Raw genomic sequence first — 144179 nt, 5'->3', positions numbered from 1 at the left:
CACGCTTTCACTATGCTAACATTGTACACTAAGACAGTACAGCCTCACAGAGCCACTAGCATTTGCTGTAGACTCCTACACTGTGTCTCAAATCCACACTACATACTTATTCTAATTCTATGTAGTGTGTTCACACTAGAAAAGTATACTCAAAGAAAACAGGATGCATGCTTTATATTGTTGATTTTTGAGTGTGCTGTACACAGATCTCACACTATTCTCCCACAATGCAATGCACACAAAAAATGATGATAGATGATGTTCTGATATGATACATCACTAGCGATGAAAACAAATCCCAAACACAACACAAAGCTGAAACCCTGAATCCAAATGGAGAAATGTTGGCGCTGCTATTGATCAACAGTCCTACCAGTCAGTTTACTTATGACAATCTGAGCCTGTCAGGGGCAAAAACAAGCACTTTTAGCAGATGTCCACTTTGCTCTGGCTATAGGATTGCATTGCAGTCCGGTTCGCAGCTGCCGGTCAAAGTGTTCTTACTCAATACTGAAAGATTTAGAGACAGTCACTTACAAATGCATGTGAAAATAGGGTCCAGATTGAAAAATACTAAAATTACCCTTTAAGTTATCATTGCATACTTTTTTGTATGTCTATTAACTGATACGTGGTATCTTCATACTTAAAAAAAATAAAGCAAGTGTTCAACAATGGAGCAGGATGTGAGTTAAAATAGTAAATTGGAGCTGGATTGGAGTGGTGATTGCGGAGTTTGTATAACACATTAAACAACAAAGTGAGCAATGAGTATTCAGGGAAGATCCAAATTTGTCTTTTCCCAGGAGAGAATCTACAACAACTTAGTTTGTGTGGACTTTGCAAAGAAGTAGGTCAAGTCGAGATAGAGGTGAACTCAATTCCTGAAGCTGTAAAAAAAAAAAAAAATATGATTTATTGCGAGCCATTCAAATCCCCTCACCACCGGTAACACTGTAGATGACACTGTAGGTAAATGTGATGCTAAGGCTAAAAAAGCATTCTACTTTTATAAGCAGAGAAGTGTGTCTGGTCACGGAGAGGATGGGAGCTCATACAGTAATATATCTACACAGAGAGCACAACATGCACAAGAGGAAATTGCTCCTCATTTTTAATGTAGTTCCACTTTCCAGGGATATAGTCAGCACAGCCCTCCTAATATGACCACTCATATTTCAACTAATGTGGTCAACACTGAGCAACACTTGCTTTGATTATGTTCATAAAACTTTTTTCTTACCATCTGAAGGAATTAATGATCAATAAGGTATGCAATTTTCCACTGAGGCAGGTTGGTAACAAACCGCACAGATTATGAGCTAGCAGGGAAGGTTTATCTCCAACAGACTCACTATTCTACCACATAAACTATAATTTTACTGGATTGATTGGGCTGTTAAACCTTCTATTGAGATTAATATTAAATCCACATATTTTCTGGACCAGGAGACTTTTGAACCCATAAATAAAGCACCCCTTAAATGGCTTTGCACAATCACTCCTTGAGTCAAAAAGTGTTGATACAGATTTTTTGCTTGTAGCTCATCTCACATACTCTTATTAAAGCAACATGTTGTGTTTGTTTCCTTTTTGGATTTGTGTTCATGTTTGTGTGTAGGAGTTTGTTAGTAAGAAAACAAAACATATCAAATCATATTCACGATTCATAAAACTGAAATTAAGATATGTACAGCTGAAATAAAGTTTGGAAAGTTTGATTTTTAAAATATTAAAATTCAAACATTAGTTGATGTTGCTGTTGTATTTCACACAAGCACACAAGACTGCTTGAATCTCTGTCTCTCATTTGTTGGGTTGTTTGCAGCATGGCCGTAACCAGATTTTTTAAAATACTTACAAGTCACCCAGAGCATGTGAGCGGAGCACGAGCGGGAGGATTTTGGATGGAGCGCAGAGAGAAAATGTTGTTGAAGTGTCACCTTATCTCCCGCTCTAATTTCACTCTGGTACCTCTCACACTATGAGTTCAAAGCATGCGCGAGCCTGACCCAGAATGCATCTGTGTATTGCGCACCCACACTATGGATCATGCGAAAAGTAAAGATAAACATTTTATTTCTCTGTAGTGTATTTTCAATAATGTGGTCAGACATTTATAATAACAATCTAAGCCTGTCAGTGGCAAAAACATACACTTTTAGTGAACATACATTGGCGGTGCATAATTGCCTCGAGCGATTACATTGCAGCCCGTTTCTCTGCTAGCAGCTGCAGGGCTTTCGCTCAGTACTGGACCAATCTCAAAAACTGTTGTCTTCATTAGTCACTTAGGCCCTAAAACATGGGAAAATAGGGTCCAGATTGAAAAATACAGAAGTTTCAGCTCCATTTCTAATTAACTTGCTGTACAACACTCTAAACAAAAATGACATTTGCAGCTTTCCTTTATCTACATTAATATATTTCAATTCAAGTGTCAAACCTAAAGCTGATGGGCCTATAGCTGTCGGGATGTCAATACATACTTTAATTTTTTTTCCCAGTGCAGCAAGAAAAACCTGCCACAATTGCTTTTTGCCTGAAGCTACCACTGGATCTGAACAAAGTCTTCAAATGCTAAACTAAATGTATGTTCAATAACCTGTGACAAATGCTATTAGTCACAAAGTCCCTCTATTGTAGAGAGTCTAATACAGGGTCTCATCAAGCCTTATACAACTTAATCACTGGGAGATTAAAGTCTTGATTAGTGCCTCTTTTTCGCTCTGTTCATTTGTCGCCTCAAGGCCTCACACTGTGCTCCTACTGTACGATCATGGAAATACAATAATTAAAAAAAATAAAAGCTCCAAACGCCACTGTTTCCATTCCTTCTCCATGGGGGGACATACTAAAGAAAACAACAAGAATGCTGGTTAACGGATTATGGCTTATGAAACCAGATATCCTGCCCCAATCAAAAGCCAAGAAACAGCTGATTAGGCTATGAACTGAGCCAAAATGAGAAATCGACTGTGGAGGTAATGGGCACTCACACGGTAACCACACTGTATCTTTCATCAAGATCTTAACCACACCAGTCCACAATGATGTGTCAATTAAATGTGAGGAATAGAAGGGTGCAGTCTGGTTTCTGGGTTTCTACAGCAGAGCTGAATACAAAGCTCATAAAAGTGACATATTTCAGCCTCCTAATTATCAACCACCATCTGCAGAGTGTCTGAGGGATCATGATTATTTCTTTGCAGAATGCTAAACAATGCGCTCTGACAAACACACAAGGAAAACCAATTATATATTTAAGATATGTATTAGGGCTTGATCATTTGGTTACTGCATTAATAAGATCTGGTTGTTGCTTGTGATGCATGTGACATCATGTAATGGGCAAGAGGCTATTTTACAGCAGTGTGGATTGTAATGTGTCTGCAGACATAAAGCAACATTTTCATTCATTTGGAGGCGACCAGCTGTGTTTTGGTGTACATCAACTCAAAAAATATCTGCCTCCATAGCTACTAAATGCCAACTAAAACAGTGAGCTGAAAGATGCTCTGTACAACTGAAGGGTGGGCTCATCATTATAAAGAACCCTTTCACATTACAATTACTGTAGCTATCAGACCCATTGCTAAGGTAAGAATATGGATTAGTGCAGTTTTAAAGGAATAGTTTACAATTTGGTAAAATTGTTTTTCGCTTTCTTGCATACAGATAAGAAGACTGACACCACTTTAATGTCTGTGGACAATGGAGTGTGGAGCATGTAGGCAATTAGCTTAGCTAAGCATAAAGACTGGAAACAGTAAGGCAGTCAGTCACAATAAATCGTGAACTAATGTTGTCAGTTATTCATGTGTTGTCAGAATCTGACAACACGTGCAGCACAAATGCCCTATCTTGCAATGTTAATAAAAGTTTTCGCCCTGTGATTCAGATCAGCTCCAAAATGTAATAGGTTCTTTATTCGCCCATGCTACACCCTTCCACCAAGTTTCATGAAAATCGGGCCAGTAGTTTTTCCGTAACCCTGCTGACAGACCACCAAGCCAAAATCTCCTTGGCGGAGGTAATAAGTGAGCTTTATAGGTGCTGGTCTTATGTTTTCTCTTTGGATAGAGCCAGGCTAGCTGTTTCCTCCTGCTTCCAGTCTTCATGCTAAGCTAAGCTAAGCTAAATGCCTCCTGGCTCCAGCACTATACCAGTGCTATAACAAAGAAGCAAAAGCAGGGAAAGAAGAAAAAACACATTAATGTATGTTCTGTATCATGTCTGCAGTAATTCACAATTCTAAAATCAGTCCAACTGTGCATGTTAATCCTCCCATAACCTTAAAAATAATGTTCAGGGCAACAATCTATAGAATTTCAAAAGATTGTGAACCAAATTCTTTAGGAGTGAAAAGAGGTTTCTGAAATTATTCAAAACATGCACTCAGAAAGCCAAACACATCTCACAGAGAGTTATTGTTGAGAGCACTCAAGAAATGAGTACAGGAAACTGTTCTGCATATGTGTGAAAGTTTAGATAGCATAGAAAATCATGGTGTGACAAGCTTTCTGAAAATTGCCCTGCCACAGATATCACCTCCTAAAGACCTGTTTAAGAGGTAGTGCAGGGAATACGTGTCAAGGAGACACAGAAGTATCTGTTCTGAGGCCAAAGGAAAAAGGTGTTTTCCATTCCTGTTTTTTCTGGAGTTCTTCCTTCCTGTCTCTTTCTGCCTCGGAAACATACTCTCTACCTGCTGGGATCTGACACATCAGACCTGCGGACTGATACAGTAAATGAAGGACAGGTGCTAAACTGCATGTCAGCTGACTACTACGACAAGTACTGCATGCCGATAGGAGAATAGATTTAACCAGCTGTGGAAAACAGCCAGTAGTCTGAAAGCATCTACGCTGTCCAATTAGAGGTTATAAATTACTCACTCAGCTCTGTCTGTAAACAGATTAGTGAATCAATGCTGTTTGTGTCTGGATGTTTTAAGCTGTCATTGTAATTTAAAAAGAAAAAACTGAACATGTTTTTTTTTTTGTAGTTGTGAAAATACTGGACAGTATTTGTACGTGTATACATTGTCTTACCAAAATTGTAAGCATTATTTTTGTTTGACAAAAAGCAAAGCTTTTAAGAGATTATTCGGTTACACTTTACTTTAAGGTATCTACATAAGAGTGACATGACACTGTCATGAACGTGTCATAAACATTATAAACAAGTCATAAACGTTTATGACATAACGCTTCTTTTAGTAAGTGTCATTCAGTTTTTGTCATGACAAGTTATGGTAAGGTTTGGGTTAAAACGCAGCGCCCAGGATGGGTGCTGCGAGGGGCACGGACATAAGGGGACCACTGGTGTGAATAAAACACTTTAATAAATGTTAGAGTTAGGGTTAGAGTTCATGTGTCATGACTGTGTCATGACAGTGTCATGTGTTCATGACACTGTCATGTCACTCTTATGTAGATACCTTCACGTAAAGTGTTACCGATAATTCTTAGCTAAAAATTAAACTCTAGACACTGCGCAGAAACAGAAAGTAACAGTAAACTACATACCCAAGTCCCCCAGACCTCCAGGGCCCACAAAAGCTCCATGTTCACTGTGTGCTCATTGGTTTGTGACAACTTAAAAATCCCCTAAGGAAATATTTTTTTAAAGACATATTAAAATACTCTGCTTGGAATAAAAATGTGATATGGTTTTTTTTCACAAACAAAAAACACTACTCTTTCTCCCTCAATGAGAATCGATAAATATGCAAATATCAACAGTATATTTAAAAGTTTAAATGCTAGACACAAGACGGTTCCTACTTCACTTAAAAAGTCCACTCTTGGTGTATGTTCAGTACACTGGAGACTTTGAGGTTTCACATCACACTTGCGTAAGTTCCACACTGGACCATGATTAACACATTGCAACTACATTAAGGTTAAGGTTAGAAAAAGATCATGGGTTAGGGGGGTTAGGGTTCAGGTTAGGGTTAGGCAATTAAAACACTTGGTTATTATTAGAGGAAGGTTGTAATGGTTCATTTAAAAAAGTGAACATGAATTGCAGGTTTGACTGGATGCAAACTCCAGTCTCCTGCATGATAGCCTGACGTGTTACACGCCCATCTATCGCTGACCTCTATACCTCACTACATATAGGACACACTACTTCCTGCATTGGCACTAGATGGAAATTGTGAGGTGTGGAATGACCTATTATGGATGTACTTTCTAGGGATACTGGGCAGGTAAGACCCTATAATTGGTCCTATAATATATGGGGGCCCATGTGTCAAATTACTTTTAAGACCTTTATTATTTAAGTATCACAAACCAATCTGACACTGGGCGAACCTGGTGTCAGGTACTGTAGTATTCCAACAGAGTACTGGTGGCTATCTGGAGCTTCAGGCAAACTATAATGAAGCTACCATGTAGTCTGCTGTGTGCACCACATGATAGGTAGTTGAAGGTGACTGGGTTACATACACAGTGCACAGAGACTGGGAAGAACAGGAGGGAAGTCATGGGGGGGCCCACAACTCATTGTTGCCCTGGGCAGTGGAAGCTGGGATAATCCAGCCATGCACAAACCAATGCACACGCCTGCTTGTGAGGTCAACTGTGTTTTGTGTCTGGATTGAGATGGAAGCAGAGTATTTGAACATATTTAAATGAAAATATGATTTGGGGACATGCTGAGCATATGGGTGGACAGAAGTAGACTATGCTGCAGGACTGTTTTGAGAACTTTTCTATGGCCTTTTAAGCTGACCACAGACTCTGTCCTCCATGACAAAGCTGACTGAAAACTTTTTACAGCCACCTCTCAAATCTACAGAGTTAGAGTGTTTCAACAGATACTGTAGCTTTTGGGTGGAGTATATCACTTTAACAGCCTGCAGGTGCTTGGGTAATTCACTGCACTGCCTGTCAGCTCCTTGAAGAGCCTTCCCTGCTGCTTTTGTTTTAGTACAATCATGAGTCCTTGACGCTGACAAACTGCTTTAATCCGGCTCTAATGACTAAAGACATTGACAAGGAAACAAACAAGACAAGAGGAAGGTGCACCTTCCTTCTGCATGTACAGTGAAATGAATGAACCTCATCAGATGGACTCATGATTCATAATCTACAGACACAGGTGGGTGTAGCGAATGAGTAATACTGTCCCTTTCCTTGGTAATTACTGTCAAATTGCCCTTGATGAAGGCACTGAAGTTCTTATTCAGCAGGGAGACCACAGTACAAAGTGATAGCATCTCTAGGGTGATTTCAGTAGAGTGGAAAATGTAAAAATTCCTTGTTTAAAAATAAAACATGCATGTCTGTTCACAAATCACTTTGGTGGTAATTAGTCGGAAACAGCATAGGGAATTTATTGTTAAAAAGGCTGAATAATCAGTAATGACAAGGATTATGACAAAAAAAGTATATAAAACTATCAAAAGTATGTGAACTGAATCAGCAGGACAAAACTGAATTGTTCAAGTGTTCAACATTAATATTAATTTTTTTTGTTGACATTTCTTCATTGTATGTATAAATATAATAAACAAATCTAAATTTGTTTATCCATTTTTTTATTAAAGACAAATACATAGAAAAGTACTGAAGCGGTAATTAAAGATGGGTACGAGTAATAGATTAATCAATTACTAATCGCACACATACCTGAACAATCTTTCTTTTCCATGTTTGATCTTTTTCTTCGGTGTCTATAGATTGTGAGTACATGTTTCCTGGAAACAAATTTTGATAAACCGTACTATGTAATTGTTGAAGACTAGACAATTACATATTTTTTACAACATTATATATTATTTTTGTTCGGAAATGGTCTAGCTAGCCAGCCAAGTCTGTTTACAATGTGTCTTTTAGAGTTAGTTAGTTTAGGTAGCCCAGTTACACCTACGGGGGTTTCTGGGGGCTCATGTAATGTGTTATACTGTAAAGGATCAAATAAATTCCTGATGTGTGAATTAGTTTTAAATGAATCAGTTTACTTCTGAAATGAATTAGAATTACCACTGTCACAGGTGATGAGGAGCTCAAAAAGACTCGAAAATGCTAAAGGTCAGTGAAAATCATTTTGACCGCTTCCAAGAGATTTACAGGAGAGAGTGTGTAAGAATGGTGAAACACTACACAGACATGGGATTTACGCTAATTTTAAAGTATTTCACGTTTTACAGTTTCGTCCTATAATCAGGGTCATCTAACATTTGGGCCAATACAGTAGATTTCTTCTTTGTGTGATTACTAGATCTGAAATTGAGTATATTACAAGAATACTGAGAAAAATGTGAAAATATGCATGAACATACATAATAATGTTCTTGATCAAAAAATTCAGTATGTTATCGTCTTTAATGGTCTTATGCTTGGGGCAATAAGACCCTTACGTTCAGTTCAAAATCATGTTTGCAATTCTTATAAAATTAAGAAAACAGCATGAAGTATCAAGCTGCTAAATTAATGTTGAGTAGGTTTTTGTTACTGTTAAAGAGGGCCCAGAGTTTCAAGAGCCTTAGTCTATATCCTTGGCGTTGTGCTTCCGGGATTGCTCCAGGGCTGCAGGAAATTTCGCCAGATGCATGCATTTTCCGTTTCCTTCCACTTTCTTTGTGTTGGAATTTTAAATTCGGTGGATTTATGAGGACTATTATTGACTGCCCTTTAGATCTCTGCATGGTAAATTGAGACAGCTAGCTAGACTATCTGTCCAATCTGAGTTTTCTCTCGCACGACAATTTTTCAGCGGCTCTGTGTGGAGTTAAGCACCGCCCATGATGATTTTGATTGGTTTAAAGAATTGCCATTAAACCAGAGCACGTTTTCCTCCCATCCCCGAATGCTGTATGGAGTAGCCAGACTTTCCTTTAGCGCACTTTGGAGGAGGGTCTGGCAAAGCGAGACTACAAGAGCCTAAACAGAACATTAGGGTTAATAACACTTCAAATCACAACACCACAAACCTGTGAAAGAGGTGTCACACCTCCACTTTACTCATAATTCCCAGGTGCCATCTCATATTCTGAAATCATGCTTTACAGTAAATTTGTCAAAGCTGTATATCAAGACAGCGAAAAAACACATGGTAAGTGCATGTACTTCAGACTGGTAACATGATGCCCAAACACTGATAACAAGGTTATGTAGAGGAAATGCGAGTGATAGACATTGAAGGTAGTTTAGTGTTTCTCATATAACAGTTATCAGTCTTAGAACCACCAATATCGTAGTCGTGCGATGAGTCAAAAGTCACTTTCTTGAGGGCGAATTATCCATTGGAATCCTGGATTTAGGGGAGTTTCTTTATTAATGTTTGAGCTTGAGGAGCTTAAAATAAGTTAAGAACCGCTGCTCGCACAGTGTGACAACTGGAGAGCCTGGAGAGATTACCTTTTTTTCACTGCTGTCTACAATAATGTAATATTGTAGCTTCTTACCCTCGGACCTCTGGGCTACAGTTGACATTCTCACCTACTCACACTGAATAGACGTGGATGTTCTATTGCACATCAATTGTAAAAGTACTTAATATGAATAATAATATTAATAAGAGTTTGGTTGATCCTATTCTGCACACATCTTTTTTTTCCTTCCCCTGACTTACTGCTATGTTTGGGTTGGATCGGCCAGACTAGAGGATGAATGGTTGTTATGATGGAAGGTGATAGATTGCACAAACATAGTTGGTTTTTCTTCCTTATTGACTGTTTCCAAGGTCAGAAAAAGCACAGACAGCAGAAAGCATTAAATCAGCAATTTTACTTCACATATATATTTTTGAGTTTTTCTTCTTGTCTAATTCCTTCCAAAAAACATATTTATTTATCCGCTTAAACTGGTAATCCATTACACTTCATAAAAAAAAAAATTGACTTCCTTTGCTGAAGTCTACTATGTTTGAGATTGAGTTTAAAACATTGAGCAGGTACTGTACAAAGGTTTTTCCTGTTCTTTGCTTTCTGTTAAAGAGTCAACATACAATCTGAGCCGTACTGTGCCGAGATAAATGCTCTGTAACTACCAAAAGATGACTCACATGCCTGACTTGCTTGATGTGGTTCATAGTTCAAGTAACAAAAGATCATCTGATTTCTCAATCAGATTCCAATTGCCCCTTTTCACCTGATCCTTAACAAGTACAGATGGGGAAGTATCTCACAGGGCCATTGCTATAAGGCTTATCAGACAGCTCATCGGCTACGGGCAGATGAATGGCATTTAGCGTCAGCAAAAGCCTGAGATGGGGACATTGAGATATTAGCCTAAATGATTACCACTATTTCCCCCTGCAGGGGATAAGGTTATTTGCTAGGATTGATGCAAAATGGCAAAGGCAACAACAGACACAAGTGGCTGTAGAAGAGTTTGGCATTCTTTCCCTTATATTTTGAAATAATGAAGAGATACTGCATGTGCTTCGATCCTCTGGAGACCATGAATGTTTCTTTTTGTTTTTTACAACATTTCATGGCAATCCATCTCATAGTAGTTGAGATATTTCAATCTGGACCAAAGTTGTAAACTGATTGACAGACCCACATTGCCATCCATGAGCCACACTGCTAGCATAGCTTAAACAAATGGCTCAGCTTCACAAAGTTAACCTGTGGCACAGATGTGCCTACAACTAGTGAATGAAACACATTTATAAAGTTTTCTTAAGCGCTATTGAAAAGGAAATTATTCTGCATAGTGACAACCTTGAGCAGCTCAGATGTATGCAGGAGTGTTGGGATTTCAGTCTCCTGAGATTTATCCCACAGAAAGGCCCTTTCTTAAAGCAGTGTGTTTTATTAAGAATATATTACTACAAGGGGGGGGGGGCCTCTATCATCATGGCTGTGCAGAGGTCCATTATTACACCAGAGTTATCACTCCTGTCCCTGGTAACACTGCAGTACTCAAACGGCTACTATAAGGAAGAGTTATGGTGACCAAGACAGAGAGATATATAACGGCCAAGCATCACATGATGAATTACTACTTTGCCTGGGCTTATTTGTTGGTACTTAGGGTTGGCTGTGATATATACCAAAATGCTGTGGCACGATACAGAGGAGGTTTGAGGTAGTCTGTCAGGGAGGTTGGGTATCAGACAGGTCAACAAGCTAAGAGAAGAAGGAAGATGGGGGTGACAAAAACAGAAAATAATGTTCCGATTATTTCTGGTTCTAACATATAAGGTGTGCTCTTTTTTTTACTGTCCCGTCATCCATCACAACACCATGAAGAAAATGTACAACCCTTTCGTGAAGATTCATTAATATGGCCATACAATGAAGCTGTCCATCTGAAATATCCAGGTATTTTCCATGTATGTAGATTTCCTTGCATGCAATGCACAGAATAAGCAGGAGAGGTGTAGAAAAAAATCTCATAAAAAATGATAAGTGATGTGCGTTGTCATCTACTGCCATTGTGTATATATTAGGAGTTGAGCACATTGAAATAAGAAGGTAGCACTAAGCCATCAGACCACTCCAGAAGAGGAGGGCACAATGAGATGACGTAATTACAGTAGAAAAGTGCTAGTTAAACCACAAATGAATACCATGTAGAAAACATGAGTCGCATGCTTCATGTACATCATGATTTATTCGCTAAGGGTGTTTCCATTGCACTTTGTTGCATTTGTATCAATATATTAACTTTTCCACCTTCCACAAATCTGTTTTTAATATATTAACTATTTTCTAATATGTACAATACAGCAATGTTACAAAGGTGGTCAGGTATATTTGACATGATTCAACAGATTGCAGAGACGGTTAGAGAAGTACTTTCTTGGGTTTTATAATACACTATCTATCAATCAGCAAACTGCTCTGTTAGATTTGGAGAAATACACCCTGAGTATTTCTATTCAACACTTGCTTTTAGGAGAAAGCAATTTTGGAGTTTGATGCTTAAAATCATTTTCTTAGAATAGAATAATATGCTAATCTTCTTAAAAGTGTGCTGTAGGGTAACTCATGATGCGGCCATGAATCACCCTATTGTTTGATCACATTAGGTTGAATGCATGACTACTCCTGAGTACTTTTAAAAAGCATTTTTACTTGTACCTCTATCATGTTCCCGGCTGCCCCCACCCCCCGCTTTGAAGCTTCATTCTTCAAAATGTTGCCCCAAGAATCAAGAAATAAAGAAATAAACTCCTTTCATCCAGCTGTTGTCAAAGCCCTCTATATACTGGGAGAGGGGGGAACTAACGCACCAATCATTAATAGATCTGTTTACAAAAGTAAACAAAAACATTTGCATGATTGATTTAGGCATATACTATATTTTTTTTGCTATTATGAAGAAAAAAATGCAAAAGAAATTAAAATAAGGAGATTGCAATCTCTTTATTTTAATTTTATACAAATTTCATTCATACATTTGTCATTCAATGCCACCTCCAGTATGTTATCCACATGAGAAATGGTTAACGTGATATAAAAAACAACAAAGCAATTGTGTTGGTTTCTCCTTGATGAATGCTTGGGAACATTAACAAAAAAAATTGATTCCAATTGGCAATGCAATCCAATTTTACCTCTGCCTCCAACACACTTCTGTATGGCTGCTAAGAAATGGATTGCCATTAGGAAATGGAGGTCTTTCTGTTTATGAATATACGTATTCCAAGACACCACTTATCATCTAAGTGAATTTCATAATGCAATCAATACTTCATGGTCACACAAACTTCATCAACACAATGGGAGCTCAGCCTAAAAACACCATTGTAATTCACGGTCTATAAATTCTGACTGGCGTGCTCTAGATGCCTCCACAACTTTTAAATTTTTTAAATGTATTAAGCTCATCCTCTGCTTTGAGGGAGGCCTGTCCTCAGAGGGCGGTGCACCACAATAAAGTGTTACAATGCCATCTAGTGGCAACACCGGATGCCATATAACACTGAGCAGCACATCTCGAGGAATCAATTCAAGCCTGTTTGTCTGCATGGTGACATTTGCATTGGAAGAAACCGAAATATATCATCATTAAATGATTCAGTTTCAACAGTGTTTCAACAATGGTGTTTCATAATTCTGTCAAGGCCCTGTATGTCTTGTCCTCACACTAATATGGAGAAGAAATTTGATCTACATGGTTTCACAGCTGCTCAGCACTGACGATCAGTTTCCCAGGAACTATTTTAAACTCTGCTGGCCACACAGGCAACATTCTCGTTGCCTCTGGCCCTCGTCTAGTGCTGATAGATTGTAACTCTGCAGGTTCAAGCGACACAGTTTGTTAATAATAAAAAGCAATATTCCAGTATCTCAGTATCATGTCTAACATCTGTTGCTTTAATGAAATATCTATAACAGCTTTGATCTTAGTTTATGTAACTACGGTATGTGATGGAGGAGGCCACATAAACATGATTCAGAAATGTAGGAGTTAATCCTGACATGTCAAAGAAGGTCATCTTAAATCCCTCTGCTGACCGACATCTACAGCCAGATCAGCCCAGTTGAGAGACAAGTTGTTCAAAAGTTCAAGTTCAAAAACGCTTTCCTAGTTAATATGTGCTGTTATGTACATGAACATCCAATGACAGCACTGCCTTTTAAAAAAAAAAGGTATGGCAATATAATTCCAATCAATCAAACAGTACAGAATTAGGAAAAGGATTGTTTCCTTAGTTTTACTTTTATTTTTCTTCAGGTTTTCTATCTTCTCTTTCCACGTATCTGTACATTTGTCAAAATTTCTGCCTAATTAGGTGTCTGAGAAAAAAAAAAGATAGGGACCAAAGAGTATGTGGTATGTTCAGTAGCCATGGAGACTGAAGAAAATGAAAGAGAAGGATCAAGGATGTAATGTATATCGCCTGCAAACCTGTACTCTTCAACTGTAAATTGAAGAGAACATTAACAACAAGGTGAAAAATAAGTATTTTGTTTTGAATTATTGATGTAAACAAACATTAAACAGCAGCAGAACACATTAATTTCAGTTTTAGTTGCTATCGTATGTAGCATTTGTGCCTCTACTAAAATATCAGTCAGTTTGGGAGTCATAATAACATAATAATATTAATAATAATAGCTTGGAAGTTTATAGAGCCTTTCCAGGGACCCTCGGATACTTTACATGAAGGCAGAACAAGTAACACACAAACAAAACAAACAAAAATGACCGCCTTGTGGTTGTTTGCTTCCGCCAACCAGCCAAATTGCAGTTTACATCCATGTCTGTCGCTTGTCTGACTTATATAATATCTGTAGACTTCTTAGCAATTTAATTTATTTGGCAAAACATGGATGTTTCACACACATCTTCAATTCGCCAGCACAGAAGATCTATACAATCACCACTGTTTCAAGGTGGGCACCCAAGATTAGTGTCAACAATTCAGTATTCGACCAAATGTCTCCCCTTCTGTTCCTGAGATATGGCGTTGAATAATAGCCAAAAAAGCATTTTTGCAGAAGATTATGATGTCAGTGAAGTGAAGTGACCTTTGACCTGTTGGATATAAAAATGTCATAAGTTAATCACTTTGATCAGAATTTTTTGCTATTAGACATTTGTGTGAAATGTTCAGACGTGTATAAAGTACTAGAGACCCATACTTGAGTAAAAGTACAAGTGCTCTATCAAAAAAGTGACTTGAGTAGAAGTTGAAGTGCTCTTTAAGCACCCCACTTAAGTAGAAGTACTAAAGTATTCAATATTTTTTGTACTTAAGTATTGCAAGTAGTTTATTTTAAAATGTACTACTCAAGTACTGAAAGTAAAAAAAAAAGTATTGTGTTATTTAGTTATTCAAGAAAGCAGTCAAACGTTTAAATATCATATTGTTTATATTATGGCAAATGTTTAGCTAAGGCTGTAGCCAAAGGAATTAACAAATATTAATTATATTAAAAATAACAAATTAACAAATACGGAAATAAAATGTACAATTATCACACTGTGCAAGTAAAATGAACATCCTCTCCAGCACAGTAACGATTAAACGTATCACACACTAGCTAGTAACATGTGTGATGAACAGGAAAGTTAGCAAGCTAGCAACACACAGATAAACTAGCTAGCAGCTTCACATCACAGGGTCAAACGGTTAACATTCAGGACTCACTGCAGACTGAAACAACTCAGGAATAGGAATACGTAAATTACGTAATTAGTGTACGTAACTAATGTACACACACTGTAAACTACACAGTCTCCGTAGCGTGAGGAATTCACAACAGTAACGAGTAACGATGCAGCACATAAAAAAAAATCTATTGGAGTAAAAGTATTAAACTCATCGAAAATATGTACTCAAGTAAAAGTGGAAGTAGGAGAAAAAAATAATACTCCAGTAGAGTACAGATACAGCCTTTTAGTACTTAAGTAGAGTAGTAAAGTAGTTCTACTTTGTTACTATACAGCTCTGGAAATGTTGTCATGATAAACGTAGGAATACTTGAGTTATGGCCAAACAAAAACGTCACAGTGACCTTGAGTCCCAATGGAAGGTTGTGCCAAAGTTGAAGAAATTCCCTCCAGGGGGTTCTGAGATATCGCGTTCACAAGAATGGGACAAACGGAAGTACGGAGGGACGGGCAGTGTAGGGGCTGCTACAAAGTCCACAGGGTGGCGTGGGGAGTGGTGCGCAGACCCATGACCAAGGACCGGAGGTTCGGGGACGGGGTGTAGGGGTGGAGGAGGTCTGATATGTACTAAGGGGGCGAGTGAATGAAGTGATTTGCACGGTTGGCTCCAATTCTGTGATTTTTTATGTTTTGTATTTGGACCACAGATTGTGACTGTGATTGTGGAAAAATATGTATTTTTCTCTTATTATCTAATCATTTCAAAATATGGTGTGAATGGGTTTATGACAAAATGAATGCTATTTGAACACTTTTAAGTGGGTCAGGCTTTTGTTATGTTTTTGACAATTTAATGTTCATTTATACTGTTTATAAATAAAGAGGAGATAAGTGATCTTTGGAGTCCTGTTTTACACAGAACATCCAAAAGAGCATAATCACTGTGTGGTCAGTGTTGTACTGTAACTTATTTATCCATTGATTTTCTGTTGATGAAGTTTGGGATTTTGTGGGAGGTGCTCTTTTCATTGTCTGCTCAACAACACTGGCTACTAATGGCTTGCTAATAATAATTTAAAATATTGTTGCCTCTGGCAGAAATGTATACACAACCTTCCTGTGTGTGCAAGAGGAACTTCCAACAGTAGAGGCTTTTGGGCAGCACATGCAAAAGCTTTCATGAGCTGGACATGGATTGGCTGTCATCCAGCATCTATAAATAGTTACATGTACACGTATTTAGAGAAACATGTTGAGGATTATCACTTTAATTCAAAGGCTGTGTGGCAGCATCTTAAAGAATTACTGGAGCTACAGAAAAATGGAGGCCGTTCATGTGACAATGTGCAGGCGGCTCAAATGTCGGAAGGCGCCTCTGTTTACTGTTGCAGAGGAATCAGGTTGTAACAGGTCAGTTGCTTTGGATCAGTGTATCATCCATCATCCTCTGGGCAGGGTAGGACAGGGGGAAACTGGTGACACTCGGGCTATTCCAGCTGATGATAACAAATCATGAAGATGCCAAAAGTTGAATCACTCCATAACTGATTGATTAAGAATTGCAGGTCAGTGGGGAAAGAAAACTATTAGAAGCTCAACGTCAATCACAGACGGTGGGCTAATTATTTGCAATAGAAGAAAAAAGTTCTAGTGCATAAAGTTTTATTGTTGTATGTAAATATGCAAGTTTTGTTTGTATTCCTGCAATAATCAGTTGCCAATAGTGCCAATCTGTAGGGTATTGTCAGACCGAGTATACTCTCCAAGCAATCTCCGTGAATTAAACTATAAGAAATGGTAATGTTAACATGCATTAAAGGTGCAGTAGGTAAGACTTATAAAACTAACTTTCTGTCATATTTGCTGAAACTGACCCTATGTTCCAGTAGAACTACATGAAGCAGGTCATTTAAAAAACAATCACTGCTCATGCACACGCATTCATTCTCCCTTGTGGGGGAAGGGGCTTAGGAGACCGGTATGGGCTTTAGCAGAAAGGGGGGAGGGACTGAGAAGTTGTTGATGTTCAAATTTTTTGGCTAAGTCCTGGATCTTCACAATCCTACCTACAGCACCTTTAAGATCAGAAAAATGTTAGGGCTGATACACAGCGTGGGAGTAAAAACTGCCTGAAAAGCAGATTTTTGAGGAAGGAGAGTTTAGAGACATTGGGTTGTTAAAGCATATACTTGATAATATTTAATAACAGTGATTCTGAGCTGGTTCATTTTATGTCGATGTTCAATGTTCAAGGTTAAGATTTGCAAGCATTGTTGATTAAACTATACATAACCAAATAAGGATAAAAGTCTAGCAGAACTACGACAAAGCCTTTTTTTTCATATAATTTCATTATTGGCGTCTTAATAGTGACAGTCATACATTAGTAAACAACGTTGAGTGTTAAAGGTTGTTGACTTCAAGTTAAAATCTCAAAGATCTCTGTTTCATTCTCTATGGCCATAAACGGTAATTGCAGGTGTGTTTTTGGATCTCACTTTCACTCACTGATGAAGACAGTGGAGGTAGTTTAAACTCATGAAGACTGTGAGATAGTTAAAAGCCCAGAAAAAGCAAGAAAGTAAGGAAGCCAATACCAGTGTTGGTACTGAAGAACGTTTGGGCATTAATAAACAGTAGGATGTTAGCTTTTCACTGTAAAACCTTGTATTACTAGCTTTTATGTATCAGTGCATCCCAGATATATAATTATAAGAAAATGTACTGCAATTATTGCTGAGGCTGGGTGACATCAAGTGCACTTTGTAAATCTACCAAATGTGACAGAACAAGAGGACACATTGTGAGAGCCATTGCAGATCTCCTTTAATTTGTAAACATATTTTCTACTTAAGTTATTACCTAACATAATTATAATTACTTCACAACAGCTGTGAAATACAAATTCCACTCCTAACTCACTCCCCCATCACAAAAAGCTTTTGAAACTAATTTAGCAGAATCTAATCTCAAGTATCCACGTTAAGTTCAGTGGGCCTGCTGAGCGTTGAAACATGACACTGAATCACAGCAACATCATCAGTAGAGCCGCTAAGACGAAGCGCTTCAGATGTATTATGAAGACTGAGCTGACTTAATATGGAGGTCCAAAGGATCTGGGAAGTACATACTGCGTTTTTTTTAAACATATACAAAACAATAGTGACAATTATATTTATTTAGGCTGTAAAACTTCTCTTTGGCCCTCTTTTTTTGTCATTGTCTACTTTATTTTTACCCCACCATACATTTTTTAAGAGGAAAAAAAAGGCAAGAAAACATTATTTTTTCTTATCACTTTTACAACACTTGACTACAGTTGAATATGTTTGACAGTGGAGTACAAGAAGTACAGGTACTCTAAATGACAAAATAAGCTGTTTATCAGCACTTTCAAAAATGTGAGTATCTGTTGGTATTAAACGGCAAACAAGCAGGGTTCTTATATGTTCGAATCACATGGTTTGTTACCTAATCACCATGCCTCCCTATGAGGTTTGGCAGTATTTAACACAACACATTTGTTCCTGACAGTCAAAAGTCATAATTCACACAGCCACTAGAGGTCCTTGTGAGGAATAGGCATTTGAACAAACTACAACGGTTATTTATCTTACAGATTTTTAGTAGAAGTCGTAGTAGTTTGTGTCAAAAGAAATATGGTGATTAACATAAAAAACAACACATATATATATACACATATATTGCTGAGGAATGAGCATGTAACAGCTTATTTTGGCATGTAACAGCTTATTTTGGCATGTAACAGCTTATTTTGGCAGTGGAATAATGGTGTTACAGCAGAGTAACGTTGTAATGTTGTCAATATATATATATATATATATATATATATATATATATATATATATATATATATATATATATACATATGTTGTTTAAGCTTTGAATACAATCTTCACAAGTAGGACATACACTGTGTTGATCCTAAACTTCCATGCAGTGAGTAACCATCCTCCTGCTTTTCTGAATTATATCTACCTACTGTTAGCATTGGATTGATCAGCATTAATTGGACACATGTCACCAGTAAAAGGATCCCTGGGTAGGTGTGGGGGGGGGGAAGCAAATGACCCAGAAGTGCCAAGTTTGCAGTATTCCAAGTCAAGTGTCCCAGCATGCATCAGCAACAGGTGGCGCCTTTATGAGTGTCCTGAGTGTTGCATGACAGCAACAGCTATGGGTTTATCACCACGGTCAAGGGAAGAGACAGGCTAGGGGAGGGGAGGAGGAACAGGAGTTGAATGTCAGTGGGTGAGACAGTCAAAGTGGGACTTAGTAAGGTGTGAAAATAAGGAGAGGGACATGGTATCTGGGGAAAAAACTCCCCCTTTGATGATGATAAATGAGAGTTTTAGGCACTTCTTTCTCGTTTTACATTATGTTGTAAAGAAATTAAGCAGATCCCCTTTTAGCTGGAAATAGAGACATCTCAGTTATCCCAAACGCTCCCTCAGCAGCCGAATCACATGATGGACAGAGAATTCCAGGGAGGCCACATTGACCTCGACCCCGGCTGTCTCAAAGCTAAAAGAGCCTCTGATCGTGACTCAAGCCAGTTGGGAGTCTCAACCAATCACGACTCTTGTGACCTGCAACAAAATGACCTAATACTTACTGTAAGATACATAACATCCACCTCCACCAGCCAACACAATTCAAAGAAGCAGTTTTTTGTGGAAAATTCCTCCTGGAAAAAAAAAAAAACAAAATAATAATTTATCTAACTTTTTCCCACACAAACCCCTACCCCCCCCCCCTCCCCTTTTTTTTTTTTTTTTTTTTTTTTTTTTTTTTTTTTTTTTAATTTTTTTTTTAACACAACACTTATTTTTTTTTTTGAATATCTAATTACCATAACCTTGCTTTACACCCCCGTTATTAAGACCTAATTTCGTCTACGTTCAACTTAATCTTTCAGCTAATAGCCCCGTGAAAACCAAATTTAGCTCAATGTGCTGGGTTGACAGGTTGACACCAGCTCCCACTCTTGTGTTGGCGGTACGCCAAGATGTGACTATTTGCATTCCTGCTAAATTGTCAATTAACATGTATGAAGACAGTATCATCTCTCATATCGAGGTACTACACACATCTGTTCAACCATCTGTTAACTGCGCCAATGCCAAAGCTGTGTATTGGCCATACAGCCAGAGAGAATTAAGTTTCTGCTGTACACACTTGTCTCCTCTTTAGAGTAATATGTAGTTGAGTGAATGATACGAATGTTCACAACTTGAAGACGTGGACAGTTATTTATTTTAATTATGCAATATATTTAATACCTGCTTCCGTGCCATATTTAGCATCAACAAGAATATACTTGCTTTTCACTTAAGTAAGTTTTACTTTATACTTCTACACCATGATATAATATTAAAATTTTTACTCCACTGCAATGACAGCTATCACTAGTTACTTTGCCGAATGAGAGTTCATGTGTAAAACAAATGAACGTACCAGCCCTAAAATCAGCTCTCTAATATATAACTGCATATTATGTAACTTTACTTTTGATAGTTTAAGCACATTTTGCTGATAATACTTGTACTTTTACATATGATGTTTTAATGGATGACTTTTGTATCATCACAAAAGAGAAATGAGGAGAATGATTTCTGTAGTTTATTTTGCAATGTTCAGCATATTTTGATTTCACAACACTGGGTCCTCTCAAAAGCTTCACATCTGTCTGAACAGCATGTTCCTCACTGCACTATTAATCTCAGGGATAACACAATTTAAGGCTGACTACTTTTAAAAGTTGTTAGGATAAAGACTGAAATCTGTCCCACTAACTTTCAGTGTGTCTCACTGAGTCAGGTGAAGGTAATACCACATACAGCACACTGCTTCCACTTGATTCACATCAGATCACAGGTTTTCTGGGTGTGATAAGCATTTCACTGCGTGACTGCAAGACTCTGGTCAATGTTTCTTAGTACATGTATACATGTATCTCTTACACAAGTATAATTCAGCCAAAATTGAGTTTTCCACGTTGTTGAGTCCATGACGGGGACAAGATGAATGCCACTTTAGAGTCGGAGAAGTGTGAAAAGTAAGCATTCAATTACTCTGGAGGTAAAGTATGTAAGTTTAGCTGCCTCTTCTACATCACTGGTTGGATGTGTGTGTGTGTGTGTGTGTGTGTGTGTGTGTGTGTGTGTGTGTGTGTGTGTGTGTATGTGTGTGTGTAAAAAGGTTTTATTTACTTAAACATCTTGGTTCAGAGGTGGAACAGAGGCCAAATCTCAACAACACACTGCAGCCAGAGATAACACATTTTCATTGAGTGTGCCATTGAACCTGAAAATAACATGAATACATGTCAATGTTTTGACAACGTTTGTGTGTGCCAAAAATAGAGAATGCTAGTGAGCTTAGAAAAGCGCAAACTCCCTGAAAAGGCCTGTGCAAATCAATGAACTCTGTGGGCTGTCAGTTCTGACCAGGATGTATCAGCATAGCAAAGCTAGCAGAGCAGTAAATCAGATACATAGTGTGACCTCGTCAGCCACTCGCTTCTAACAAGGATTGGGGGGCATTGCCTTTCCTGATTACGCTGGTGTACTCCCTGAAGCTCCATGGTTGATAAAAATGTCTCTCTGACACAATCAGATTATCCTGATGAAAGTAGTGCAGCCACAGACACCTGAGGAGGAGAGCTGTTGCAGCACTGTTGCCTGGGAAAATGTAACCTTTGCAGTTTAGCTGCTCTCAATGCAAAGAAAATCCTTCTTATTATACTGTAATTTTCAAATAACACCGCAATTACATTTGGCAACGCGTACAGCAGATTTCATGTCAAATGATGCAAACTAACAAACCAATGGATGCTCTAAAGACAAATACAAAATACAGCTACCTACGTCTGGCAAAAATGAAGTGGGAAAATGCAACATTGACCGAGATGGATCACAACGAAAGCGAGTGAGATAAGACATTGCTTGAGGGAGCCGGCTCAAAAGACAGACTGGAGTAATAGGTAGATATGGACGGTAAATGAAGTGTAAGAGAGGCAACAGGGAGCTAGAGGAGGTGGAGTGTGAACTATGACAGGGACCATTAGAAACAGATGCAGACACAGTTGTAAGGAGCAAATAGGCATGATGTAGGTCAAGACATTTGGATTCTAAGCCATCACTGTACTCATATACCTGAAAGCTTTAATCGGGAAACAGTAAACAGAATGATAACGTGAGAAATGGCACATTATAGGGAAGAACTTGGACAGCAAGTTATGTAAGGCTAGCTAGCGCTTCACTGCAGTTATGGAAGGAAACACTCAGAGATTTTGATAATAAAAAGACTGTAACTTTGGAAGATTTGATTTGATTTGTCTAACTCATATTGTCAGTACTTTGTGATTTTGCCCCCATTTAAAAAAAACCTGTTTCAATGTATTCAAGACAGGAAAATGTGGACCTATACTTTAACACATGAAAAGTTGTTTCTCTCAGTTTTGCAACTTAAATAATAATAAAAAAGGCAGCCACTTTAGAACTGATGAACCACTCCTTGGTAACATGGTATGCCATTGTTCTTGCATTATTACAAAATGGCACATTATAGGGAAGAACTTGGACAGCAAGTTATGTAAGGCTAGCTAGCGCTTCACTGCAGTTATAGAAGGAAACACTCAGAGATTTTGATAATAAAAAGACTGTAACTTTGGAAGATTTGATTTGATTTGTCTAACTCATATTGTCAGTACTTTGTGATTTTGCCCCCCCCCCATTTAAAAAAAACCTGTTTCAATGTATTCAAGACAGAAAAATGTGGACCTATACTTTAACACATGAAAAGTTGTTTCTCTCAGTTTTGCAACTTAAATAATAATAAAAAAGGCAGCCACTTTAGAACTGATGAACCACTCCTTGGTAACATGGTATGCCATTGTTCTTGCATTATTACAAAAATATATAATATATGAATTATGAAAAATGTCAAGGTAGTTTTTTTTTTAGTTTCAGCCATTTAGTATCCAAATGTGTATATTTTGAAGGTGTTATTTAGCCTATTCTCATTGATACAAATTGGGTGGACAAAATAATAGAAACACCTGTCAGTTGACGCAATACAGTTCAATGGCACAACAAACTATATCCTTTAAAAATGACCATACATTTGGTAAACACCTCTTTCATATAACCTTCAGGAAGGGAGAATGTATTGCAGGACTGTTGTTTTAGATTAGATTTAGCTACTGTAGGTGTCCCTAAATAATGTATGAATGAATATGGCTTTATTTTAATGTATATGCGTGTACTGCTTAAATAGCTAATAAGGTTGTTTGCAGTCAACAAAGTGTTCAGACAGAGAGACTTTTTACAAAAAAAACTGAACACAAGCAAACCAAATGAGTTCTCAAGTTGTCAATCTAATGATATAATATTATGACACAATAGTCTCAAGTGTTAACTAAATCATTTTCCAGGCATCTTGTTTTATCATATTAACACCACCATGCATTAGTTGTCGTTTATGATATCACAGTAACCCAAATATAACGTGGGACGGTTTTTTATGCTCTTTCAGACCTCGACCTCACATGGCTGAACCTCTGGCCAACAAACCAGAACATGCCTGTGGTGTCATCTTTCCATGCAAGAGAACCAGTAAGCCAGTTAAGTATCTGGTGAACATGTATATATGTTTAAGCATTAGGCACTTACAATTGTATGACATCTAGAAACATGTCAGCTACTGGTGTATCACTGTATTAGATTCTGAAATCTAATATGGTGTATTTCTGAGTCACTAAGCACCATCATCAAATCAGAATGAATAAAGATTCCCCAGTACAAAACAAATATTTTCAGAAAATTGTATTTCAAAATAATGAAAGCAGATCAGCACCAATATTTGCAATAACAATACATGTACTATGCATACTGTATGTTGTAAACTAGGACCACCTACTAGAAAACGATACCGGGAAGCATATATCTTTAAGTTGAACAGATTTATGGTTGTTGTGGTTTGCTGAAGGCAAAGGTCACTGTCAGGCCAAGAAAGTCATGCAGTAAAAACATATTTCAGGGAGGTTTGTCATAGCTGTCTCTTTAAACAGCTCTCTATGAATTTGTTTGGTACAGTGTAAATTTGGTTTGTTTTGTCAACATCCATAAAAAAACATGTAACATTTATAGTCAAAATGTAGGTGTATTTTATCATAGAAGTCAAAGTAGTCCAAGCCCTCATTATTGGAAACTAAATTCTAAATACTAAGAAAAATAAACAAACAGCACTTACTGCAAGTATACTAAAGTACTTTATGTTATGACTAAGTTTGTAATCATGTTTGATATCTAAATAAATGTGGATCATTGTGTGAATGGGTGCTGTTATTCTCTATCATTTACTGTATAGGTATTTCTGGTAAGAATGTTTTTATTGGCGTTATATACTGTACACTAGTCGATACTCTTGATCAGGTTTCAAATCTTTATAGCAACATAAACTCGTAACAGCTGCTTCGTGTTTGGCACAACATCCAATGGGAGGGGACAATGTGACACAACTGCACATTGCATCTCTAAGCCTCTAGGGACAGTGGCTGGCAACATTTATGGCATGTCTTAAAATAATACAACTCTCAACATGACATGCAACTGGAATACCAGAGTCTGTAATAAAAGAGAAAAAAACATTCAAGGGCTGCAGCCTTAATCCTGTATCTATCTATAGGTTTTATTCAAAGCCAAAAAACAGAAAAAGATATGTGATAGATATAACTCTTTTTCAATTTGAATGTGTCTGCTAAGATTTCTTTTCTTCAAATGCCAGCATTAAAGAGGTCCTGGATATCAAACTTCATCCAGTGGACATCATCATTATATATTTCCACTCCAGTTTGTCAAATCAATATGGGCCATTTAGAAACTCCTTCCTTTGTTAGTGAAGTTGGCAGGATGGTAATTAATATGTCCCAGTTGCTGTCAAGAAGGCATCACTTCCACTAAACATAATTACAGGAATTCAGTCTTTCAAAATACAGACACGCGTTGGACAGCATTCTCCATTACATTACCCCTGCACACAAACAAATGTTGATTTAACGGTTTTGATTGGCTTGATGTTAATGCATTTTCCGTTTCTTTTTTTTTTTTAGGTTTTATGCAGTGTGTGGTTTGTAATAAAAGTGAGATTGACAAAGCAGGTGTATTGTTAAGCATAAGTTTACCGTCTTATAGGCTGCATTTCATATGTATTCCATAGGAATATCCTTAAAAAATGTGTCTTGAAAAATCAGAAACATGAGTTTGGTTGCCCTCAGAGTTTTACCTTCTTTATTTTCATAAAGAATCATTTACAAACAATATATCAGGACATTATGCTTACAGTACAATTACATTAATATTCAGAGCACACTAAAGCAGCAGACCTAATCAAGTCCTAACCATGTGATCTCCGATATATCTAGATTTCAGTCGTGTAAACAAACAAACAAACAAACAAACAAACTTCATCTTCATTTGTGTCACTACATCTGGTTTACGGAAACAAATGATTCTTTAAGGAGGTATTTAACCTGCTCCCTCACCCACCCTTCACTGTGACCCTCTGGGCTTCACCGCCCACCCAACCTCCAATGTCTTTGGAGTCACCACAAATACAAAAAAGCCTAAACGGCTTTTGGCAGTCACCGGGTCTAGTCAGTAGAGGAGCATCAAGCTCAGACCTCTACGCTGCTGGAAGGATCTATTACATTGAAAAAAATTAGCAGAAGGCACAGTGTGACCAGACTGCTGCCTGAAAGGGAACAGAGCTGAGAGCACTGAGGACTGTGAGCAGGTAGGTGGCCCTCAAAACAAAGGCAGGCTGGATGAGGAAATATTCTGAGCAGAGAGCAGAAATGGATTACATTCAGCCAATTACTTGTTAGTCAGCCCCTGCGAACATAATAAGGATAAATATGTCTACCGTCAGTGTTTGAATCAGTGAGACATCAGCCTTTAGTGAGCAGGTTCACAGATGGGTGCAGTGAAAAACCTAATTTGTTCAGTAGATGGAAGTGTGTAATGAATACATGCTTTTATTTTCCTCTACAAAGGGCTGAACTTGCTATTCTTAAAGAGCAATAAAGTGAGTACAATTTGTATGTGCTATCTAATTTCAGTTGCTGAAATTACAGAGGATGTAACCACGTTAATAATTTTGGTATTCATTAAACATTGTACAGGACACACACATTTGGTGTTGGTGCATGAAATCTTTAGTGAGGCATGCAGGCTTCTCAGTTCGAATTTCACAGTTTTAAATCTGGGAAGCTGGATCATAGCAGTGAGGTCAGAGGTGCTTGGGTGTTGACTAACTTTAGATGAGAGGTATCAAATCGATATATAGCCTGAGATTCAGAGAGCTGTGTGAAGGGTGTGGGTTGTGTTTTGGCAGAAAATAGGATCTATTTTCACATTAAAAGACACGCACAGGACTGCGGTTCATACTGTTCGCACTGTAGTCGTTCTCTGTGCTTGCGTCCCACATTGTGCACATGCGGAAGCTGTTTTTGTAAAAAAGCAATTATCCTAAATGCAGGTACGTTTCATAGATCTGAAAGGACACAATCAATTTTAAAAGACTAAAAAAGTAAAGTGGAATAAACAGAGACTGATCAAAACATGCCGCCACACATAATATGCTACAGCTTAAGCATTTCTTACATGTTTTGAACGACATATATGCATCAACGTGTCAGCCCTCTTACAGCAATTAAACAAATAAGCAAATCCACTGTGAAGTTCGAATAGCACTACTGGCACTCATTTTACACCAAATGGCCTTGTCATCAGGCCCAGTTTTGTGTGAGTTACACAGCAGAAGCCACTTTCTGTCTCATACACTCAGCTGGAGTCAGTGACGTGTGGAGAAATGCAGTGAGGGACATTTGAGAAGCTACCATTTCAAGAGTATGTGGTCAGTGGTGCAGTCATCTGCGATGGGTGACTGAATCACTGAGACATGTCACGTACTACTGAGACATTAGGCATAATTTGTTTGTCTGCTGTGCAGGCTCTTAAGCACCTTCTTTTTCTTTTCTTATTTTACAACTTCAAAGAACTCCGCAGGCATCTTCTGAAGACTGTATTTCATGTCATTATTTCGAGAAGAGGTCAAATTGTCACAAGATGTGGTGTTATACACATGCAAGGATGAAATTAGGGGCAAACATCACAAGGTTTGAACATGCATGGACAGCTAAGGGAGCTCACATAAACTCACTAATAAATCTGTTAATGTCAGCGACCGACCAATCAGCAGAATTAGTTTGAGACAAACCGTAAAAATTCAATGGGAGCAAATTACCACAAGGATCAATCAAAGACACTACATATATACATATATACACACACACACACACATATATATATATATATATATATATATATATATATATATAGAAGAATATACATACATATATATACATACACACACACACATATACATACATACATACATATACATATATATATATATATACAAACATACACACACACACACACATATATATATATATATATATATATATATATATATATATATGATATCAATCGTAAAGAGTAAAAGTAAAAACTCTGATGGTTGACTGATGGTGAAAAGCTGGATATATTTTCTTTCTGCTGCAATGATCCAACATTTCAGATAGCCCATCTTTAATTTTAAGCTTGGTGACTTGTCATGTTGCCTGCAGTGACAGCCAGCCTGTCTACATATTGGTTAGATGTAATGTTATGAAGCATGCAGCTCTTTTTTTTTTTTTTTAAGCAACAGACATGTTTACCGTAATGCAGCCTGCAGCACAACTCTTTAAACTATCAGGGATGGTGACTGGGAAAGATGCTCAGGATGAATTGACAGTTATTTATTTCTACAACATCCCTCCCCCACAAGTCAGATTTCATTTAATCAAATGAGAGCCTCAGCCAAACATTAAACTATAAATGTATGGAGCTAAAACAGCAAAGCTATTCAGTGGGAGGGAAGAGGAGTGGGTTTCCTGTAATGCAAAAGGCCTCCTGCCAAAATGTCTCCTGTTGCAGCCTGTTTTGCTTTTACCATATGTGTTGTGTAGTTCATTTTCAAGATCAACCAACAGCCAAGATCGCTGCTGGAGCCCAGAACCCTTCTGAACACATGCTGGAGCACGAGCCCAACTAAAAATAAAACGCTTACTATTCAAGACAGCAGGTCTTATTTTCAGTGGGACATCAGGACAGACAGCAAATATTTGAAATTTGAGGTGAAATATTTAACGCCCAGTATTTCAAAAAGACAAGTCCTTACTTTAACAAAGCCAGACGGTTTTAGACATTTTTCAATTTGTTAAGAACATCTATCTAATCTGAAAAACTATTTTTCTCAAACAGCTTCTCATTATGAGCAGTTGGGTTTTACATGATCACAGATTAGCAGATTATCTGAGTTTTTGAGTGTCACAAATACTTAATGTAATAGAGAAATAGAAATTTGGAACAGAGTTTTCAGGGGCTTTAAAGGTTTAGAGGGGTTGGAGCAGGTTTAGTGCACATGCTGGTGGACAAATGTAAAGCCCTTTGGTAAACCAGGCAGCATACTACAATAGGTTTGTATCTACAGACATGATAATATCATTTAAAGAATCATACAATCAATAAGTACTAAGACTGCAAAGTGAGCCATGCACAATAGCAAGCATTTTGGTTATAGTGTAGATATGGCAGCACTTAAAAGCAATCAAAATATCCATAATCATGAACAAAGTCCTACCTAATCAGAGGTATTTTAAGGTAGCGTGGGGAAAGACTCACCTCAAATTCAAACCGAACTCACCTCCTCATGTCAACAACATTTTCTGAAAATGTTTGTTCAGCTGCAAAGAAATAATGACATATAATATTAATTTGCCCATACATAACCCCACCCACTTTCAGTGCCTGTCCAATGAGAAGGTTACGACCTCTTCACTTGAGAGTCTTTAGGTCAAATTTTACAAGAACAAAAAATAGTAATGGCATAAAGTGATGCATGCGACCTTTCATAACAGAGGAGACATGACTCATGTACCCGTTAAACAAGTGTCATGTGAGTCAGCTGTGATCCTCAGAAGTGTCACATTACACTTACTGGGGTTTTTCATATAAAATATCTCTGGTAGCTTCAATGAAAATTCGAACCAAATAATCCCATAATCAGTGCTAAAAGTGTGTTTCTTATGAAAAATAATGTATATCTTTAGGTAACAAAGTTGATATTTAGAACTGTTGGTGTGGTGAACATTTTGGTGGAGAACTGCAAAAAAAACCTGCTAAAAGATGCAGATCTTTTAGCTGTTTTTGTTTTTTTCTAAAGCCTGGAAAGAGGCAATCTAAAAGATTTCATATCAATACTTACATATATCTTTTAAAATAATACCATAAATCAACTAATATTAATCAGGATTGAGAGGCTATAGCAGTAGCAGTGTGAGTATTTAAAAACTGATCCTAACTCTTCACTTTGCTCATTTAGGGCTTTAATAAGTCCCCTGCTTAATTAACACATGCCTCCAAAGGGTTTACTGAGATAAACTTTCATCCCAGAGTAAGGCCAACAGTTACTGTAAAGGACACTGGTTGCTGCCTCTTAATGACTGGTTAGAGTAACTGCACAGAGCTTTAGAAAATACAGTTCAGAGCTGCTGTTTTTCCTCCAAAAGTTTTAAATAAATCTATGACAACCTTTGAGTGGCATCTGCTTAACATTTCAAAAAGACAATGAGCAACTGAAAGCATACAAACCCCAAAGACTGAAACCTCAAGCTTTAAGGAGAATGTGCTTTTGAGCCATGCATGTATGCAGTGCTAACTATTTCCTCTTGTATCTTCTGTCTCTTTTGCTACAGAGAATTCTGAATCAGGAGACCTCGAGAGGAAAGCCAAGATGTGGAAGAAGTCAAAGGTGACCGATCAAACTGCCACTGGGCAGGCGGGTAAGTGCCGAGTGATAGACGCCCTCTCTGGTTAGGTCAGTCGGGGGTTTGTATTGCAGCTGTCGCCTCCTGTATTTCCTCTTTTCCGAGGAATTATGATGAACAGGATCTATTTGACAACTAATATTTATACAAAATTAAGATTCATGTGACATTGCATTCAAGGAAAACAGAACCTGCAAGACAAGAAAAAACACCTGGGAAGCTTACCACGTCAAAGATTACAGGTCGGTGTGTATAAGGCATCTTTTTAAAAGATGTGGAATACCCAAGACATCTAAAAAATGCTGTATTATGTTGAGGGCTGAACATTTCTCCTGAGAGAAAATGAAGATATTGTAAGCACCTCAGCTTCTTCTTTCGTCAAGTGGAAGCAGTCCAAATATTATTCATGATTTTTCAAGAAAACTCAACAGCAAAGCATATTTTTGGTCAGGACACAGATGCTTCTTTTCAATGGAAGATCTTTGTTGCCTACAAAATAAAAACAAGCAGCAACAACTTTGAATGTGGCACTGGCCATATCATTCATCAACGTCTCTGTCCCAAGGATGTGATTATGAAGATGTCTGTCAAATAAATAAACACAGGCGTCCCAGATGCCAGAAGATGAGATGCTCATACTAAATGGGAGCTAAAATGAAACAAAAAGTATTCATGACAAACAGTACAGTAGTTAAAGAATCAAAGAAGAAAAAGAACACTAAGAAGAAGAATACAGCTGATGCTAACATGGATGATCAACAAAATCAAGCCAACTGCTACCACCATTGAAAATGAAATTATGTCCTTGTTTGATTATGGACAAAATGAAGCCAACTATTTAATTAATTTCCAACAAGTTGCTTTTCCGCAAAGTATTTGCACATAATTTCTCTCAAGCACTGCGCAGGAATCATCCTAAGATACCAGCAATAAGAAAATGCCTGAGCGAGTTAAGTCTAATCAGCAGTTGCACAGCACAACTATTTACATGCTGCTGTAACAACATATTGCTAACATACTGTATTATATTTTGTCTATGACTAACCTTCTTTGTTGTGTAATATTTGTTCTGCCTAAGTTGTGTCTGTGTTTGTGCTTCCCATTCCTGGGTTATACTGTATACTGTGTTGTTTCATGTTAATTGTTTCCATAATCCTGTCGAAGTCCCAACCTGCCATGGTGCTTCTGTCAGGATTAATATTTACCTGTCCTGTTCCCTCTCCTGCTGTCACGTTGCGTGTTTAGTCGACGATTCAGAAGGAGTTCAACCAGACGACAAAGGTATGCAAGCAAAAAAGAAATCCAATTACACAAACGACTCACCTTCTGTAAGTGCATGTCTCCACGTTGGGTGAGTTGCATGTATGATGTGGTCTTCATCACGCCTCGAAAGGTGTCATCTGAAATGGATGATTCAACTTTCAGTGTCACAACAGATGCATTTCATTGTGACATTTTAAACCATCTCCATATGAATACTAGCTCAAGGCTGTTGCTAGAGGGCACTGCGGTTGATTTCCATGTGTCTGTACTTTATCTTTTAATTTAAAAAGAAAATTCCACTTTTAAAAACGTATGTCCAAATGCTGATTGTGCATCCTGTATAGTATGTTGGCACAGTTCAGTCTCAATAAATGAACTTGCTCTACAGGGACATCCCCAAAGCGGTGGCATGATCTCTCCTAAAATCAAGCTAATGTGACTGGCCACCCGAGCGCCCCTTTCAAATCACATACATCTTCAAGCTTTAACATAATGAACTTGTAAATTTAAAACAATATTTATCAACTGCAAAGTGCAAACAGCATGAAATTGGTATCAGTAAAAAACACTATATAATATTTGAGGCTGTATTTGATATGATGAACACCAAGGCAAACTGAGTCACCTCTTTAAATTACCATCCTTTCTGTATTCCCTTGAGATTTCCGGCCTTTTCATGCCTGACCCTCATGCTCTCCTTGGCTTAACTGTCAAGACCAGGACTGTCACAGATACAAAATTGCAATTTCTATGATCCTAGCAGTTCAAAGCAGGTCTAACAGAACCATGTGCTGTCAAGTTAACACAGAACATTGAGGTGTGGAGCTAATCAGCTGGAACGACAACCGGGACCTCTGGGAGCCCTTAAGCTTCACCCAACTCTCGATATCTTTTGATTCCTTGTATTGCTTAGACAATTAAACTGAGGGAATTTGGGGCAACATAAGTACACAATGCTCTGAGGTATCAAATCATAGACGGCACTTGCCTTTCTCTGTTAACATGGCTATGAAATAAAAAAAGGAAATTAGAAACTATTACTTTACTTCTACAACAAGAAAACTGGTGGTATATTTGCAGTAAATCTCAAGAATACTGTTATTGATGAAACCCAGGACATTTCAGAACAGTAAATCTAATTACATTGGGACACAAACAAATCAAAACAGTTCTTCATGATTCATAGTACGTGCTTTCTAGCTACAAATTAAGAGAGTTGAACAGCAAAGAACTGCAAAGTTAACAGCCAACAATGGCAACTGGCTAAGGCTGCACTGATGAGAATAAACACATCACACAACAACAGTGGGAACATGTTGGTGAGTCAGCAGCTTTTTAAAAGCTTATCATTCATTCATTTATTTGTTCGGCGAGACAAGCCAGGTGTATTTATGAAGCCCCTTTCATACGAAAAGCATTTCAAAGTGCTTTATAAGCCATAAAAGACATGGAATATATAACATTTAAAAAGCTAAAATAAATGTAAAATATAGCTGCAAGCAGCAACGAGGGGCCAAGCAGTACACTAGCAGGAATGGCGTTGCCATGGCATGAGCAAGCACTCACAGCAACTTTGATGGCAATTGGATAAAGAATGGCTGAGATATCAGTTAATTTACTTTGTTACAGTGCCCCTAGAGGCCAAATTACACCAATGTCCTTGTGCGTTCTCACAATCAAGTGCGAAGTCCCTGTACCACATTTGACTTTAGTACATCAAAGCGTTGCTGAGATATGAGCTCTCTTTCTTTATTACAGCACCCCTAGAGGCCAAAAGACACCACTTTCCTTGCACGTCCTCACAATCAGCTACCATGTCCCTGTACCAAGTTTGGACTTCATACATCGAAACGTTGCTGAGATGAAAGTTCGGTTGAGCTTACTTCCTGTGATTATAGCACCCACCCAGTGGTCAAAAGACTCCAAATTGTATGAATAACAAGGATTAGGGAACACTTTAAAGCTTTAGTGCGTAACTTTGATATTATTGAACGTCCGTTACATTCATGCCATTGCCAAATGAGTTGCTACAAAGCTAATTAAGACTATCAGCTCCACAAAACTCTCTCTGTATTTCTCAGCATGGCTATGTTCACAAGATTGTCGTCCGGCGACTTTCCAGAAACTTTCCAGAAACTCGAGTGAAGATAATTACCTCCTCTGAAGAGTCCATCATGTTTTTTTAATCCTCTGTGTCCTCCTTGAGCTACTAGCAACTGTGTGGAAGAGGGGTGGGGTGCGTGCGCAATCACAGAAGGCTTGTATCATGTGGATGCGCCGACAGTGTTTTTGTCATTAATTAGAATTCCTCATGGGGGCGACAGAAACTACACACTATAGCTTTAAACAACTTTTTTATACTCTACAGTTTCAACAACTGAAATGAAAGCAAAGGTTCAACACATTATTTTAAGGAATTTCAACCCTGGTAACAATTAATCCTCATAAGGTCCAGGTACAAGAAAATTTGTCCATTAAACCATGATGCACAAGCAAAAAAAATTTTTCAGGTTGAATAAAAAAAGAAAAGTCAATGTACTTCCGGATTAGGTCAGCATCATGGAGACAACCACAACAATGGAGCACACACACCGTGGGAGAGGTTCATAGAATAGAAACCCCAGCGCAGGGCGTCACAGCGGGCCATCAGCCCGCTGTGACCCCCGGCACTGCGGTTTCCGCTGGCAAACCGCAGGTGCTACAGGTGCTTACTGAAGGTCTGTCTCATCCTCCCGGCGCAGTAGTCTCTTAGTGGTGGGGAGTAAGGCAGAGGGACCGCTCAAGCTAATTCTTCTCTCATTTGTGGTTTCATAAACAGTAAATTCATCAAATTCAGTGCCCCATATGGCAATTTTCCAAGCTACTGTTTTTTAATTGTTGTGGTTGTTTCCATGGTGCTGAATTGGTACATTGACTTTTTTTCTCAAGCTGAAAAAGTTCAACAGGAGAAGTATCTTTCTTTTCTTTTTACCCCATCTATTTTTTTTTTTTTTTTATCACGAGAATCGGATAACATATCACACGGAAATCCATCTTGTCAGGCTTCAAGAAAATGCGTTTGTGTCCGCACAGCAGAGGACAAAACCAATCAGCGTCTGGGTGAGGACCTAGACCACGGGCGTGGTTTAGGTGTGTGTGCCAGCCGCGACTGTTCGTTCAAAACAACAATGGCGGACGTGATAGACAGATGGTTCATCCAATCACCTGCCAGGTATTTTTTGAAAGTGTTTCCAAACGACGGCTGTGGTGGCTGTGATGGTTCTGTGTTAACAAACTACTTGGCGCGTAAGGCTATGTCTCCTTAGGGGCTCCATATAATACACAAGTAAAGCAAGGACATTAAAAAAGCCCTACACTGCAACTGTATTAAAAACATAAAGCAGTTCAATTATTTCACCCATAGGCATTTCAGACGAGGACTGAAAAAACACCCAGTTTTTTTGTGATTTCAGCCAAAGTAGACACTCATCCATATGACAGCTATCAGGATCTTTTGAACAAGATACCAAGAGTCTGTAGATGTTTATGAATGTAGATCCAATATGTCTATATGATGATAAAAGATTTACAAGCACATACAGTAGGTCATGTTAAATCTGCTCAGGAATTACAGTTCCCTTATGAATCTTTCTGTACCAAATTTACGCCAATTATACTACATGAAATACTTTTTGCTGACTGACCCATGAAATCAATGCCCGGCTTAAACATGCAGCTTTAACTGCTGTTCCACATTAATGGGCTGATCAATATTTTCATGCAAACAAATTGCGAAAAAAAACGACCAGCTTGTTAACAGCAGCAAAACTCATGCAATGTTATCAGTGCTCTGCCACATACAGTACATACTGTTCTGTAGCTCCTGCTGCAAGCAATTTACCTCTAATGCGCTTAAGACTGCAAAATGCTGGGGCACCTTGCTCATTTCTCCTTACTTAAACTACATATATTCTATAGTTTATATTCTGCCTAATACAGGTCTTACATGTCAAGAGAAAATAATTAAAGATCTCTGGACCAGCTGAACCCCTGTGATCAGCATTAAGTGATGCCACCCTTCGGGATTGTTAAGGGTTAGTCCATATTGGTACTCTCAACTGTTCTGGGACTTCTGCAAGGCACTTAAACCTGCTTCAATGCCTAATTCTGAGTTGTAAATAGCTTTACAAGTGAGCTAAGTTGGACTCTTTTGTACATTTTTGTACCCTGCGGACCTCCAGAGACTGTAGAGGGCAATGCTTTTTTCCCCACACAGAAAACTTCTAGCCAACCTTCCCTGTTTTGAGTGCTCACAATTTAGACTGAACTGTGCTAGAAATAAGAAATAATATAATACGAACATAGGAGAGGTGTTAATTAATTACAGACGTCAACCTTCATGTCAGTAACAACTGCTGTGGCCATGAACTGCGTCTTAAGACTTATGAAAAGAGTAAAATGTCATTAAAACGTATTCAAATGTTATAAAGTCAAACAACTGCACTACATACATTAACACTAAAAGGTAGGCTTCACTAGACATTTACAACATTTTAATGTGTGCACATACAGTACGAGACTTTATAAATGGACTGTAATGTAGAGTAGACCATATACTTGTACTCTGTGTACACACAAAATGAACCAGTAATTTGACTGACATAGGGATTAGTGAAATGTTTTTTTGTCTTCATATCCTTAAATTTGCAAGCTAGAAATAAGAGCTGAAAAACAAGTTTTACATGTATTCTTGTAATATTGTTTTTCTTCAGTGAAAAAAGTTCAATTTTCTGCAAATTCATTTAATACTTTATCTGAAATAAACAGAGAGAGAAACATTGATTCAACTATCTTAAGCCACAATATTAAAGTTGAATATGAATTGTCTCCAATTCTAATTAACATTAACTCTAAGATCCACTCACGTTTTCAACTTGACATAAACATTGATGTTTATGGCCAGAATACTGAATTCATGATAACACAGACTATAAGCTTATTAAGCCTGCTACTTACATACATAAAGTCACTTTGGGTGCATGTTTATATGAGGATTAAACACTCACTACTAATGACAAGTGGTCTATGAGGTGGGAGAGAAAAAGTACATTATTTTAAAACTATGTCTTCTTTTACAAAGTTGTCTTAAAAATGTGGTTTTACACATTGGAAAATTGTCTTGATGCATACATTAGATGGAAAGGTTTCTAACTTTTGACCATACTGTTGGTCGCACAACATATACTGCTACTTATGAACTCTGTTTTGAGGGTATAGTGTAAGAGCAAAGCCAACACACAGGAGAGTAGGTGGGGCTGTACATTTTGCATTTTTCATTTGCACTTACATATCCCTATTTACAAAAAAGTCCCCAAAACCATATGGCTACATAGGTAATTTGTTCTTACCCTGTAATACAAGCCATATGAGCTATTTTATACATTTCTGCCCCTAGCAGTAGCAGGAAATATGACCCACAGGAGTGTTTTTCATTTCATACCTAACGTAACAGCTAAAGTTTTAAACATGTCACAGATGGGTTAGCTTTAAAGGAACACGCCGACTTATTGGGAATTTAGCTTATTCACCGTAACCCCCAGAGTAAGACAAGTCGATACATACCCTTCTCATCTCCGTGCGTGCTGTAAAGCTGTCTGACGGCTCCAGCGGCATCAGCCCATAACAGAACAGGCAGGTGAATGGTTCCAGTAATCCTACTGCTCCGAATAAGTGACAAACGCCACATGATAGCCTTATTTACATGTTGTGATTTGTAGAGCGTCTAGCGTGTACAAAAAACCGTAGCATGAGACACAGCCATCTTCTAACCGGTAACAAACCGGGAACTATATTCTCAGGTGGAAGAATATAGTACTTGGGCGGAGTGATATGCCTCGCAGCAAGCCTGTCTGAGAATATAGTTCCGGTTTGTTTACGGTTAGAAGACGGCGTGTCTCATGTTACGTTGTTTTTTGTACACGCCGTGACTCCAAAATCACAACATGTAAAAAGGGAACATGTTGGTACTTTGTCACAATTCGGAGCAGTAGGCTAGTTGGAACCAGTTACCTGCAGGATCTGTGCTGGGCTAAGCTAATGCTGGAGCCGTCAGACAGCGTTACAGCACGCATGGAGATGAGAAGGGTATGTATGGACTTGTCTTACTCTGGGGGTTACGGTGAATAAGCTAAATTCCCAATAAGTCGGCGTGTTCCTTTAAGCACAAAAAAACTTGGTTAAGTTTAGAAAAAGATTGCGGTTTGGGGATAAAATCTGTACATTTGTTACGTTACTTCACTTCTTTGTATACGTACATTACTTAAAGTGCTCATATTATGCTCATTTTCAGGTTCATAATTGTATTTAGAGGTTATATCAGAATAGGTTTACATGATTTCATTTTCAAAAAACACCATATTTTTGTTGTACTGCACATTGCTGCAGCTCCTCTTTTCACCCTGTGTGTTGAGCTCTCTGTTTTAGCTACAGAGTAAAATAACTCGCCGTTTACTTTTATTTTCAAAAGAATTTCAAACAGGACACAAACACTGGTCTCTAGGGTGAAAGTCCTTTGTTTGTTTGACCCAACCATCAACCCTCCTGCCCACTCCTAGTGTACTTTCTTAGTTTTAATACCATGTCACATGACTTCCTGCTTTGCTCCCGTCATAATTATGACGGCCACTGGAGGGTACTGGAAGTCCAGTCTCCTATTTACACTACAACTACTGGATTGAGATATTTTGTCTTTCCTTAGGCAAAGAAGCCTTTAGAAGTTTGACCCATTATTGTGGATATTTCATCCCAAAATATGTTGCGTGTTTACACTGACAAATGTTAACTAGGTAATTTGTCTGGGTTTTAGATTTGCGTTTATTATCCAAGTTTGAACTAAATCTAAAACGCCTTTCTTAAAAAACTTTTTTTCTTTACTGATTCACATAGGTGGCTCCTTTAAATAAGTCATTAACATTGTCATGCTTTCATAAGTACATTGTATACTGTATCTTTAACTTGTCACCTCTATAAATTACTCTTATCTAATTGTTATTATTATTGTTTTTAATCAGGCATCAAGAAAAAGTCAAAGGTACCCGGTGTCATGATAACGCAGTTTATGGAGGAACTTCCAGAGGGAATGACAACTCCAGATTTCACCCGCAAACCCATTGCTCTGACTATTCAAGAGGGTAAGTCTTCATGTTTTTGAGAGATAGACTCAAATCCATAATAACATTAAAAAAAAAAAGATTATTATTATTTTTCCAAATACTTAATCAAATGTGTGCTGGACAGTTAAACAAATATATTGACCTAAATCACAAATGGCAATAAGCAAAATGTAGACTTTAGGAGGGATGAGCAGCCACCCCTACCACATACAGTATGTAAAGATTATTCTTATTATTTAAGAAGAATTAACCTATTAAACATGAATTAAATTCTACCAACTTGTGAAATGTTGTGTACACTCACATACTGTAGTTTATCATTTGGGAGAAAGTTTTTCTAAACACATCAGTTCCTTATTTGGTCAAACCATTTTTTGTGATGAGATGACACTCCTTGACTAGGGCTGAATTATGTGAAGTTACATGTATAAAACACAACACAACACCAAATTATGAAACATATTAAACAGCATATTACCCTAATATACCAAACACACCATTTCAAATAAAAATGTTTGTTCAATTATTTTCATGTTTCAATCTACATTTAATTGTATTGCAGGTAAATTGGCAGTCTTTAAGGCCATAGTTTTGGGCACCCCTACACCTACTGTAACATGGAGCAGAACAATGGGAGATATACATTTTCACCCCGACGTGTGTCAACAAAAGTATGATGACGTATCTCACGAACATACCATTGAGGTAAGCTTTAGATGCAGTTGAGGTATAAATGATGACAGTCTGCAAGAAACAAGAAAGGCATTTTCATATTATGTTTCCAATCAACAAAATGTACCCACACTCTAAAAAAGAAAGTCATGTCACGTTTCAGTTGTAAACAGTGTATGACGGCAATGCTACAATTTGTAGTCTGATTGTGTGATAATGTACCAAATATAGTGATAAAACATGAGGTTGCAGCCAAACAGGAAACACATGCTTAAATTTGTCCATAGTTTGGGCTTTAATAGAAGTGAATGGGATATGAAGCAAATTTTTGTGCACAGGAAATGTAATATGACAATGCCTAATAGTAAAACAGCTTTTGGTGATAATAAAAATTCCAATGCCACTCTGTTTGCATTTCATTAGTTCCCCAAGGTCTCTCCAGAGGATGCAGACACCTACAAGTGTTTTGCAACAAATGAATATGGAAGGGCTGTTTGCACTGTTGCCTTGAATGTTATTGAAGGTAGGATCCTTATAATACTCGCATCTCTCTAGTGTGTTATATAATCGTTGCATTATAGATCATCTTGCTAAGTTGGCACATTTGTATTGAACTGTGACAAACAGGAAATTGAAACTAAGGCAATTGTTTCTACAGTTGGATTCTCCAAGACCAAGGAACTTCAAAAGCAACAAGGAGAAGGTGAGGTTTCAATTTATCTGTGCTAGAGCCTAGCCAATATATTTTCATAGCAAAATGACATTCATTATATTATTCATTAATTTGAATTATGTGGAAAAAAAACTTATGTAATGGTGCATCTGTCATATCAGTGCAGTACCACTGTGGGCTGTCACATTAATGGCTCTCTAAGAAATTGACTGAAAAACGTGAACATTAGCAACTAGATATGTGCGTTATAAATGTTAATGTTTTATTTTAGAAAAAAAAAAATTCTTATGGAGCTTTAATCAAACTATCATACAGTATGTACATTGTCAATGAAAAGTAAACATTCTGCTAGGAACCTGCTCTTTTTGAATACTGTTGTAAAAAACAAATATGACGTATATATTCAGTGGACTGATGTTTTTCGTTATGGTTCCCCAGATGTAACGGACTTAAGAAAAAAGCTTAAAAAACGGTGAGTGAAATATTGTAAACGTAGCCGTTTGTCTCCTAAAATAACCTTTTATGGTAACTTTTTCATAACGTTGATTCCTTTTCTATGAGAGTATTTATTTCAGTGAAAACACAATGGGGTGTACAATTTTTCTTTTTTTCTTCTTTCTATAGTAATCCTGATGGAACACGTGAGCAAAAGCCAATGGAGCCAGAAGAGAAGGTCTGGGAAATTCTCCTTAGTGCAGACAAGAAAGACTATGAGCGCATCTGTGTAGAGTATGGTATCACAGACTTCCGCCGCATGCTAAAGAAACTCAATGCAATGAAGAAAGAGAGAGAGGAAGAGATTGCAGAGGTATGTGGCCTTATACTTTAATTATATCATAAGCATGTCCAAACATTTGTTGTCTTTCTAGTATTTGTTATTTATTTTTTTCTTCAAATAATGTGTTTTTTTTCTTTTTAATTCTACTGTAGTTTGTTTCACACGTCGGTAAACTGAAACCTATTGAAGTCAATGATAAGGATTGTGCAACGATTGAATTGGAAATGGATCTCAAAGATCCTAGCAGCAAAGTTTTCCTGTACAAGGTGAGGGGGGTTAACTACTAAATCCAGTGTTATCTTGCTGTATTGTATTATATATTATCAATATGGTAACATGCCCATAAATTCTGCAGAATGGCGTCATGGTTCCATTCACCATAGAAGACAGCGAGGAAATGAAGCATAGTTTGAAACAAGTTGGCAAGAAATATATATTCAAAATTGGTAAACTAAGTTCAGAAGATGCTGGACTCTACTCAGTGGATGTTGGGGGTGTCAATGTATTCTCCACAGAATTTAAAGGTATGTCTTCAATCAAGTGATCAAGATTTGATCAGGTTTACGTAAATTCAGTCCAAGGATTACTGATATGTTGTTGATTTTTTATAACTGTAATTAAATGCACACAATGAGTCGGGCCAGTCACCAGGGACCCTGTACAGGGGTGGGATACATTGAAATGAAAGTAGTCTCTCTCTGCTTACTTTTCTATTTGGTGTCTTTCTGTAACCCTGCAGTGCCTAATGTTGACTTTGCTGTCAAAATACAAGAGGTTACAGCAGAAGAACGAGGGGACGCCCTCTTCCAATGTGTCCTGACTGCCCCTCTGAATGAGATGAAATGGATGGGCAAAAGCACTCCGCTGACCAATGGTGAAAAATTTGAAATCACTGTATCTGAAGATAAGCTTATCCACAAGTTGATTGTGCGGGACTGTATGCCTTTGGACGCTGGTATCTACGCTGCTGTTGCAGGAATCAAATCATGCAATGCCTGGCTTATAGTTGAAGGTGAGAAAACAACTCTCTTCTTACTATTTTATCCTTGGGGATACTCTTCATGCAGTTTTAAATTCAGTTTGCATCAGCCTGTTGAACCATTCGTTAAAAAAGTTAAGCACCGTAATTCATAAGCATTCCACTTTTTTTGCTGTATTCACTACATTGACGGCCAATGTATAAGAACGCGGCTGGACGCGTAGGGAGGAGGTTGGGGTGGATAAGTGGGCGTTAACATACAGGACTTTTAAGCCAGAGAGCAGAGTTTGCTTCCTGGGGAAAACTAAAGACTTTCACCCATGCGTTTTCCTTAGGAGATCCAAACCACAATCTTTTTCCTAATCTTAACTAGTCGTTTTGGTGCCTAATATTAACTTTCGTCGCGGCAAAACGCTCATATTTTGTGGACTAAATTTAAATGTAATGTCCGCCGAAGCGACAGGCAGCTCAAGGTGCTTTGTACCCGGCTCAATGTCACCTATTTTTGGGTTACTGAACCACCAACTACCGCTGATACAGTGGAGGTCTGTAGCCCAGGTCACCAAGCTCTGTAGCGGCTTAAACAACTATTAACTGCAGCTCGGCGTCAGGGAGCTTGTAGCCAGCCGGCGTCACATGACCAGCCGGCGGTCTCCTCATTTCGTAGGCTATCATACGTTTTGGTGAGCGTATATTTTCGTACGATATCATACGGACCTGTTCATGAGAATGCATTGGTTTGCATGCATACATATGGAATACCACAAAGATACTTTCCCCTGACACCAAATAATTGTTAAATTCTATTTTGATATTCAACTTAAAATTATGCATATGTATTTTACAAATATTTATAGCTGACAAAGATCCCGCAAACAAGGGCAAGAAGGCAACTCGCAAAACTACTATGGCTGGAGGCGGCAATGATGAAGATCTGATGAGAATAGCTAAGGAACAGCAGGAAAAATATCAGAAAGAAATGGAAGAAAGAATGGAGGCTGCCAAGAAGGCTCAAGCTGAGAGAGAAGTTACAGAAGCAGCTGCCCGAGCACAGGCTGAAGCAGCTAAAAAGGCAGCAGCTGAAGAAAAAGCTGCAGCTATGGCAGCTGCAAAGGCAAATAAGGCAGCAGGCGGCAAGGATGCAGCTGGAGGTGCTGGAGGTGCTGGAGGGGCTGGAGGTGCTGGAGGTGCTGGAGGGGCTGGAGGTGCTGGAGGTGCTGGAGGGGCTGGTGCTGCAGGCGGTGCTGGGGCTGATGGAACTGGCAGTGGCAAAGGTGCAGGTGCTGGTAAAGGCATTGGAGCTAGTGCTGGTGGTGCAAGTGGGGAAGTTGGAGGAGAAGATGGAACTGGAGCTGGGGGCGGAGCTGGAGCTAAAGGTGGAGCTGGGGGCGGGGCTGAGGCCGGAGCTGGAGGGGGGGATTCATTTGAAGATTTTGATGAAGAAGGTAAAAGAAAAGGAGCAAGAGGAGGAGAGGGAGAAGGAGAAGATGGAGAGGGAGGAGAAGGAGATGGAGAAGGAAAACAACGGAAGAAACGTGTGAGAGATGGTCCACTTGTTCCCGACACAGTGATAGGTAAGAAATTAATTCATACTACAATCTATGTTGACAGACTTAATGACAAAAATCTTTTTCCAAAATGTGGCCTGTTATTCTCCTAAATGTTCATCAGGATGCAATATAAATATCTTCTTAGAGAAGCGTCTTCATATTTCGCTATTAATATCGTTAGTAGTAGTAGTGTAGAAGGTACAGTATAGGGCTTTATGTATTTTGTCATTGTGTTTGTCGTTTTGATGTCTCTTTTTTCTTTTGTCTACATTTTGCAATACTCTTGATCTTTATAATGTTACTGTTTGTCTTTTCCATTAACTTTCAGATTCAATAATACAATTCTATTAATCTTTAATTCATATCTTTAAAAATATATTCAACCAACAATCAACGATACTAATAAGCGATAATAATATGCGTGACATTCTGAAATAAAAGTGGCTATTTATTATCACTAATAGGAGATAGTATTGATGAGGAAACCACATATCAAGAAGGTGAAAATTCTGGGAAAAAAGGAAAACGTCCCAAAAAGAAAAATGTGGAAGTCACAGAAGCTGTTGTTGGTAAGAGATGTCAAAGGCTGCATGCTGTAGACAATTTACTGACTATTAAAGTAATTTGCAAAGGAAAATTACTTTGACATCAAAACGGAAGAAAATCCCAAACACTTCCTAACTTTGGTGCAGTTGTATTAAAGGACCGGTGTGTAGGGTTTAGTGGCATCTTGCAGATGACCAACTGAATACCTCCTTCCAAGTGTGAAGAGAACATACAGTGGCCTTCAGGTGAAAGCAAAAGGCCCACTCTAGAGCCAGTGTTTGGTTTGTCTGCTTTGGGCTACTGTAGAAACACGTTGGTGCAACATGTTGAGTTCTGCGTGTAGATATGAGCTCATTCTCAGCTAACCGAAACACAATGATTGTTAGTTTCAGGTGATTATACACTAATGAAAACATAATTATGAATATTATATTCCATTTTTGCCAATAGATCCCCCCTAAATCCTACACCCCGGTCCTTTAACAATAAATTGATATAACACTGACCAAATTAAACTGCCGACACTGACACTTTACAAAGTGCTAAACTGCTCCGCTTTGCCGATCGTACAATTACCTAAAAGCTCGATGTGGGCTGGGTAAATTTCAAGACATTGTTAAGAAAGGTCTTTTTAAGCCTCAGTGAAAAAATTTACTTTATCTAGGATATAAAAGATTGTAGCATGAATTCAGAGTTATGTTTATTAATTCTTCTTGATTCTTGGAGTTCTAGAGTCTACGAGAAAAAAACAGTAGTTTAGTTTTTATGTGGCGGGAAATTTAATTGCTCATTTTCAGTTTAAAAACAATTGAAAACCCTGGGCTTTAAGTATTTACTTATTAACTATCTGCTTTATCAATAATTTTGCCAGCATTATTTATAAAAAATTTTTTATACGTCTATATCTTTGTTTTTGTGCCTCTTCTGAGAACCAGACAGCAGGATAGCATGCATATGCTATGCTAAATTCAGCTTTCTCCTCCATCTAATCATTTACTTAAATAAATATAGATATGTTCTATATTTGTGTTTTGTATGTATTATGTGTGCTTTCATGTTTGTAGACTTGTGTGTCTTTTGGTTGTCATAAATACCTTGTTTGATTCATGTACAAGTTTGTTATGGATAAAGAAATGGAAAAGGTGACTTAGCTACAGATGTTTTCAAGTTGAGAACATAAAAGGTGCCTGGTCATAACAGATTTTTAGATTTGGTATTTTTAAGCAACAGAAATACTACAGTATATACCAGTCATTGGTATTACTCCTTGTGGTAAAATATTTAATAAACTTAAAGCTATAGTGCATAGTTTCTGTCTCCCCCATAAGGAATTGTAAGTAATGACAACAACACTATCGACGCACCCACATGATACAAGCCTGACGCGATTGCGGAGCTTATAGTCTTGATTAGCTTTGTAGCAACTCATTTGGCAATGGCTTGAATGTAAGGGACGTTCATTAATATCAAAACGTTACACACTAAAGCTTTAATAAAGGATTTATAATACCATGTAACAAGTGATACTTAATAGCAAAACAGTTTTACCTGCAAAATGAAAAACAATCCATGAGGCCCTTAGATTAATTAAGCCACTTAACAATGGCACCATTATGGAACCCATCTTTTCCTCACCTTTTCCACCACCCTCTTCTTCCGTATTGAAGCTAATGCTTGTTTTTTCTGTTGTTGCTGCTGATCTTTTTTCATGCTGCCTGTTTGTCATTTTATTTGTTATTGTTAATGTTTTCATTGATGTTATTTGTAAGGCATATCCAACAGAAAATGAGAAACATTGGATTGATGGTAATTACGATGATATCCCCTAAAACTGCAAAAGCAAAAAACACAGAAGCGAGTGGTGCCACTGGAGATAATGGAAACGGGCCAGCAGCAGGCTGTGATGTATCTGCTGAAAATGGTGAGGATGCGGACGCCGGTGAGTCAGCAGCAGCTGGCACGCGTTCAGGCCGTGCACGGCAAGGCCCATTGATCGTGGAAACAGTTAGTGGTAAGATTACTGGCGCTGCATTTAATGCTGCATGGGAAGCACTGCCGGTGAATAAAGTCATTTGATGAGCAGATGACTTTTCCAGGGGTTTAAGGGTTAACATAAAAAGTGTGTGACGACTGAGCAGAATGCTGCATTTTAACTGTTATTGGTTAAATGGCCTTTTAGAATTATCAGAGAGTTCAGCAAGAGTGGATGTGTGGACCTTAAGAGTGCCTTTAAGAAATGCTAATCAAATCTGATGCACTAACAGTTTTTGTCTATAGCACACACATTTAACAGTGAAATTAATTTAAACATACTTTTGTCTTATGTTTTGTAAACAATAGAACAGCATTTGTTATTTAATTTTATTTCTATGACCTACAGGTTGGATATAAGCAGGCAATGTGTCCACCTCAGAGAGAGAGAGTGAGTGAGTGAGTGAGTGTATGTGTAAGTATTGTTTAAATGCACCTGTGCTCTGTGTTAACAATGTTGCTTGCTTTTCTAATTGTTAATTCAGGATGAGTCGGTGCATTGAGGTTAATTATTTAAATGAGAAAACGCAGAACTGATCATGTTCTTGACGCAACTGCTACACATGTGTGTAAACACACTCTTACATAATTTGAAGATGGAAGACAACCCAAGCTGACTTTGGAGGATGACGACACAATCAATTTCTGGACAATGAAGATTGAATTCAGATCAACCACAGAAAATGCTGATTTCTTCCACTGACCTAGGAAATGTCTTGAGTGGGATTTCTTCTTATATTTTAAAAGCGTGTATTTCTTTCAGGAGTAACTAAGTGAACAGAGGCAAATGAAAGCCTCGCTTAAGGTATTCTTATAAGCTGCAATGCTGAACAAACTTTCAAGATAAAGAAGACCACTACCAAACAAGACCGAATCATCGAACTACTCACTGACCAAGTTTCAAATGAATGCCAAATGCGCTCTTCTTACATTCCTTACAAAACTTGGATTATATCTCTTCTTCAAGTATGATATTCTCTGACATCACATCTGCATTTTAACATGTATTTTATAATTGATTATAGAATACATGATATCAACAGCAATAAAATGTGTGGTGTTTGTCTGTGAGGTAAGTGTGTACACATCCATGCATGGATGCATTACAACAACTTGAAAGAACAGCTTGTATGCAGATGTTAGCTGTTGGCCCTTTGCATTCACTAACTTATTGGTTGATGAATCCTCAGACCCAGGAGTTCACTTTCATGCTGGGCTTTCTGACTGCAAAGCCATTGTTGGAGAAGCAGCAGAGCTGGAGTGTAAAGTGAGCAGGGAAGACTGTGAGGGAATCTGGTACAAAGATGGAAATGAGGTAAGCCCAGTGTCTAAATGTGGTTATTATGAATAATATAGGCTTTGATGTACTTGCAGTAATATAGCCAAACAGGAATTGGCAATTATTGTATTCATATAGGTGAGAGCTTCAGATGAGAGTTCATTCATATTTGTTGTGGTACCGTTCGTTTTTTCCAGATTAAATCATCTGAGGGTATAACCATTTCAAAGGAAGGAACTTTCCACAGGCTGAAAATTCACAAAGTCACAGAGGAATTTGCTGGAAAATATAAATTTGAAGCAGATGGGCGGAAGACAGAGTCCTTGATTATTGTTGAAGGTAAACAAATGTACAGAAATTGCTTACTTGCATAAACAGGTTGCATCACTCATTAGAAAGCGCCCGCAGGTCATGGTCATAATGGATTTTTTCACTGCTTTTATTTTGAAGTTTATCTCAATTACATAACTACTTGTAGATACAGTAGCATGACACGCTTAAAAAATCAGTATTGTTTTACCAATCATTTTAGATCCACCCAGATTTTCTACTGAGGACCTGGAAGCATTTAAAAGCACTATAACCGTGAAAAAAGGACAAAAAGCTACCTTCAAACTACCTTATGTTGGACGGGAACCTATAAAAATTCAGTGGTACCTTGAGGGTGAAGAGCTTTCAGAAGAAGCAAATATTAAGTTTGATCACTCGGAGGATTGCACCTGCCTGTTCCTAACTAAGCTGCAGCGCAAGGACAGCGGTGAAGTCAAATTAAAACTCAAAAATGAGTTTGGCACCGTCGAGGCCTTCAGCCAGCTAGTTGTAACGGGTATGTATACAAACATTATTTTACAGTATTTTGTATGCTGTTATAGTGTAAATGGCCTAAAAATAACTAAATAACTAACTAACTAAATTAAATGTTGTTACACTTCAGGTTAAGTGTTCAGCACAGATTCATATTCTATATGCTACTTTGTTTTCTGACAGATAAACCCACTCCTCCAATGGGACCTCTGGAAATTGTTGAAGCCTCCTCCTCTGCACTTGAATTCAAGTGGAGGCCCCCAAAAGACAGTGGTGGCTGTAAGATAGGCAACTATATCCTTGAACGAAATCAAGTTGGCCGCAACACCTGGAAGAAGGTGGGGCCAATTGGTCCAGAGGCCAAATACAGGGACACTGATGTAGACCATGGCAGGAGGTACTGCTATCGCTTAAGAGTGGAGACTGAAATGGGCACCAGTGAGCTGATGGAAACAGAGGACCTTCAAGCTGGAACAAAAGGTAAACTCAGAACAATATTATAACACTATGTTATCTTAGAAATACAATGATTTTAGTAAAGGCCGGTCACAGCACACATCATTTCTCAGCAAATATAATTCCAATAGCTAGCAAGGACTGGCAGCTTCACAGGAGCAAAAGAATACGCACAAATCTCTTGCATTTTCAACTCTGGTGAACCCACAAATTTGCACCGTTGACCAATAGCAAATGGTCTTGATAGTGTTGACCTTTGAAGGGAAGAACTGCAGAGCCCAAAATGGAAAAGGCCATTGAATCATCCAGTTTTATTATATCTTACAAAAGAGGCATGATTATGCTACTATCCTTGTTATGAGACATTCTCATTGTCAGAGATTAGCAACTCTTCAATAACTATTGAATAAAACAATGTACAATTCTAAGAACGACATCGCAGGGGAAAGTAAACGCCATATTACAGAGAAAATAGAATGAAGCTCAGAGGGCTATTGTGACTGCATTGCACTTGCATGTTCTGGCTTCCTAGAATGTTAGTCGTTATTTCACCAGCTACAATAGTTCACCAACCAGCCCTGTGATTATCCCCCACATCACCAAGCCTCTACCATCACTTATTTCAATAGATCACACCAATGAATTTCGATGAGCCACTTTCAGGTGTTATCAGGTCTCCCCAGAATAAACCTTTGTAATTTTAACATCACAATCAATTCTCCCATGGTACACAATTCTACATGTTTGACTAAGAAATGACTTACGGAACCCAATTTTTGTGTGTACAGCATACCCTGGACCTCCATCAGCCCCAAAGGTTGTAAGTGCCTTCAAGGACTGCATCAACCTCTCTTGGTCTCCTCCATCTGACACTGGAGGAACCAATATTCTGGGATACAAACTTGAAAAACGCAAGAAGGGCAGCAACCTGTGGGGCGCAGTAAACACAGCTGATGACATGATCAAAGGTTACTCTATTATTCATACATTATGTCTGTTTGATCATGTTGTAATAGTCTATTACAACACATAAGTGAATGTTTATTGCTGTAGCTCCTATATTGCATATTTATTTTTCCCATATAGGTAAGGGAGTCGGTGTGAAAGATGTTGTCGAGGGTATGGAGTACGAATTCCGTGTGTCAGCAATCAACAACTCTGGAGCGGGTGAATTTAGTACACCATCTGAGTTTGTGTTTGCCAGAGACCCTAAAAGTAGGTGGACATTGGGAACAGTCATTATTTCATCAACACTTCATACAGTCCAATTGCAGCACTGAATATGAATCATGTGTTACAGAGCCTCCTGGTAAAGTCATAGACTTTAAAGTGACAGATTCCACCTACACAACCCTGTCCCTGTCTTGGACCAAACCCAAGGACATTGAGGGGGTTGAGGATGAAGCCAAAGGATATTTTGTGGAGATCAGGCCTGCAGAAAATACTGAATGGGATCGCTGCAATGCAAATGCAATAACCTTGAATTTCTATACAGTGAAAGGCTTGAAGTCCATGGCCATGTACTGGGTGAGAGTCATTGCTACTAATGATGGAGGACAGGGAGAGCCACAGGAGCTGGATAATTACATCCTTGCTATGCCCCCTCCAGGTAAGAAAATCATGATTACTAGAACTCTACTGTATCAATACTTATTAGTTAAAGACCCAGTAGTAGTACAATAAGTGAGTTTAACTTTAAAATCCTGACATTAGGTAACCTGAAGAGATTAACAGATACTCCACAAACCCAATTAGGAGTTACCTTGTTCAGGATCATTAAAGCATGGTTTGAACAATCAAGATAAATGCTATGATGTAGGGATGTCAAGAGACCTGGTACTTTGGAAGTAAAATTCTGAAAACGTGATGGTACTCGTGTTTCTACAGTAGCGTAGGTACCGGGGGATGCAATTCTTCCGGACCTGACGGGGAAGTATACGCCTAAAAGTGTTCTAGTTTGCCGCTAATTGCTGGAGAAGAAGAAGAATGCCCACCAGCACAGGAAAACAGAGCGCCTCATCTCCGTTGCCGTGCACGACGGCTTGATTGCAGTCAGCCTCTGGCTTTACCGAAACATAACATCTATAGCAACAGCTTTCCCGACTTCACCTGGAGCTCGCAAACCGAAAGTAAAGTCACTTTTTGTTTTCTCTGCCGGCAGAGAGAAACAGACTAACTAATAAACATGCTTGCTGTCTGGGAGTTCCAGTTGAACTCATAGAAGACAGTACTGTATGCTGGCTGTGTGGTGATGCCAGGCTTCAGAGCAGCGGGCTGTGCGCCCAGAAGACTGACATTTTCTCCTGATTACATGTAAATTACACTCTCCTTGCCCCTCCACTCCACACCAAAACAGTAACGTAAAGTTGAAAAAAAAGAAAGAATACTGCCCCCCCTTCCTCAAATGTTTAAATAAAGAAATGAATGTTTAAGTATTATTATTTATCGTGTACTTTTGGTGGTATCGGTACCTACCTAGATTTTTGGTATCATGACATCCCTACTCTGATGAACTGAGTTTCTGTGTAGATCTAATTGTCTTTTCCATCTTATCATCAGTAATGGAAGTATCATATGATTATAATATATGACTCAAGTTAAGAATGCAACTGCAAATTCAGGATATATGTACATTTGCAAAGAAAATATTTATTTATATGTTAAAAAAATGAAAAATAACCAACACAATAGTGTGCGCATGAAAACCTTCAAATAGTTTAGTTGGTTGGTGTTAATTTGTTTTGATTATAGTGGTGGAGCATTGTTTGAATCAGTAAAAAAAATTGTCCAGGTCAAATGAAGAACACAGATGATTGCAGCAGTACAGCATATTGTACTATAACATAAAAAACAATATTTTTGTAGTTTTGCAGTGGAATCGTGATTTTTCTGGTTTGCCCTTTATCCTGGAAAGGCAATTGTCAAGATCAAAATGAATGCCATAATGACAAACTTTCACCCTTCTGTTTACCTAGTGAGACCACGATTCACGGATGCCAAAATTAAGAGTTTCATGATAGTGAGAGCAGGAAATTCTGCACGATTCAACATTAACTTTGAGGTAATTTAGGAAGTAGTTAAGAAGACATATTTAGCAATCTCTTTTTGTCCTCTGACAAAATTATATCTTCAAATACTTTGTAGGCCTCTCCTTGGCCTGAGGTCATCTGGCTGAAAGATGGAGTACCAGTGTCTAAAAAGGTGACCATCAGCAATTCAGAGGGAACATCCCAGCTTCTGATTCCTTCTGCTGAGCGCAGAGATACTGGAATCTACACTATCATTGTCAAGAATATTGTCGGCCAAGAATCATTCAGCACTGAAATTAGAGTCACAGGTGAGTTCGGTAAAATACTGTACATTCTTACTGTATAAATAATTTCCTACTTTTCCATATACTGTAGATAAAAAGAAAAAACGTTTGTATCTTAACTCCAGATGAGCCAAAGCCACCAGGTCCCGTGGAGACAGACGAAAATGTGCCTGGCACAGTGACTGTTTCGTGGACTGCATCTCCAGATGAGAAACGTGATGACAGGCTGCACTACATGGTGACTAAACGTGATTCAACTAAGACAGCATGGCACACCATTGGAGATCACATCTTCAACAATAGATTCACAGTCTGCAACATAATGCCGGGAAGAGAATACCAGTTCAGAGTCTATGCAAAGAATGACATGGGCGCCTCCAAACCCTCTGAATCACAAAAGTGGCTTATTCCTACTAAAAAAGGTATGTCTAAAAAAAAGATGAACATCTGTATTTGAAGAAACATGACACAGGCTTAAGCAAATACAGTACTAACATTTTAACCACACAAACACTAAGGCTACAAACAAAGTTGAATAGTTTGTGTACTTCTTTCCTTATGCATCTTTCATAACAATGTACAAAGATTGTACCATCTAATTTACTATCTACTTTAAAAAGACTGATGCCATTGAGCCATACATTTATTGTGTCAATGTACAGTTTTTTTCTGTTTTTAAGACTTTATTTTTGTCCAATGAAAGTGCATAGGTCAGTACACAAAATGCAGGATCACATTTTGGGGTCAATACAACAATAATTTAAGCCTCACCATCAGTCTAAAGATCAACCCTTGTTTTAGCCCTTAACATTTATTTTCTTCTTGTGTCAAGAGTTGAGAACAATAGTCTGTCAATATTCAGCCAATTAATCTGGCCGATATGTTAGCTTTTGACTTGATTTGATCCGATCATCTCACCAAATATAGTATCTTTGAGATGTTTTTATTTATTTTTTTATAGCTATCCATGTAATTTTGATACCCCAAACCATTTTATACTTTATCCATTAGCACAGACACAGAAACAGAATCAAACATTATTTCTATGTTGCTATGCTGTAATATTGTGACGAACTGTACCTGTAAAACCACCCTCAGGTCAATGTTGAAATATGTTCTCCCGTTACGTGATTACAATTCTAATTTGATGCCATGCGTATCTAATTTCTTCCAGAAAAGTTTACTATGAACATGCCAGAAACCAAGGCATGTAATCTACAGTGTCCTCCCAAGTTCATTGTCCCATTGAAAATGCACACTGCTCCTCAAGGGTATGAATGCTACATGAGCTGTGCTATAAAAGGGGATCCAACACCTCATGTGACATGGCTCCGCAACAGTATCAGTCTGAATACCAACACTAACTACTTCATCTCCAACACCTGTGGAGTCTGTTCTCTGCTTATATTGAGGGTTGGACCTAAAGACTTCGGGGAGTACAAGGTTGTCGCAGAAAGCTCTTTGGGGAGGGCAGAGTGCTCCACTAAACTGACAGTCAGAGGTAAATTTTTACCAGAATGTAACTGTATTTTAAAGATGCCACTGTATCACTATGTTCTGCAACGATATGAATGTTCTACAGTGATGATCTCTGACATCTAAAACTAATAAATGCCTTTATCTTTTTTTCCAGAATAAATGAACACACTGAAGATGTTTTAAGAAGAATTGTTCTAAAATGCTTACAGAAACCAAGTTGTGGTAATTTGCATACTGCATCTTTAGAGTTAAACAAATCCTGTCAAATGTAGAATGAATGATTATTTAATATTGCCTGTGATACTTTCCTTATAGGTCGTTAACTCTATGACAAATTCCTATACAGGCTGGCATTTATTTAAAGTGAAACTAAATAAAGTCTTAGGCCAACACACTTTGCCAAAAAAAAAAGCCACAAACGTGTTTTGTTTGTTTTGATTTCAACTGTGCAATCCTCAATAAAAATGCAAGCTTGAAATACTAGTGTGCAATTTGGCATATTTTAATGGTGGTAATATGCATGTTAAACAGCAAAGTATTTACAGTACAGGACACTGTGTAGCAGTGATTCATTAATTTAAAGTGTTAATTTAAGGTTTGTCTAAAGCATCTGCTTGTGTCAATTACTTTGTTTTAGATGTATAGTGATTGTTTGGTTGCAATTGTTTTTCCGTAATTGTGGATTTTCAATCATCCTTTATAGTGAAACTGAGATGAAAAAAAATACTGACATGACAAATGTTTATGATACTGACTGTTAGTATTGTGAGTATGTTATACATATGAAAATGTGTGGGTTTAGTGTAAATAAAGACTTCATACTGTTACTTTGACATGGAATTTTTCATCTGAATGCCATTTCACTTTAAAAAAACAGTTAACACTTAACAGAAATATATAAATTATATATATATATATACAAAAATACTAATTAACTAACTAAATAAATAAAAATAAATACAGATGTATACAGTGTACATGTATGATGATTGACTTGAGCATATATTGTGGTCATGGGTCAAAGCAAGCAAGTATCAAAATCCATACCGCTTGTTCATCTTCATGAAGTTTTATATGAATAATTTATGCCCAGTCTTCTTGTATTACCTCCCTAGGCATATTCTTTGCAAGGTCAGACACAAGTCCAAGTTTAGAGTCACTGAAGAAGAGACGGCCAAGAGTTGCAACCTGGGCTTAAACATGTCAAACCAGTGCAGGATGACACCTCTCAGTTTCAAAGTAAAGTGCCTATTACAGTATTATATATGCTATAATATGTATATTTAATACATGCTACTATGTCACTTTTTTCTGTTCTGTTTCAGTCTAACAAGACAGTAAAACATAACTTTGGCTCATTAGTATTAGAATGAGGTTTAGGTTGTTGTTTTTTTGCTTATCAACTGATATGTCCAATGTCAATAAGTAAATAGGAACATTTAAGCAAATTGTCTCATTTTTGGCATAGACTTCCGGCATGAAAAAAACGATCCATTAATTCAAACATTTCTGAACATTTATTGTTATTGCCATTTCCAACAAATGAATGGAAGGAGCTTAAAAAAAAAATCAGAATTTAATTGACACTTACCTCTTAAATGTTGGGATGAAGATCAAACAGCCTAAATGTACAATTAAGCGGATAGAGAGGCAGCTCAGCCCATGACACTTCTATCTCACTTCTCATGAGACTTCCCTTTTTAATAAGAGCAGCCAAAAGCACCCTGCTGCTGAAATTCCACTTTTGAGGGAGGGATTAGAAAGCTTCACTCCTGCATTCCCTCTAGTGCCCCTTTTTCAGGAACCTATAGCACTTAAGGGCCAAAGTGAATGTCAGTAAACCTATCCCCAGGAGCCACAGTGAAAAAGCAGTTGGTTAGGTTGCTGCGAGTGTCTCTGAAAGACTTCATTGCCTCTCAAAACGAAAAGCCCACACTCAGGAATCAGCTGGAACCTGGCTGGCAACAGACAGCGAGAGAACAGTTCACCTGAAAAATAAATAGTAAGTTAATTGACCGAGTATTGTGAAAATTCCTAATATGTGTATATGTCATTCCATCAAAATCTTTATTCTGTTAACCAATTTATGTAAATATGTATATGTTATATGTGCTTATCTGACACTAGTTTGCATTTTACTGTATATTTACCTTTGGTAAACATGGTAATGAGACTTTACTAGTTAGCCTAAATGAGAATTTTTATTGAATGCTGACAGCAGTTTAAATTAGTTCAGTATCTCTAAAATGTAATATGATAAAAAAAAACAATATGATGAGCTGTAATATTGTTGTTTATGATACATGTTTTAAGTGGAATTGTCTAAGCTTGATAAGAAATAATACAAAAAGTAAAAAGTTTAAGAAAGATCACGATCAGACTAATGATTGTGCAAGAGCAAGAGAGTAGTGGTAACTGATAGTCAAACTACAGAAACATACAAAGTTATTTGTTTATTCAAACTAAAATTGGTCCTTCACTTTCTTCCTGCCACAAGTGGTTACAGTAATTTGCCAAGCTTTAATGTGATATTTATTTAGTATTTTATCACAAAAAACTGACAAAGTAAAAGTACATGCACTGCTTTACCATGTTGCTCTGAGATTTAGGACATGGCCTGACAGAACATTCATAAATCAGTTCACACCCTTGGCAGCTATTTTCTCTCTCAGACAAATATAGTTTTAAAGCAGTCACAGCAGTACACCAAGTGTGCAAAACTGCTAAATATGCAGACACTTCATCAACTGACAGGACTCTACATAATGTATTTTAATTAAATTCAATATTAATAGTATAAGTGATAAAATGTAATCCAAGAACAAAAGGCTCTGTCATTAGACTAAGGAGATCCTCAAAATGAAGTAGATTAACAGAGTGCTAACATTAGTTTGTCTTGAGCCTTTAAGATGTTTTTATCACATACTGGTATATAAAGAAGTAATATGTAATCTAACCTCTCAAATTAAATCAGAAATAAAATTAGAAAAAAAATCACTTTAAGTATGAATACGTACATATTTTCTGAATTAAACATTTTGCAAGTTTTAAACACATTACACATCACTTTGCTTATATGGCCCTTTTTTTGCAAAAGTACTTTATACTTTACTTTATTACTAAATAACTAGTACCTTGGTGTAAGTTTTTTTTTCATAGTTGCTGAAATGAGTATTTGATTTTTTCACATACGCTGTTTTGGCAAGTGGAGACTGGAGCTGACTTATTATACTCTTTTGGAGAAGTTAATTACGAATTATTTAAAATGATTAAGGTGATATCTGATCATCAAAATTTACCATTTTATAGTTTAAGAAATTTGATTTAATGACACACTAGATTAGGAAGTAGAAGAAAGAAAAAGGGAAAAGAGGTTATTTTTTAACCACACAACGCAAAACCTAAATACAAAGATGGTTATGACTAATGTTACATTTGCAGTAAGTCACTTGCGTCACTTCCTGAGTCATAATAGATGTTTTATGAGGTATGTGACCTACTTCCTGAAAAATTAGGCCTGCCTATTTTGCAGGAACCTACGAAAGGAATGTTAAGCATTTTGTGATCACAGGAATCCTTTAATCTAGATATCAGATATCCTAACACCATTTGCGATACAGATCTTACTCGTCACACAACGCAGCGTACACCATAATATTTGTAATTAGGGATTAGTAATTGAAGGGAGGAATAAATTACGTCTCATTACATCTTAACTGTCTCTCAAAGGATCAGCTTTACTAAAAAATGCATCAACATTGTGTTGTAAAAGCAGGCATAATGCCTTAAGCAACTAGTTAAAACAATGATAAGTGATACCCATTACAGTTTCAGACCATCTGGAAGATATTAACTGCATGTCAGACAGACGAGAATTTTCATGGTTACTAGCAGTGGTCAAGCCATGCTGACAGTTCCAGACTACATTGGAATTTTTGTACATGTTGGGCATTGATATGGGAGAAAATAACCCTAATATACAATCCAAGCAACCATCAAAGTGAAGACCAATTAAAATGTTATATAAGCAAACTAAACAGTGCCTTATTAAAGTATTAAGTGTTTTAAAACCGCATTCTAACGTTTTTGCATTAACAGAGAAGCTGTTGTCCAAATCAAGATGTTTAAAATACGTAGAGCGAAAGAGGAGGAGCCAACTGCTCCAGGGCAGGGTAAGTAACTAGAGTTTGAATACCCATCCTTGACAGCAAATTAATGCCAAACAATAAAATATGTGATCAAAACTAAATGCATAAAGTATAGCCTTTTGTGAGACATATGAACTTAAATCAAAGCCGTCAAACCTACAGAAGTTCTTCATAAGTGTGTAAATAATGCAATTTATCTCATTTAATGCCAGTGAGAATTAAAAAGAAGTCAAGGGTGCCTGGAGTTATGATCACGCAGTATGTGGAAGAACTACCTGAAGGCATGGCCACCCCAGATTTCACTCGGAAACCCATTTCTCTAACTATTCAAGAAGGTAAGGTACCAGCTCAAATCACATGCACAACCTAATTTCTTCCTGATGTTCTTAATCTAAGATAATAACATAATGGTACATTCCTGTTACCATTTCTGTAGGAAAAGTAGCAATCTTCAGAGCAGTCATTATTGGCGAACCAACACCTACTGTGACCTGGGCGAGAAATGCTGGAGAAATTGATGACGAAAGGTGGAAAATTGTCCATGATACAAGTTCTGGTGAATACCAACTACAGGTGAGATCACGGACTATGTCTCACAAGGAGTGCTTATACAAATGCGACGGATCAATAAATACATCAGAATGATCAGTAGGCTGCCTTGCACTATTTTTTGCAAAAATACTGATAATCATGTATTGATTGATAGATGCCTGCTGTAACGGTGGATCAAGCTGATACCTACAAGTGTTATGCCAGAAATGAATATGGAAAAGCAGTTGTTACTGCTACGCTTAATATTATTGAGGGTTAGTTACTTACTTTTATTCCATTCTTCCATTAAACCAAATTTAAGTATTAAGATGAATAACATCTGTCTCACTTCACTGCATTTTTCTTCTCCCATTTTAGTTGGCTTTAAGAAGACCCGAGCCTTGCAGGAAGCAAGAACAGGTACACAGCTTACATTTAATCTATAATAATGCAATGTCAGTCATTGAATGAAAGTTGTAAACTGCTGCTGACTTTGTTGTAGCTGTCCGACAGACACCTGAGGACTTCAAAAAGGCCTTAAAAAATAAGTAAGTAGTACATTTATGAATGGGGAAAAAGTACATGACATTTTGTTGTTGTTTTTTGTCATTTATGACTATTACCTTAAAGTTTTTTTTTTCTTTTCGTAGGGTTGACCCTGAGGCAAAAGAAGAGAAGAGACCAGAAATCGATGAACGTTTTTGGGAATTGTTGATGAGTGCAGACAAGAAAGATTATGAGTCCATCTGTGCTCAGTATGGTGTCACAGATTTTCGTGGGATGCTGAAAAAACTAAGTGAGAGGAAGATAGAAAGGGAGCAAGAGCAAGAAAGGGTATGTCTCATATTAATCTAAATGTAAATATAAAGCACCTACACAGCCTGGCATCTATATTTATATAAATGAAACAAACTATAAATATTATTTTTTTAATAATACCAATTACAACAGGTTGTTGAAAGACTATGCAACCTAAAGCCCATTGAATTGAAAGATGATGGTGATGCAGAGTTTGAACTTGAAATGTCACTGAAAGACCCTACCAGCAAAGTCTTCATATACAAGGTGAGATGTTTCATTTCAAAGATTAACTTTTCTCAATGGTGAAAACAAAAGCACTGAAAGTCGTGTTACATATTCTGCAACACGGACACATTCACATGCACACTACATATTGTTCCAACGTTTATGACTGCTTATGTTTAAACAGGATGGAGTTATGATTCCTTATGATGTGGATGCAGAGATAAAACATGGACTGAAGCAAGTGGGAAAGAAGTTTGTGTTTAGCATCAATGGTGTTGACCCAGACGATGCAGGATTATACCAAGTTGAGGTTGATGGAGTTAAGATCTTCTCAACTGACTTCAAACGTAAGATGATGTGCCAAATTAATTATCTACAAACTTGACTGTAACGTGTACACAATGCCAAAACAACAGTCCAAAAAGAGCTACAATTGCTACATGAGTTGTCTTGTGACAGGAAATTTGAAATACCATGTTGTTAATAATATATTTGTGCTTCGTCTAGTTCCCCCTGTGGAGTTCTTGGTCAAGATTGAAGACGTGAAAGCAGAGGAAAGAGAAGACGCTGTGTTTGAGTGTGTCATCTCACAACCCCTGAAAAAGATAAAATGGACAGGAAAGAATGTCCCACTAGAGCAAGGGGACAAATATGACATCATTGTGTCAGAAGATATGCTGATTCACACATTGGTGGTGAAGGACTGCAAGCTACTGGACAAAGGAATTTATGCGGCTGTGACTGGACAAAATTCCTGCAATGCCTGGCTTATAGTGGAAGGTACCCTTTACACATTTTGAATTGGATCTTTTCAGACTGTTCAACCCAAGTTTATCAGATAATGAAAATGTCTCTTGAAGCATTAAACATGTCCCGGTACTGTGTATTTTTTATTAGCTGACAGTGAACCAAACTCACAAGGAAAGAAGAAAGCTCGCAAAACAACCAGAGCGGGTGGTGGTGGAGCTGAACTTTTGAAGATTGCTGAGGAGCAACGTGCTAAGGTACAGAAAGAGAGAGATGAGTTGATTGCAAAGGCAAAGGCAGAGGCAGAAGCAGCAGCTGCAGCAGCCGCCGCGGCTGCAGCTGAGAAAGCGGAAGCAGCAGCCAAAGCTAAAGCGGAAGCAGAAGCCAAAGCTAAAGCAAAAGCAGAAGCCAAAGCAAAGGCAAAGTCAGATAAAATGGTAAAGGCGGAAGCTGGAGAATGCGCAGAAGCAACCACTGTTGAGGGGGAAGAGGATGAAGATGACAAAGAAGAGGATGTACAGGAGGAAGAACAAAAGGTACAAGCAAAGGAGGGAGAGGCTTCTGCTGAAGATGCTGATACTGAAGAAGGGGAGCCTGTTCAAGAGAAAAGAAAGCGAGTGCGAGCAGGCCCACTTGTCCCTGAAACAGTCATTGGTATGCATCAGCACAGAGCATTTACACTGTACTGCTTTGTTGTTTATACATTCCTGTTTCCAGTTAACAATAAGGTTAGTAATGTGAGGTATTTCCATTTAGACCCAGGAGTATACTTCACCGGCGGACTGTCAGATGTAACCGCAATCATTGGTACTGATGCAGAACTGGTCTGCCGGCTGAGCAGTGAGGACTGTGACGCAGTTTGGTACAAAGATGGGAATGAGGTGAGGAAGAGCTGGTTCAGGAATAGCTTTCATCTTTAACCTTCTGAGATTTAAGTGTGTTTAGGAGTGTGGGTTCGCATAAAATACATAGATCAGTCAAAATGCATTATCAGCATGCACCACCAAAAAGCAATTCATCAGTTTTTACCAGAAGCAAGAGCAACACCGGTACTGTTTTCACTTTGTGTGTGTGTGTGCGTGCGTGCGTGTGTGTGTGTGTGTGTGTGTGTGTGTGTGTATATATATTTCAGATAACAGCTACAGATGATATCTGTATTGTTAAAGATGGGACTTATCGCAAACTAATTATCAAGAACTGCAAAGAAGAGGATTCTGGAAAGTACCGATGTGAAGCTGATGGGCGTAAAACAGAAGCTGCGTTAAGTGTTGAAGGTATTGTAATCAGAACTAATTTGAGATATTCCTACTAAAGCAATACAAACAGGTAGCCACTGTGAAAATGTGTAAAACAATATTCTTTTCAGCTCAGCAATAAAAGTCTCAGTTTAAAAAAAAAGTGTTTCTCCTGCTAGATCCTCCAAGAATTAATGCAGATGACCTCACCGAGTTCATAAAACCTGTCAAAAAAAAAAAACAAAAAAAGCCCCCCTTAAACCAATCTTTTGTTGCCCCCCCCCCCCCAAGGGCCCGGGGGGTAGGGGGAAAGAGCTGTTGGAGGACACCCATATCAAAATCGAGAAATCTTCCTCACACAGCCGCCTGCTGCTTACCAAGTGCCAACGCAAAACCACTGGAGAAATTAAGATCAAGATTAAAAATGAATGTGGAACAACTGAGGCCATCTCGCAGCTCGTTGTGTTGGGTATGGTTGTACGCTACATGTTGAGAACTACATGTTCTTCTGTTGTACAAAAGTCATATATATAATACAAGATGTTGATATAACTGTGGTTGTTCTTTATACTTCTGTCGTACTGCAGATAAACCAACACCACCCCTAGGCCCTGTGGATATCATTGAAGCTTCGGCAGCTTGCATTGACTTCAAATGGAGGACTCCCAAAGACAATGGCGGTTCCCCTATCACAGACTACATCCTGGAGCGCCAACAAATTGGACGAAATAGCTGGAAGAAATTAGGCAAGATTGGCCCAGAGGCTAAATACAGGGATACTGATGTGGATCACGGAAGAAAGTACTGCTACCACATCAGGGCAGAAACTGATCAAGGCATCAGTGAAATGATGGAAACCGATGACATTCAGGCAGGGACAAAGGGTGAGCCTTCCTACAAGCACACCGAAATTTATTGACAGTGTCTCAATTACAAAAGGCTTTGTGTGAGCCAGTTAAAAAGTGACAGTTTTTTTTTCTATTTCATCACTCTTTCAGCTTACCCTGGACCTCCTTCTACACCAAAGATTATTAGTGCTTTCAAAGACTGTATCAATCTTGCTTGGTCTACACCCACTAATACTGGAGGAACCAACATTTTGGGATACAACATAGAGAAACGGAAGCACGGCAGTAATCTGTGGGGCCATGTCAACCCACTCGATGAGCCCATCAGAGGTACAGGGTTTACAGATGCATTGTCAAGTACAAATGTTCAAAAGTAAAAAAAAAACTTATTCTACTTTATAGTCTTAATGATACTTTTGCCATACCAACAGAGACACAGTATGCAGTGAAGGAGGTCGTGGAAGGCTTTGAGTATGAGTTCCGTGTATCAGCTATCAACATTTCTGGTGCTGGAGAGCCAAGTGTGCCTTCTGAATTTGTGTTTGCAAGAGATCCAAAGAGTAAGTAATAAGCCTATGAAAGCTATATTGTTATCATCTCAATGCTTAATTGCTCAAATCTCAATGCTTAAATGTTTACACTTTCAGAGCCCCCTGGTAAAGTTACTGACCTGAAGGTGACAGACTCCACATACTCCACTTTATCGCTGGGCTGGTCCAAACCCACGGAGGAAGAAGGGGTCAAAGATGAGGCTAAAGGATACTTTGTGGAGCTCAGACCAGCAGAAAACCCTGAATGGGGTCGCTGTAACTCCAATGCTATCATTGTGTCCTCCTATACTATTATGGGTCTAAAGTCTATGGCCATGTACTGGGTAAGAGTTGTAGCCACCAATGAGGGTGGAGATGGTGAGCCTCAAGAATTGGACAACTACATCATTGCAATGCCTCCTCCAGGTTAGTAAGTGGAAATTGTTAACTGTCTGCAGAAAGAATTTGATACATTTTACCTTCATTTAATCACTTTAAACTCTCCCCACATTGTCACAGTAAGGCCTCAATTTACTGACAAAAAAATGAAGAACTTTGTGGTAATGAAAGCTGGGAATTCTGCTCGGATCAACTTCAACTTTAAGGTTCAGTATAATATTTATACAAGCAGACACAAAAAAACACCCAGTTGTTTTGTTCAAAGTCATGTTTAAAGTTACAGATTAGACACTTCTCTGCTGCTCTACCAAAAAGTATAAACCCACATCTTAGCCCTGTATCTCCTGTTGTTGGCAGGCCTCTCCAATACCAGCTGTCAAATGGCTCAAGGACGGTCATCCTGTTCCCAAGCGTGTGACAGTGAGCAACACAGACACGTCATCGCAGTTAATGATCCCCTCATCAGAGCGCCATGACACTGGGATCTACACAATCATTGTCAAAAACCTTGTTGGTCAGGAGACCTCTAGTGTTGAGATAAGAGTCACAGGTAAAGCTGGGCGATATGAAGAAAATCAAATATCTCGATATTTTTGACCAAATACACCGATATCGCAGCGATATCACAGGTACAATGAAAAAAATAAAATTCCAACTAATGCATAACAAATAAAAGTTAAATGGATAGGGTTTATGGTTTTGCAATGTGATATGTATTATATTTTTAAGATTATTCCAAAGTTGCTTTAGTTTTTGAATGGAGCAAAAGAGGTACTCAAATTTACATAATTACTAATTTAAGCTTTTAAAATATGTATGTTCTTTAAGGTGCAAAGATGCAAAGAAAATTAAGTCTTATGTATACTATATTTTTTGTACACTTTGGACTTAAGGGATGTGTGGGGAAAGTTTAAGGAGAGCATGACTAATAGCAAGATATTTATAATCTATCCTACCTGTTTCTAGATGACCCCAAGCCTCCAGGCCCCGTGGAGCTGGAGGAGAATGTGTCGGGAACAGTGACGGTCTCCTGGACTCCTTCTCCAGATGAGACGAAAGACGACAGGCTGCACTACATGATCACCAAGCGTGATTCTGTTAAGCGTAATTGGCAGACTGTGGCAGACCATCTCTTCAATAACAAGTTCACTGTCACCAATATCATGCCGGGAAGGGAGTATAAGTTCCGGGTCTATACGAAGAATGACATGGGGCTTTCCAAGCCCTCTGAGTCTGCGATCTGGGAAGTGAAGAGAAAAACAGGCAGGTTTAACAAATATGATGCAATATTGTGTACTAATTTTAAACAACTAGTTTGTTAGTCAATTAGACAATCAACCGTTTCAGCCATTCATAAAGAAAAAAATTCAGTTCAATCAATTTTTTTTGTAGTGTCAAATCCTAGCACATGTTATCTCAGGACACCTTACAGATAGGACTAGACCACAATCTATAATTTACAGAGACCCAACAATTCCCCCCAAGAGCAAGCTTTGGTGCAACAGCGGTAAGGAAACACGTCCTTTTAACAACCGGGCTCTCAGTGGGTGGCCATCTGACACGACCAGTTGGAGAGAGAGAGAGAGAGAGAGAGAGAGAGAGAGGAGACATACAGAAATATGACTCATAATTATAGCAGTGGGTAGACACAATGCCAGACATTTGCTGGTTTTGCTTCTTAAATGTGAGAATTTGCTGTTTTTCTATATACTTTTAAAATGTAATGTATCTAGGTTAGTCAGACTAAACAAGACATGTTCAGATGTCACCTCAGGCTCTCGAAACTTGTGATGGACATGTTTCACTGTTTGGTTTGACAATATGAAAAGAAGGGAGGGAAAAAGGGGGGAAAGAGAGGGGGGGGGGAAAAAAGGAGGGGGGGCAGTTTTCATGGACTAAACATTTTTTTTTTTAAAAAAAAAAAACAAAAAAAGGGGGTAAACATGGCCGGGGGGGTTTTTGGTTTTTTAAAAACTATTTCTATACCACTAACAAGGCTCAAAATAGTTCCACACTTCCACAGTAGCATAATGAGGGTCCCTACATGTAAACTGGAGCATTGAGAACTTTGTAAGTGTACAGACAGTTTATTAAAAAGATAGTTTAGAAATACAGTACCGTTCATGTATACATGCGGGCGCCATCTTGGGAAAACAGTCATGACCAGTCGAACGCCTTGTAACCAGTAACCAGTAATATAGCTTAAGCAATCGCTCAAGCATGGCGTTTGTTACAAAGTTCTCAATGCTTCGGTTTACATGTAGGGACCCTCATTATGCTACTGTGTGGTGCTATTTTGAGCCTTACCCGTGCCCCGACGACTAGCGTTATAAGCTAATTAGCAGTTTGCGCTAAAACTGGTCACATTCGATTAGCATGAAAACAAATCCAAGAGAACAGTTGACTCGGTACACATGTGTTATTAACCCCTAGGTTCATTTTGCGCCGGATTTTTCCTTTAACTGCAAAAATACTCAACAGATTAATCGACAATGAAAATAACTGTTAGTTTTAGCGCTAGTGCACTTTAAAAGGCATCTACCCAGATCTAAATAGATATAGATAAGTATAGAGCTGCAAACAATAAGTATTAGTTGAGGCAAAGAAAATGAATCATCCTCTATTACTAATTTTAGTAACAGCATTAAGAATGCCAAACATTTGCTGGTTCCAGCTTCTAATATGTGAGAATTTGCTGCTTTTCTTTGTCATATGATATTGAATGATATTTCTTTGGAGTAAAGACTGTTAGTCTGATGAATCTAGCAATTTAAACACTTTGGACTCTGAGAAATTGTGATGGGTTGTGATTTTGTTAACTTTTGATATTTCATAAACTAGATGATTAATCAAGAAAATAGTTGACAGATTAATTGAAAATGAAAATAATTGTTAATTGCAGCCTTATATTTGTACAAGTGAAGGAACAAGTGAATAGTACTGTATGTAATTAATAGGAGCATAAAAGGATTGACAATTTTGACTTGGCTGTCAAAAATCCCTCTGTCCCAAAACAATTATAGTAGCAAAGTGAGAGGTGTCACCATAACTCATCTAAAGAGAGATCAATAAATATGACACCCTTTTAACTTTGTTTCCATTTTCTTCCCTCCAGAAACATTTTCTCTGATCCTTCCTGCCTCTAAAAACTGCAACTTTGAGACACCTCCCTCATTCTCTGTTCCACTGAAAACGCACAAAAGTCCAGAGAGCTACGAGTGCTACATGAGCTGTGCAGTGACTGGAAACCCCAAACCCCATGTTACCTGGTGCAGAAATAGTGTTAGCCTCAACACCAACACTAACTACTATATCACTAACACATGTGGGGTCTGTTCTATGGTCATACTCAAAGTTGGGCCCAAGGACAGTGGGGATTACACAGTCATTGCAGAAAACACTCTGGGCAGAGTAGAGTGTTCAACTAAACTTGTTGTTGAAGGTAAAAACACATTCAAATGATTTGTTACATTTTTTTATTCTATTTCTCCGGCTATATGTTTGAACATTAACATTATACTGTATCTTTAATCTCCCTCCTCCTTTAGATTAGGATGATGCAGTTGGCCTTAACTCCTGAAGACGCCTGTTCCATTTAAAGTATTGAATATAAAGGATTTGCCAATTTTGAAACCTGCTTTTTTGCGATTTACTGTATTGATGTGTTATAACAAAACGGTGGAGAAGAAAATAAAGGATAAAGAGAGAAGAAACAGAAAAGCTCTTGATGACTATCCACAAATGTTTACAAACCATTAACAAATCGGACAAATTTAAATTTGAAAACTTTTTTTTTGTATTTGAGTGCAAAGTTTACTCAATTTATCTACTGGATGCCAAGAAGACTTTGACAAGACACATCCGAGATTCAACACTAATGATATGCTAATCTTGCACCCAAAAGGGTTATTTATTGATCTAATGTATTTTTCCCTGAGCTGTAATTATAGTTTCCTCTGCTGTGTTCTGAGTAAGACAAAAAATCAGCTGGCTTCTCTGAAGTTCTGACCTCATGGAAAATTGAAGATTTGACAATATGTCTAACTTAGTATGTCTTAGTGTTTGTATGTAAATTGTTTTGAATTATCAATCACTGTGCCAAAATAAATCCTTCCCTGTTCAATAGTGAACTGTTTCATTTATATCTTTACTCTTAATGTAATTATGAGGTTGTCACTTAAAGACTAAGAGTCTACAGACACTCTAATGGCTCTGTGAGGCTGTATGTTTTGTTTTGTACTTTAATTTGTCATTGCACAGTAGACAGAGAGAAATAAAGCAATCGATCTGCACGAAACTTGGTACATAGCATCTCCAGACCGACCTGATAAAAAGTTATCAAAAGAATTTTTATCGGATAACAACTGCGCAAATCACGCACAAACAAATTTGTGTAGCTAGCTACGAAAACACGAACTTTGCCATATCTCAGCCAACATAAATGTTATCAACACGAAACTTTAGATTGTTGTTTCCATGACCCTCTGTGGCTCCCCAACAAATGTTACGAAAATTGGCCACTAGGAGGCGCTACAAGTACAAAAAGTTTATATCTCATGAACAGCTCACCGATTTTTACGAAATTTTGAGGGTACCATCTAGGGCCACTCCTGAGGCCACCCCTACAGTGGGGTACTGATTCGTCAAAGTGGGCGTGGCCTATGGGACCCAGGTTTGGATTCACCACTTTCACTAATGTGAGCAACTTCAAATTTTCCGCAATATCGCGCAATACCAACTTTTTTGAACTCCTCCTAGGCCGTGCGACCGATCTGCACAAAACCTGGTACGTAGCATCTCCAGATGGACCTGACCAAAAGTTATCAAAAGAATTTTGCTAAGTTAAACTATGCGCAACCACCAAACAACATTTTGTAGCTAGCTACCAAACACAAACTTTAGAATATCTCGGCCAAATTAAATGCTATCAGCAAAAAACTTTCCCAACATCAACATCCCACTGCTCTGTACCAAATTTGGCGAAAATCTGCCACTATATGGCGCTATAATCAACGTTTATATGTTTTGGCCGATAACTCAATGCATGCAAATGGGACATTTGCGATTGCAATTTCTCTGCTGTAGTAATTGCTATCAACATGAACCTTGTGACGCTTGTTCAGCATGCCGCTCTGAGGCTCTGTACCAAATTTGGTGAAGATCGGCCATTAGGGTGCGCTATAGTCAATGTAGACCAGTTTTGGCCATTTTACTCAATGTTAATGGGATATTTGCAAAGGCAATGTACTGCAGACCTTGCGGCTCACACTTCCCGATATTTCCTGACGTTTGGCTCCCCACCGTTACGCTTTGGGTCCCGCTTTCGCTCGCTCCCTGGGACGTTGGGGGCGACTCGCACCAGGAGGGTTGAACCCCGTCATAACTGATGCAGTTCTAGTTTTACTATTGTTTCACATTGATTACGTTCTAAAGCACAAATAAATTATCATCAAACACTCAATAGACTTTTGTGAAGACAGATGCTCTTTTCTCCTCTTCTGCATTTTATTCATTGCAGCAATAAACAAGGAAGTAGGCTACTGTAGTATGGATTTATGACCATTATAGGACGAACAGAGAACATCTCTTTGTTTATTATCATTAAAAGTAAGTATTTAACAGAGAAAGAGAGTGGTCTGCACGAGACAGCCCCAAAGTGAACTCCACGCTGCGGGCGCATGTGTGTCTCGGGCAAGAGAGAAAGAGGAAGAGAGGGAGAGAGAGGGAGAGAGAGGGAGGGGAGGGGATGGGGGGGGGCAGTTCTCTCTAAAGTTCTAACGGTAGGGTTCCACACAGCGAAATTTCGCTTTGTTCTCATTGAGGTTGAATGGTGACGAAATTCGCCCTGATTGAGCGAGATGAGAGCGAATCGCCGAGGGGAGCGAAATAAAGTTGACGAAAGTTTAACTTTATTTAAATGAGGACCACTCAAGAACCAATCAAGTCCGTGTGTTTGTGTTTGGAGGCAGGAGTTACAAAAAAAGTCTGACAAAGATGGCGGAGATTATCAGCGCCGTATCATGAAAATTTGTATGTGTTTCTACACGAACATTGGTACTTCTATCAACACAAATTGTGTTTTTTGACACATGAACTTAGTTAGGACACATACACCACTAAATAGATCACTGAATATGTTAGTTTAAACACTCAAACTTTTCAGCTAGCCGACAGGCTAATCGCTAGCATGTTCGGACATTGGATTTCATTGTAGCCTAGCCAGGCAGCTAGCTAGCTAGGCTACTTGTGCATTTGTTTGATTACATGTTTTGTTGGCGAACATTGACGCTTGTCGCAACATGGATTGTTGTTTATATGTCACACGAACTTAAACAGGGCAAAGACACCACCAAATAGACCACTGTAGATAGTTTAAACACTCAAAATGATTCAGCTAGCCGACAGGTCAACCGCTAACATGTTCGGACATTGCATTTCATTGTAAGCATAGCAAGGCAGCTAGGCTACATAGCCAGGTTCCAGAGCATTTATGAGCTAACATTTTACCGATGGTTTGCTGCTCTGCACTTGTGTACTGATATCGCAAGACACTTTTTACCTCGACAAGAACTCTCTTCATGTTTAATCTCGTCACACCTCTAATAGGCACTGCAGAGCTTTGAGCTAAACGCTAACACCATCATGCGAGAGAGTTTCTACATTAACACTCTGAATGACAATGTGCTATACGCAGATGTTAAGAAGGTTGACCATAGCAGTTTAGCATGTTAACACAAAGTACAGCTAAGGCTGATGGGGAATGCCATTAGTTTTACATACAAATTAAAATGTTAACCTAATGATGGTGCTGGATGAAAAGTTGTCTATACCAAATTTAAATGCAATCAATGCGATTGTTGCCATTTCACTCAGAACCACATTTCAACCAAATTTCATTTCAATACATCAAATTGTTGCCAAGTCATTTCTTTAAAAAAATAAATAAATGTAAACATCATGGTGGCAATCTATCTTAAAGGTTGTTTCAGTCTGGACCAAAGTGTCAGACCAACAGACCGATGTTCATAGATCCACACCTCTAGTGCAGCTAACAAACAAACAACCACAAAAGCATGTCCTGGCTACTAGGGCTGAACGATTAATTGCATTTGCAATAATATCGCGATATGTTAAAGCGCGATTTCCTAATCGCAAAGGCTGCGATTTGGTCACATGACTCGCAAGAGCAAATCAGTCTGCACTCTGCAGAGAAAGCATCAACTTGGCACGCTAATGCTACGCCGTACCTTGAGCTAATTTCTGTCATTCAAACAACTCTGAGTTGTAGTTTAAAACTTTTACAGACATTTTAATAAAATGAAGGGTTTTATTCGGGCTCGAGTCCATACATGCAGTTAATCGATACATGCACGCAGAACTGAAGGCTCGGTTGGCAAAGATTAGCTCTGATTAGCGGTTAGCTCCGGTTAGCGGTTAGCTCCGTTATAAAGATATGGAGTGGAGGACCTGCCACTGAGAGGGGTAACAACCAGACTCTGATAAATGACGTTCGGGGAGCTTTCACAGCAGCGTGGCCGCAGTGTTTCAACGGTTTCATTAGTACAGTTAATCCCACGGCAAGAACACCAGCAACTAACGTAACGGCAGCCTCTCTGAACAAGAGCAACGTTGACGCTGTCATGCACACGGCACGCAACTTCATGAGGGGGAGGGGCTGGAGGCAGCTTCTCTCTGTGCACTGTAAATAAAAAATTACACCGTTGTGTGTGTATATATATATACACACTATATTTTTACTTATTTAACTGTATAGTAAAGTTCAAAGACAGTGTTTAAAAAGTGCAATCCACATGTTTACATATGTTTATTACAGTAAATAATTAAATAATCTAACTACTAAGTGTGGTAAAGCCACATATTTGTTTTTAAATTTCTGCAATCTGTACTTTAGTTTGAGTGATTTGTTTCTGACTTCCATATGAATGTTTACACCAGGCTTGGTCAGTGCTCAATATACTACTGTGATTGAAGTAGTTAAATAAAAAAAATATTTTCAAAAAACATGAGCTACAATTTCTGTTCCAAAATGTCAATAAACAGACTCAGGCACTGGCCTTGTCTCGGCCCATATTAATCGTTGTCTTCAGGTACAATCAAACCATTCATCATTCTGTAACACCAAACACCATTACGTAACTTCACATACACCGCTTGCACTTTGCCAACTGTCACATGGCTTCAAATTTCTCTTTTACTGTGAGCAAGTGTTTGCAATGCTTTCAGAGGATATTATGGAAAGTCGTCAATGATTAAAAAAAGTCATGTGCATGACTAAGTGCAACCCTGCAAACAACTGAGTATCTTCCTGCATTAAGTCCTAGGACACACTAATATCAGTGGCCACATGCCATCCTGTTATTTTAGACACAACTCTTTACTGGGAGTTTATAGTACTAGGCTTTGACATTTAAAAGCCACTAACCACATGCCAAAAGTATTTCACAATTCCTTGTAGTGATACACTTAGAAAAAACATTACACATATTGGCTGATTTGATCATACTGTACTGTACAAAATAGGTTTCCTTTAATCAGACAAATGAAAAGACATCTTCCTTTTGACAACATAAAAACCTGGATGCTGTACATGATTTTTCACCACAAAATATTACACTTTTAGTGTAGTTTAATTATGTTATGTTTTGCAGGACAGAATTCAAAGCTCCTGACTTGTGACCTTTTGCAATAAATGCCTAGAAGAATGGCAAGCCTCTCATATCAGCTTCACATGCCTGAGAACAGTCATAGTTCCTACAGCCACGCATCCGCTTTTATTACACTGCTTGAAATATCCACACACACATAATCGTGCTCAAACTAAGCATTGCTCTGTTGTTACTAAGACCACAATAACTGAGTTGTGGTTTAAAGTGCCAGCAACCCAGACTCCATGAGGAATCTGAATGACTTCTGTAAGTTAATATCTTCAAGGTGAATTGTGTGTACAACATATACATTATTGAAAAGTACTTCTCCGTGACATTTCACATTTTTAAAATTACTAGCAAAAAAAATCCAAGTTCATTTGAAGATTATTTTCTTTTTCTTATCACGCAGCTCTGACCCAGCAATGCTTAATTGTCTGTTAAGTGTATAACTGACTGGTGGTGTTGATTTCTAGAAACACTGGTATCGCTGTGGCTTTTATTCAGAATGAAATTTATGCAATGTTTGATGCTCTGTGCTTAAGCACTTTTGCTAAATACTCATAAATCGTATTACCTGTAGTCTGCAAACAAAGTAAAAAAGTAGATCTAGCCGGTAGCAGTGAAGTAACAACAAAACTGTTCCTTCCAATTAAAAGTTTTCCTTAATAATGTTGACAAATCAAAGCAGATTTACAGGTAAAATATAAAGAGGAAACACAATAGCTGCCTTTAAGCCTGATGTGCTCATATATTTACACAAGACCGGCATCACATTATTTTATTTCAGCCATCTATTAAAACAACAATCATCTCACAGCTGGTCATATCTGCCAAGCTAATACAATTGGGACTGTGCAGCCATGTGGTTAATGAAGCGCAAATTAAATACTAGTGTATCTGCAACCTGTCTATTGTAGATATAGAGCATGTGGTGTAATGTGTTAGTATTTGTTTTCCTCCATTCAGTATAATGCCGACAGTTAGGCTAGTCTTTTTTAGAATACCTTAAGAAAATATATGAGAAAGCCTTTTTCTGAGACAATTTTACATTTACATTAGTTTCAGATAAACCAAGGTCCTTGTGCCTAATACTAACTCCCTAATACTGCCTTTATTACATAACAGATTGTTGTTGGCCATCCCCTAGAATAAGAGGGTAGACAGTAGACTCCTGCTTTGTTTTTAGTGAAGGCTCACCAAAATGATTTTTTGTTTGATTTGATTTGAGGACAGATTTGTTCACTGTCAGTCCCAAGACAAGTCTGTGGCACACAATTTAGGAGATTACACTTCTTGAAGGATCCACACTGTTTTCATGTATTATAGTAACTGTTGCATGCAGAGACTTCTATATACCTCTTTCAGGCCCCTAACCCCTAACCCCTAAGACACCAATAAACACATTGTATTTTTAGTTGATGTTAACAGGAGTCATTAGTGCATATAAATATTGACATGTTTTGTACTCATAATTTTATAAGACTGTCATCACGAACATACTTGGCTGTCAACACACAGCTCTCGTTCTTACTTTCAGCTCCACAGTCCAAGTGTGACAATACTGACATAACTGACAAATAGAACAGCCAAAATAAAGACAAAATCCCTAGTTGCATGGGACTAGTATTACCAGTAGACCTCATGTGATTATAAAAACAAAGTAAACTCAACAGTAAAATTTCACACAAGCAATAAAAAAAATTAAAGCTGCAAGCAGCGATGATGGGCCCTCGCTTCTTGCCCCGGGGGGTACTGGCAAATGCAACATCACATGTAGACCACACATTCTAAGTTTCATGTAAATCGCAAAACTTTTGCCAAGATAGAACCGTTCATGTTTCCACACCCACCTACAGGAAGTTGTTCCTCCATAACTTGCGCATTGTGTTAGCTATCAAAATTCTTTTGATAAGTTTTAGTCACGAGGGTCAACCGAGTCTATATCCAAGTTTTCGTGCAGATTGGACTCACGGCCCAGGAGGAGTTAGACAAAGTATGTTTCCCATATATCGCGATGTGAATAATTAATGAAATAAATTCTAACAGCGCCATCTAATGGCCGATGCACTATAAATTTGGTGTGGATGCTCAAACCCCTATACGGAACAACTTTGTCATATTTGGTGTCAATCGGGAATAAATCTTGTTAAGATACGCAACTTCCTGTTTCGACAGCCCCCTGCAGGAAGTTGGTCCTCTGTAACTTGCGCATTGTGTTAGCTATCAAAATTCTTTTGATATATTTTTGTCATGAGAGTCCACCGAGTCTACGTGCACATTTTTGTGCAGATGGGACTCACGCTCTAGGAGGAGTTAAAAAAAGTAGGTTTCGCTCAAAGCAAATTAGCTAATTAATTTAAAAAAATTAAAACAGCGCCATCTAAAGGCCAATTGACGACATATTTGGCAAACAGCCTCATTGGCACATGAGGAACAACTTTCTTAAGTTTTGTGTCCATTGGAATAGCCGTTGGCAAGATATAACCATTCCTGTTTCCACTCCCACCTACAGGAAGTTGGTCCTCCATAACTTGCGCATTGTTTTAGCTATCAATATTCTTTTGATAACTCCGAGTGTATATGCAAGTTTTCGTGCCGATCGGACTCATGTCCCAGGAGTAGTTAGACAAAGTAGGCTTCCCATATGTCAATATTTTGATGATTAAATAAAAAAAAATAAAACAGCGCCATCTAATGGCCGATTGCAGCCAACTTTGGCACAGTTGCTAAACCGGCCAGGAGGAACATCCTTGTCAAGTTTCGGGGCAATCGGAATAATTGTTGTCAAGATAACGCAACATCCTGTTTAGACAGTAAGTTGCTATAACTTCCGCATTTTTTCAACTATCAAAATTCTCTGGATAACTTTTCATTATGACGGTCAACAGATACTTCCTGCAAAGATTCAAGAAGATTGAAGTCACGGCCTAGGACGAGTTCGAAAGAATGTAAAACACCTGAAAAATGCATAATTAAAAATGGCCGCCTTCCGGTTGGGCGGAGCTAATGAATGTAAATGGGAAATATGTCTGCAATGATTAGAGCAATATGGGTATTACATCTGGTGAAGATCGGAGCAACTATGTCCAAGTTAAGGCCTTCTACGCATTAGGGGGCGCTATGGAGCCCGCTTACAGATATGGGCCAAATCGCTGTACAGTCTCGCAAAGCCCCCAGGTGTTTATGTGGGCGCCAATTTTTGTGAGTTTTCGTATATATTGAGGCCGTCAAAAATGTGCTCAAGGGCTAAAACCAATTAGGGGGCGCTATAGAGCAACCGTACCACTCCCAAGCCTAAATGTGAATTCAGATGAAAGAGTTTAATATTCTGCACATGGCTGCAAAAGTTTGAGAGTTTTCGTGCATCCTAAAGTCCTTAAACAAGTGTTCATATAATGAAGATTTTTGCACGAAAACCAAGATTTGGGAAATTTTTGGAAAAATAGCTCAATGGAGTTCAAGATGAGACCTATGTTCCCTCAAAAGTTGGTATATTAACTTCTTACTTTTTTCGGAATTAAGGCGCACGTTAGGGGGCGCTATGGAGCCCCCTGGCAACACCCGAGGCCAAGCACTACAGAACTTTGCAATTTTCACCAGTTGTGACAGGTGTGCAAATTTTTGTGAGTTTCCGTGCATGCTAACGCCCTCAAAAATGCGACAAAGGACTCGGAAAAATAATAATCTGATGAAAAACAATAGGTTCCTTCGCACTTTCAGTGCAAGGCACCGTTGGGGCCTTGCACTTTTGTGCTCGGCCCTAATAAAAATAGCGCATCTTCTTATTGATATCATAAGAATGGGCAAAAATCCATTTTTCAAATGGAAAATGTATATCCTTCAGACCACTAAAGAGGAAGCTCATGCATTTGTCAGCGGAAGGCAAAGCCATGGCCATCCCACCGTGAGGCTTGGCTTCCCCCCCTCCCACTTGCTGGAGGTTGTGATTTATGCCAAAAACAAAAAAGCAATCCCCTTTCTTGGCAGGGACCGTGTCTGACAACGTGGGAGCTTGTCACAGAGTCATTGGCATTCCACTAAGGATTTAATAGCTTAAAGACCAAGGAGGCAACACTCAAATATCATACAGGGAAGCAACAGCACACAAGAGGATCACAGGAGTACTGAGGTAAGTTCATCATTCATCTTACATACAGCACCACTCTTAGATGGAGGTGTTGAGTATTTAGAGCTGGCTAAAGTCTTTAACACTGAACTAATCCTGTGGCAGATGTACTCTTAAGTCCAAAGATAACACTGAGTTAATGTAGCTAACTGTGAAAAGTGTTTGCCAGTAAACACAACTGAGTAGGCCTAAGTGCTCTCATATGTACAGCACAGCACTTTTAGTTATCTTTAGTTTTCCATCATTCACATTATTAAAAAGCTTACATGTTTTACATGATTACAGATTTTGCTGCCCGAATGGTTACTCAAATGTATACTTTTAAAAATGTTGTATTTCTGTCAGGTATAAACTTTGTGCAAAATTAAAGCAGGAGTCAAAAGGTTATCTAAGTAATTTAATACAGTTTAGAAATGCGAAAATGTGCTAATGTATACTTACACTAGCAACAGTGGCTTCTTACCACAGTTCAAATTAACTGCTCCTATATTTCCGTGGTCACTTTTGTTGCAAGTTTGATGTTATTAATATTTATAATTCAATCTATACGTTCCGTCACACAGTTTGTTAGATAATTAACATTTAAGCTATTTAAAAACCATTAACGACAACATTACCTTTGACGACTTCATGGCTGTTTTTTCTCCGACAACTTAAAAGTCTACTTTTTAGAAACATCCTTCTTTTATTAAACTCCAAGCATTCATTTTTAATATTTACCATAGCATTGCCCAGTTCCAACTTCGTAGTGTTTCTCCAATTATTGAAAAAGATACAATCCATAAAATCTCTCTGTAACTGAGACAAAAAGAGAGCTTGGTAATTTCCCAAATTAAGTAAACCTGCCACTCTCAGCTGCAAATGCTTAGCATCAACGCCAACCCCGTAGATAGCCATAGGCTTTTTTAACATGCCCTTAGTAGTGTCTAGCTTTTAATCATTTTTATGATGCTCTCATGAGTCCCGTGCTGTATTTCAGCGCTGGTCACATAAGCAGCTGGTAGGTTAACAGCAACATGGGCCACATGTAACCCATAAAAACAAACCCTTACACGAAGGAGGCTTTTCATAGAGGGCCATGTCCGAAGCCAGTCTTAAAACTAAAGAGCAGCTAAACATGTTTGTTGAGCGCAAAAAAATTCATTTTCAACTTCTCACAATCAGCATTTTAAGAGTGCAATGTTTGTTAAAAATTTGTTTGTTAAAAAATCTAGTTCAATAGCATGCAAATTGTAGTCATGTGAAGTGCTTATCATATTTACTAGTCACGATTCTCCAAATCCATGATTTGATTTGACTTTCGATTTTAAACTCAAGATTTGATTCGATTTTCAAATGAAACATTTTTCTTTTTCATAAATGACGGCTATGCCATTGTTAGACTATGGAGTCTTGATACGTAAAGGTCAAAAGATCACTGGTTTAATGTCCTGACGACTGTCATTTACATTTTGAAATTCTTCTTTAAAAAGATAAGCTACATGGTATCAGGTGTGATACAACTGCGGTATTTTTTTGGGAATGTACTGCATTACACTAAGTTTATATAAATTGTAATAACAATAAAAAAAATACTGAAAGAATCGCCGATCCTGCTTTTCATTTTCGATTTAGAATCGAAATCGTGACACCCAGTTACAGCATTATAGCACAACACTTACAGTAACACTTTAAAAAGTTAAATTATTTAGACACTGATTAAGTTGCTGTATTGACAAAGTTAGGTGCAAATTGAATACTATGACATGTCAAGAGTTGGGTTGTAATAAAGATCAATTATATATATATATATATACACATATATATACACATATATGTATGGTGATCTACAGTGTTCAAAATTGCTTTACTGAGCAGTTTTAACCACATTACGACTCACCATTAGGACTCACTCGTAATGTCAACAGTGATTTACAAGCATATTAAGATGTCTGAGATGGGATGTTCACAGTTTTATGTGGCATGTGACATATCATATGACAATCCAGTTTTCTCATCTTCCAACAGACGTGGTTCATCAACGCCCAAGAATATCACGCGCCTATACTGGGTGGTGTTAGATGTGTACAAATATTATACGTGAGATAGGTCAAACATGTCAGGAATAAAAGTTCAATGTGTCTACTTTATTAACACTGTGGCAACAGTGTCAACAGTTTTCTAGAACATGAATTAATGCAAAAATAAATGTCATGTGATTGTTTTTTTCAGGTTTATTTTATTTTAATAGTATAAGTCAACAAAAGGCCCATTTATCATAAACCTGTTGCTCCTTATTCAAATAACTGACCTTATTTTGGTTTAACTTAATTATTCAGTATTAAGTTTGGAAATAACACTTGCAGGTACCTCATGGCAAGAAGATGGAGTAGCATATCAGCGACTATTACAGAATAGAGCTCTAAAGGCAGTGCAGTCAGTAGGTCAGTTGGTCATATAGCTACTCAGTTAGCCTGTGATAGTGTGTATGATCAGAAGGTCTGTTAGTCTAACTGGTCTTGTGACCAGGGAAATTACAGCTAAGAGCTACAAAGTTCAGACAGCATCAGCAATATTTAGTTTTAGGAAACTAATTTCCCCAATCAATGTATCACATTAACTCTCAGCAATGCACCTGGACTCAGTCTGCAATGGGATTGTTTTAATTAACTTTCAATCAAATAGTTACAAATATACAGTATGTCTATGTGTGTGCTTGTGTTAACGGTGGGTGCAGATTACAATCAATATTTGGGAACATGAGCATTTCTCCACCAAAACTATATATCAAAGACCAAACAAAGGTTACAGGGAACACCAGGAAGGGTTTGCAGCTGTACCAGAAACCTACTGTAGCTCCAGGCAATGATCTGCCTGGTGTCACAGTCACCCTTATTACAAAACTAACATTCAAGCAATTTAATGCTGCTAAATTCACCCAGTTTGTTTCTCTCTCTATTACCAATTTTTGGGGGTCTAGTAAATTGATTGATAGTGTTTTCATGAGCACCTCGGCCTCATGTTGATCTGACTTGCGTATGCATTTAAAAAAAAATAAAAAAAACACAATTTATTTTTAATACTATTTTTAACACCTGTTTGCAGGATTATTAGTGATTAGGTTATGTATCTATTTGTGGTTATGTAAGATTCGTAACAGTAATATGACGAAGGTGAAACAAAGTCAACTTTTTTTTAGCCACAATGGTAAATTCATATATTGATGTAAAACCACCTCTTCCAATGTATTTCATAAATAAAATACCTGTCTAGAGGGCCAATTCAGGATTGGTTTTGAATAGGGGTGTAAGCAAAAATTGATACACTTGAGTATTGCAATATTTTATTTAGAAATACTGTATCGATTTTTTTTATTTTTTTTTTTAGTCTACATGCAAAAACATTCATGTAAGACAGTGATTCATGTTTATGTTGTGTTTAAATCCCCTACCGCTAGATGGCTATGCTGAGACGCACTACTAGTGTCCTTGACTAACAGTGCCTAGCAGTGCCTGACTTTTTGCTAGAAGCTAACAATGTAGCTATGGCTGAACTTTGGCCTACTTTAGCATATATACATTTGCTCACTAAGAACAATCCCAAACTGGCAGTTTGATTGTCTGTGTACTGAATTATTTACCTAAAGTAAACTTCTTTGACTTTTATGCACATCATGTCTTTTTTTAAATATTAGTTTTTCTAAAATTATACTTAAAAAAAATCCCAATATATCGCCTTAGGCACAGTATCAAAATATATTGCAATATATTGAATCATGACCCATGTATCGTGATACGTATCGTATCGCCAGATTCTTGCCAATACACAGCCCTAGTTTTGAACCCTTTAAATCCTGTGTTAATGTGTTTAATGACCAAGGCCAAGGTTGACTCATATTTTAGCCTGTACTCTATCACTGTCCCTTTGAGCTTTTTTGTTGTTGTTATTCGGTCAATCTTTTTTTTTTCTCTCTCTCTTTGCTGATCCTGCCCCGGAATTAGTCATAACCCCAAAATGTAACGTCAAAAATACAATTCTCAAAGGAAAAATCTCCTCCTGCTCGGACTAACAAATTACTGCGAAAATTTGTCTGGGAAATGTAAACAAAGGCTCTTCGGTCTTCGTGCCCTAGCCAATCTTCTCACTGATGGCCTTCTTTGCTAATGTAGGTCATATACAGTAGAGGCATCAGTATTCAATTGAGACTTTCATAACCAGTAAATACCCTTTGTAGCTGCTTCAATATATGTTATATGCCTATGATATAATTGGCTTTCTAAACAAATATTAACATGTCTGGAAATCTCCTTAAGCTCCAGCAACAGTGACTCCATTACAATTGATGTTCCATCAGGCTATTTTTGCAAAGTGACATTTGTCATCCTAAGTTTAGCAACCATGTGGGTAATCAAAGCTTGCTATGTATGTACTAGTAGAGATCCCTGCTGTGACTGGATCTGACAGATCATAAAATAAAAATGTTAATTTAATTAGGATGAAATCATTTGAACATCACGCCTGCATGCTGCATCTTAAAGTGACAACATAAACCCTTGAATAATAAAAGTTAATGCCTGGTAAGAAATTACATCATGAGGTTGATGAAATTCTACACTCCAGTTCTAATGTTAAGAGGATTTAAATTTTGTGGACTGTGAGAACACTCAGCATACAGCTAGCAGCTGCATGGCGTGCAGCCACAGATGATCATGTTTAGAATATTTTACTCTATGCTGAGTCTCCAGTTGAATCATGGCCAAAAGTAATGTTTGCCAGAGCTTTTTTCAAACAAAAAAGACGTTTACTAGCCAAATAGCTTTTACTTGTGTTTAATTTTGTAATGTACGTAACGTACCTGTTTTTGGAGAAGCTGTACCTTTCTTATATTTAAATGAGTCCCTCCAGGAATGTGTGATTATTCAAAACACAACAATTAACACAATTTTAACTAATCCTAGCATTACCCAAGGTGGTTTACCATTTTTGTATTATCTTCACAATATCTCAACATACATGGAGAAGAGTACATTTGCTAATTCAGCCAAACTGCACATTTCTGCATTAAATGATCCAATAAAGAATCAGTGTAGGTCAAATCCAATCACACCTCACAAAGTCTTAAGTTGTTCAATGTCAAAGGAACTTTCTTGCCATCAGTTGAGGCTTTCAGGCAGGGCTTCTTCTGCTTACTAAATCTTTAAACAAATAAAATTTCTTCCAATGATAATATGGCAAAAAAAACAAACACTTCGAAGCTAATAGTGAATCATTCATTGTTTTCATAAAAGAAATAAGCAAATAATTCTGCAGAGCCATACATACTGTACTTAAATGCTTTCCATTATCTATTGCAGTTGGGGAAATTTTGCTGAATCCATCCAGGAATCAAAGGACTCAAGATGTTTAGAAAATCAAAAGTGACGGAGGGGACAGCCACTGGCCAAGGTACGCACTGAAGTGTGTTTTCTACAGGTGGAATGTCCAATACCAAGTTTACTTTTGTTCTTTTCCCTCCAAACTCTGAAGATAAATCAGAGACAAAGAGGTGACAAAGTAGTTTCAATAAGTTTCATCTCTTGACAGACTCTGACAAGATGACACATTTTCAGATCAGAGTCTTGAATTAAAACACAATTGATAGAATGAGGTTGGCAGGGATATCTATTTGTGAATACATTTTAAGCAAATTGTAACTATCTATGAACTGTTTGAATTATGTGTGTATTTCTATGTCTGTCAGATGCTTTAAATAGTCAATTACTTGCTATTTAGACTTCAGCTGCTTTCCCTTGTGATACTACTTAAATCAGGCTGACTTTTTTTCAGAAAGTTCAAGGCTGCAATTTGTCCATTAGCAACCATGTTTAGACTTTACAAGGTACATGGTCTACTAAAGGCCAACAGGAGCTCATAAAGTAGGTACATTGCAGAGTGATAATAATACTGTACACTGAGGAGCAGAGGAACTTTTTTTGCATTGATGTGTTACAGTACACTTTTTTCATTGCATACTGCTGCAACCTGACATGGACAGATGCTTAAAACATTACAGTACCTGTACTGCACCAAATGCTACTCTACAGTAGTTTTTTTTCTTCTATTTTGTGTCCCTCATTTTTATTATTAAAGGTACAATATGTAATATTGACAGCTAGAGTTTAAAATAGTTACTGCAGTACAAATTCAAAATACGGGAGAGAGTCCTCTCCCCCGCCCCCTCTTCCCCAGACTTGAAGTTCACAGAGGTTGCCAGGCTGAGACCGCAGAATCCATAGTCTCGCTTTGCCAGACCCTCCTCCAAAGCACGCTGAAGGAGCATCCACAGTAATGTTGCTAGACGCTTGTCTCACATAGCCAGACATTACTTCACAGCACAGCGGAGTAGCTAATGTTAGATGCTGGCTATATTGACAGACATAGAAGCCCGTGCTCACGCGGAACTCTGTACCCAAACTAACAGAACTGCTAAAAACACAACAACCTCGCCGTCCTCTCCACCCGAAGGACATACACACTTCCTAGGCTTACTTAAAAATGCTAGGAACCGCTAAAAATAACACTACCCAATTGCCGTCCTCTCCACCCAACTGAACACACTTTATTGGCTTAGAATTCCGGCAACAATCGCTAAACACACTGCAAACTCACGGCGCTCTCTTCCCGATTTACAGCCCCCCGCTCTTGGCTTAAAATAACTCACAGTTAGTTACTCACAGAACAGGCTACACATTGTAAACAGCCGTGGCCCGCTTGCCTGGTCCTTCGGTAACGTTAGCAGTTAGCATGGCAGCGTTAGCCAGGACCAGTCGGGATCACTTTCCTGGCTGTGTCTCAATTTGTTTTTGCGAGTAACCAACTTGGGTACACATAATTCAATGTGAGTACATGAATGTTGAAATGACATAAAATAGCCGTCCCTTGTAGCCGTGATAAATTAGCTTGAAGCTAATGCTTACCTGTTCAGGAGGAAATTAGCCAACTCAGCGTTCTTTTGTGCTCAAAGCTGTCTCCATCTTTCAAATACATCTCCAATATTTACCCGGGGTTTGTTATGTCTCTGGTCACGCAACTGTTAGAAATATGCTCCTTTTTTGTAGGTCGGGCAGAATTTATCTCTGTTGATCCCATTCGTTTGTTTGCTGCTTTCATGGCTGTACTAACGTTGCAGCTGTAGCGCGCTGGGTTTATGTTTTTACAGGTATATCTGGCAACCCGGCCTGGCTGTCAAACTGGGCAGTTAATAACAACACAGGCCAAAACACAAACAGAAATTCCGTCATGGAACGGAAATTTCAAAAGGAGAAAATACTGGCATTAGCTTTGTTGTCAGAAAAGATAGTATTTCAACTTAGCATGTTTCCTTAATATCTGATGAAGCATTGGGGTCATTTTTTGTCTAATCCATAATTCAAATGTTTATACCATGCTGACATGTGTGTTCCTTATCAGATCCTGATGCAGAGAATGGTAAAGAAGGTAGGCTTAGCAGACAGCAGAGAAGCCGTCATCAGCTACATTTTCCCCCCAGTGACTGCACACAAAGGCATGGAGAACTGATATGCAATGGGTGTATTAATATATTGTATGAGCGTACACATATTTTGTGCGTAGATATGTAGGTGCATCACTACATATCTGTTCTCAGGTTGAATATTAGGCATGGATTCCGAAGAAGAAAGGTTAACAGGATAAAGTAATTGAAATGTAAATGTATTGAAAAATACATTTACCTTCTACAATTATAAGTAACTTATAAAGTGAGTAACATTAAACATTCTAATACATTGTGTATTAGAATGTGTTTCGGCATGGTTTATGAGGGTGATTTGATCACAAAACAGATTTCGAGGGGTTTGATATGATCATGGTTCTCTTTTGAAATGTCTAATGTGATGTCACTGACATTTCATTTTCCAATACCGACAGTGGGGATCAAGAAAAAATCTAGGGTCCCCGGGGTGATGATTACACAGTTTATCGAGACGCTGCCAGAGGGAAAGAGCCATCCAGACTTCACCCGCAAGCCAATTGCTTTGACCATCCAAGAGGGTAGGACTGATAGCATAAGAATCATTTTAAATGTTAATATCACTAAATATTCCAAGGTGGAATTTCCATGATTCTGCATAATGGATCCATGACTTTTGTGCAATAAGCCAGTAGGAGCAGAGTCCTGCCATTCAACACCCAGACTCCTCTCTAACAGTCAGATAAAATTAAACACAAACTGACTGGAAAAGTCATAAGATTATCAAAAATCAATGTTGGTATCATTTTGTTGAAGACAAATTTTCCACGGTTTGCATTAGCAATGTACATAACTGATGTTATGCAAGCATCATGCATTTTACAGTATGCCATTAGAGTAAACATTGTATTCAATAATCATACAAAATAACATAGAAATATTTAAATACATATATTTGCATCTGTTTCTTCTGTTTCCAATAAAAAGACTATGAGGTGACCTTGACCTTGTCTTTTTGTTATTTTACAGGCAAATTTGCTTTTTTCAAAGCAATTGTAACTGGAGACCCACAGCCAACTGTATCATGGAGCAGAAATAATGGAGATGTGTCTGATACGTCAAGATATCAAACCAAATATGATCCCAATTCCAATGAGCATACATTTGAGGCAAGTGATACAGGCTACCAAAACGCAGTGATACTATAGCAACATGCTGATGTGTAAAGGAGCTGTAAAAATAGCACAGAGAAAAATAGACAGAGAAAGAAAGACGAAAAAAGGAGAAGCTATTTGGTGGCATCAATGCCATCCAGTCTTCTGACCCATCAGTTTGCTCGGCCACTTACATTTTCTACAATAAGGGGATTTCACTCATCCTGAGAGGAGCATGCTCAACACTCCAGTCAGTTTCATAAAATGGACAGGTCACTTCCACCCACATATCCTGTCAACTCACAGCTGTTAGAAATCGAAACTGTCAAATAAAAGGCATGTGGTAACACCTCAGGAGGCCATCTACCAATCAAGCAGAAAGAAAAGCCTGTAATTGTTCTAGAGTATTTCAATCACGTGCAAGATGTCACAAAGGGATACGTATCTTTATATCCCTATTCATTGCATACTGTATAGCAGTAATTCACAACCAGGATTACGACCCTAGTGGGAGCAGTTGCCATGGGGTAGGCCTACAGGGAAAGATTGTGGAGTTAGCTCAGCTAATTTGAAAAACAAAATAGAAATTATGATTTGTTAAAAAAAATTAAACTATATTCACACTTTTGCATTTAGGAAAAAAATAAACACATGAATAGGATTGCTGGTGTTAGGCTTTCCTATTTCAAATAACCAATAAACTAGCTATATAAGGCCAACTACATAAGCAGCCCATCAACCTGAGTGAGTTCACCTGAGAACCTATAGCAAATGCATAAAAACTACTTAGGATTGGAATGTGAGGAATTAACAGGTAATGTTATTTGAGCTAATCAGATGGGGCTGAGTGGGTATATAAAACACTGAGGTTGTCAAAAGTACTAAAATACTTCAATTAGGGCTGCACGATATCAGGGAAAATAGGATATGCGATAACATTGTTGAATAATGCAATAACAATATTACTTGCAATAAATAAACAAATGTTAAAGTGTGCTCAGTTCTGCATTTCTGCTTCTTTCATTATTTTGCTAAAATACAACAAATTGCTTGTTGAATTTAAAACAAAAGGAAATAATTTTCAACATTTTTTATTGAACAAATTGAACATTGAATTAAATATAAAAGGCACCACTTAAAAAAACACAACAGTTCCATTTTAAAGTGCAGTTTTCTACCGATATTTTCTTTCAACTAACACAAAAACCCCCAGTCTTTCACAATATGTTGCAGCCTTTGGCCACGTGTTTGTTTAAAAAACAATATATTGTGCAGCCCTAACTTCAATACTTTTTCGATACCACATATTTTTAAACAAAGAAACAACAGAACTTAATAATCCTTCTTCCCTGAAGGCAACATTTTGCCTTCCCCGAGAGTTATGTAAACAACGAACGTTAATGGGGACTTTATGGTGCATTCAGGGGCACCTCATAAACTCATTGTGCATTCAGATGCACCTTGTGATCTCTAGAAACTCTTACTGTTAAAAGTAGCCTTCTGCCATCTAAAAGTGACTTTTTCTTTACTAGCACTGTGTGCAGGTTTGTTTATCCATTTTGTCTGCCAAATACTTTTTTTCCCTTTTTGCTGTGGTATTGAAAGAGGTATTGGGTTAAAATAAACAAAATTCTAGTATTCTATCAACGTTTGAAATTCTGATATTGTGACAACCTCATAACACTCAAAACAAAAAAGGTTGGAAACCACTGCTATACAATATAAAACGTATTGACAAGCAAACTACTTCACCCATTATATTTAGTATGTCTTATATCTTCCAGATGCCAAATGTTAAGTCAGATCAAGCAGATACCTATAAATGCTTTGCCGCAAATGAATATGGACAAGCTGTGGTCACAGTTGTTCTGAATGTGATTGAAGGTAAGAACTGTCTGCTTGTTATGGATATGACACATAATATCATGCAGATATATTTAATTTATCAAGCATTCTCACAAATCTACTTCAAATTGAGTACACTTGGATCCAAATTTGACATTTACTACTTCATACCCTTGAGTATATTTACACTCATTCCAGTACATATCACTCTGCAGTCCCTCTTGTATGTTGTTTAATTATGTGATTGTACTAATAATGTGAGTACTCTCTTTTCTGCTTTCAGTTGGTTTTAAAAAGAACAAAGCCCAGCAACAAGCAGCTGAAGCCACCGGTGGGAATTTTAAGACTGTACTAAAAAGAAAAAGGTGGGGTTGTGTTACATGTGTTGCAATCTTCTGTGTTCCAGAGATTGCTGTGGTTCTTCCACTAAATGATCAATGTATTAAATTACAGTAAGATCCGTCCAAAATCTGAGGAACCTGTAAGAAAAGACGGTGAGATTGATCCTAAATTCTGGGAGCTCTTACTTAGTGCTGACAAGAAAGACTATGAGAGAATCTGTACAGAGTTTGGAGTGACTGACTTTCGCTGGATGTTAAAGAAACTTAATGAAATGAAGAAAGAAAGAGAAGAAGAACAAGCTCAGGTTTGTCATTTGTGATATACATAAATATAAAAATAATATTGAGGTTTGAAGCTACTTAGATACATTTAAAAAAAATGGCAATTCTGTAATTATTAATTAACTAGTAATTACAAAATAAGCTAAAGCTGCGTTCTGCTTGAAATTTATTTCTAATTCTGTGTTTGTCCCAGTTCATCAAAAACCTGTCTAACCTGAAACCTATTGAGGTCAAAGCAGATGGTACTGCTTCCTTTGAGATTGAAATGGACCTTATTGAACCAAGCAGCTCCATATTCATATACAAGGTTAGTGTAAAAACAAAATGAAAACTCGCCTAGCAGCCCTACAACATAATAGGTAAAGGACGTTACCAAAAAAGAATAACCAGGAGTCCTACGATTTGTAGTCACTGTTCCATTATCTTTATTGTAACTGTTTTGCCACTGTTCATCACATCCCCAACCGGCAACGTCAGACACCGCCTACCAAGAGCCTGGGTCTGCCAAGGTTTCTTCCTAAAAGGGAGTTTTTCCTTGCAACTGTCGCACTGAATGCTTGCTCTTGGAGGCATTACTAGAATTGTTGGGTCTTTGTAAATTATAGAGTGTGGTCTAGACCTACTCTATCTGTAAAGTGTCTCGAGATAACTCTTGTTATGATTTGATACTATAAATAAAATTGAACTGAATCATTCTCGAGGGACCCTGATTCTTAATTAATTAATTTAACTGCAATTAAAGTTTAAAGTTTTTGATTACTTTAAAGATGCGTCAATATATCTTGCAATTGAATCAGGGCTGGATGGACGGAGAGATGAACCAACATTATTGGGCTTATGGCTATGAGTTTGAAAATGTTTGATGAAGTCCTGCTATGATGCTTTTCATTTTCAACAAGAAGGGACGTCACCCGACATCGCTTAGAGCACCTTCAAATGATTGTTGTGCTATTTTCTTGCAGCTATGTTTTGCAGGCACAATTTGAAGTATCCCAAAAGGAAATTACATTGTATATTCCCCCCACAGGATGGTGTAATGGTTCCATATACAAAGGAATTGGGAGAAAAAATGAAGCATAGCCTCAACCGAGTGGGGAAAAAGTATATTTTCAGTTTGAGGGACCTCATGCCTGATGATGCTGGACTGTACCAGTTGGATGTAGGGGATGTGAATATATTTTCCACTGAATTTAAAAGTAAGTTTTACACTTGCACACAAAACAAATTAGTATCCCTAATTAAAGCAATGGAAGACAATTTTTTTGATGCTCAACACAAAATACCCCTAATTAAAATAAAAAACAATAACTTTGTTTTTTATAATGATCATTCATGCAGATGTAACAAACCATTTTAATCTAAAATCCATTGCCTGTTATGTTTCAGTCCCTATGGTGGATTTCCTGGTGAAAATTCAGGAAGTGAAGGCAGTAGAGAGAGAAGATGCTGTTTTTGAGTGTGTCCTGTCAAATCCCTTCTCCAAGATTTTGTGGTTTGGCAAGAATTTGCCGCTGGAACAAAATGATAAATATGACATCGAGGTTTCAGAAGACAAGCTCATTCACAGGCTGGTGGTCAAAGACTGCATGATAGTAGACAAAGGAATTTATTCCTGCTGCGCAGGAATAAAATCTTGCAATGCATGGCTTGTCGTTGAAGGTAAGATTTTATATTTCACACAAAACACTTAAATGATCAGATTCAGTAATAGTTAAGATAGTATTTTTAGATCATTTGTAATGGAATAATAACAAAAAGAACAAGATGCCAGATACATATTACCAATTATTGCTTTCATATCATAATACAGCATTTTTAGGTGCGCACTATATCTATTTTCTTTTTCTCCAATTCAGCTGATAAAGATGCAGGCAAGGGCAAAAAATCGGTAAGAAAAACAACAAGGGCAGGAGGATCTGGGATGGATCTGCAGAAGGTTGCCCAAGAGCAGCAAGGAAAATTAGAGAAACAGAGAGAGGAAAGAAAAGAACAGATTAAAGCTGCTGCAGCAGCTGCACCTCCACCTGAAACCCCTCCAGCTCCTGCACCCACGAAGGCTGAACCCAAGGCACCGAAAGACCCTGAGCCAAGTAAGAATGCTGACCACACACAACAAGGAAGCCCTATTGAAAACTCCTGAATTTTAGTTTAGGCTAATACTAATGTGATCATCAAAACTGTCATTTTTGACATGAATATGTATCTATGTGGTTATGTCATTACTTTTTTTTTTCAACATCTTATGAAACCATGGGCAGCAACAGTATAGTTGGATTTCATTAAGTCCAAATAATTTCAGAAACTACAATGGTTTTGGGGAAAGTTCACAATTTCAATAATGGGAACAGTTGTTGTATCCATTTTCTTATTATAATTGCTGTGATCATTTGTTTTAATGGTTGATAGAAATCGAAAACGAACCAGCAGCAGTGGCAGATCCACCCGCTGTGGAGGTAGTAAGCACTGGTAAGAAACATAAAAACATCATGGATCAAAAATGTTGTTTGTCCCTCCGCTGGGGTCACTGTAATGTTTAATTTTATGTTGTCAGCTCATTATGTGATTGTCTGCCTCTTTATGGTCAGGTTTTGCTTAATAGTATTTAGCTCATTTAGATTGACTGATACAATCGATATTCTTAGGATGGCTAAGCAGACAGGTTACCATGCTTCTACACAGCCATGTACTGTGTTCTGCATCTTGCAGACTGATTAAATAGTACTAGATACCTTGTCCTGAAAAATGCTCATCATTAATTATTGCAACATGGAAATTAATAAATGCAGATCATTTACACCTGTCCACAACTTACTTTCTAAAATTCCATCATATTTACTAATTAAGGATCATCAACCGGTTAGGTACCAGTGGTGGAAAAAGTATTAAGATCCTTAGAAAGTACAAATACCACACTGTAAAAATACATTGCTACAAGTAAAAGTCATGCATTAAAATTGTTACTTAAGTCAAAGTATAAGTATCATCAGGAAAATGTACTTAAAATATTAAAAGTAAAAGTACTCAATGCAGAAAAATCCTCACATTTTAGAAACTGGAAACAATCAAAACTGTTCTGTCAATCAACTAAGTGTTTAATCGACTATCAATTTCTGCTGTAATTGTAGTTTATTGTGTGTATTTTGGGTAGTTTAATTCATATTAAAACATATTTTATGAAATACATGTGTTTTGTGTGGAAAAATATTAATTTGTAAAGTAACTAAAGATGTCAGATTAATGTAGTGGAGTAAAAAGTACAATATTTATCTCTAAAATGTAGTGGAGTCGAAGTAGAAAGTGGCATGAAAAAAAAAGACTCAAGTAAAGTACAAGTACCTCACATTTGTACTTAAGTACAGTACTTGAATAAATGTACTTAGTTACATTCCACCACTGTTAGGTACAAAGAAATCTAGGCACCATACCAGTGCCTCTGCATGTCTTAGCCCATTTTATACATATCAAACTACTTTTCAAAGCATGCTGTAGCTTTAAAGATTTTTATGATTGTGTTTCTACCTTTAAAAAAGCAGACACTCATTAATTTTACTGCCATATGGAGGTCATTATGCAGAGATTCGAAACGTGCCTGTGCTAGCTGATCCGTCTCAGTATTATGTCTGGGTATTATGTCAATGCTAGTATAGCTTTAGTGTCTTTGTATGTGCAGACTGGTTGGGACAGTTAATAATACAGACATGATCTTTACATTTGTTAACTTTCTAAATTAAGGTCTCTACTACACATAAATTAGGGATGCACCGATACCGATTCCAGTATCGGGTATCGGTCCGATGCCGTGCGCATGTACTTGTAGTCATAAAATTACTCCGATACTACCACACCCGATACCACCTCATAGCAATGTGACAATAACTTCTCCGTCAAGCAGGTATAGGGGACGGAAGAGGAGCAACGCCAGCCGTTAGGAGATTTTTAGCTGTAAAAAAATAACTACGCTCTTGCCCAATGCATGATTGCACTTGATGACCAGCCATTGTCAGTCGTTAATAATACTGGGTTTCAACGTCTTCTCAGTGTACTGGAACCGAGAGACTCCCAGCCGTCACCACATCACAGAAACCGTGTTTCCAAAGCTGCTTTGTGAAAAAGCACATCAGCAGCCTGTTGCCCGTAAACTTCACCACTAATATTTGGAGTAGCGGTGTTAGCCCAATGTCTTCGTCACCTTAACGGGCATAAAAGCGATATTTCAATCTGCTCTGTCTGCATGCGGTTTCTACACAGTGCTGTTTTAACAACTACAGTGCTATTCTGTAAATAGCGATTTCTTTTCACAAACAGGCTGAAATGAAAGCTCTGTGTGTCTCAAAGCTCGTTACATTAAGACAAAATGTGAATTTTGTTTTGGTGTAAACAAACTATCCTCAGTAAATCCAATGGGTACTTAATATGCACCTGAATGATGTCATCGGACTTTCGTTCTTCATTCTTTCTAAACTTCCTCAGTATTTTGATATTAGGAATTATATGATTTATTTTATTGACACTAGCCCGGGGAAATGTCCAGGCCCAGGCACTGAGCTTTGACTTTGTTCTTTGAAAATACAGCTTTGTTCTAATTGACAACAATATCAGAGAAGGCCAAAATCATCTCTGTGTCTGAAAACACCCTCGGACCCCAAAGGGATCATTATCATATTGGTTCTGTACCCAAATGTAAGTACTTGTACTTGATCTTAAAAAAAGTTGTATCGGTGCATCCCTACATAAAACGTTCACCTGGTAGAGTGCCCCATGTACAGAGGCTCAGTACTCACGCAGTGGCCCTTTGCTGCACGTCACTCCCCCTCTCTCTCTCCTTCCATGTCTAAGCTGTCCTGTCAAATAATGGCCTAAAAAATGCAGTATACTTTTTCAACAAAAAAGTTTAAATTACTGAAAATGCATTTACACCTTCTCCCACTGAGCATTCGAGAATATATGAATATGATAATATGGAGGTGCCTCGAACTGTATTCCATCCTCCACCACTGCTGATTTCAAAAATATAACTAGCCAACGCAGCTCCGTTTCCTGCTTGTCAGTCAACGGTTAATGATCGGTTATTTAATTTTATTGTGCTTTCTTTTGGAAGGCTGGCTGCCAAAAATCGCCACTTACTTACTAGCTTACTAGCTAATTAATTAACCTGAGGTAAAGGATAACTATTAGTAAACAGAAGTGACGTGGTGGCTGGTGTGCGCCATTGTTTGTGTGTGTGTGTGTGTGTGTTGGCCCTCCCCCCCACGAAGCTCTGACCTGCAGACAGCAGAGGAACAGAAAAAAGTAGCTGCACCTTCGCAGAAATGAAAACTGAAAAACAGTACTATTTTAGTATAAACATTTACTCGCCATGTGACAGATACATAGATATAATTTAGTAATTATATATTATTTAATATTTAGTGTTTAATAAATAATTGTTAAATGTAGTACAGAGTCTGTAGTCTATCGCACAAACAGAAAATGCACGAACTAACTAAGACTATAACCCTTTATAAGAAAACGTTTCACAAGTCATCAAATTCATTAACGCAGATTAACAGGTACAAATCTAAAATGTTTTATTAAAATGTTTTCATACTGTCTGTGATCGCTGATAGGTCATTCAGACAAAACATCAACAGCACCAGCTGGAGACTCAGAAGGCAGTAAGAGAGATGGTGGAGCATTTGAGGAAGTAATTTACCAAATCAAGTTGAAATGACTTACTGGCTATGAAAGGCTTGATCCACCACTTGCAGATGCAGGAGGCGGTATGCCACATATTGAATACTGAAAATGAATAGTAACACATTAAAAGACTAATAATAATAAAAAAAATTGCATTAGTAACACAATAGTCTTAAAATGCACGGATCAATATCTAAACAAATTACTTATTCACTAAAACACCTTAGTTCTGTAAATTAACCATAGCTTCCCAAAAGTAAAATGCTAATTCATGAATGAGGTGTGAAATAATGACTTGCATGTGGAAACACCATTTTTAATATAATACTGATACAAAGAACACACTGTTCTAACTTTCTAATGTCTTCTTAGAAAGTCTTGTGAGCTCACTGGGTTTGGAAATATTTATGTTTGCTGCTTGTCAAACTTTTTAACCAGATCAGACTTATCTGATTGTTGAACCGCGCACTATATTAGTTGTTGGAATGTGCCCCACATTTATTTAAAAACAAATATAATTTATAGTTGTAGTTTAAGTTATGATTATACTCATAATTCCTCACTTTTTACAGTGGTAGAATTCACACACTTTTCAAAGTATATAGTGACATTAGCCTTTTTCTTTATGGAAAGCACAACTATGAACATATATATATATATATATATATATATATATATATATATATATATATATATATATATATATATATATATATATATATAAGAAAACATTGATATTGATGAACGGTACCTACTTCATCTCAAAAGCACAATAATGAGTAGAAATTAGAATTATATGTGTAGGTAATTGATTTTTTTATTTTTTATTTTATCAAGCACACATATAGTGTGCTTAAAGCTGAAAACTGAAAGCTGCTGCACATAAATTTGCAAAGTGAAGAGTAATATTGGTGTATGTTTCCCAGAGCCTGAAATTACGTGTGGACTCTCTGATGTTTATGCTCTTCGTGGAAATCCGGCTGAATTAGCGGTGAAGATGAGCATGGACTGCGACGGTACCTGGTTCAAAGATGGAGAGCAGGTAAGGCCCATGAATTAACATACATACTACATACTTACAATATGGCCATTTTACAAATTGTAAATTCTCATTTAGAGCCAATTGTGAGTAAAGAAAGGGTAAGAAAAGGATTCATTCCTACATTTTCAGCATTAGAAATGACGTGATGAAGTAGCAAATAGTCTTGTGTATTTGGATGGGATTTTTTTTTTTTTTAACATAACACAAACGGTTTAACGTTCTCCCTTTCACATTTGCTAGTTAACCTCGGGTGCTAGAATCCCCATAACCAAAGATGGAACCTCTCACAAGCTGACTATTCAAAGCTGCGGAGATGACGACTCTGGGCTTTATCGTTTTGTATCGGGGGATAATAGTACACAAGGAAAGATCACTGTTGGAGGTAACATTTACTCCCCTCTTTGTAGAACATACTATTTGTCAAGTGCCACAACAGTCTCTTTGCATTAAACTGAATTACACTTTGTGTTTCATAGGCGTACCTGAATTTGACCCAGACGATCTTCACAAGTTCTCCAAACCTGTGATTGTAAGAGTGGGCCAGAACGCCGCTTTTAAGATGCCCTTTCCTCCTCAGGAGTCTTTGGTGGTCAGTTGGTTCAAGGACGGCACTGAGATCAAAGACGGCGGAGGAGTTAAAATCGTGAGGGAGCCCAGTCACAGCCGGCTGATGCTCAGAGACTGCCTGCGGACAGACACAGGGGAAATCAAGATCCAACTCAAAAACCCATTCGGAGTTGTGGAGGCCACATCTAAGCTTATAGTGCTTGGTACGAAAAATGATATGAACTTTCTAGAATAACTTTACCCCTACATTCACAGCCACGTTCAAACATAAACGCAACTTTCACCTTACTAAGCATCACATTTATATTACATTTGTAATTGAACACGTTTTTGAAACAGATCGGCCAGGTCCACCGGAGGGTCCAGTGGAGACTGTTGAAACCACCTCATCTATAATTGAGATTAAATGGAACCCTCCCAAAGACGACGGCGGCTCCACTGTCACCAACTATATTATAGAACGGCAGCAGGTAGGACAGAGTCTGTGGACAAAACTTGGGGATGTCTCAGCTGACAAGACCTCCTTCAGAGACAGGAATGTGACTCATGGAAAGAAATACAACTACCGCATCTACGCAGAAAACCCTGAGGGCCTCAGCGACACCCTGGAGACAGCTGATAGCATTATGGCTGGCATAATGAGTGAGTGTAGAAAAAAGAAGTCTCATTTAGCATTCCTCAGCAAATCCCATGTTAACTTCCCTCAGGTTGTGATAAATGAAAACGCCTCTGGATAGTTTTGTGATTGCTTCAAATTGTTTGTTACCGGAACCATTTAGTCACTGTAGAAAGTCAGCCTTTTATCATTGCTGTAATGATTGCTCTATCTCCAACAGGAATAGTTTGCAACATCCTGCAGTGATTTGCAGTGCACCTTGATTTAGTCCATGTCTTTACAGTAATTGCTTCTCAATTATTAATCATGAGATTACTTGATTAATTGTCATTATGCTTTTATCAATAACTTTGCTTGTCATTCCTTAGTACTCTCCGGTCCACCTGGTGCACCCACATTGGTGAGTGCCTCTAAGACCTGCATCAAGCTGACCTGGACCCCCCCAGAGGACGACAGAGGAGTACCGATCATTGGTTACCAAGTGGAGAAACGAAAGAAAGACACAAATCAGTGGATTGCCCTGAATTCAGTGAATGAACCTATTGAGGGTTTGTCAAAAACACATACACACACAAACACTATTGTTCTGATGTAATGTAATTTGCTTTGTTGCATTATTATTATTATTTTTTACAATATAATGCATATTATTTTCAGAGGTGAACTATGCAGTTAAAGATGTCACTGAGGGAGCAGAGTATGAGTTCAGGGTTTCAGCAATCAATGAGTCAGGATCAGGAGACCCAAGCCCTCCCTCTGAAATGGTGTGTGCAAAGAATCCCAACAGTAAGTAGTTTACTTTCTTTGTGGTGCATATTAATTATTGAAATTTGTTATCCAGAGCAATGTTTGTTCCCTGTCTGCATTTCATGTTGTATGTGTTTTCTTCAAGTGAGACCTTGTTTTAAAGACCCAGAGGACTTCATTGTTGTCAGAGCAGGAAATTCTGTACGTGTCAAAATTTGCTATGAGGTATGAATAAACCTAACATCTGGTATGTACAGTATATTGAGCCCTTCTTCCATGGTGTGATTCCTAAATCTTTTCAAGTCAGTTCCGTATTTCAGATTTCCCTCCCCCCCCATTCCAGCCATGTCATATTCTTGAGTGATGAGTTTACTACGGTGTGACATGACTGCATATGACTCACACTTTATCACATTTATCTACTATTGATATCTCCAGGCTGAACCTCCACCTCAGATCACTTGGCTGAAGGATGATGAGCCAATATCCCCGTGGGTTAATGTCATCAACACAGAGGGAATGTCTCAGCTTGTTATTCCCTCATCAAAGCGCTCAGACTCTGCCATTTACACTATCAAAGCCAAAAACTCTGTGGGTGAGGCCTCTTTCGACATTGAGGTTAGAGTCACAGGTAAGGCCAAATTATGAAAGCGCAGAAAAGTTGTGATATTTTTGTACTGAAACTAATCTTGCCAATTATGTTGTGCTGATATTACCTGCATGTTAGTTTAAAAATCCTAGGGTCTTTAAATGTAAAGGGAATTTGTTGGAATTGAGGAATTAATTTAATTGCTTGCATTGTGTTCCTCTGGCCAGAGAAGAACATCATTAATATAGACACTCAACAACATTATTTGGCTAATTTTTAATAATAATAATAATAATAAATTGAATTTATATAGCTTCATACTCAATCATAATATAATATTGACAAGTAAACGCCAATGACACACACACACACACACACACACACACACACACACACACACACACACACACACACACACACACACACACACACACACGTATTGGCAACCGAATGTCAAACCCTAATTAACAGTGAACAACTTCTAAATGGAATGAGAAACATAATTCTTACTGTGTAACATGCAGTAATAGGATATGATTAACGTACTGTATAACAGCTGTCAAATGCAAATGGAATCCTGACAAAAACCCATAGAGAAATGAAATGCCTTTCGAGTGTGGTAAGATTATAGAAGGTTTCAAAGCAGCTACATTACAGAAATGTATGCTCCCAAAAAAAGGGTTGTCAAGCAATTCTTTTTTTTCCTCTCCTAGCATAGGATACATACTCTGCATCTTATCATATTTGTTGCTAGATGAACCCAAGACTCCAGGGCCAGTGGAGATTGAGCAAACAGTCCACGGCAAAGTGGTGATATCATGGGCTCCTTCACCGGACCAGGAGCTCGACGACCGCCTGTACTATGTGGTGTCTCAACATGACTCCAACACCAGAGTGTGGAAGACTGTAGCGGACCGCCTCTTCACTAACACATACACAGCCAACAACATCCTTCCTGGGAGACAGTACCTTTTCCGGATCTACGCCAAGAATGATATGGGCCTCTCAGATCCATCTCAGTCACCTACATGGGGCATCAACAATAACAGAGGTGGGGGATTATAGTTTTCCCAGTTCAGTTATATTTTTGATTATGCTATTACAGTAAACCAAACCTAAATAAATAAATACATACATAAAAAGATGCCTATGAAATACATCCTGAAATAAATAAATTAAGATATATAAAACCTAAATATAAATATATAAATGAGGCAATATAGTTAAATAAATATAAATTAATAGGTTTTTATTTAAAAAAAAAATTCTCAAATGAATAGGCCCTACCTTTATTTCCTAAATCTACATTAATATGTTTCAGGTTACTTTTATTTCATAAGTCCACATTTATTTATTTATATAAAAGCTCTAAGGATGGCAATGTCGGTTGGTCGATCGATCTGTGGGTTCGCCACTGTGGTCCACAGTGAAATGTCATTACAAATATTGAAGGGATTGATTGCCATGAATTTTGTAGAGATATTGATCGTCAAGTTGAGTCTTCTGGGCCCCAGAAGATTAACCCTTTTCATGCAAGTCTAGGTTTTCAATTATCCAGTGAAATATCGCAACATCTACCATACTATATAGATTGGGGCAACATTTAGTACAGACATTAATGGTTCCTAGACATTGTATCCTGATAACTTTGGTCGTAAACACATTTTATTCTTGCACCATCATCAGGTCAACATTTTTATTTGTCCAATAGTTTGACTTATGACCAAATACCTTAAAAAATACTGACATTCCCATCAGCCTCAGCTTTACTTTTGACTTGTGACTACGTGACCATGATGAAAACATTATACCTGCTTAACATACGCACGTTGGTATAGTCACCGTATACATATTGCTAGGTTAACATTAGTCTTGTTTTACATCTTTTTCTCCAAACATACATCATACATCTATCATCTAAAATGTAATAGGATTATCATGTGATTTAAATGATTTCAATCCTTTTTCTCTTTGATTTTCCCATTAAGTTCCAATATCTTCACATGGAGTTAATTCATCAGATATCTGCTTTGAGAGGCCTCCATCCATCTTGGTCCCTCTGAAAGTCCACACGCCACCTAAAGGTTACCAACTCTACATGACATGTGCTGTCCGAGGATGCCCTACGCCCACTGTATCCTGGTACCTGAACGACATCTGCATCAACTCAGACAACAACTATTATATCACCAATTCATTTGGTGTGTGCTCCATGTTCATTCTTAGAGTCCGATCAATAGACAGCGGTGACTATAAAGTTGTTGCAGTCAACCCTCTGGGAAAGGCAGAGTGTTCTACTAAACTTATTGTTAGAGGTAAGGTTTAACTTGGAGTTGGAATAGTTTCAGAATAACCCGTTTTGGTTTATGTGTTTACTGATTATTTTTCTCACCGCTTTTTCTCCACAGACTGAAACGGCATGGAGGCTTTATGCAGCTTTTCCTCTTACTGAGATATTCTGAACAATAAGGAGGTGGAATGTTTTGTTTTACTGCATAGACTGCGTTGAAATGTAAAGTGCTGGTAAAATCATCTACAATGGTCTAAATACTAACTAATTTAATTTATTTGAAATGTGACTGATTTCCAATTGTTACCCTGTATTCAGAAATAACGATTTAGCATGAGTGAAGTGAAAAACCAGAGTACAAAGACATTTGTCAAACTTACTATTCTAGCAACTGCAATAAATTGACAAATTGATAATTGTGTGTATTGTTTTTCTTGGTCTTGTTTTGTCACTGAATTATGCTTTCATCAATAACTTTGCAAATATTCTTCACTAACTTCACTGACAGAAACAAACTTGGCCGTTCTTAAAGCAAAAGATGTTTCCAGCTTGTGTGTCCAATAGCACATGGCTCAAACATCTGAGCCCACAACATCGTGCTCATTACAGTACCACATTAAGCCTACATGAACCGAGTGCACATTTTCATAGTATTTCCATATCCACCGGAACTCCCTAGTGCACGTGTCAAACTCAAGGCCCGCGGGCCAAATCCGGCCCCTTGCAGATTTAGATCCGGCCCGTATATCTATTTGGGTTCACAATAAATTTTGGCCCGCCTAGTTGGGCGCCAAACCAAAAACACAGGAAAGTGGTTTTAAAATGCAAATACATGTCATTCAAAGCAAAATATGGCAGATTTGCTGATTCTGAGACTCAGAAATTTCCCACAGAAGCAGCAGAGAGTTTTCATATTCAGGCTGTGAAACAAAAAAAATCATTGTTTTGCTTGATTTGATAAATTCTATGATGGCTAAGGAACTCTTTTGATTACTTTTTTAGGGCTTCATGTCAACAAAAATGCAACAAAAAGCGTACAAAAATGTCGGGAAAAAGCAACAAATTTACAAAAAGGTGACACGTCTGAGAAAGCCACAAAAAAGTCTGGCCCTTGGTGTAATTCTCTTTTTCCAGTGTGGCCCTTAGTGAAATGAGTTTGACACCCTAGTGAATTGCCATTACAAGATCTTTAGCTGCAAAACTTAAAATAGTCCTTTTTATATCTACAAACAAATAACCATTCAAGGAAAAGCTTTCAGGGAGACAACTATGTTTAACTGCTTGTATGCATAACTGAAAAGAAACATACTTACTGTACATGCAATCACATTGCGTACTATATTCTACAAGGCCATTCTGAAAAGGCCAATACGAATTAAGTCCATACTGTACATAATATAACATCTATAAAAACATAAGATTGCTGCTGGATATAACATTTAGACTAAACACATACAGCCAGGATGACTATTTTATCTAATGGCATTATACTTACTGATGAGAGTGAAATATTGCAGCATTTTTTTAATGTACTTGCTTAATATAGAGAGTGCTTACCTCATTTCCTCTGTCAGGTCAGAGTTGACATTTGTGTTTATTCTCCCCTCGTGTCATTTTCATGCAGTTATGTCACAGTGTCTTTTACGAGGTCAGGGTGACTATTCAAACTGTCTGGATGAGACATGCTTGTTTGACCTCTGACAATGTAAACCCCAAAATCTCAGCGCGACGAGTCCATCACACCGTCACACCATGAGCAACCATCTTTTTATAATGCTACCACAGGTCCAGTGTGACTCACTGAATACCACAGGTATGCTGTGAGAATTTCCGTTGATACTTTTGGAGGCTAATTGGAACAGCCAATTCATTCATATCAACCTGAGATTATTTTACCAAATAAAATGTCTCATGTTAATGTTTATTGGCCAATGAAATCCATAGCGCAGTGGTACTATTACTAGAGACCTTGTGAAGCTGCCAATCAGAAGCTTTTGGTTAGATGCATGTGGGAAATCACCACCAGTGGGAAGTCCACTGTACATGGCTATTGTGGATATATGAATCATAAAGCCTCAACCATCAACAAGTAAGTAATATTAATCAATAAAGTGTCAAAGTTTAAATGTGACAGAATGTGAATCTTGTTATAATTATATAATGCACCTGGTGTTTTCATATTGTCATTAATGGTGGAAAACTGTTGACTGAGATCTGTCCAATACCAGATTGAATGAACAGTCATAATGTATTTCCAGTGCGAACTGCAAAGTGATCGCTTTCATAGGGATGGGTAAGACGAACCTCCACCCTTTACCACTGCTGTAATATGGGTTTTTAGCAACTACATTTCACCCATGTATGGATTTCTATGCGCTCCAAACTTTTATCACCGAACAAAAAGGGGTGTCTCCTTGGAAAAATTGGACAGTCAAAAGAGTTCAAGCTGAAGACAGATAACCGATTGTAGACGGTGAAGAACTAAAAGTAAGTCAGATTTATTTTTTAACGGCAAATTTGGAAAACCTGTGCCAATATTTTTTATCGAAATAATTTACTGAGCAAAAGCAACAGCAGCATTTTACTTGTGTGATTGAAACCCTTGTGCAGGGCAGTTTCAGTCAATGAAGAGAGGTACAAAGAGGTACAAGTCAGGGCAACTGTACGATTATTTGGATAAGCGACAATAAAAAAGCATCATTTGTTGAGAGAGGCCGATATTAGGACTGACAAACAGTAAACAGAGTAGCTGTATTGAACTGAATACTTTCTTCAGTTCTATAAATGTTTAATCCCGGTTTTTTTTAAGACAAATAGTACTATAAGTGATTAGGTAGGTTTATAAATGTAATCATTTTCTGTACATAATATTATAAAGTTAAGTACTAGGAAATATATATCATTGATAAGCATTTAACAACAAGAGCTTCCAGAATATACTGTACCGTTCGTTCTGCCAAAGGCATAGGCGTTGTATCTACAAAAGCAAACCCTAGAACTTTTTAATGCCATATTTCAAGAATTAATGCAATGAAATCTGCAGAATTTTTTATACCTTGTAAAACGAAAAAAAAATAATGGACCTCTTGAGATTATCCTGTAATACTGATAGTAAAGATCTCAACTGTATGCCATATTTCAGTACAGAATGTGACCTTACCAAATTGCTCCCCATGAATAACAAAGTACTGAGCAGACTATAATCAGTTTGCAGGATGTGTGCCACATTAAAGCCTATACTGTGTGTGTGTGTGTGTGTGTGTGTGTGTGTGTGTGTGTGTGTGTGTGTGTGTGTGTGTGTGTGTGTGTGTGTGTGTGTGTGTGTGTGTGTGTGTGTGTGTGTGTATATATATTTTACAGGCCAAAAGTTTGGACACACCTTCTCAATCAATGTGTTTCTTTATTTTCATGACTATTTACATTGTAGATTCTCACTCTCGAAGGCATCAAAACTATGAATCGACACATATGGAATTAGTGTACTTAACAAAAAGTGTAAATGAACTGAAAACATGTCTTATATTTTAGATTCTTCAAAGTAGCCACCCTTTGCTTTTTTTGATAACTCTGCAAACCCTTGGTGTTCTCTCAATGAGCTTCATGAGGTAGTCACCTGAAATGGTTTTCACTTCACAGGTGTGCTTTGTCAGGGTTAATTAGTGTTTTTTTTCCCTTATTAATAAAAAAGCAAAGGGTGGCTACTTTTGTTTTCAGTTATTTCACACTTTTTTGTTAAGTACATAATTCCATATGTGTTCATTCATAGTTTTGATGCCTTCAGTGAGAATCTACAATGTAAAGAAACGCATTGAATGAGAAGGTGTGTCCAAACTTTTGGGCTGTATATATATATATATATATATATACACATATACACACACACACACACACATTTACTGGCTTATAGACGATCAAGGTCGGATATCCTTTTTGACGTTTTTCAGTATTTCTCTTATGGTCCTTGAAATTAAAGGGCCATGTGAAAAGCCTTTTGGCCATTATCGTGATATAAAGCCAACTTAGTTCTAATTAAAATCCTCTCGTCATTGAAGATGCTAAAAGAAAAATGTAAAATACCATACACTAAGTGTGTTGGTCAATGCCATCCACTGGTACGTGACCTAAAGGTCTCGTGGGCGACATTTAAAGTAGTCATCTCAAGTTTAATGCCTATATGCTGAGGACTTGGTTAAAAAAAAATTCAGTTTCTCATATTAACTGTGCAGAGGTTTTGTTTTTTTGAAATTAGTAGTACAGTAAAGTAAGTAATTTTCCGCCTTCCAATTGAAAAAAAACTAATCCATTTGATTGCTCAGGACAAGCAGTTTGAGTTTAAAGTTTACTTTCAGTCTTTTGCTTGTACAAAACAAGTGTACAAAATAATGAATAATGTTTAAGAGTTATGGGCATAAAACAGATTTACAGATATGTGCGTTGGCTTAACAGTTTGTTTCAAAGACGTTCTGCTCCTTTCTATGTTTGGATCCTGAGCAGTTAAACTTCTGGCACAGCAACTTGACTCCACGGGCAGTTGGGCAGAGTCAGCCTCTAGGTGGGATTTCACATTCTCCATTTACTGTGTCCCAGCATGTCTCCAAGTGTCTGCATGAGTCACGCAGGCGTCAAGGCATCCCCCACTTTGACAGGCTGATGTCATACGATAACATAGATGACACAGGAGGAGAACCTCCAAGGAATGGTTCCTCAACCTTTTCGGGCCATGGCCCCATTTTTAGATCCGCCGTGTTCCCATGACTGTAGCAGTTACAGAATGGTCAAGTTAAATCATGTGACTTTGAGCATTCTTAGGAAGATGGAGGGAGCTCCAAATTAATTATATAAATGTTACTAAATTAGAGCTGAAACAAGTAGTAAATTAAAGATGCAGTAGGTAAGACTTTTTGTCATATTTGCTGAAACTGACCCTATGTTTGAGTAGAACTACATGAAGCAGGTAATTAAAAAAAAAAAATCGGGCTCCTCTGGCACCACGTACAGCCTGTAGTGCGATTTGCAAAAGTCCACAGCTCCCTGTTCAGATGCACCAACCAGGGCTGGGGGGGGGGTGTCTAATTGTGTGTCAATCACTGCTCAAGCACACGCATTTCATAGCGTCCTCCCCTCCCCCTTCCCCGCGCACGAGCTGCAGATAGGTTTCCTCCCCTTCCCCCCTCTTCACACGTGCTCTATCGTGCACAGCTCTCACTTGTGGGGGGAGGGGCTTAGGAGACCGTTTGGGACTGAGAAGTTGTCGATGTTCACATTTTTGGGCTAAGTCCTGGATCTTCCCAATCCTACCTACAGCACCTTTAATTATTAAGACAGAACCTTTTTTGGCAACAATTTCATAATCAATTAATCACCTAAGTCATTTTCTAAGTAAAAATGCATACAATTCACCAGCCTCTAAAATGTTTTTTTTTTTTATTCTGTTTAATTCAAGTTGTTTTGTCTTATCTCATTATGGTACTATACTTTTCAGTTTCCCTGTTTTACCCTCGCTGTTTTACTGTAAGCACTATAACTAGATAAAGTGGTATTTAAACCAAGTTTATGGTAAAAAGAATATCTATAATGAAGCGATCCTCCACAATTCCTTCATCAAATCTCTTTAACTTTCATTTAACAGTTATTTTGTGTTGATTATAAATCTTAAATATCTTGCAGGAACCTTTTTACCATTGAAATTTCTTCTATGCATAACTGCAAATAAACAAAATCTAGTTGGTTTTCCCATACTGCCCTCCTTGTGTTTTTGTTGGATTTGAAAAAGTCAAATAATAAAAAGTAAACACATTAATTAAACAGTTGACCATATAGCACAACATAATGTCTTAAAGTTAGTAACATCATGTGAAAGATCTAACATTTAAGAGTATTTGATTGACAACTACACAGCGGAAAAAGACATTAATCTAGAAAACCACAAATTCAAAAAAGTACTTGTCTTGAACAGTGTATAATATAAAGTTCAGTTGAGTCATATCAACATGAAACTCTTCTCAATTACAAATCGATGTCCGCCTTATGAAAACTGACCGCTTGGAATGCTCTGCTTGATTCTGAATACTGACGAATACAACAAATACTGATGTAGCTACATCAATTTTGACAGTTTTTTCTTTGTGTTTCAGCCAGAAAGCGATCAAAACTCTGAGTTGACAAACAATCGACCAACGCTGCAATGACTTCTAAAACAAACCAGGAACCAAAAGCCTTTGGTAAGTTGGCAAATGTGAGGGACTTTTTAGTGTGTTAATAGACTACCCTGCTGTATTATTAAGTTATAATTTAGAAACATTTAGCATAAATTATACCAAACAAAGTTCTGTAACAGAAAATACTTGAAATATGACTGCAGAAAAGAAAAAAAAAAGTGAAGAAAGAAGTAAATTTTACATAGGCCTATATAATACCACAAATAACAAATTTGCCTCAAGAGGTTTTACAATCTTTATGACACCCTCTGTGACCTTTGACACTCACTTTAGATCAGGAAAAGTTCCCCCAAAACTTAAACTGAGAAAAAAATGAAGAAATATTAGGCTTAGGGGTGCCAGCCAGGTCTCTCTCCTGGCATTTAAGATTGTCATTGTCATGTTTTGTTTCGTTTTCCTTTTTTATGTTTAAATCAAAAGCTCCAAAAAGGATGTATACCAATTAAAAAGGTACAATGTACGCATCATATGACCATACTCATACTTTGTATTGCGATTTTCATTTATTACGATTCTAGAAGTATGGGATTCGATTGTATTGAGTACATACCTGTCAAGTATCCCGTTTTGGCCGGGAAAGTCACGTATTTTACCCTTCTTTCCCGCTGTCCTCCCGTATTAGTATTTTCCCGTAAATCTCCCGTATTTTAACCTGCGTTATTAAAAATAATAATAGCCCGGGCCCGAGCGGAGTAAAAAAAAAAAAAAACATTCCCAATCTGAGCTCTGTCACTAGCCTCGCGATAACCTGCAGTAGGCAGTAGCCCATAGATATATGGGCAGTAGCCTACTACAGGTACTGTAGGTGGCAGTTGTCGCAAGGTTAGTCTATGAGGTCAGATGATGAGTGACAACGCAGGGAAAAAAAAGGGAAAAAAAAACAGAGACAGATGATGGACGCTACAACAGAGACGGTGTGCTGCCAAAACTTCTGAAGGCTTTACTATGCATTCCCCATAGCAATGCAAGTTCAGAAAGGGTGTTTAGCATGGTATGAAAGATTGTTACAGAGAATAGGAGGACGTTAGACAACAGAACTGTCTGCGCTCTACTCTCATGTAAAATTAACCACTCTGGCCCCGCCCACAAATACACTCCTTCCAAAACAGTCTTAAAGAATGCAAAGTCTGCAACACATTTGTACAATAACTCACTAAAAGAGTAAAGAAAAGTCATGTGAAATGAAGAGAAAAACTATAAAAGAAAAGCAATATGAAATGAAAAGAATGTGTGGAATGAAAATAAAATGTAAATGTAAAGACAAGCAATGTTATAAATTGTAAATGTTTTCAGCATTCTGCATCAAGTGGTGATTTTAGCTTTCTTGTACACCTGTCTTAAAATGTGAGCCATACTGGAGCTTGGTTGGGGTTGTGGGACTGCTCGCGGTGGGCGCCGGAAAATTTCCCTTATTTTCAAATCCAAAACTTGACAGGTATGTGAGTATTGCGATTTTCTTTTCCTTCTTTACTGGAAGCAAAAGTGGAATAATACACCTCTAGTGACAATTTACCATGAGACATTTCAAAAAACTAATTGTTTTCTAAAAAAGGATGCACATCACGTGTCAGTCAGGCAGTCTGACCTTTTTTTTTTTTTTGTAAAGAAGTACATAACATGGATTTTCTGCTTTTGGTCGGTTTTGCTGGAAACAGATATGATGGAGTCGCCGTCGGCGGTACACGGTGAATCATTGGTTTTATTATATATATATATATATATATATATATATATATATATATATATATATACACAATGGGGAGAACAAGTATTTGATACAACTGCCGATTTTGGAGGTTTTCCCACTTACAAAGCATGTAGAAGTCTTTTTTTTTTATCATAGGTACTCTTCAACTGTGAGTGACGTAAACTAAAATAGAAATCCAGAAAATCACATTGTATGATTTTTAAGGAATTAATTTGCATTTTATTGCATGACATAAGTATTTGATACATCAGAAAAGCAGAACTTAATATTTGGTACAGAAACCTTTGTTTGCAATTACAGAGATCATACGTTTTCTGTAGTTCTTGACCAGGTTTGCACACACTACAGCAGGGATTTTTGGCCCACTCCTCCATACAGACCTTCTCCAGATCCTTCAGGTTTCGGGGCTGTCGCTGGGCAATACAGACTTTCAGCTCCCTCCAAAGATTTTCTATTGGGTTCAGGTCTGGAGACTGGCTAGGCCACTCCAGGACCTTGAGATGCTTCTTACGGAGCCACTCCTTAGTTGCCCTGGCTGTGTGTTTCGGGTCGGTGTCATGCTGGAAGACCCAGCCACGACCCATCTTCAATGCTCTTACTGAGGGAAGGAGGTTGTTGGCCAAGATCTCGCGATACATGGCCCCATCCATCCTCCCCTCAATACGGTGCAGTTGTCCTGTCCACTTTGCAGAAAAGCATCCCCAAAGAATGATGTTTCCACCTCCATGCTTCACGGTTGGGATGGTACTCTTGGGGTTGTACCAGGGCTCAACAAACCCTGGCCCCGGGGGCCAGTGGATCAGAGTTTTGCTGGCCCCTTCTACATTTTTACTGGCCCTGAAAGAAATATCATAGGTGTGATTTGCAAAGGACAAAAAAGCAGGAAAATATACGCCGCACCTACTATGAAGCTTCAGAAAATAGTTCTAACCCAGCTAGCCACTGCCACTGGATGTTGTTCCATCAGCAGTAAAGCTAGACCAGGGGTCATCAACTACATTTTTCAAAGGGGCAGAATTTTTTTAAGCAGACACTCCGGGGGGCCGGACTTTCAAATAAAGAAAATAAAATTGTACCAAATACGCATCTTCTTCCTTCTTCCTTCTAAATTAATGCTATATTTTTTACATGTATTAGTGTAAGCAAACCCCTAAAGACATGATAACTAGATAGGCTACTTAACTAGAAAATTATCTCAGATTAGGGGGCAGTTCACCGAGGAGTGATGGTTAAAGTCTTGATTACTGAAATGTAATCAGTATCCTGATTGGTGGAAAATGCTTACAGAAAGAAAGGCCTGTTGTCAGGTAAAAATGTCACTGTCAAAGAGCCTGAAGTGAAAAGTTGTGGAAAACAGCAGCTGTAATGACGAATGGACTGATAAGCAGGCTAGCATTCGTCCTGTATGCCTCAATTGAAATAAGACAATGTTGTTGCTAAATAATACAACCGGCAACATCATCAAGAATAAAGAACGCGGTGTCATTCACATGCATATTAAGTAGCCACATATATTTGTTTTGGTCTTATAACACATCCATAGGTTTACCGCTCCGGCGGAGAGGATGGCTCGTTTAGACAGCAGCTACGTTTACAACAGTTTGTCCAAAGTTCAAGATTGGTTGCGAATTAAGATAAACAGTTAGACAACAAACTGACATATTTCATTTTAGCTCGTTAAAGTCGCTATTTGCAGGGTAGAACTTTGTTTGCACAGCGCGGTGGACAAGAGTGGACAGCGCAGACAGAAATATCAGTTTCTACATGTTTCTGCCTGTAGAACAGGTAGGTGGATATTGTCAAGTATTTACTTTTTAATCATGGAGGGTTTATTGTAGGCTACTTACAGTAATGAGTGTAGCGTTAGTTCATCTGCGCCATCGGCGCTAAATAATCCTCGGTAACGTTTCCAGTCAGTTACATGTGCTGCGTGAAGTAATGCACACACCTCAGCCCTGCTGTGTGTGTGCGCGCAGCATGGGCATCGCTGTTCAAAATCCCGTCTATCTTCTCAAATGCAACGCTTGTATCCAAATGAATTGGTTATAAATTACCTGAGGTGAAAATGTGAAATGTTAACATTCACACGCTTCGTGCCACACTGTATGACTTTTGCTAATGCAGCAGACAGAGTTTTGGCCTGTGCGGGCCAGTGACTGGCCAATCAACCAGCCCGACATACGTTTTTACTGGCCCCGGGCCATCGGGTCATTGCTTGTGTCGAGCCCTGGGTTTTACTCATCCTTCTTCTTCCTCCAAACATGGCGAGTGGAGTTTAGACCAAAAAGCTCTATTTTTGTCTCATCATACCACATGACCTTCTCCCATTCCTCCTCTGGATCATTCAGATGGTTATTGGCAAACTTCAGACGGGCCTGGACATGCGCTGGCTTGAGCAGGGGGACCTTGCGTGCGCTGCAGGATTTTAATCCATGACGGTGTAGTGTGTTACTAATGATTTTCTTTGAGACTGTGGTCCCAGCTCTCTTCAGGTCATTGATCAGGTCCTGCCGTGTAGTTGTGGGCTGATCCCTCACCTTCCTCATGATCATTGATGCCCCACGAGGTGAGATCTTGCATGGAGCCCCAGACCGAGGGAGATTGACCGTCATCTTGAACTTCTTCCATTTTCTAATAATTGCATTACAGTTGTTGCCTTCTCACCAAGCTGCTTGCCTATTGTCCTGTAGCCCATCCCAGCCTTGTGCAGGTCTACAATTTTATCCCTGATGTCCTTACACAGCTCTCTGGTCTTGGCCATTGTGGAGAGGTTGGAGTCTGTTTGATTGAGTGTGTGGACAGTTGTCTTTTAGTAACGAGTTTAGTGTAACGAGTTCAAACAGGTGCAGTTAATACAGGTAATGAGTAGGGCTTTGACTTTTGCCCAAAAATCATATTCGAAGTTCGTTTGTATATTAATATTAATATTCAAATATATTCGAATATTTATTAATAATATTTTGAAATGCCTTCAGTTTAAAAAAATAAATTAAGTCAGACCCTGGATTAAACACAGTGTGCTTTCAACAGGAAGTTCGGAGCTTTCACCGTAGCCTACGTAAGTGGTCTGATGTTTATACTCGTGTGCTGGTGTGTGCGTCGAGCCAGTGTGTGTGGGCGGTGTTGCCAACTTAGCGACTTTTTTTCACAAAAGCGACTAGCGACAAATGTGGCGACTTTCTGTAGAAAAGACAGCGACTTTCTGTAAAATAAAAAAAGAGTCGCCAGTATTGTCCAGCGAGCACGCAATGTATTTCTCTCCTGTGGTCGCCGAAGAGTCACCTTTCTTTTCTGTTGTGTGACTGAAGAGCACCCCCCCCCCCTCTGTGCTCTCTCCTCATGTGCAGCAGCACAGGCAGGTAGAAAGGGGAGAAGGGACAGGGTGCGGCGCCGGTGTAGGTAGGAGAGACAGCGGAACGCGACAGGAGAAATTTCGCCGCTGAGCTGGCCAGCCTTCTTTGAGAATTAGGGGGGAATGCAACGCTACCGAGCCACGGCCGAGAGACGTGCGTCGCCGCGACGTGTAGTTACATTTTGAAATGCGTGAAAAAGCCTCGGAATCTGAACTGACAACACCGTTTACAAGCAAACGCATTTACAAAAAATAATGCCCATAACAGGTTCGAATATTAAGGGCTGGCTAATATTCGTTCGAATATCATTATTTTTTTTAATATTCGAATGATATTCGAATAACGAAGTTCGGAGTCAAAGCCCTAGTAATGAGTGGAGAATAGGAGGGCTTCTTAAAGAAAAACTAACAGGTCTATGAGAGTTGGAATTCTTACTGGTTGGTAGGTGATCAAATACTTATGTCATGCAATAAAATGCAAATTAATTATTTAAAAATCATACAATGTGATTTTCTGGATTTTTGTTTTATATTCCGTCTCTCACAGTTGAAGTGTACCTATGATAAAAATTACAGACCTCTACATGCTTTTTAAGTGGGAAAACCTGCAAAATCGGCAGTGTATCAAATACTTGTTCTCCTCACTGTATGTATATATATATATATATAGATAGATAGATAGATAGATAGATAGATAGATAGATAGATAGATAGATAGATAGATAGATAGATAGATTCTAGCGGAAAAAAAATCAATTTAAAAAATCGTCGCAAAAAAAACCACACTAGTAGTATGTAAAAAAAAATAAAATTCTTGTCATCCGGCTTTCCAGCTCTGTGTGCTTCTGCCACAGAGGGAAGCCAAACACTGTTCATCTGCACACACTGCCTACACTGCCATGACACAGAGCTGGATTTAGATCAGCAAAGTATCCCTTTAAGTTGTGTCATTGCTGGTATTTTGTCTAAATATATATTAATCCCATGTATGTTTGGATGTTCCTCATTTGGATGTATACATGTCATTTACTGTTTGGATGTATGTGTACGTCCTCATTTTTAAACGAGCTACCCAGGGATGTACAAAGAATTTCAGCCTTTGGCTGACAATAAAGTTGTATCGTATCGTATCGTATATTTTCTCTAAAAATGGCTCATTAGTGGCCACTGACTCACCAGAAAATGAAAACCAATTTGTAGCTGGTGTTTTGATTAAATAAATCGGAATGTGATTTAAGATTTGTATGGTATCTACATATCCTAGTTAACACTGGCATGGTTTAGAAACTTATAATAAATCATAAGACTACAATAGTTCCATATCGCTTAAGAATGTATTTTACTGCAATAATTGTGGGACACATTCAATTTTGCACATGGTAATTACTTGTTTGGCCTATCTGTATTATGCAGCAGTGAATTCATGTCAAAGGTTCAAGCCCCAAGATGAATGAAGCCGCTATGAGTCATAATGAGGTGTGATGCTGTTGCAGAAAAAGGATTAACAGACAGTGGATGAACTTTCTGTTGTGTGCTGAGTCATCCTACAGCTAAAATCCTAGAGAGAAATAAGGCTGACAAAAAGTGTCACCCATCTCTCTTTTGCTGTTTCCAACACTACAGGAGGAAATTCTTAAGGGTTCCAATGGTGATAGTGCTGTTGACATTGACTATGTTTACATGCACATAATATTCCGTTTTTTGCTCTAATTCCGAAAAAGACGATGTTCCGACTAAGCTGTTTACATAGCTATTGAAAGTGAGTATTCCACTAACATTCCTCTAGGCTTGGATGGCCTAGTGGTAGAGGCTATGTCCTTGATATCAGGGGCCGCAGGTTTGATTCCGACCTACGGTTCTTTTCTGCATTTGTGGTGGTGATGGGTTGGGTATCGTTTGGTTTTTTTCCGATACCGGTGCTAAGCTGATACTTTTAAAACGGTGCCAGTACCTAAACGGTGCCTGAACCGAACTTTTTAATCAAGTTAAAAAAAGAAGAAGAAAAAGAGGGGCACTAAACAACAGTCAGCGACATTAAAGAACGGCTTGTTTATTGCTAAGGCCATATGGTCAAAATTAAAGATTTAATAATAATGTAATAACTATAACTTATAACTAACTTATTTCACCAGTAAATTGCTGTTGAACGACAAAAACAACCACCAGATGGGAAAAGGGTATTTTATAATAACTTTGAATGCACCACGAGGCTACCTGTTTTAAGTGAACGCACCGTCTGTGTTGTTTAATTCCGGCAACGGCAGCTGCTGCGCTGCAGAGCAGACTGTTACGTCCCTGGGGATTGGAATCCTCTACATGAAATACAGTCACACTTTACACTGTTTAACGTTAGCTCTCAGCATTTTAACCGTGTTTAATCCAGCTGCTAGCTAAAGGTAGGCTAACGTTACCTGCTGTCGAGTGTAGTGTAAAGTCAGGCATCGAAATAAGGCACCGAATTTTCGTTCTTATTCGGTCTCATTACTACCGTTTACGTCAGCATCGGTGCCCTATTGGCACCGCATTTTGGTACCCAGCCCTAGTTATGGCGCAGTGGATATGACACATGCCTTTGGTGTGGGAGACTGGGGTTCAATTCCCACTGCAATACATCAACCAATGTGTCCCTGAGCAAAACACTTAACCACTAGTTGCTCCAGAGGTGTGCAACCTCTGATATATAATATCAGTGTCAGCTAAATGACATATAATGTAATATTCCTGTTTACATGTAGCCGTGCGAAACAGGATTTTTTCAAAGTTTACCAGCAGTGGAGGACTTTTTGGACCATGCGAACACAGAGTCCCTCTTTCATCACTTCAACCAGCTTCTTGAAAAGGTTGACGTAGCAATGTGTGCGCAATCCAAAAACCTGTTGATATCCAAGTCTTTAATAATGTTTAAAAGTAGCTGTGTTTCTCCTTCTTATCGTGACTGCAGCCCTGCAAACTGTTGGCTGGTTGATTTGTGTACAGCAACCATAGCAACGCACAGAGCTGACCATAAGGCTGCGGTAAAAACCCAGATTGAGATACATATTCCGTATGCGCTGTATACATGTCCAAACAATGCCTCTAAAACCCAAATAATACCAGAATAACCCACGTCTTAATCAGAAAACGCTATATTCGGAAAAAGGCCTTATTCAGAATATCCAACCGGAATATGCTGTTTACATGACCTGTATCAAATTCGGAATATTGTCATATTCGGAATAATAGTGGAATATTGGTGTGCATGTACACTTACTGATTGAGGCACCTCCACTTCGTCATCATGCATTTACATAAAATGTACTTATTTATTTTATAGTAGAAGAATATTAGTTTTTAGAAATTTATATTAAATGAATCCATGACAAATTACCACCATTTTAACTGAGATGTTTTTGCAATCTATATGTTTGCCTTTAGGCACAAATAGACAGTTTAATCCAAAATACATCCTAATCAGAGCATTTCAAGAAATTAGAGTTTTTGCCATGTGTCAGCTGCAATGGTTGACAAAGAGAAAGTAAATACTGACCTCTTGTGGAATTCTAGCATAACTGCAACCAAAAGTAAAAGTGTGTAATGCCCATTTAAAGTCACCATGACTGTTTACTATGGTGCTTTTTTCACAAATCATGGATTTAATTGTTATTAAATATATTTTTACAGTTTTTAAAACTTAAAGCTTCGGAGGTTTAAATAATGTTATCACTTTTGAGATATATGGCAAGAAAAACTGCAGCTCAACAAATATTTGTAAGCATAGCCAATCCCATGGTTTTGCTCAGGCATATTTTAACAGTGTGCATAATGAATACAATTGCCAAACTAACATTTTTTTGTTCTGTTTCTTTTGCCTATGTTTGCTTAAGAACCTCACACAGCAGAGTCTTATTGGTATGTTCTGGTCTTAACAGTGGCTATCAAGAAAAGGTCCAGAGTTCCCGGGGTAATGATCACTCAGTATGTTGAGGAACTGCCTGTAGGAAAGACAACACCTGACTTCACTCGGAAACCAATGTCTGTGACTGCTCAAGAGGGTAAATAACAAAACTCACAAAGTAGAACTTTGGTAACAACAACATAATGAAACACTATCTACAACTGTGTCACTAGCTGCATTTACATGGACCCTAATATTCCAATTATAATCAGAACAATGGCCCAATCAGAATAAAAATGCCTCATGTAACCCCCTCAAATGGAAGAGACTGGCCCGATCCAGCCTGATCGGTAGGATTTTTTTAAATCAGGTTGAGAGGGGTGATGTATAATGTTTCATAATGCATTCAATAGGAAAATATTATATAATAATATTAGTAATCGTTTCTCTCTGGTTGGAATAAATGTATTCTTTCTGCGCATGTTTGCCCCATGTGGGGGGGTAACATTAGGTGACGTTGCTTCAGGAGGGACAGAAACATGGCGGTAAAAAAACTGCTCTGTTGCTGATACAACTTTTTTGTTAGAGACATAAAAAAAATAAATAAAAAAAAACACTACAAATTGTTCAAAAAATTTTTGAAAAAATGAACAAAGCCGGAATCCACCAAACCATCTAAATTTTCTTCTTTCTGGCATATTAGACGCTTCACAGCGGCTGGAACCACTTTGCGCTAGTCAAAACAAGTTATATTCGGATTAAATGCTTTGGGGCAACACACATCTTATCGGATCACTTTATTTAGTGTCCATGTAAAGACTTGATTTGGAATTTCTAATCAGAATGATTTCAATCGGGTTGAAAAAATATTGACCATGTAACGGCAGCTACTGTTGTATGGCTCTCGGTATTTTGATTTTTCAGGTAAAAAAGGATTTTTCAAAGCTATGGTTAGTGGAGAGCCCGCACCAACTGTAACATGGGGGCGTAATAAGGGCGAGGTTGATGACCCACAAATATACAAGACCAGATACGATGAAAGAGCTCAAGAGCACATTCTTGAGGTGAGAAAACAGTATGCAAATAAAAATGCTTAACATCTCGTAAAAAACAACAACTAATATATCTTATACCAATGTATCACAATCCACTCTCCTGTACTTCCATACTTCCTGATTTGTATTAAATATGTAATTTCCAGACAATTGTTTAAAAGTACACTAAAGTGAAGTGCTTTGATTTGCTCTTAATCAAAGTACTTCACAGTACTTGATTAATTAGAAAAGCTCAGAAACTAATATCTAGCAACTAAAGATGCAAATCTAACTACGAAAAAATTGCTTCATCAGATACTCCAGATAAAACCAGATCAAGCTGACACCTACAAATGCTTCGCCACCAATGAGTATGGAATGGCTGTCTGCAGTGCAGCTCTTAAGGTTATTGAAGGTAAAAGTCAAATTATTACTCTGCCATATGTTCATTGCAAATAAATCAAATTAAAGTATAATATACTGGATCTTTGACTATTCACTAATGATTTATTGTTTGTATTTTTGTTTCTCTTCCAGTTGGCTTTAAGAAGAAAGCCCAGGCAGGTATGAAACTAGAATTAGAAGTAGCTTAAGTTTTCTCTTTCTATCATTCATCAATCCACACATTTCTTTTATTGAATTACAGAGAGTTCTTGAGTGGGTTTTTTCTTCTTGAAATTGGCCCTCATAAAAAATACCAATAATGTGTGTTGAACATGGTAATAAAATACTGAGATCTATGCTGTAATTAAACAAATGTGCAGAGCAAGACCCTATGGATTTAAAGATAAAGAAATTATTTCATCCAGTGTCTTTTGTTTGTTTTTACATTTGAAGGATTTGATAAAAACATTTTCAACAAATATGTTTGTGAATCATCATTTGCTTTTAAAAAGAACAATCTCCTTTTTCACTTTTTTCCAATTCACGGTACATCTCATTTTCTTTTAGCAAACACAAATGAACCACCACAAGATTTCAGAAAAATGCTTAAGAAAACGTAAGTTTATCAGAGTCAAATTATAATTTTTTGTATGCACTGCTACTGTATTTTTTTAAATATGTACTGCTGTAGAACCGCAAAATACATGTAACTCTGTTCTTCTCTTTTCAGTGTTGTTGTCTCCAGAAAAAAAAAACTGCCACCAAAAACAGAAGGAGAAATTGATCCTAAGCTCTTGGAACTGCTTATCAATGCACCAAAGAAGGACTATGAAAAAATCTGTGCAGACTTTGGTGTTTTTGACTTTCGCTGGTTGCTGAAGAGACTCAACCAGTTGAAAAAGGAAAGGGCAGATGAGCAGGCAAAGGTACTGTACTGTTGTACATGAATTCTGTATCATGTATTTTGAAGTTTGCAAAATGCTGGTGAGGTTTTAAATAAGGTCGAAAATTAAAGTTCATTTTGAGCTGTGAGAGTTTACATCATTTGCTTATAGTGTTTTAAAGCGGGAATAGAAAACCTGGTGCTGACTTCACAGAGTAACTCAACACCAGTCTGTAAAGTTTAAAGCCTTTTTCCCCTCTCCGTGTGGTCGAATTGTGCCCTTTTAACCCAAAAAAATTAATTTACATAAACAAAGCCACAAAAAAAAAAAAAAAATAACCCACCAAAAAAAAAAAAAAAAAATTTTAAAAATAATGTTAAAATTTTTGTTTTTTTTTCCCCCCACCCCCCCCAAAAAAAAAACAAAAAAAACAACACCACCCCCCCACACCACCCCACCCTCCTACATTCCCCCCCCCCCACCCCCACCCTTCCTTACTGAAGCCAGAAAAAAACAAAGAAAAAAAAAAAAAAAATTAAAAAACATGATGGACTCTTCAGAAGAGGTAATTATCTGCACTCAATATATTGCGTGCAAAATTTTGCCGGATGACAATCTTCTGAACATAGAGAAATACAGAGAGAGTTTTGTGGAGCTGATAGTCTTAATTAGCTTTGTAGCAACTCATTTCGCAATGGCTTGAATGTAACGGACGTTCAATAATATCAAAAAGTTACGCACTAAAGCTTTAATATACTCTTTAAAAGCATATCTCTGATGAAAAGGGATTTTTAAAGGATTTTTCCAAGTTTTGAAATGATTAGTTTTGCCCGAGGCTAAACCAGCCTTAACATCCACTGCTCAAGGCCCGCTTTAGTTAAAGGTCCCATGGCATGAAAATTTCACTTTATGAGGTTTTTTAACATTAATATGCGTTACCCCAGCCTGCCTATGGTCCCCAATTGGTTTGAAATGGTGATAGGTGTAAACCGAGCCCTGGGTATCCTGCTCTGCCTTTGAGAAAATGAAAGCTCAGACGGGCCGTTCTGGAATCTTGCTTGTTATGAGGTCATAAGGAGCAAGGTTACCTCCCCTTTCTCTGCTTTGCCCGCCCATGAGAACTCGGTAACCCACGCAGAACCAGTATGGCTGTTCAAATGAGCAAAGTGGCAGTTGGTCAAGGCCACACCCCACCCTCCACCTTGCCCCTCCCTCTCTCCTCCTCAATAGCTACTGACACAGAAATGGCACATCCTAAGGAAAGCTCATTGTGGGACTGGCTCTAGTAGCTGGAATTCTGCACCAAAGCTGAATTTCGGGAAAGAGACTTCAGATACAGTATTAGGGGACCACTAAGGTCTATAGAAAAGCATCCAAAGAGCACCATGTCATGGGACCTTTAAAATTGTGGCTTCAGCAGTGAAATTCAGAGCAATATTTGCATAGGAATTCTTTTTTTTTTGTTTTTTTTGTTTTGTAGGTTGTAGAGCAACTGGAAAACGTGAAACAAATAGAAGTAAAACCCAATGGGAGAGCTGAATTTAGCCTCGACATGAAACTACAGGATCCCAACTGTGCCATTAACCTATATAAGGTGAGTTAATATGTATTTAAAAAGAAACTATTTAAAACCAATCACTGCTTTAATAGAAAAGAAATCAAACAATCTAATCAGTTTCTCTAAAAAGGATGGGGAACCTGTTCCTTATGATGATGATGAAAATTCAAAGCATAGCCTTAAGAAAACAGGGACAAAGTATGTTTTCAGCATCAAAGATCCTCAGCCAGAAGATGCTGGATTTTACCAGCTTGATGTTGAAGACGCAAATGTCCTCGCAACTGACTTCCAAGGTAAAGTGCAATTATTGCTACTGTAATAAAACAAGATGATTGTACTGGCATTTGGTGAGACAACTCAAGGCACGTTTAGGAATGAGGAGTCACTCAATTAATCCACAAGTGAATTTCAAATCCACCCTTCCTCCCTCCTCAGTGCCTGATGTGGATTTCATAGCCAAGATTAAGGATGTGAAGGCCTTTGAAAGTGAGGACGCCATCTTTCAGTGCGTCTTATCAACACCTCTCAACAGAATTACCTGGTCAAAAGAGGATTCTTCACTTGAACATGGGGACAAATATGAGATCACTGTCTCAGAGGACAAGCTAATTCACACATTGAGAGTTAAAGACTGTAAAATAGCAGATGATGGGGCATATTATGCCATTGCTGGAATAACAACCAGCAGTGCCTCTCTCAAAGTGGAAGGTAGGATATCTTCTCTTTTTATATACATTAATACAAAAAAAGTAATCTTGATAGTGTGACAGCCATCTTTGTTTATTTAAACAAAAGTAGAAGATTCATTTTCCCTACTTTAATGTGTTCACGGTAATTCAGCTGATCCAAATGGTAAAGGCCGCAAGGGCACCCAAACTGGGAATCAAGATGACCTGATTAAACTAGCATTGGAACAGCAGGCCAAGCTACAAAAACAGAAAGACGACTTGGAGGCAGCCAGACGAGCACAGTCTGAAAAGGACGCTGCAGATGCGGGAGATGGAAGAGATGGTTCTGGTGATGGGACTGGTGGCAAGACTGGTGGCAAGACTGGTGGCAAGACTGAAGGCAAGACTGATGGAGACGAGGGTGATGGAGACGGCACGAATAAGAACCTCCTGACAGATGGAGATGATGGAAATAAAGGAGATGATGCAGATGATAAGAAAAATAAGCGAGTACGAACTGGCCCTTTGATTCCTGACACAGTTACAGGTAAAATCCCTGCATTGTGTGAAGAATAATGCTCTGGTCATTGCTATCCTTTATTTGCTAATGCCATAAAATAGAAAACTGCATCGTCTCTACCTTTGTTTGCTCTGCCGTCTCTACTATTCATTTGTATGGACTTGCACACTAAAATAGTCAATTATAATAGAATAGTAAATATAACAGAGGTTACGTATCGCCAAATACAATGCACACATTTTCATAATTTTTTTTTTTTTTTTTTTACTTGGTTCTTACTGTTGCAGATTGTGGTGTTCAGTTTGTCAGTGGGCTGTCAGATACTGTTGCTAATGTTGGTGAACGGGCAGAGCTGTCTTGCAAACTAAGCAGTGAGACCTCTGAGGGACGTTGGTATAAAGATGGGAAGCTGGTAAGTCAACTATTTTGGGAGAATTATGAGTATAGGATTACTGCCATGCATCTCTCTGTTTCCTAGCTTGCAAAACCGTAACGATCCATCATAGCCAAAAATATATAGTGCATTGCATACCTCAATTTATGAAAATGTTTGTCTGATGAATATTACATATTTCTATCTGACAAGCTAACCAATGAGGATGGTGTAACAATTATCAAAGACGGAGCCTGTCACAGGTTGATAATTGATTGCTGTAAAAAAGATGATGCAGCTGTGTACCGCTTTGAAGCTGAAGGCCGTAAATCAGAAGCAACACTTCATATTCAAGGTCAGAATAAAATTGAGTAAGAAGGTTTAGTATCAATTGATACATTTTCCCATGGGTTAAAACGGTTTAGGTTTTTGACAAAACCTTTTTTCTCTAACATTGAAGATCCACCAAAAATTGACGCTGATGCACTAGGAAAATTCACAAAGCCAATCATTATAAAGGCAGGTGAAAATGCAGAATGGAAGCTGCCATTCTCCGGTGGGGCACCGATGAATATACAGTGGTACAGGGATGATGACGAGCTTTTGCCCGCTCTCAATGTGAAGATTGAAACATCAGCTACTGAAAGCAAACTACGCCTTGTTAAGTGTCAAAGGAAAGACGGTGGAGAGGTCAAAATTAAAATTAAAAATGAATTTGGTACAACTGAGGCAATTTCCAAACTTATCGTACTGGGTGAGTTGACAATTAGAGACTTAAAAGTTTGCCATTGTTCTGTATGTAAAGAGGAGATCAATGCTTTTTGCTGTTAGTATGACTTATTTTTATTTCCTCAACAGACAAACCCACACCACCACAAGGACCTGTGGACATAATAGAAAGTGCTGTAACATCTGTTGAGTTCAAATGGAAACCACCAAAAGACGATGGTGGATGCCCGGTCACAAACTATATCATAGACCGCCAACAACTTGGGCGCAATAAATGGTCAAATCTCGGTGAGATCCCTGGCAGCAACCCAAGTTACAAAGATTCAGATGTGAACCCTGGAAGGAGATACTGCTACAGGATCAGAGCCAAGAACTCAGAAGGCATCAGTGACTACCTGCAGTCAGAGGACATACCAGCTGGTGTATTACGTAAGTCTTTAGTTGGAGCCATTTTTGCTGTTGTCTGATGAAAACCTCTTAAATTCTAGGGAAGCAGGTAATATATTATTTTAAGAAGATGCAATATTTCAGGATTTCATCACTTTCTAGATACACAAACATTTGCATATGGCCTTTGAGTATTTAAAGGCATACTATGTAACTTTTCCCTCTTCGGTCCCCCTACAGGTTGTCTCATTGGAACTACAGCTTGCCCGGCTGTAGTTCCAATGAGACAACCTGTAGGGGGACCAAAGAGGGAAAAGTTACATAGTATGCCTTTAAAAAAGGAGGATTATTATTATTATTATTATTATTATAGGATGTCATTTTTGATACTTCCAATAAGAGTTGGCAGGAATCAGCAATGTTCAAATCCTACACCTCGGTGCTTTAATCAGATCTACCTGGCCTGACCAACCTTTCCACAATGTACAACAGTAAACATTTTGCATTAATTTGAGGAAAACATAACAACATCCAACTCCTTCGGTTGAGGTGATAAAAGTTTTGACTTTGAGAACATACAGTCAGGTGCAGACCATTGTGTGTCCATCAAATTTAAAAAACTATCTTCTCCAGTACGTCATGCTTTATTCACCAAACACTTTATAGCTCTCTTGCTGGTTTCAGCTATCTATCAAAAGCATGGAGTACTGGAGTTGTGCAGCATGTTTTAATTTTGGAAGTAACAAAAAAATAAATAGAGCAGCATAACATAATACCACAGAATAGTTAATATGTCATGTTTCCTCCACAGGTTATCCTGGATCCCCAACAGCACCAAAAGTGGTCAGTGCCTTTAAAGACTGCATCAATCTGACATGGTGTCCTCCATGTGACACTGGAGGAACCAAAATAGTGGGATACAATTTAGAAAAGAACAAGAAAGGCACAAATTACTGGAGCCTTGTAAACCAAGGAGGGCCTATTACAGGTATCCAACTACTATGGCAAGCTGCAGGAAATTACCAAATAAAGTGTGAAACTCAATGCCTGCTATGCATCTGCCCACATAAATGAGCATTCCTAGTCATATGATAACCATTTCTTGCTTTTCCACAGATACAAAGTTTGCAGTGAAAGATGTTATTGAAGGGGCAGCGTATGAATTTAGGGTGTCTGCTATCAACCTATCTGGTACTGGACATCCTAGTCTTCCATGTGACACAGTGATCGCAAGAGATCCCATGAGTAAGCCCGTCACACTGAATTCTTACATTCTACTACAATTGTCTTCACTGAAGATTATTCAACTCATGCTGTTGGACAAAATGCTGTTTCTAGCTCTTTGGTAATTGCTAAAACACTGCAACATTGAGCAAATAACCTCTAATTACTGTAATTTCAGAACCCCCAGGCAAAGTCACAGACCTAAAGTTAACATCCTCCAATTACACCACATTTTCACTGGCTTGGACGAAACCTAAAGAAATTAAAGGAGTAGAGGATGAACCCCAAGGCTACTACGTAGAGATCAGACCAATAGAAAACCTTGAATGGACCCGTTGTAATGCCATCCCAATTCCTCTAACATCCTACAACGTGCATGGCTTAAAGGCAATGGCCACCTACTGGGTGAGAGTAATTGCCACTAATTATGGAGGTGATGGAGAACCTCAAGGCTTTGACAATTACATCATTGCCATGCCTCCTCCTGGTAAGATTTGAAATTTAAATCAAGAACCTGTTTCTATATAATGTCCTGATCAAGTTTTATTTAGTATCCGCATGAATAGCAAGTTTTTCTTCCATAATACATGTGCACAGTGCACCCTTTGCCTATAAAAACCCTATGCCTGTCAAAGGTACGGCATAGCTCTGAACCAAGAAAATATAGGCTAGCCTGCATAACCGCTTTCCTTTTTTTTCTTTTTTACACTATACATGTTTTCATATCTGTGGATATTGCAGGTAAAGGGTAAAATTGTTTTGACAAGACAGGACAGCCCAGCATGAACAAAATACTGAAGTTAAAATGCAGGTTGTAGCAATTTAAAGGCATGGCACAACAATAAAACACCACTGCAATAAAGGTTTTGTTGTTTTTAACCAAACGAGTTTCATGCATGTGGATATGTACGTATTGAAACTGCTTGTTTTTGTTTCTTGGTTTATTTGGTCACCTTGTGGTTGTGGATCATTTGCAACACTGAAATAGGTTCCAGTAACAGATTGCAATGTGGTATTTTTAACAGCTGGTGTACCCTATATGTCTGCAGGAATAGAAAATATTCAAGAATTCAAACAAAGGCTTTGATTTCTTAATAATCTATACAATACAGTAGACATTATTAAAAAAAATCAGAGACTGAAAATATTATTTTAAGCAGAATGAAAAACTTCCAGTTTGCTACATTATATAATTACAAAAATCTAAACATTGTATTTTAAATTTCCCCCTCACAGTAAAGCCAAAGTTTAAAGACCGCAAAATGAAGACTTTTGTGGTGGTTAGATCTGGTAACACAGTCCGTCTGAACATCAACTTTGAGGTATTGTGCCAGAAGTCTTCCTCCTAATGGGTTCATTGAGAATGTATTTTATTTCATTTACAAATTAATGTGATATCTTTCTTACTGTCTACAGGCCTCCCCAGTGCCACAAATCTCTTGGCTAAAAGATGGTATTCCAGTGGCCAAACACGTAACTATTACCAACTCTGATAAAGGCTCTCAACTGTTAATCCCGACATCTGAGCGGTCCGACAGTGGCATCTACACCATTACGGTCAAGAACATTGTTGGCCAGGCTAGCATCAATGTTGAAATCAGAGTTACAGGTGAATCTCAGTGTGCATGGCCATGAAGTATTACGGTTCATGGCTTGATATATAAAAACATATCACAAACACAGTGAGGTTACAGAGACTGAATGCAAACTCTTTTATGGCCGCATTAGAACTATTATTATTATTATTATTATTATTAGAACACTTGACCCAATAAATCCCAGTTGGATTTATGGAATGCAAGTGTTAAACTGTAAAATACATACACAGCAAAGAGAAACTGAGCTGTATGCAGATACTGTATATGGTACCGTTTGTTGCATAGACAGATACACTTTTGCAACTCAGACCTCTGTATCTCTGTGCCTCTAAATCTGGTTGTAGATGATCCCAAGCCTCCAGGTCCAGTGGAGCTGGAACAGAACATCCCAGGAACAGTGACTCTGTCCTGGACTCCCTCTCCAGATGAGAAGAGGGATGACAGACTACACTACATGGTATCCAAGCGGGACTCTTTCAAACATACTTGGAGGACAGTGGCAGACAACCTCTTCAACAATAAGTTCACCATTATCAATATTTTGCCCGGACGGGAGTATAACTTTAGGGTATTTGCTAAAAATGACATTGGTCCTTCACCACCTTCTGAATCACCAGTGTTCGGAACCAAAAAGGAAAAAGGTTTGTGCCTGTGGGTTGATCACAAAGACATCTGAATCAATTCTCACTTTCCTGTACATAACACTAAAACCTGGTTCGTATGCTGAAGTACATGTTTATTTACCACCAAAGGATGCCTCACCACTTATAATCTTAAATTTAAAACCACTTCTCACCAAACCAGATCTCAGAACAGTTTAACTCTAGTTACCCCTTAGGTTTAGGTAAACCCAGCCCAATCTGCCGGCGATTCTTGTTTACATTCAACATAGTGGCCACCGAAGCGCAGCAACCCGTTGATGCCGCTGTCGCTGCTACGTCACCCGGATCGTTGGTCTGATTGGTTGAAGGACTATCCAATTGCGTACATTCAGGGTCATGAGTCATTTGAACTATGCCCGTTGATCACGCCTCTTGTGCAGTAGAAAATACAGAGCAGACCCCCCAGACTAATGTTCAATCTTAAAAGATTGAGCTTGGTCTGGTGATAGCCAGACTACCTTAGGTTAATACTAGGGTTGGGTATCGTTTTGTTTTTTTCCTGACAGTGGTGCTAAAACGATACTTTTAAAACGGTGCCAGTGTCTAAATGGCGCATGAACTAATACTTACATTTTTTTTTAAAGACACAACATGGCAAGGACACTGGTACAAGCATAGAACTGAACTATTATAATGCTGTTAAACCCTAACTTTAAGCATTTCTTTGTGTTTCAGGAAAGTTCAAAGTAAACATGCCAGAGACAAAATCCTTTGATTTTCAGTCACCTCCATCATTTATCGTTCCTCTGAAGAGGCGCACAGCTCCACAAGGTTACGAGTGCTACATAAGCTGCGCAGTAAAGGGTGATCCAGCTCCACGTGTGACATGGTACCGCAACAACATCAGCCTGAACACAAACACCAACTACCACATCACCAATGTATGTGGAGTCTGCTCGTTGCTCATACTAAGAGTGGGACCCACAGATGATGGGGAATACAAAGCCGTCATTGAGAACAAACTGGGGACATCCGAATCCTCAATGACACTGAATGTCAGAGGTATTACCACTTGTATAAGGTTTAAGAATATCACATTTTTCCATAAAAGAGACTGATGAAATATTTTAGTGTACACTACAGTATGTAAATAAAACAAACTGACAGTATCAATATGTTTCTTTACAGAGTGAAGAGGTGCAGCTGCTGGACAGAAGCTGAACCAACAGATGTCCTACTGTGTTTTAAATTAAGTACCCTACATTTGTGTGACAAATCCTATTCATTTTATGTTACTTCATTTCCCGCTAGTGTGATGCACCATTATTTAAACACTTAACTTTAGAAAAATCCAGAAAACATGAATTGTGTATTTTGGTAAAATGGTATATGCTGTACTATATTAAACTTCGGAGATATTTCATCATCCTGCTTCTATTTACTGAAGATGAGGTCAAATACACTGCAAAATGGCACACATTGTATGCTCATTGATTTAATTTAAATTACATAAAACATTTGTCTCATTTGTTTCAAAGTTACAATGATTTAACACTGAGGAATGATTGACCACTAGCAGCCCTATTGGGCAATGTGTTGTTTTTATCTCATGCATAAGTATACTACACATATGTAACACATAAAGCGGTTTTAGCAGCTTAATGTTAGACTAGATAGAGTACAGGGCTTTGTAAATTCAAGTAAAGTCTTATATGATTAGACAGACTGCACGGTTTCATCTTGATGTCTGTATGTTCTGTTCTCCACTTGGCTATGTAAGTTATTTCATCAATTAAATAAAAGACTTACTTTGAAAGGTGCAGATTGAAAATTATCGCATACCCTGTTATGTAAAAAATATACGTTGGCAAATAAATGAGGTCAGCAGCCAAGTTGCTAAAATGAGTCTACTTCACAATAAACTCTCATCACTACAACACATGGGCTACGTCACACATACCACTTGACCATGTTTGATTTTGCATCGACTCTGCACGCTGTGTGACGGAATGCAACATATGACAATAATTATCTATGATTATGTTGCAATTCTTTGATTGACCCTCGCTGTCCACCAACGCTACGGTTGCGCGTTCTTTATCTAGCCTGCTACTCGGCTCGATTGCCACTGGTACTGGCCGGGTACCACAGAGGAGAATTTCGTGCTAACCGCAAAGAGAGTCTGCATGTATGTGGTGGCACATTGCCAAAGTAGATCAGCACTGTAAAGTGTAAATTTACCAAAAAGTGGTGCTTTCAAAGATAAGGGGTTAAGGAGAGATCAGGTTTTTATGACAGCAACATCAATACAATAAGTGGCAGCGTTTGCAGCAGGTACTCGACAAATACTGCCTTGCATGGCAGCTGGATTCTTGTGATATTACAAGATAATGCAGCTTCAAGTAATAGCCGAGATACACCAAACAGACGGCCAACCACCGACAGAAAAGCCAGTCGGAATGATCAGTCAGGTCCCCGAGGTCCAAAAACTGCCTCGGAACACACTGAGGCGACACCGACTCGATAAACGTAATACGTCTCCATAACAGCAGGCGGCGCTACTCTGTATTGTTGCCCAAGAAATGAAAACCGGCAGGCTTGAAATTCAAAGCCAGACTGTCATGGCGGCTTGTTCAGAATACGATCTCATATTGTACTAAAATAGTTCACTGAAACATGTTTCTAAAAACATTTTAAGCGAGAAATAGGCCATGCAGTTCCTGAATCTGTCTTCATTTCAGCTCAACAAAGGTCAGTTTAAAAGATTTTCGTCAGATTTTGAGAGACTCTAGTCACGCTCATTCTGCTCGCCATTTTCGGGTGAGTCCCGACTGCCCTGTCTCTGACCGAACATGTCAGGTCGGCCAAAATGAAGGCCGACAGCCCCCCAGACGGAGGACGGCACGGAACACACTGAACAGACTCGAGTCACCGACCTCGCCAGACTGTCCAACGGCCGATTATCGGCTTGGTTTGTCTCGGGCTTAATGTGTTTGTGTCCAAACCACCATCGTTCTGACCAATTTGCACTTTGTGGGGAGCTACTGGCAGCTACGGCCTTGGTTTAGGTGTGTGTGATGACACTTTATGTGAAGGAAAACACAAATTTCAGGAGGCAGGTTACAATTCAAAATATACATATATTGGAATATAAAACAGTAAGAGGGCTTTAACATCAGGGAACTGGGCCCGGATCAGAGAGCATTTGACCCCAAAGTCTAGTTTGTTTGATAAGTGTGTGAACACGATCCATGGAGCGTTCAGGTCCAGTCAAGCCACCCTTTACCAGCGCCAGCCAAAAAAAAATACAGCTGCTGTGGATGAGAGAGGAGTTGATTGCTGGTGCAGTAAAGACGTTTTGGAGCTGGTGATTTTCCTTTGCCGATGGCTTAAAATTCTTTGGGTGGCACCAAACAATTCTCTATGCAGGAGAAACCCTGCAATTGTTTTGTTGGTGGCCACAAACTTGTTTAAAAATGATTGCAAAACTTGAGTAAATTTGTAACTGAGTTTCAATTTCAGCTCCATGAAGGTGGTTGGCATGATTAGTGCCACCAGGAGTGAGAAAGTAAAGTAAATACACTTCAATGCTTCACATACGTAGTTTTGAGGTAACATTACTTGGAATTCGCTTGAGTGTCTTAATCATCTACGCCAAAACATTCCAGGAAAGATGATGCTGTAATTGTTAGTCCACTACATTTATTACTTACTCACCCATGTAACTGTGCACTTATCTAGTTATAAGTGTTTATTGTTTTCTGTGTAGTATTTCAAATTGTATTTTATGTCATTTCTAAACTGTATGTATTTCTAATGTATTTATTATGGAGCTCTCCTTCCCTTTCCCTAAGTGGCTATGCCACTTGTCAGGCCTCCATTGTAAATAAGAACCTGTTCTTAATGACTTGCCTATACAATTAAAGGAGAAATAAAATTAAAATTAAATTATCTAACAGCCTCAATATAGTCCAGATATATTTACTGAAAATAAACACACAATAGCCTAACTTGGACCAGCTTACACATTTTAACAGTTATTTATGGAGGTCTTCTTAATTTTGTTGCCAAAATTGATTCACTTTTATTTAATTAAAGTTATGAATGCAGGAATGTTGCATCTAATGGAGTGTTTTACCATAGGATCATTTCTATGGTTTTTACACTGTGGTAATATTTTAATGCTGGATATATCCTTCCACCACTGCAGTTAGGCTACATAACATGCTGTCACGCCCCCCACCCAAGCAGTTGCTTGGTAGCTAGGTCAAAGACTCTAGCTAGCAGAATAGACAACGTGATACCTTTTCAAATCCAGACTAGAAGCCACACTTTGCTGAATCCATTTCACTGAAGACACGTAACTGTTAGCTCTTCCAAGTCCGTCCAGTCCTCCTCTCCTCCTCCTGCCATGGCCAAGCGCAAGTCAAAGAAACCACAAGAAGAAAACACATCCATTTCGTCAGAGTCACCAGTATCACAGTCCAGGAGAAGGAGAAACTCCTATACTTCTCCAGCTTTGTTGTTCATTATTACCTTCTCACTGAGAAGTTCTCAGTCAGGGCATCTATCATGTTTTTTTTTGTACAACAGCAGCACAGTCTCGACCATCTGAGTATTTTACAACAACGCAAAAGAAAATCACAAACCTCCAGCAGGTGATAAAGATGGCGGACGCACAATTAAGTTAGCTAACGTTCACAGGTGTTTTTTTGTTTCTTCTGCTGCGCGGGTCATTGTGAAATACTTTTACAGATTTAGTTTGAACTTAATTTCGGCGTTGCATGGAAGAGGGTGGGTGGTTATCTATTACAGCATAACAACATGGCTGTGCAACGGTTGCGTTTAATTTCGCTTGGGAGCGCTATGGGAGAGAGGTCTTTCAATGCGAGACGTTTAGCTAGCTAAAGAGAACGTAAGCTACCGGACATTGGTGAATTGCCTTCAAAGTAAACGAATTACGTTTGCCATTTTTGAACGGATGAGTTTATATGATCCAAGGTTCAGTATTATCAGTGATCAATCCGCTTAATAGTGGTATATTCCTTGGGGGGATTGACATTACCAAGAATAAGCTCTAATAAACACATCAGGAATTGTACAAGAGGTGACTCTGCCCTCAGGAAGATTCATTTGGGCTTTAATCTTTGTAGAAATGAACTTGCAAAAAATCTGGTTAATTAATGACAAATTCTGTCTTAAGTAAAAGTAAAAGAGGTTTCTTTTAAAATCTTACGTAAAATATATCCAGTTAAAAAAGACATTAAGGAGATTTAAACTTTATATTGAATATTCTTGTACTGTGAACTAGAAGAAGAAACAATCTGTCATTTGTTATTTCACTGTATGTATGCTAAAATATTTTGTTATTATGTTCAACATCTTATAAGACGGAACACTGGGCAATCAATTCAATTTAAAGATAAAGATATTTTTATTTGTTTTGAAGGCAATGAGTTGGACAATGATGTTACTTATTTTGTTCAATTAATCTTGTTATTGGGGAAATTCCACATTCACAAGAAGAAATGGGCGGACTCCAAACCAAGCTTTGAACACTTTTTTCAAGAACTGCACCAATACAGAAACACTATAAGAGACATTAAAAATAAGAAGGCAATAAAGACTGGAAGTGTGTTTGAAAAATTTCTCATGTACTGATGATACATTTGACTTAATATGTACTGCACTTTTCTTTTCTACTTTTTTATTTATTTTCTACATATATTTTTCTTTGTATATGCACCTCTGGTATTGACTTTTTGTGTACGTACTGGCGATGTACATATGTTCTTTACAAAAAAAACGCTATGACACAATTCTTTCAGTCACTTTTTTATATTTTTTATTTCAGTCACTTGTAGTGTGTGCCATTTAGAGGCTAAATTAGAGGATAGTATGAAGGAAAATGTTGGTCAGTGGTTTTATTTTGAAGACTGTTTTACAACCTTGTCTTTTCAAAATAAAATATCTTACTAAGGCAAAAATAAAAATGACACCTGTTGTGTTTGTATTCATGGTACACATAATTTTGTATCACAATATTAATATAGTACATTTTCTGGATAATCAATTGAGAAACAGTTTGAAATGTCTGTGTTTGGTTAGTGCAAGAGTCCTGCTTTGATTTGTAACACTGCCCACAATGGCCTAATACACCCAGAGATATTCATAGGACCACGGTATAAATTTAAATTTATATTGTCTCATTGGAGACTGTATATTGTCATGCACAACCCTAGCCTACTTGGTACACCAATATCACAGCTCAGTCTGACATAAATCAATGACAAGAACAGATGTCAAATGTTTAAACTGAAAACCACCATGGCTAAATAATTTCTCTCACTCGCTAGACTGATAAATGTTTGGGTGTGGAGGAGAAGATCTTTGCGCTGGAGAAACAGCCTCAGGAGAAGGCTGAGGTTGCAGAGGAGTTCAGCCAGCGGCGGCGCCAGGGAGGGTGCTGTAGCTACCCCTAGGTTTGCCATAGCACCCCTTAGCACCCCCTAGAACTTGCTGTGGTTGATTTATAAATAAATAAATAAATCGTTAATGTGTAAATAGTATAATTTATATTTGAAAAATGAATAAATACATTAATAAAACAAACAGATTATTTTTAGGCTAAAAATACAGGTGATCGTATTCGGCCAAAGGGTGCAGCACACATTGAACTTTTGACCTTACTTCGCAGTAACGTATTCACAAAGAAGAAGAAGAGCTCAATATTTGGAGACGTTAGGATTAGAGAAGTGAGTCTAACGCCAGCAATGGATCGTTTTTTACTCCCTAAACGTCAAGGTGTGGAGACTTTATCAAAACCTGTAAATGAGACTGAGAGATATGGTGACCAACCGGGACGAAGAAAAGCAGCCGGAGGAAGATGACCTGACCACGGCCGTGATTGCTGCTGAGGATGCTTAACGTCACCCTGCTGTAAATGACATTAGACCAGGGGACCGCACAGCCAGGCCACAGTGGGTGAGTGATCTGATAGTGGTCCATGCAAGAACTTTACTCTTATCTCTGTCTCGTAGAAGAGCATTACAGTGAACATGTGTTTTACAGAAATGTGAATAAATGGATCACCGAATCTAAAGTTATACAGCACACTGGACATCGGTTTATTTTTAGCCCAGAACACGTGTTCACCCTCAGTGGCTTATTTAGATATATTAAGTCACTACAGATATGACTACAGTATTTTGACCATACATGCAAGTGTGAAAACTGTGTGAGGATACATGCGCGTTTTTTTTTTTTTTTTTTTGGTATTTTGTGCCTGCTGCATTACTCTTCTGAGCCACTGTATGAGAGCTGCAGTAATGATTCTTTGAACCCGGCTTGTTGGCTGGTATTTGAAATATGTTTGGTGGGCTAATCAGTGTTCTATGGTGCTGTTGTATCGGCAACTTTAAATCAATCTCTCTTGTTCGCTTGTTTAGTAAACCGCGGCGGAGGTGGGTGGGCATCTGCGCAAGTGTGTGTAATGTTAGCCTATTTGTGTCAAGGGAACCTCAAAATTTCAGAGCACCCTCACTGAAACGTCCAGCAACCCCAAAGCACCAGCAAAAGTAGTTCAGCTCCACTACAGCACAGCTAGAAGATGTTGAGGAAAAGGATGAGCAGCAGGATGAACATGAAGCAGAGGATGAGGAGGACAAGGACGAGGCAATGCAGGAAGAAAAGCCTCTGGAACAGGAAGTAGCGGGGGGGAGGGAGAAGAAAATGACAGAAGAGGAAGAAGAAATTACACCAGAAGAGCAAAAAGACGAGAAAATTACAGAACAGAGTGAAGAGTAGGAGGTTGCTGGGTTGACGGCAGAAGAGGAGGTCACAGAAGAGACTGTAGACGATCACGTTTTGGCCGAGTTTTTGGAAGAGGAGTTCTCTGAAGATGTGGGAAAATAGGGAGACTGTAGAGGAAGAGTCAGCTGACTTAAATAGTGAGGTCTTCATGGACGAAAATGAGGACAGGTAGTGTCACTTGTAATGCTCCTGTAAATAATTAGTTCACAAGACTGTGTCTTATTGAGATTAATAGGGACCTTTTTTACAGAATTTTGTAGAACTTTGATAAATGAATAATTCTTGACGTTTTCCTTCTTTTCAACATACATATGGTCTCAATAAAAATTGCTTAAATTGTATTAATTTAAGTCTTGACATCAGGTATTGATATATGATTGCTGTTGTTAGTTCAATATGAAATATATAGTTTAGTCAGCAGAAACATGGGAAAGGTTAAAAGTAAACAATAAAAGTCACGTAAAGAGCAACGGGTTACCGAAAGTAAAGGGTTGATGAAATTACATTTCAATCAGGAGAGACTTCGTTGCAGATATGCAAAGATTTATTGTACATATGCATAATATGAAATGTAATAGAGTCTTTGGAGATTAGACTCCATCGTTATAAAATCATTTTTTAAAAGGGGTAGAGAAGCCAAGACATTTTCCCCCGATGGAGCCTAGACACTGGTGATGATGGAGAAGGAAACCCGAAGACCGAACGAAGGAGCGGTCTGCCGGAAGGGGACTCCGGATGCGGGTGTTTGACGATGACCAGAAGTGGAAGGGGAGGAGGAAGGTTGCACGTTTGCCTGAAAAGACAGCTGACAGCAACGGAAAAAACGACATTTAAAGCAGGATGTCATGCTGTGATTGGATCGTGAATTTTGTGGCCAATTCTGGTTGGTTTACTGAAAAGTGAATGCCTCTAAACAGCTGAATAGTTTTAGGAAGAGAGAGCGGTGATTAGAAGTCTTCCTGAAAGAATTTGCGCTGAGCTTCATTAGTTATGTAAAGTAATTTTAACAAACTTCCTATCACTCTGTTGTAGAATTGGCATGTCAAAAAAACATTTGAAAAAATTTTGAAATTAAATGAACTATATTAATTAAATTAACATGACAAATTACACATGACAAGATGAGAGTATGAAATGTCAATAGAGTTTTGCAATATGAAAGAGAACATGAATGTGACTGTACTTACAGCTTGTAATTTAACACACGTACATATGTAGCGCCCCTCTCCCTGAAGTTATTTATGGTACAACTGTACATTGTGAGTACATATGATTCCATCGGTACATACTGTTCTCTTGTCATGGAGCTCTTTTGTGAAAAGGTTAAAGTTCTATGTCCTTCCAGCAGGTGGTGCCTGGTCACTACTATAATGATGAAGAATAATCAACAAATGTGAAAGAGGAACCAAAAAATGTTCTTTCTAAAGAGGAGATCTGATCATGATTTTTATCTTGGTTGTAAGATTACTAAAAGGGGAAATCCAACAACTAGCTACTGTACATCTGGCTTCATACATTAGCTTTCTCATGTTGTGTAGACTACAGTTACCCTTGATTGTGAAGAAACAACCATGTGTCTTTCATTTGAAATCACTCTTGGGTTGCCATGAGGTAGCATTTTAAAGACTTAAACACTTACGTAAGTGTAGTAACTGCCCAGACAGCAGTTGACAGTTGGTCTTTTTTTAAATTTGTATTAACGGGAGTAATTACATTACTTTCTCAGGACAAAACCTCAAAAAGGGGGGCATGATAGCCAGGTGGAAACAAGCTGATGCATGGTATACTCAATGGAGAACAGTTATCAGGTGTTGTAAGGCAAAACCTAATGGGAGGTTTAACAGTTAAATGTTAAATGCATAATGTTGTTAATCTTAATGATAACATGCTTAAACAGTGTTTAGCTCAAAATATGGGCAAGAATAGAAATTTGTGAAATGATTTGTCTTATTTAATTCGGTCATTAGATTACAGCAGGCGCAGGGCAAGACTTGCACTGCCAGCCTACTCTGACTCAGGGTGGAATTGATTAAAGAGACATAAAACGAGGCACGTGGTGTGTACCACCTGTATCACCGAATGACCTGTGCTAACATAATGAACTCAACTATGTCACGGAACATACTCCAAAAGGTATGTAAACTCGTCTTAACTGTCAACACATGCTGCCTCAGCTTGATTAAATTAGAACAACAGGTCTAACCCTAAGCACAGTATATTTGTACATCTGACCAACCTGTTGTTTTTTTATACACTCTTATCTCACTCTAAACACAAACCCATGCGCGCTTGGCCATCTACAGCATGCATTTACATTTTACTTCTACTTTCTGATGTACCTTCTACCAGTTTTAAATTGAGGAATTACCATTTGTTACCGTTTTTCCTCAGTTGCTTTGGTGCATTTCTCACATCACTATTTACATTTGCACAACAGTTAATGCAGTTCTCAAAACAATTAGTACAAACTGCAAAACCTAGTTGATAACCTGCAAAAGCGTGTCACTTGCTCAAAATGGATAGCTCATTCCTCAAAAGCAAGTATTCATGTCAATGAAAGTGTCAGTGTCATCAAGATGAAAAGTCCTGACACCATTGTTTATGAACAAGATAGTCAAATGGCTTTGTCATGTTTTCATTATGACAGTTTACTCTGTAAATGTTTTCCAATGCAAAAAAGTCAGATCTTGGTGACACTACTTGAAAATGCTCAAGACAGCACTATATAATATTTGCACAGCCATTTTAAAAATACAGTAAAGTTACACATTACTGTATTTAGTGAGGTAAATGACTACAAGACACTGACTATGTATGTTTCACATTTTTCCTGCATATGCTCTTTGCAAATCTAATTTGTTCACAGCATTGTGCAAAAGAAAAAAATACACCCTTATTTATAACAAACAAACTCCCTTTGGGTACAGCTGTGCACAACGGTAAACAATATTGCAGTACATATTTGAACTGAACATACAACATACATAGTACTGTAATCATTCATGAACATCCAGACGTTCCTCTCTGTCTTGCCACATATTTTCATCTACATCACAGCGAATATCATCTCTTGCAATGCAGCGAGGAAAGTATCTACTCGAGCGGCGAATCCACCCTCTGCAGGACTCTGCTGTGATGTCATCACATGCTGCATCCATGGCTGCTAGCAGGGCCGTTTGGGTATGTGGATGCTGGTCATATACCTTCCACCTTCAGGAAGAGAAAAAATCCTCTATTGGATTTAGGAATGGTGAGTAGGGAGGGAGATCACAAAAACTATCACAACTTGTCCTGTGTAACATAATGCATTTTGGACAACATATTGTACAGTATGCACTGTGAATACACATACACAGAACTGTCATGTAAGTGTAGTGCATGACACTACACAAAGTAAACCATTTACAGCACTGAACATTAGAATATGCATAGAACACATACATGTTTTACCTGTACATACTGGTGACGGATCTCCTTCACTCTGTCGCTGTTCCGTTCAAATGACACATTATACAATTGTTTCATGCGCATTTCATTCCTCCTAAGCACTCTGTCAATTGTAGCGACAGAAACAGATTCAATATTCCCAAAAACGTTGTCATCCTCTATAACAGCACTTTGTATCTCTCTCAACCTTATGGCATTGTTTGCAATCACAATTGCACTAATGGCTTCCTCTTGTTGAGGAGTAAAAATACACCCTCTTCCACCTCTGCAAGATTGTCTTGCAATCTTGTGTGGTGCTGAGTAAAATTACAGTAAATATGGCAAATCTTTACTGTAACACTACAATACACTAAATGTGTGATGCAGTAAAGCTGTACGTCTAAATGTAAAATGTACAGTGACAAATTATTGTTCCACTGCAAGCTTCATGTATGACACAATGACAGTAGTGCAGTGCAGATTGTTTAGTGCTGAATTACTGTTCTCCTGACGAAATGTTTGAATAATTGAATTTACAGTGGTTCTCCCAACATTTGGCTGCACCCTACGACCAGCCTCAGCCATTGTGAGGCCGTGATTGACAACACGATCCACAATTGTAGCCCTGATTTTGTCAGGGATCCGCCTATGTACTTGGCCTCTTCTTCCTCTTCCCCTATTTTGTCCCCTTCCCCTTCCTCCCCGCACCCTCACTCCTCTTCCACGAGGCTGACCTTCCATTTCTGTGTCACAGTATTGTAGAAATGGAACACACTATGTCCTGCTTGGTTAATATATGTTTGTAAAGTGGGGGTTTATGGGATTCAGCTCTGACAGTGATTGTAGAGAAGTGGCTTATCATTGGTTGCAACTAATGCTTCACACATCCCTTCTCATCAGTGAAAGCTGAGATTCACCTGAGAGAAATTGTTCAATTTAGGAGACATTTTCAGGAATTTTTTTTTTTAAATTAGCTTGACAGATTTTGACAACTAGTTCAACATTTTTGTATGTAATGACTCAAGCAATGAAATGAGGACTATTAGTTTTATATGGAATGACTATTCAGCATTCACATGTATAGTTAATTTTGACTGACATGACATAAGCAAATGATAATGTTATAAAACAGCAGAGAGTTGTATGAAAGCAATTGGTGCATGTCCAAAAGCATTTGCAATTTGTTGGAAGGAATGAGAAACTGCTACTATGATGTGCACAAATGACTAAATGTTGTGGAGGTTGAACTAACTGTTGTGCAAATGTAAATAGTGATGTGAGAAATGCACCAAAGCGACTGAGAAAAACTGTAACATGTGTTAACATGTGTAACAGATGTGTAATGTAACATAGTACATTTACATTAGTACTGTACATAAGTACTACACTATACTTACAGATAAAGATTAATACAAAATATAATCAAACTAATAAATGATTATGTATTATTATAGATTACTGTAAGCTACCCAGCATTATATAAAGTAGTTAAAACTTTACCAGCTGCAACATCAAAGTGATGTGCACACAATGCATCATGCATATAATTAAAAATATAAAGGAGTACTTTTACTTTTGGTACCTTAAATACACTTTGATGCTGTACTTTAACATTTTAACAACAATTAAGGTATTTTACTTTAGGTCTACTTGTATTTAAGTAAAATATCTACTTCTCCCTCCTCTAGTTGTTTCTCCTTTGAAAAAACAAAAAAATTCTAATAAATCAGTTATTTTTAATGCAAAGGGAAGTACAGTGAAAAGCACCCTTTCCTAAATACAGTACCAAAATGAAATACACACTGTGTAAGCAAATTTCACGTTTAGACCCAGAGTCCCTGGAGAACCCGTGTGAACAATACTGCTGTCAGATCCTTGTGTCTACACATACACACTACAGCCCGCCTACTCCCTAGTCCCACCACTTCCTCCACAGCTCTCACATTTGTGCAGTTCTTTCACGCTCATCACATATTCAATGTCTCACCATCACATGAAGATCACATTTGCTCACTAACTAAGGAAACAGCCACATAACTTCATATCAGTGGATTATAAGTAGGTTTCTCTCTTTGCTGCTTTTTGGTTTAAGAAGAACTTTTATTAAAAAAAAAAAAAAAAAAAAAAAAAAACTTTGGACCACATGCGGAGGCCAATAGCTCGGGAGCGATGTCATCTCTACTTTCTCACAACAATGATCAGCCACGCATCAGAAAGTCGCTCTCTGACTCCTCTCCAACTTCATCTACCACCAAGAGCCTGAGGGTAAGGCCACATTGTTTTTAAGCTTTTCAGTGTCTGTTTAGTTAGAGGAAATGCCATGGTTGACACAATGCAAACACTAACATCAAAGCTTAGACATTGTCAAACAAATGTCTGCAACAAGCCACAGAGGTATTCCTGTGTGTGTGTGTGTGTGTGTGTGTGTGTGTGTGTGTGTGTGTGTGTGTGTGTGTGTGTGTGTGTGTGTGTGTGTGTGTGTGTGTGTGTGTGTGTGTGTGTGTGTGTGTGTACACACACATTGGCAGATCATTTTAGTAGCCTACACGATCAATGGAAAATTATGTGTAGCCATAAATGACCTCTTACTGCCTCATTTGAAACAAAGTCCTTTTTTGGAAAACACTGTTTACACATGACAGCTGTTGGAATGCAACTAAAGATTGGATCTAATGTCCTCTAATCCACTTTACACTGTCTATGGCACTATCGCTTTCACCACAATATAAAGAACGTATTGCAATACGTTCTTTATATTGTGGTGCAATAAAGAAACTGTATACAAGTGGAATTTCTCAAGAGATGATGTACTCAAGTGTTTCCGTAAAGCTATGACATCATTGTAGGCATTTATTTCTATACTTTAATTGACAATTAATCATATATAAACAATTACAGATGGTGTCATTTCCATTTGCCAATTCTATCAGTGTATTATTTATCAAAGCATGCTGATTTGAAGGACGCTAATCTTTTTACAACTTTAAACTTTAGAAACATTTTAATGGATTTTAATGTTTTGGGGGGTTTTAGATTTGGGAATTTGCCTCTATCCCTGTTAGTGTTCAATTGTGGTTACATGGTACGCATCTTGGCACCCTATGACACCCCAAATAATAAAGTTTTTTTTTTAAATCTCTTATAACACTGACATGCTTCTAAAAGGTTCATAATAATTCACATTAAGTGGGAAATGTTGATGTAAATGAGCATGGAGGAACAAAACTTGCAAGTTGAAACCAGGGAAATTGTAATGATCAGTTAGTCTTATTTGTTTATGTTATCTAAGAATCCACTTGGGAAAGATTGATGGAGAGACACAGAGAGAGACACAGGAAGAGAGAGAGAGAGAGAAAGAAAGAAAGAAAGAAAGAAAGCAGGGGGTGAAAGACAGAAAGGATGACGGGGAACAGAGAGGAGGAGGGGTAGAGTGCTTAGGACTGGCTTGTGGGAACTCAGAGGCAGTATTTCTGGATGTTTATCTCTCTGCTAGTCCTAGGGGAAGCTCACATTTTCCACTTGGGAATAGCTGGTCAGCAGGCAAGAAGTTCCTCTCAGGATCTAGAAAGGCTGGAGGACAGCTTAGTGACAGAGTTGCTCACATACATGGTACACAAAAGCCTATGTTTCCATCAGCATCTGTTTATATGTGCTGTTGCTTAATCTAAACCAGAGCTTTTTCCAAGTCTGCATACTGTATATCATTAATGACCGTTTACCGAGCATATCCAAGTGTCCAGAGAGAGTCTTAAAGGAGCTGACATCAGATTCTGGGGAAGATCCAGAGGTCTTGTAAATGTCTGAGCAGAGGCATATCACTGTGTTTACACACAGTGTCTGCAACTTAAAGCCCTGTTACCTCTTTATTGAAATCCACTTGCCATTTCTATGATGTAGTTAGACGTGTAAGTGTTTAAGCAGTGTTCACCAGTCTGATTTTTGCTTTAGTTCATGTGACTGTCAGAATAAGTCTCTAGGTTTAAAACAATACAGTACAATGCAAAATGGAACTGCATGTACTGAATTAAAGTTATGTCCGCAGCAATATTCAGTGCAGCAAGATAATTACCTCTTCTTAGTTAATACTGTTTTGAGGATGGATACCATTAGTGAGTACAATAAAAACTAAAAGACCAAGTCATATAAGCTTTTCCTATGAATATGTTGAAAGAGTGTTTAGATAAAGAGGATGGGTTCAGCATGTTCAGAGAGGATATGGCAACACTGATTTATCCCCGCTGTGTACTGTTTCATATCTTAAAGGTCCCATAGCATGCTCATTTCCGGTTGATACTTGTATTTTGGGGTTCTACTAGAAAATGTTTACATGCTTTTTTTCGTTTTAGCGCCTGTATCTTTAAGCCCCTCTCCTTAAAAAAAAAAAAACTGTACGTAATCATACACTGACCTTCGCAGTTACCAGATGAAAACCAAATGGAACACCTATGGGAGATTTTGTTCCAATGTGTTAGACAGCACTCTCTGCCATCATCATCAAAAACACTAAGTAAGAGAATTTATATGGAAGTATAGTGTTCAATCTATGCTAGCAGCTTATGGTGGCTGAACACCGTCATTACAAGCAGTGTGAGTAAAAGCAGTGTTATATCATGCTACATTTTCTCATCTTTTTAAAGGGAGTGTGAGTTTTTTATTGTTTAGCTGGTCTTCTGCTAGAAAATGTCTCACCAAGGAATCCCTATAACCCTTCCAACTTCAGCAGACAATAATGAACACATTGTGAAAGCCACTGCCAGAGCTATTACCTTTTTTGGATGTGTTTAGTTATCTCTGCTTGTCAGTTTACTTAAGGAATCACTTCCTCTCTCCTTCTTTAACTTGGCTTGGTATTTCAGACTGCCATAAAAACCCTTTATTGGAAAACTGTAAAAAAAATAATAATAATAAAAAGTCTTTCATGAGGAATTCCTGGTTAGGTCACTTCAAAGAATCACTCCACTTTTCTTTCTAAATTTATTGATAAGGAATGCACTTGCTGATTGTGAAATATTAAAATATGTCCTGTGTGCATTGCGACTGCATGTTTACAATATTATGCAGAGGAAATGGTCAACATGGTACAAAATGCAACCTCGTTTGTGGATTTGATTCCACATGATACCTTATAAATCTCACATCACGACCAAACAGCCTGTCAAACAAACGATGAAGTCAAGCTGTGTGATGTCATTATTTGTGCAGTAATGAGCATCTGCTGACGTTAGAGGACGGGTCATGAAGGGGTTTGAATGACTTGTTTAGGCCAAGTAAGGTTTTAGTCGGGACTAAGTACCTTGGGTAAAATAATCAAGATTATCCTTACAAAAAACAAAAAAAAACATTAGAGTGGTTGTTACTTTTTTTCATTTTGGTCAGATAGCCAGTTCTAAAACATTTCTCCTCTCTTTTAGCACGAGAGACTGTCGAGGTAAGCAAATCTAATTCACACCATCAATACATACAAAAGAAGATTCTATTATTGCCTGAGAGAATCAATCAGTGTCTCTGTGACATTAAGCTCTGACAGTAACTGAGAGAAGCTGAGTGTCGAATGGTTAATACCTGTCTTGTGTTTTCAGATTGAGCTCGTCTGATGTCTCCAACGACACGTCAACAAACCACGCTGAGTCCTACTTCTTACGGCGGGAGAACAGACTGTCTGCAAGGAAAAAGGCAGAAGAAGAGACAGCGAACAATGACTATAAAAAGGCAGGTGATGCACTTTGCATGTTGAGAATATTTCAAGTGACTGTTTTGGTGCTAAAGTAACAAAAAGGAACTAAATGTGATCACTTGACAATTAATAAACTCGCTTAAAGGCGGGGTTGGTAACTATTTCCAGTATACACTTTTTTCTTATGTATATATATATATATATTGTTTGTAATGGTCTTTACACCCCGACAGCAATAAATAACGTATGGGCTCTGAAAAAGGAATGAAAAAGATCCGTCATCTGTAGCTGCTGTAATCCCGTAAAAACACCCACTAATCACTGTCTAGCGGTCATTTTGGAAAGAACCAATGAAAAAGTGAGGATACGGTTTTGAAACCATTAAAAAAAATGAAAATGCTATAAAATTAAATAAAACACCAAATTTAAATTAAAGTAATCAATTTTACCAGCGAAGAATGTTGCATGGGTTCCATACAACATGCATCCATATATATTTGGTTGAAAGAAACCCATATTTCTGATATAAAAAAACTTTGAAAGCGGGTCAATTGACCCGTGGATAGCACAAGGGTTAAGCACATTTTCTGGATAAATTTTTTTCTGTTTTATCATTGTAAATTCAATATCTTTGGGTTTTCTGACTGGTGGTCACCCAAATAAATCTATTTGATGGCATTATCTTGAAAATTATGATAGGTATTTTTCTCCATTTTCTGATGCTTTATAGACTAAATTATCTGTTTATAAATCAAAACAAGCAGTCTAAAGCCATGTGAAGCTTCTTGGGCACAGCGGTGCTTTGAGCTAAATGCTAACATCAGCATGTTGACATGCTCTTCCTGATAATGCTTACATATTGATATTTAGCAGGTACCATGTTTACCCTGCTCAACATCTTAGTTTAGCCGTTAGCATGCTAAGTTAACATTTGCTATTTAGCACCAAACAAAGCCAAACACAAAGTATAGCTAAGACCGATGAGAATGTAATTAGTTTTGCAAACAAAGCTATACACCTTTGTGCCAATCCAGTCAGTAGATGTTGAAATTTCACTGAATGAGTGTAAACTTTGACCTGTTCATTGTAACGGACCTTTTTCACAGCAGACATTTTGACTTGTCACAGTAGGAAAACCACAGCTGAGATTGATAACCTTAACGATGGCTCAATTCCATCAAGTGTCCCAGTAAGCTATTTCAGTGAGTCAGCATGCACAATACCAGGGCCTCTCCTAAGTGGAATGCAGCCATCACTAATGGTTTTGAATAGACCTGTGCTTTTCCTACTATGACATGTCAACATGTCTGCCGTGAAAAAGGTATATAGATACAATGTTGTGAAACAACCAAAGTCATTAGGATTCATGATCTGGGCACCATTAAAATACCTTTACCAGATTCCATAGTCGTCAATGGGGTGATAAAAATGTCAACCTCATGCTCAACAATGAAACTAAGTATTAGTTGCATACTAAACTGTTAAAACTGCCACACAAACTGTGGCAGTTGATGTCAATGTCTGTGTGCTGTGAAAACAATCAAACACTCATTTGAAATGCTGACAAGTGCATATTTTATGATGTAGATGTATGAAAAGGCAGTGGCTACCAATCAAAGACTCAAGTCCAGGCTGGAAACAAGTAAACAGGAACTGGCCATGATTCAGGACCAGCTGCAGAGAGCACAGGTACAATACACACAGTTAATGTACAGTACCTAATTCGAAGTGTGAAAGAACTGAAGGAAATGGTTGCTGAAGAGGCAGTTTAAAAAGTACCCAAAAGTTTCTGCAATTCAGGTTTTTCTTGTCACACAGAAATGTATCCCATATATGCTATGTTCTCGTTTTGATATCAGGTAATGTAAGAGAAATGTGACATGAAAGATAGCAGTTATACAAGGAAGCTGCAATGTCATTACTGTCAGATTGCAGGTCTGAATTTTGGAATAATAACAGTGAGCTGCTTTAGAGTTGCTGTGTGCATATTGAATATTTTTACATCAACACTTGGGCTCACTGTTCCGAAAATGTAGCACCCATAATCATACAGTTTCAAGGATAATCTATGTCTTTTGATTAACCTTCATTGTTATGCAGAGGAAAAAAAAAAAAAGTGGGTAAAAAAAATGTTAAAAAAAAAAAAAAAAAAAAAAAAAAAAAAAAAAACCATGTTTCAATTCAAAGTGTTTATCTTGATTTCATATTTTTATTATTTTTATTGAATGTTCTTTTTCGTAGGAAAGTTGGAGTCTGAAAAAGAGGATATCAGATATGGAAGAACAGTTAAAGGTAATTCATAGTTCTATTGTTATTCACCTTAATATGCACTTGATTATTTTCATATTCTGTCTCCCTAAAAAACTATAGTAGTAGTAGTAGTAGTAGTTGTATAATAGATAATAATAATAATATAGCAAGATCTGTTATCCAGGAGAAAGTTAAGCTTATTTGACATGAGAAAAACAATGAACAATCAAATCCAAACAGTGTAAAGGGTCTGTGGGACTTGGAGCCGTGGCGTTAGCAGCTCTGTCTACGGTGGTGACATCATTTGTCACCATTATGCTCTGCTGGCTGTGGAATGTGTGAGCACTTTGACACTGCAGCAACCGAGCCATCAGTATTCATCTGTGGCCTAACATTCACAAATGTCTGCTGTGTTATGCCCAAGAGGATGCAAACAACAACCTCTTGTTATCTGTGAATGAGAGCTAAACAAACATGGGATGCTGGTTTGAAAATAGATATTCACAACAGAGAAGCACAAGTTATTGTGTGTATTTAAATGTGCAAGTCTGGTCCATTTGTGTCTGTGTGTCGCTGAATGCAAGTGTAAAAGATGATGTGTGTTTGTGTAATTGTATTTGTTTTATCATAATGAACTGCCCAGATTTATCCAAATCAGATGACTCTTTTATTGTAAAGCTAATTTCCTTTCAGGATTAGTCAGCAGTGAGAAATGTAAAACAGTTGGACTAGAGCCTACGTATAGCTGTTACAGTGACTCACAGTGTGATGGGATTTTGGACAAGGCCTCAAAATACTAAATGTTTAAAGGAGTAAAGTTGTCCATACAAATATTCTTTGTTATGCTATCCAGCTTTCAAAAATCCTCAAATAATAAATAAATAAAAAATAAGACTATAAAAGGTTGAGCCGTTTTTACATTGTCCGGTGTTTCCCTATCACACATGAAGTACACAACAGGAGGTTGTCTGTTTCAGTCACATTATCACTAGTCTATATCGACAACATTTCATTAACGGGATAGTTGTAGTGCCCGAAGTTCCACCAGATGTCCCTCATTTTCTGCCAGATGTCCGCTACCTTCCGCTTTCTTTGTGTTGGCATTCTAAACTCCGATAGATTCATGAGGACTAGGGTTAACTGCTCCTCAGATCTCTCCAGGGTAAATCCAGACAGCTAGCTAGACTATCGGTGCTATCTGAGTTTTCTCTTGCACAACTAAAACAAATTTTTAATGTGCACGTTCCACCAAAACAAGTTCCTTCCCGAGGTTATTTTGCAGAGGCACCGTTGCTAGAAATGCTAATAAACCAGAGCACATTTTTTGTCCTATCCAGGAATGTTGTGTGAATTAGCCAGACCTTCCGCCGCAGCGCTGTGGAAAGCGAGACTACATTCGCACTTACTGGAAATACTCTGTTTGGTTTAGTTGAGGGGTGGGGCCTGGGTAGAACGTGCAGGAGACCGGACATAACAATTACACCGCGGTTACAAACCGCTTCGTAATTAGGTCATAAACAACTTTTGCCGGTCCTTGATTTTGTCTGATGATTTTGATCCTTACAGACAGAAGCTCCGTCGTCTCTCCAGTTAGACATTTTCCTTGGCGTCTTTGTGTAATTCAACCTTTATCTTCACTGAACAGGACATTTGCGTTCTCACATAACAGCTCCACCGGGTAATGACTAGATAAGTTCAATGACCAGTTTAACGTATACTCATACAACGGTTCTAATGATATCTTATGAAAAGTTATGCAAAATATTATTTGTGTGTTATGCTAAGAATGTCCAGCAACACGAGCGATCAGAGCGCCTGCGCAACCCTTGCAGCGCACGGCCTGTATAGGCAACAACACTGCTTGTTTAGGAAGTGTGTTTGTTACATAACTAACGTACATGATGTTAGTCAAGTAAGTTACGGTAAGGTAAAATAATGTAAAATAAGTCAACGTTGGCTTTTTGTTTCCTGTGTTTGTTTGACCCATCCATCTACCCCGACGTCGTCCCCACATTCTAACCCTCCGGGTTTGGAGCAACGTGTCACTTTACATCTGTGCCCACTTTAGTTGTCTCATGCTCTTTTCT

General features: G+C 38.1%; 5 protein-coding genes and 2 long non-coding RNA genes across 11 annotated transcripts in view; 6 read left to right on the top strand and 1 right to left on the bottom strand.

Annotated features, from left to right (window-relative positions):
• The first annotated feature begins 25680 nt into the window (after positions 1 to 25680).
• igfn1.1 (immunoglobulin like and fibronectin type III domain containing 1, tandem duplicate 1) lies at positions 25681 to 53789 on the top strand. 4 transcript variants are annotated; one of them, XM_039797693.1, is made up of 27 exons: positions 25681 to 25850; positions 29917 to 30003; positions 31234 to 31269; positions 38301 to 38420; positions 38965 to 39107; positions 39498 to 39597; positions 39733 to 39777; positions 40186 to 40219; positions 40372 to 40555; positions 40678 to 40791; positions 40881 to 41049; positions 41265 to 41537; positions 42362 to 43078; positions 43519 to 43623; positions 45441 to 45611; positions 46822 to 46946; positions 47108 to 47249; positions 47443 to 47736; positions 47898 to 48194; positions 48959 to 49138; positions 49257 to 49385; positions 49471 to 49779; positions 51146 to 51231; positions 51315 to 51507; positions 51609 to 51905; positions 52658 to 52984; positions 53117 to 53789. In XM_039797693.1, exons 2-27 carry the CDS (start codon positions 29955 to 29957, stop codon positions 53119 to 53121), a joined length of 4644 nt encoding a protein of 1547 aa, XP_039653627.1. In that variant the 5' UTR covers positions 25681 to 25850; positions 29917 to 29954; the 3' UTR covers positions 53122 to 53789. The 4 variants fall into 4 exon arrangements, with proteins under 4 accessions (XP_039653627.1, XP_039653628.1, XP_039653629.1 ...); XM_039797694.1 differs by lacking the exon at positions 31234 to 31269; XM_039797695.1 differs by lacking the exon at positions 45441 to 45611.
• A 1097-nt stretch (positions 53790 to 54886) lies between these two features.
• Positions 54887 to 66556, top strand: LOC120557407 (immunoglobulin-like and fibronectin type III domain-containing protein 1). The gene is given in 25 exon segments (XM_039797697.1): positions 54887 to 54964; positions 57061 to 57134; positions 57323 to 57445; positions 57547 to 57683; positions 57817 to 57916; positions 58020 to 58061; positions 58144 to 58189; positions 58292 to 58475; positions 58593 to 58706; positions 58852 to 59014; positions 59175 to 59447; positions 59565 to 60068; positions 60171 to 60295; positions 60547 to 60688; positions 60829 to 60945; positions 60948 to 61118; positions 61237 to 61533; positions 61648 to 61827; positions 61929 to 62057; positions 62145 to 62453; positions 62547 to 62632; positions 62784 to 62976; positions 63393 to 63689; positions 65542 to 65868; positions 65975 to 66556. Coding segments are annotated over 24 exon segments (4116 nt in total). The 5' UTR covers positions 54887 to 54964; positions 57061 to 57082; the 3' UTR covers positions 65980 to 66556.
• LOC120557409 lies at positions 63583 to 93600 on the bottom strand. Its single transcript, XR_005638967.1, has 4 exons — positions 93491 to 93600; positions 92906 to 92986; positions 92006 to 92068; positions 63583 to 63666 (listed from the first exon to the last, which is right to left on the bottom strand). It is a non-coding gene; the product is annotated as an uncharacterized LOC120557409 (long non-coding RNA).
• Positions 75154 to 98233, top strand: igfn1.4 (immunoglobulin like and fibronectin type III domain containing 1, tandem duplicate 4). Of its 2 annotated transcripts, XM_039797698.1 has the most exons (24): positions 75154 to 75224; positions 80555 to 80645; positions 82650 to 82676; positions 83127 to 83249; positions 83698 to 83837; positions 85607 to 85706; positions 85951 to 86032; positions 86121 to 86313; positions 86484 to 86597; positions 87318 to 87486; positions 87677 to 87949; positions 88147 to 88380; positions 88697 to 88756; positions 92893 to 93008; positions 93249 to 93390; positions 93485 to 93778; positions 93915 to 94217; positions 94560 to 94739; positions 94849 to 94977; positions 95084 to 95163; positions 95377 to 95569; positions 96282 to 96578; positions 97516 to 97842; positions 97936 to 98233. In XM_039797698.1, the coding sequence occupies exons 2-24, from the start codon at positions 80600 to 80602 to the stop codon at positions 97938 to 97940; spliced, it is 3627 nt and encodes a 1208-aa protein (XP_039653632.1). In that variant the 5' UTR covers positions 75154 to 75224; positions 80555 to 80599; the 3' UTR covers positions 97941 to 98233. The 2 variants fall into 2 exon arrangements, with proteins under 2 accessions (XP_039653632.1, XP_039653633.1); XM_039797699.1 differs by lacking the exon at positions 82650 to 82676.
• A 14454-nt stretch (positions 98234 to 112687) lies between these two features.
• Positions 112688 to 124184, top strand: LOC120556798 (immunoglobulin-like and fibronectin type III domain-containing protein 1). Its single transcript, XM_039796526.1, has 23 exons — positions 112688 to 112703; positions 112959 to 113126; positions 113894 to 114033; positions 114319 to 114418; positions 114541 to 114567; positions 114955 to 115003; positions 115118 to 115313; positions 116752 to 116865; positions 116960 to 117122; positions 117265 to 117537; positions 117718 to 118044; positions 118305 to 118429; positions 118604 to 118745; positions 118851 to 119144; positions 119249 to 119548; positions 120318 to 120494; positions 120623 to 120751; positions 120909 to 121217; positions 121967 to 122052; positions 122147 to 122339; positions 122673 to 122969; positions 123666 to 123992; positions 124119 to 124184. The coding sequence occupies exons 1-23, from the start codon at positions 112688 to 112690 to the stop codon at positions 124121 to 124123; spliced, it is 3957 nt and encodes a 1318-aa protein (XP_039652460.1). The 3' UTR covers positions 124124 to 124184.
• An 11900-nt stretch (positions 124185 to 136084) lies between these two features.
• Positions 136085 to 141710, top strand: LOC120556797 (protein phosphatase 1 regulatory subunit 12B-like). The gene is made up of 5 exons (XM_039796525.1): positions 136085 to 136433; positions 139580 to 139596; positions 139748 to 139877; positions 141430 to 141531; positions 141702 to 141710. Exons 1-5 carry the CDS (start codon positions 136338 to 136340, stop codon positions 141708 to 141710), a joined length of 354 nt encoding a protein of 117 aa, XP_039652459.1. The 5' UTR covers positions 136085 to 136337.
• A 326-nt stretch (positions 141711 to 142036) lies between these two features.
• LOC120557652 overlaps positions 142037 to 144179 on the top strand; it is a 3374-nt gene continuing 1231 nt past the window's right edge. Inside the window, exon 1 of the long non-coding RNA XR_005638989.1 lies at positions 142037 to 142134. This is a non-coding gene — a long non-coding RNA (uncharacterized LOC120557652). The remainder of the gene's footprint in view (positions 142135 to 144179) is intronic.

This window comes from Perca fluviatilis, chromosome 4 (assembly GCF_010015445.1).
Source record: "Perca fluviatilis chromosome 4, GENO_Pfluv_1.0, whole genome shotgun sequence".
Classification (NCBI taxonomy): domain Eukaryota; kingdom Metazoa; phylum Chordata; class Actinopteri; order Perciformes; family Percidae; genus Perca; species Perca fluviatilis.
Note: the sequence above shows the minus strand (reverse complement) of the source record. Positions and strands in the feature narration are given on the sequence as shown.

What these genes read in the sequence shown, in the direction of transcription:
- igfn1.4 (XM_039797698.1), top strand. Translation starts at nt 80,600, where the DNA reads ATGTTTAGAAAATCAAAAGTGACGGAGGGGACAGCCACTGGCCAAG. An exon ending in TGTTCTGAATGTGATTGAAG is followed by an intron (nt 85,707 to 85,950) that starts GTAAGAACTGTC and finishes TTCTGCTTTCAG; the next exon opens with TTGGTTTTAAAAAGAACAAA. An exon ending in GTGTCAAAATTTGCTATGAG is followed by an intron (nt 95,164 to 95,376) that starts GTATGAATAAAC and finishes TGATATCTCCAG; the next exon opens with GCTGAACCTCCACCTCAGAT.
- igfn1.1 (XM_039797693.1), top strand. Translation starts at nt 29,955, where the DNA reads ATGTGGAAGAAGTCAAAGGTGACCGATCAAACTGCCACTGGGCAGGCG. An exon ending in GATCGTGGAAACAGTTAGTG is followed by an intron (nt 45,612 to 46,821) that starts GTAAGATTACTG and finishes ATGAATCCTCAG; the next exon opens with ACCCAGGAGTTCACTTTCAT. An exon ending in CCTTCAAGCTGGAACAAAAG is followed by an intron (nt 48,195 to 48,958) that starts GTAAACTCAGAA and finishes TTGTGTGTACAG; the next exon opens with CATACCCTGGACCTCCATCA.
- LOC120556798 (XM_039796526.1), top strand. An exon ending in AGCTCTTAAGGTTATTGAAG is followed by an intron (nt 114,419 to 114,540) that starts GTAAAAGTCAAA and finishes TTTCTCTTCCAG; the next exon opens with TTGGCTTTAAGAAGAAAGCC. An exon ending in CATTGCCATGCCTCCTCCTG is followed by an intron (nt 121,218 to 121,966) that starts GTAAGATTTGAA and finishes TCCCCCTCACAG; the next exon opens with TAAAGCCAAAGTTTAAAGAC.
- LOC120556797 (XM_039796525.1), top strand. Translation starts at nt 136,338, where the DNA reads ATGTCATCTCTACTTTCTCACAACAATGATCAGCCACGCATCAGAAAG. An exon ending in CGAACAATGACTATAAAAAG is followed by an intron (nt 139,878 to 141,429) that starts GCAGGTGATGCA and finishes TTTATGATGTAG; the next exon opens with ATGTATGAAAAGGCAGTGGC.